General features: G+C 38.2%; 6 protein-coding genes across 9 annotated transcripts; 5 read left to right on the top strand and 1 right to left on the bottom strand.

Annotated features, from left to right (window-relative positions):
- Window positions 1-12,791: 12,791 nt before the first annotated feature.
- LOC130710760 (uncharacterized) lies at window positions 12,792-79,249 on the top strand. Of its 2 annotated transcripts, XM_057560110.1 has the most exons (63): window positions 12,792-13,027; window positions 13,286-13,367; window positions 14,154-14,257; window positions 16,261-16,356; window positions 16,718-16,765; window positions 17,322-17,372; window positions 18,282-18,385; window positions 18,555-18,672; window positions 19,444-19,545; window positions 19,684-19,884; window positions 21,643-21,800; window positions 22,460-22,618; window positions 23,262-23,354; window positions 23,518-23,869; window positions 24,237-24,350; window positions 24,468-24,563; window positions 25,664-25,731; window positions 26,143-26,263; window positions 26,341-26,562; window positions 26,668-26,895; window positions 26,992-27,101; window positions 28,544-28,640; window positions 35,942-36,040; window positions 36,151-36,291; window positions 36,820-36,888; window positions 38,183-38,659; window positions 38,761-39,072; window positions 39,256-39,387; window positions 48,665-48,778; window positions 48,993-49,177; window positions 50,059-50,167; window positions 50,241-50,384; window positions 51,593-51,868; window positions 51,968-52,639; window positions 61,379-61,585; window positions 62,327-62,430; window positions 62,790-63,085; window positions 63,232-63,316; window positions 63,949-64,647; window positions 64,739-65,057; window positions 65,291-65,449; window positions 65,577-65,740; window positions 65,888-66,068; window positions 66,152-66,421; window positions 66,508-66,714; window positions 68,069-68,123; window positions 68,388-68,518; window positions 68,629-69,135; window positions 69,233-70,036; window positions 70,161-70,237; window positions 70,776-71,229; window positions 71,338-71,424; window positions 71,588-71,743; window positions 71,825-72,009; window positions 72,495-73,019; window positions 73,272-73,446; window positions 73,562-73,707; window positions 73,788-73,914; window positions 74,903-75,124; window positions 76,466-76,822; window positions 77,647-77,805; window positions 77,892-78,179; window positions 78,458-79,249. In XM_057560110.1, the coding sequence occupies exons 1-63, from the start codon at window positions 13,013-13,015 to the stop codon at window positions 78,614-78,616; spliced, it is 12,774 nt and encodes a 4,257-aa protein (XP_057416093.1). In that variant the 5' UTR covers window positions 12,792-13,012; the 3' UTR covers window positions 78,617-79,249. The 2 variants fall into 2 exon arrangements, with proteins under 2 accessions (XP_057416093.1, XP_057416094.1); XM_057560111.1 differs by lacking the exons at window positions 12,792-13,027; window positions 13,286-13,367; window positions 14,154-14,257; window positions 16,261-16,356; window positions 16,718-16,765 and having other exon boundaries at window positions 18,581-18,672.
- LOC130710761 (uncharacterized) lies at window positions 45,351-47,150 on the top strand. The gene is made up of 2 exons (XM_057560113.1): window positions 45,351-46,719; window positions 47,046-47,150. Exons 1-2 carry the CDS (start codon window positions 45,624-45,626, stop codon window positions 47,078-47,080), a joined length of 1,131 nt encoding a protein of 376 aa, XP_057416096.1. The 5' UTR covers window positions 45,351-45,623; the 3' UTR covers window positions 47,081-47,150.
- A 1,777-nt stretch (window positions 79,250-81,026) lies between the features above and the next one.
- Window positions 81,027-95,295, top strand: LOC130715220 (hydroxyproline O-galactosyltransferase GALT3). Of its 2 annotated transcripts, XM_057565295.1 has the most exons (8): window positions 81,027-81,123; window positions 82,245-83,064; window positions 83,649-83,875; window positions 83,956-84,234; window positions 84,912-85,040; window positions 85,570-85,746; window positions 85,834-85,941; window positions 94,907-95,290. In XM_057565295.1, exons 1-8 carry the CDS (start codon window positions 81,121-81,123, stop codon window positions 95,111-95,113), a joined length of 1,950 nt encoding a protein of 649 aa, XP_057421278.1. In that variant the 5' UTR covers window positions 81,027-81,120; the 3' UTR covers window positions 95,114-95,290. The 2 variants fall into 2 exon arrangements, with proteins under 2 accessions (XP_057421278.1, XP_057421279.1); XM_057565296.1 differs by lacking the exon at window positions 85,834-85,941 and having other exon boundaries at window positions 94,907-95,295.
- A 1,502-nt stretch (window positions 95,296-96,797) lies between these two features.
- LOC130714886 (probable protein phosphatase 2C 2) lies at window positions 96,798-98,885 on the top strand. Its single transcript, XM_057564860.1, has 2 exons — window positions 96,798-97,135; window positions 97,634-98,885. The coding sequence occupies exons 1-2, from the start codon at window positions 96,992-96,994 to the stop codon at window positions 98,630-98,632; spliced, it is 1,143 nt and encodes a 380-aa protein (XP_057420843.1). The 5' UTR covers window positions 96,798-96,991; the 3' UTR covers window positions 98,633-98,885.
- A 2,531-nt stretch (window positions 98,886-101,416) lies between these two features.
- Window positions 101,417-104,109, top strand: LOC130714885 (dihydrolipoyl dehydrogenase, mitochondrial). The gene is made up of 2 exons (XM_057564859.1): window positions 101,417-101,738; window positions 102,589-104,109. The coding sequence occupies exons 1-2, from the start codon at window positions 101,481-101,483 to the stop codon at window positions 103,837-103,839; spliced, it is 1,509 nt and encodes a 502-aa protein (XP_057420842.1). The 5' UTR covers window positions 101,417-101,480; the 3' UTR covers window positions 103,840-104,109.
- A 754-nt stretch (window positions 104,110-104,863) lies between these two features.
- On the bottom strand, window positions 104,864-107,098 carry LOC130715681 (uncharacterized). Of its 2 annotated transcripts, none has more exons than XM_057565796.1 (5): window positions 106,978-107,098; window positions 106,305-106,391; window positions 106,098-106,222; window positions 105,796-106,008; window positions 104,864-105,608 (listed from the first exon to the last, which is right to left on the bottom strand). In XM_057565796.1, the coding sequence occupies exons 1-5, from the start codon at window positions 106,988-106,990 to the stop codon at window positions 105,243-105,245; spliced, it is 804 nt and encodes a 267-aa protein (XP_057421779.1). In that variant the 5' UTR covers window positions 106,991-107,098; the 3' UTR covers window positions 104,864-105,242. The 2 variants fall into 2 exon arrangements, with proteins under 2 accessions (XP_057421779.1, XP_057421780.1); XM_057565797.1 differs by lacking the exon at window positions 106,978-107,098 and adding an exon at window positions 106,845-106,867.
- Between the last annotated feature and the right edge of the window lie 22,398 nt (window positions 107,099-129,496).

The following is a 129,496-nucleotide window of genomic DNA, read 5'->3' as shown; positions in this document are numbered from 1 at the left end:
GAAGAACGGGTGTAAGACCTGGATTTTCAGAACAAGCTAATTTCCGACTCACGCGTAGAATCAGTGTAAGCGTGACAGGAGTTTGATATTTGAGAAAGATTAATGAAGAAGAAAGTTCAGGAATTGCTTGAGGAATGTTGCGTAGTCATTTTAGGAATTAGAGCGAGTCGTCTGCACACCCGCCTTATGGCAAGCGTGTCCAGAATAGGCTAATTTCGCTTTAGAGCAACGTTTTAAGTGAGATTTCGAATCCTGGAAAATTTAAAGATTTTCTTTATTTTTCCTTCGACCAGCGTTTCATTTCGGAACTCTGGACTGTACGCACGATAGGTTTCACTTTTCGGATGTCCGCCGACGCTAATTTCTTTGCTTCGAAACCCCTATTTTCGAGCAATGGATGAAGACTTTTTCTATTCGGGACTTCTAACGAAGATTCCGTCCATGTTGCCAGACTTGTTTCGACGTTTCCAATCTTTCTTCAGTTGGAAGTTTTGTCGTTTGAGCATCACAGCAAAAAGTAGTTTTTCGGGGCAGATTAACCGACACCGCTTTTGAGTTTTTCGATATCGTTTTTTCCCAAATCCTAGATATTTGTTTTGAGTTCTGGAATTCTGACGCCAGAATCTCTCTTAGAATTTCTCGGTGATCGTGCTGCAAAAATCGGAATCGCGAAATTTTCATTTTCCCGCGATTTCACCCGCCTATAAATAGCGCGAAAAAGCAAAATCCTCTCATTTTCTTTCCATTTGTGGCTGATTTCGTGGGGAGCAAGGGGGGAGGAGATTTCCGCGAAAACTTGACCAATCTTCGTGCAGTTCGTCCCTACTTCTAGGTATCGAGGTAACTATCATGAATCCTGCCTCTGATTTCTGTTTCTGCTGAGTTTCTGAAGTCGTTTCTGTGCTCTAAGTTTGAGCTTTTTCTAAATTGTCCGATTTCTCTGATTTCTCGCTTGGGTTATGTTCCTTATGTTCCATGAGTCTAAAACCTCTGTCAGTAATCGCCGATTGCGATTCAGTTGTCCAGGATCTGAAAATTGACTCAAAACTCTTTTTGTCTCACATTTCGAAACTTTATTGTCGAAAAGACTTAATCTGACTTCGTGCCTTTAGGATTTGTTGTCACGGATATCATGAGGATCGTTGCTGTCAAATTTGTTTTCCGAACTGATAACTTTGAAGTTTTGAGCCTTTATTTTGGACCAAAATGCCCCTGGATAGTCGTATTTCGACCCGATTGTCCGAAAATTGTTCCGACAATTTCTTTGCCTTAGTTTTACCCTAAAACTACCTTGTGAATTGATTTAGATCGAAGAAAAAGTTCGAAAACCCTATTTTCCATAGTGGCCGAAACCTTATTGCTTGGGTACCGTGTCCAAAAATAATTTTTGGGTCTCTATGACCTGAGCCATTGCGTAGCTCTTTCAATTGTCGAAATTTTGGCGCCGGTTTCGTGTCATTCTGAGTTCTGTAGCTCGAGTTATGCTCGTTTTAGCGAACGAAGTCTCCGTTGTCAATTTGTGCCTAAGTAGGAACTCTGAAGCTTTAGAGGCTTTCTTTACGATTTCGATTAGTATTAGTAGATCGTGTTGCTCCTAGTGAAGCTTGTGTTGATGATTGTGTTTTCTTTGTTCTAGGTTCGCAATTTCCATGCCCAACTTCTACTCACGAAGGTAAGGGTAACTCGGTTTTAGAGCGTCTTTGAGTCTTGCATGCTTTTATCGCACTGCCTGTGTTTGAGATGAAGATGTTTATATTGATTGGCAGATGATTATGATTATTATGCTGAATTTGGAAAATGTTTTCTGAGAGGCTTCGGCCGTTTACTGGTTTCTGTCGTTACTGCTTCCTAGTGGATGGAACATGTGGTTACTTTGGATTGGTCCTTGGGTGAGCTTTGTTATTGTCTGACTTGGCATATAGGGCTTGAGTCAAGTGGCGATGAGGAGGTGTGTCCTATCATTGTCCCATCTTGCGAGATGCTAAGTGGCGATCAGGAGGTGTGTCCTATGATTGTCCCGTCTTGTGTGACGTTAAGTGGCGATTAGGAGGTGTGTCCTATGATTGTCCCGTCATGTATGACGTTATAAGTGGCGATGAGGAGGTGTGTCCTATCATTGTCCCGTCTTGAGAGACGATATTGATCGATCCATTTTGTTAGCAGCATATAGTTGCATTATAGGGAACTAACACCTGACCCTATGTTGTTGGATTTTCGTATTGGTTTATTGATATCTGATTTGATGTTACATTGTTGAGGTTATTATTATCTGAGTCCGATTTATGTTTAAGTTGTTGATATATGAGTTGAGTTATGTTGCTAGTTATTTACCATGCCAGGTAATTAAATTCGAACAGCATGATTTTTCTCTTTTATACATGGTAATTGCATGGAGTTAACCCTTTCTATTTGCTACTTGTTGTTTGGGCGCTTAACGCTATTAGGCGATGGAGATCCTTCCGCCGAGGCATAGCTACTCGAGTTGGAGATCGAGTTGTAAGCGGTGGAGTAGAGGTATGAGAAGCAGCTTTGCTTCTCTTCTTGTGGATTATGTTGGAGTCTCTTTTACTTTATGAGAACTCTGTTATTAAAGTCTTGCTTCCGCCACTGTTAAAGTGCGCATGTTTATTCTGAACCTTACTTATGGTATTGTAAACTATTATTACTGTATATCGGGAAACAAGTTATCTAAATAAAGTTATGGTATGTTTCCAACCTTTTAGCCGAAGTGTTTAGTTGTTTTACAGAAAAAAAATTCCCTTGGTTTTTAGGGATTGCAGATTGGTCCTTAGACTTTGTTAGGTTACTAATGTGACTCCTCAGTTGAGAAATTGGGGTGTTACAATTGTGGTATCAGAGCTTTGGTCTAGAAAACCAGAGCTTTTGGGTAGAGTGCCTGCTTAAGATGTTTGAACTCTGAGACCGATTGATGGGGTGTCAATCGGAGGAAGAGTGTGCTTGATTACTGTTTATATAGATTATTTTTGAAGGTTATTCGTAAGTGAATAACCTTATGCTAGTTATTGTTAATTATACATTTGATATAAGTATATACATAGTTAGTTATTATAGAACTTTGTGTTGTTCTGGCCTGAGTATCTGTTGTGGTCTTTGACTGTTCATGAAAACAGGAACAGGAGGTTTCCACAACCGATCGAGACTCAAGGTTCAGACAGCATGAATCCGATGGAGCAAGCTATTGCTAATCTGACTGCCCTTATGGCACAACAAGTTACTAACACTGCTGCAAGGGAGGAAGCTGAAGCTCAACGTGCTGCTACTGCTGCTTTGGTGGCTGCACAAAACCAAGCTGAAGAGAATGCTCGCCGTGTTCAGCGGGAGGAACGTGAATTAGCTGCTGCTCAGACCAGGGGTCTGAATGATTTCAAGCGTCAGGATCCGCCGAAGTTCTCTGGGGGCTTCGATCCGGAAGAAGCTGACTTATGGCTCCAAGAGTTGGAGAAGATCTTTACCTTCTTGCGTACAACTGCAGAGATGAAAGTTGATTATGCAACCTACCTGCTAACGGGTGAAGCTGAGTATTGGTGGCGTGGGGCTAGGGCTATGATGGAGGCTGACCATCAAGCCATCACTTGGGAGTGTTTCCGTGGAGCTTTCTTGGACAAGTACTTTCCTAGAAGTGCTAGAGCCGCTAAGGAAGCACAATTTCTGAGACTCCGTCAAGGAGGCATGACCGTTGCTGAGTATGCTGCAAAGTTGGAGTCGTTGGCTAAACACTTCCGTTACTTTAGAGGACAGATTGATGAAGGCTACATGTGTGAGCGATTCATTGAGGGGCTGTGTTATGAGCTGCAGAGGGCGGTGCAACCGCTAGGACTGAATCGCTACCAAGTGCTGGTGGAGAAGACCAAGGGGATTGAGGCCATTGATAATGCAAGGGGCAAATTCCAAGGTCTGAACAAGCCTTACCAAGGAAGTGGAGGTCCGGCTAGGACTAACCAAGGAAGAAGTGACAAGGGTAGGCATTTCCAGAAGAAGCCGTATGTTCGTCCTCAGGGTAGGGGGACAACTTCTGGGTCCTTTTATCCTACTGGTGGAAATGCAATTGCACTAAGAACCCCATCTGGGAATCGGGAGGATGTGACTTGCTTCAGGTGCAACAAAAAGGGGCACTATGCCAACCACTGTTCTGAGAGTCTTGCGGCGTGTTGGAACTGCAACAAGCCAGGCCACACTGCTGCAGAGTGCAGGATTCCTAAAGTTGAGGCTGCTGCAAATGTTGCTGGGGCTAGGAGGCCTACTGCTGGTGGAAGGGTCTACTCGATCAGTGGAACTGAAGCTGAGGAAGACGATGGTCTGATCCGCAGTACCTGCGAGATTGCGGGTAATTCCCTTATCGCGCTATTTGATTCTGGTGCTACGCATTCATTTATAGATATAGCTTGTGCGGCAAGGTTAAAGCTAGAAGTGTCAAAGCTACCGTTTGACTTGACAGTGTCTATCCCTGCATCTAAGAGTCTAGTAACTAACACTGCATGTCTGGAATGTCCTTGGATGTACCTAGATAAGAAGTTTGTAGCAAACTTAATCTGTTTACCTCTCAAGGGATTGGATGTGATCATAGGCATGGATTGGTTGTCCCATCATCATGTTCTTCTTGATTGCGCCAATAAGGTAGTTATCTTTCCCGATGCTGGACTCGCTGAGTTCCTGAACTCGTACTTTTCAAAGCTTTCTTTGAGGAAAGGAGCTTTGAGTTCTCTCATGTCTACAACCGTGGTGGAAGCTAAGGAGAATGGAGTACACGGAATTGCTGTTGTGCAAGATTTCGAGGATGTGTTCCCCGAAGACGTACCTGGAATACCTCCGGTCAGAGATATGGAGTTCACAATTGATATAGTCCCAGGCACTGGACCTATATCAATCGCACCGTATCGTATGGCACCGGCAGAACTGACTGAGCTGAAGAGTCAACTCGAAGATTTAACCAAGAAGGGGTTTATCCGACCTAGCGTTTCTCCGTGGGGAGCGCCAGTGCTGCTTGTGAAGAAGAAAGACGGAAGATCGCGACTTTGTGTGGATTATCGACAGTTGAACAAAGTCACGATAAAGAACCGTTATCCGTTGCCAAGGATTGACGATTTGATGGATCAGTTGAAGGGTGCTGCTATTTTCTCGAAGATTGACCTGAGATCGGGATATCACCAGATTAGAGTCAAGGATGAGGATATTCAAAAGACGGCGTTTAGGACACGCTATGGGCACTATGAGTACTTGGTGATGCCGTTTGGAGTTACGAATGCACCAGCTGTATTCATGGACTACATGAATAGGATCTTTCATCCATTCTTGGATCGCTTCGTTGTGGTGTTCATCGACGACATCTTGATCTACTCGAGGAATCGTGAAGAACACGAGGAACATCTACGTCAAGTATTACAAGTTCTTCGGGATAAGGTACTGTATGCTAACGCGACAAAGTGTGAATTTTGGCTCGAAGAAGTAAAGTTTTTAGGACATGTCATCTCAAAGGAGGGCATTGCTGTGGATCCCAGTAAAGTGGAAGCGGTACTTGCATGGGAGCGTCCTAAGACTGTGACAGATATAAGGAGTTTCATCGGTTTAGCTGGATATTACCGACGATTCATCGAAGGTTTTGCTAAGATTGCAGGACCATTGACGAAACTCACCCGGAAGAACCAACCTTTTGCTTGGACAGAGGATTGTGAACAGAGTTTCCAAGATATGAAGAAGCGTTTGACGACCGCGCCAGTTCTGACATTACCACAAGAGAAGGAACCCTACGAGGTTTACTGCGATGCTTCGTACCAAGGTTTGGGTTGTGTGTTGATGCAACACCGAAAGGCTGTGGCTTATTCTTCAAGGCAATTGAAGATACATGAACGGAACTATCCTACGCACGATTTGGAGTTAGCGGCTGTGGTATTTGCGCTCAAGATTTGGAGGCACTATCTTTATGGGAGCACTTTCACTGTTTTTAGTGATCATAAGAGCTTGAAGTACCTGTTCGATCAGAAGGATCTGAATATGAGACAAAGGCGTTGGGTGGAATTCATCAAGGACTATGATTTCACTTTGTTGTACCACCCAGGAAAAGAAAATGTTGTAGCAGACGCACTGAGTCGCCAGACAATTCATGTTTCATCGTTGATGATTAAGGAATTGGAACTTATCGAGACTTTTCGCGACCTCAGTTTGGGTATGCAAGTGACACCTGGAAAATTGAGCTTTGGGATGGTGACGATCACTAGTGATTTTCTGAACGAGATCAAGGTGAAACAACTGTTAGATGAGGAGCTGATCGAGAAACGGAACTTGATCATTTTGGGAAAAGCGCCGGATTTTGAGGTAGGAACCGACAACATTCTGCGTTGCAAAGGACGTGTCTGCGTACCATTGGACATGGAGTTGAGAAGGATGATTCTTGACGAAGGTCACAAGAGCAGATTGAGTATTCATCCGGGATCGACAAAGATGTATCAAGATCTAAAGTTGAATTTTTGGTGGCCAGGAATGAAGAAGAATGTAGCAGAGTTTGTGGCGGCATGTCTGATATGTCAGAAGGCGAAGATAGAACATCAAAAGCCTGCGGGTATGTTACAGTCACTTGATGTGCCGGAGTGGAAGTGGGACAGTATCTCTATGGATTTCGTGGTAGCTTTGCCAGCTACGAGGAAGAGATTTGATTCCATTTGGGTCATTGTGGACCGTCTGACGAAGTCAGCACATTTCATACCGGTGAAGACCACGTTCAATGTGGAGGCACTTGCAAAAGTGTATGTCGCTGAGATTGTACGACTTCATGGAGTACCATCGAGTATTGTTTCTGACAGAGATCCGAAGTTTACTTCGCATTTCTGGAAGGCGTTGCACGAGGCGCTTGGGACGAAGTTGAGGTTGAGCTCTGCCTATCACCCTCAGACGGATGGACAGACAGAGAGGACAATACAGTCATTGGAAGACTTGCTGCGAGCCTGTGTTCTGGATAGTCAAGAAAGCTGGGATGAGCTGTTGCCGTTGATCGAGTTTACTTATAACAACAGTTTTCATGCTAGTATTGGAATGGCACCTTATGAGGCTTTGTATGGGAGGAGATGTAGAACTCCTTTATGTTGGTTTCAAGATGGCGAACATCTTCTCGTTGGACCTGAATTAGTACAACAAACTACTGAGAAAGTGAAGCAAATACAAGAGAAGATGAGGACGTCACAGAGTCGACAGAAGAGTTATGCTGACACACGACGGAGAGAGTTAGAGTTTGAGGCGGGAGACCATGTGTTTCTTCGCGTGACACCAACTACCGGAGTGGGAAGAGCGATAAAGTCGAGGAAGCTGACACCGAAGTTCATTGGACCGTATCAGATTATCGAGCGAGTCGGTAAAGTAGCTTATCGGATTGCGTTGCCACCTTTTCTTTCCAAGATTCATGATGTGCTACACGTATCACAATTGAGGAAGTATATTCCTGATCCCTCTCACATCATCAAGGAAGATGATATTCAGCTTAGAGACAACTTGTCTTTTGAAGTGGCACCAATGAGGATTGAGGAACGTAGGATCAAGCAGTTGAGGAACAAGCAGGTTCCTCTGGTAAAAGTGATTTGGAACCAAGTCACGGGCGATGCTACTTGGGAACTAGAAGAGAGGATGAAGGAACAGTATCCGGAACTCTTCACTGAGCCTTAAGTTTCGAGGACGAAACTTTCTTTTTGGGGGGTAGTATTGTAAGACCTGGATTTTCAGAACAAGCTAATTTCTGACTCACGCGTAGAATCAGTGTAAGCGTGACAGGAGTTTGATATTTGAGAAAGATTAATGAAGAAGAAAGTTCAGGAATTGCTTGAGGAATGTTGCGTAGTCATTTTAGGAATTAGAGCGAGTCGTCTGCACACCCGCCTTATGGCAAGCGTGTCCAGAATAGGCTAATTTCGCTTTAGAGCAACGTTTTAAGTGAGATTTCGAATCCTTGGAAAATTTAAAGATTTTCTTTATTTTTCCTTCGACCAGCGTTTCATTTCGGAACTCTGGACTGTACGCACGATAGGTTTCACTTTTCGGATGTCCGCCGACGCTAATTTCTTTGCTTCGAAACCCTATTTTCGAGCAATGGATGAAGACTTTTTCTATTCGGGACTTCTAACGAAGATTCCGTCCATGTTGCCAGACTTGTTTCGACGTTTCCAATCTTTCTTCAGTTGGAAGTTTTGTCGTTTGAGCATCACAGCAAAAAGTAGTTTTTCGGGGCAGATTAACCGACACCGCTTTTGAGTTTTTCGATATCGTTTTTCCCAAATCCTAGATATTTGTTTTGAGTTCTGGAATTCTGACGCCAGAATCTCTCTTAGAATTTCTCGGTGATCGTGCTGCAAAAATCGGAATCGCGAAATTTTCATTTTCCCGCGATTTCACCCGCCTATAAATAGCGCGAAAAAGCAAAATCCTCTCATTTTCTTTCCATTTGTGGCTGATTTCGTGGGGAGCAAGGGGGGAGGAGATTTCCGCGAAAACTTGACCAATCTTCGTGCAGTTCGTCCCTACTTCTAGGTATCGAGGTAACTATCATGAATCCTGCCTCTGATTTCTGTTTCTGCTGAGTTTCTGAAGTCGTTTCTGTGCTCTAAGTTTTGAGCTTTTTCTAAAATTGTCCGATTTCTCTGATTTCTCGCTTGGGTTATGTTCCTTATGTTCCCATGAGTCTAAAACCTCTGTCAGTAATCGCCGATTGCGATTCAGTTGTCCAGGATCTGAAAAATTGACTCAAAACTCTTTTTGTCTCACATTTCGAAACTTTATTGTCGAAAAGACTTAATCTGACTTCGTGCCTTTAGGATTTGTTGTCACGGATATCATGAGGATCGTTGCTGTCAAATTTGTTTTCCGAACTGATAACTTTGAAGTTTTGAGCCTTTATTTTGGACCAAAATGCCCCTGGATAGTCGTATTTCGACCCGATTGTCCGAAAATTGTTCCGACAATTTCTTTGCCTTAGTTTTACCCTAAAACTACCTTGTGAATTGATTTAGATCGAAGAAAAAGTTCGAAAACCCTATTTTCCATAGTGGCCGAAACCTTATTGCTTGGGTACCGTGTCCAAAAATAATTTTTGGGTCTCTATGACCTGAGCCATTGCGTAGCTCTTTCAATTGTCGAAATTTTGGCGCCGGTTTCGTGTCATTCTGAGTTCTGTAGCTCGAGTTATGCTCGTTTTAGCGAACGAAGTCTCCGTTGTCAATTTGTGCCTAAGTAGGAACTCTGAAGCTTTAGAGGCTTTCTTTACGATTTCGATTAGTATTAGTAGATCGTGTTGCTCCTAGTGAAGCTTGTGTTGATGATTGTGTTTTCTTTGTTCTAGGTTCGCAATTTCCATGCCCAACTTCTACTCACGAAGGTAAGGGTAACTCGGTTTTAGAGCGTCTTTGAGTCTTGCATGCTTTTATCGCACTGCCTGTGTTTGAGATGAAGATGTTTATATTGATTGGCAGATGATTATGATTATTATGCTGAATTTGGAAAATGTTTTCTGAGAGGCTTCGGCCGTTTACTGGTTTCTGTCGTTACTGCTTCCTAGTGGATGGAACATGTGGTTACTTTGGATTGGTCCTTGGGTGAGCTTTGTTATTGTCTGACTTGGCATATAGGGCTTGAGTCAAGTGGCGATGAGGAGGTGTGTCCTATCATTGTCCCATCTTGCGAGATGCTAAGTGGCGATCAGGAGGTGTGTCCTATGATTGTCCCGTCTTGTGTGACGTTAAGTGGCGATTAGGAGGTGTGTCCTATGATTGTCCCGTCATGTATGACGTTATAAGTGGCGATGAGGAGGTGTGTCCTATCATTGTCCCGTCTTGAGAGACGATATTGATCGATCCATTTTGTTAGCAGCATATAGTTGCATTATAGGGAACTAACACCTGACCCTATGTTGTTGGATTTTCGTATTGGTTTATTGATATCTGATTTGATGTTACATTGTTGAGGTTATTATTATCTGAGTCCGATTTATGTTTAAGTTGTTGATATATGAGTTGAGTTATGTTGCTAGTTATTTACCATGCCAGGTAATTAAATTCGAACAGCATGATTTTTCTCTTTTATACATGGTAATTGCATGGAGTTAACCCTTTCTATTTGCTACTTGTTGTTTGGGCGCTTAACGCTATTAGGCGATGGAGATCCTTCCGCCGAGGCATAGCTACTCGAGTTGGAGATCGAGTTGTAAGCGGTGGAGTAGAGGTATGAGAAGCAGCTTTGCTTCTCTTCTTGTGGATTATGTTGGAGTCTCTTTTACTTTATGAGAACTCTGTTATTAAAGTCTTGCTTCCGCCACTGTTAAAGTGCGCATGTTTATTCTGAACCTTACTTATGGTATTGTAAACTATTATTACTGTATATCGGGAAACAAGTTATCTAAATAAAGTTATGGTATGTTTCCAACCTTTTAGCCGAAGTGTTTAGTTGTTTTACAGAAAAAAAATTCCCTTGGTTTTTAGGGATTGCAGATTGGTCCTTAGACTTTGTTAGGTTACTAATGTGACTCCTCAGTTGAGAAATTGGGGTGTTACAACGGGCACAGAAAGACGATATGTGAATCTGATTGCCTCAATGTAGTTGAGAGTTTGGTGGGAAAGGAAACTGGAAACCTACACTCTTGTCTAGATATTCTTACTAAAATTCGCTGCTTGCTGTTACTTGACTGGGAAGTTCAATTTCAACATGTGGCCAGAGAATTCAATAGCACTGCAGACCTGCTTGCGAATAGTGCACTGAAGGAAAAATGGTGTTTAACCACTTGGAAGGCTCCCCCGGCTGATATTCTTCAGCTGAAGGAGTTTGGCGAGTTTCTTAGTTTTGTTTTTGCTTTCTTTTGTATTTCCGTATTACTAAAAAAAAAAGTTATATGTTACTGCTTTCTTACCTTTTTTAAACAAGAACATGACAAGCTCTCGTGAAGTTTTTGGTGATGGCAAAAAAACATCTATTAGTCACCTCGTTACTGAGATTCCTATTGCAGTAGTAGTATCTTTAGTGATATGCATTAACTGTATAATAAAAAGAAAAGTATGTGCACCTGCTTCACCTTCTTCAACACATGTTGAAATAAGTTATGCTGAAGCAAGTGCACCTACTTCACCTGAATTAAAAGTTGGTGTTTCATCATCTCATGGGATTGAGTTTCCTGAGTTGTCTTACAACTCAAATAACTCGCTCTATTTGATCCGACACGTTCCCCGATATGTTTGGACAATTTTGAATATGATCAAGAACTTTCTAGTTTTTCTTGTAGACATGCATATAAAAAAAGGTGTATGATTAGAGCCATTTTATGTGGTCATTTAGTATGTAAATATTGTAGAATAACCTAAATTTTTATTTTTCATAGCTTTGTATTTAACTATGATATCAACCCGGGCGATGCTTAACCGCTTTTATGATTTAAAAAAAAATGGATTACTTTTAATAAACCACATGTAGGTATAAATATAAATATTTATATATTAATTTATTGTACAATTTTTTTATTGATTTAATTTATATAAATAAAAAAGTTACGTGCATAGCTAGTCAGTTCATGCTTCAAGTCATTGAAGCAAATTATTAATTAATGTCAGTATCTCATGCGATGCACATGACTTGCACGAGTAAATTTATATTATGTGTTTTGATAAAAAAAAATTATATGCTTACAATTCTGCCTCCACAACGTATAATTTTTGAATCCGTTAGTGCTTATGACTGATATACACTGAAATTGAGTAATCTGACAAATTGTTAATCCAATTTTATGTAATTATCATAATTCTTGTGTGTGAAATTATATGTTACTACTTTCTGACTTTTTAAACAGGAACATGATAAGCTCTTATAAAGTTTTTGGTGATGACAAAAAAACACCTATTAGTTACCTCGACCCTAGTTAATGTGATTCCTATTGTAGTAGTAGCATCACTTGTGATATGCATTAGTATTAGTATGTGTATTTACTGTATCATAAAAAGAATAAGAATGAACACACATTCTTCTTCTGCAACAAATACTTCAGCAGATTCAGGTCCATCTGCTGATACTTCAGTAGATTCAGATCCATTTGTTGGAGTAAGTGTACCTGCTTCACCTTCTTCAACACATGTTGAAGTAGGTTCTGCTGAAGCACGTGCACCTGCTTCACCTGCATCAAAAGCGGGTGTTTCATCATTTCATGAGTTGGTATGAGTATGTACAAATGAGTTTTGACTGTTTTAAAACAAGAAAATCATTTTTAAGTATAAAGCAAGTCTCCATAATCATTAATACTGATTAACAACTTTGATAAATTAATAAAATAACTTATTTAATATGTGATGACTTATATTAATTTTACACACTACCTCACTTCATTTTAAAGGATTCACCCTATGAAAATTGATGCATCAAAAAGTGTATGTACACAAATATTTTCATTTTCATTACATATTTATTATGAACAACAAAGAGTGTGTAAGAAGAGAAAATAAAAATAAAAATAAAATGACATAGTGATTTGTTCACTTCGTCCCTTAACTGTGATGTTGGAGCTTCGATCCCCACTCATGGGAATGAAGTATATTATGGCAAACCGTTTACGATTTAATGCAAGCACCCGCAGCGAGATAATTAGTAGACCATACGCAGTGAATACCCTTAATGCTAAAGAAAAAAGAAATTTTTTGAGTGAAACTTAAAGGGGTCCACAAAGGCTGGGTGTCCGTACCAGGTTCTAACAGCACGTCCCCACTAATAAACTTGCAAGATACCGGGACCTATATAAATATCTCTCAAGCAACCATTCACATCAATTTCTCGTTTCTTCATTTCCATTTCATCTCCCTCTCTCTTTCATTCTCTTCTTCACGCAATTTCATTTCTTCATCCCAAACACTCCGCATCTCAGACTCACCGTTTTCCAGAACCAAACCCTAACTCCATTTCTTCATCGCACTCTTCCAATCGCTGATTTCGCCATGGATCTTCTCCGATTCGCGCCTTGATCGCACCGTGTTTCCTCCGATTCTTCACCATGTTCGAAGCTCACGTAAGATTCCTCTCTTCTTCTTTCATGCAAACTTCAATTTCGATTTCTTCTGTCAATTTGCGTTTGCAATTTTCCTTTGTTTCTCGATCGGACTGCATTCGCTAGTGGATGGTGGTGGCAGTTACTAAGTAGTGAATACTATGCTTCTCTGTGTCATGAATAGTTGTTGCATTTCTAAGTCTTGCTGTATTTGATTGATGCATGTAAACTGTGATTCTCAGTGGACAAAGGAGATAGTAATGTTGCTTTTGTTGACAGGTTTTGCATTTGCTTCGGAAATATTTGGGTGAATATGTACATGGACTCTCTACGGAGGCGTTGAGAATCAGTGTCTGGAAAGGTTTGTATTCTACTATTTTCTTTCTTTGGAGTGCCGGTGCTGAATTTGGTATTGTTCCATTACCTTTTTCCTTTGGTTGTATACAATCTACAATCTGAATGCATGTTAGGTAAAATCAAAATGGAACCTACTTACCAATTCCGTCAAATGTTACTAGTTCTCAAGTTGACCGATATAGAATTTTTCTTTATGCTTCTCTCGAAGTCATTAAACGGAGCAAACTTCTTGCATTGATTGTCCTAGTTCGGCTTCAGCGCTCTTTTTCTTTTCCTCTTAGTTTTATGATATGCTTTAGAGATTTTGTAAGTAGAAGGGAGAGTAAGCTAGGCTAGAATCCTGCTCTTTTAGCTGGACTGCTTACGGTCCAATTGGCTGGAACGCAACTCTAGAGGCTTTAGATAGATGTTTTGGGTGTCTCAATTTTTTTGGGATTGGCTTGTTTTTCTATACGTTTCTGTAGCTTTGATGTCATCATTTTCCTTAAGGTTTCTCATTTGTTATGCAAAGGGGTTGTCTTGCTACTTGAAGTGATTTATTTACTATGGTGATTAAGCATGTGCCCTCTATATTATAGTTGTAGTTTCATATACATGTTTATATTTACATGCCTTTTCCGTTTACATTTTAATATTTGTGTGCTGTTATATGAAACCAATTTGACCTTTCATGAGTGAATATTTTTTATTCAATGAATTGCTCACAAGATAAATTTCTGGTTGTAAAATTTCACAAAATAATGGTTTTGTACTCTCATTGTTATTACAACCAAAGACTTGATCTCTGCAGGTGATGTTGTCCTTAAAGATTTGAAGCTGAAAGCAGAGGCACTAAATGCACTGAAGCTCCCTGTTACTGTCAAAGCTGGCTTTGTTGGTACCATTACATTAAAGGTAGCAATAGCATTTACCATTGGTGGTTGTCCACTTCCAACTTTTGAGTCATTACCTTTGGTTTGTCAGTCAAAAATATGGATTCATGCATCTTTGTGTGTTTTATTACACATCTAAATCTATATGAATAGATGCCTGTCTTAGAATTTGAGTATGTGTCTAACTCTACCTCTAAAGGTAGCACATCCGGAGCGTGAAGTTTGTAGAACTAGACATATGCTGGTGGACCTTTATTGGCAGCTCAGTAAACATATCTAATAGGCTTTGATACCATCTTAGAATTCTAGTCTTAGTCTAACTCTATCCCAAAAGCTAGCTTAGTTGTGATAGTCACTCTACCCTTTATAAGGACTATTTTGGCTATTTCTCTAGTCAATGTGAGACCTTAAAAACATGGGTACATACATGCACATGTTTAGGTGTGTATTAAACAACGTATGGCATGCAGGCATGTGTGTTATTGAGAATAAACTGATGGGAATTGAGAAAATTAGAGAAATTGAGGATTGAGAGAATGACAACCAGAGAGAATTTTCTGATGGAATGGTTCTGTATTCACTACTACAAAAACTGTACAAGTATCATCTTTTTACTGTGTAATACAATGAGCTATCAATAACTTCTCTAATAGTTATATCTGTACTGCTGTCATTAACAGATTAACTACATCTTAACTCTGAGTGCGCATAACAGATACAGCAGTAAACAACTGAACTAGCTGATACAACAGTAAGTAAGGCACTACTCTAACATCCCCCCTGCAAGCTTGAGATGGTTGAATGAGTGAGAACTTGTCAACCACCTTGAGTTTGTCTCTAAGTGTTGTAAACTGTAGTGGAGATCGGGACTTTGTAAAAATGTTTGCACATTGATTCAATGAGAGAATATGAGTCACAACCAGGCTTTTGTTAAAACACCTCTTGTACAAAGGAAATGCCAAGCTCCATGTGTTGACATGAAGCGCTAGATTATGGGATAGAGAAACTGTTTCAGACTGCCACAAAATATTTAAGGTGTAGTGAAGAGTCTTTAACTCAGCTAGTAAGATAAAGAAACTCTTCCGTTGTATTGTGCAATTCGGTGCACAATTGGCGATATTTTGTGTGTCTGAGTGAAAATGAGCATGGAACTTATCCCAAAGTTGATACGCATGCCTGCAACCTATCATCTTGATGAGAATTGAGCTTTACACTGATAACTGCAGCTATGATAGGAGGCATGCATCCTGCTGCTCGCAAGACAAGTATGTATAGATGATTATGCTGAAATCCTATCAGATATTGATCGGAACTTAGCTATAATCTTTTCGATTCACCAGAGAGGCGTGAAGATGTGACCATTAATGGCCGGCGTAATCTTCTGTTTTAAAAGGAGGAAATTGTTTTCATCTAGCTTCTTGAAAATGGAATAAGAAAATGAAACTTGAGCATTCGCCGGGACTGAAATTGGCAAGGGTGTAATGGAGATTGGAGTCGCTTTCATCAGTGATTGTGGTGACTAGTAAGATGATATCCAGCAACCGATGTCAACCATGAACTCCTGTGAGGCTAGGCTCTAAATACCATAATGAAGGGTTAGGAGGAGACAATTTTGAGAAGCTGAAAATTTATTTTATTGATTGTTAGAAAAACAGGGACAAATAAATAGAGAGCTTCAATCTTCTGTTGAGCTATAACTGTCTAGAACTAATTAGTAACAAACTTCATAGTTGGCACTAATCGACTACGACTCTCCTATAGTTAATATCCTATACATTGAGTATAGCTTAGCTATCATACATCCATAACATAACAGATACAACAGGAAGTACAACACTACTGTAACACATGTAAGGTTTTGTGTCATGCAGTTTTATGGTTTACCATGTTCATTTGTTGTTGGTTTTCTTTTACTCTTGCTTTTGTCCCCCCCCCCCCCTTTAAACCTTTTCCTCTCCTCTCGAATTCTTAAATGTGCTTTCAAATGAGGTGATTATTATATCTTTCCTCTCTAATCTAATATAGGTTCCTTGGAAAAGTTTGGGTAAAGAACCTGTGATTGTTCTAATCGATCGTGTGTTTGTTCTTGCTCATCCTGCTCCAGATAGTCGGACAATGAAGGTACTCAAGTATTATGTATTTTCCTTAAGTAATTTATTCTATCTTTTGCTAAAGTGAGCTTTGTCATAAACCAACTATTCGAAGAATCTTATGTTGTTGTGTGGGTGAAGACGCATGAATGATTTTATATTATATTTTTAACATGCCATTTGATTCAAGAGCCCGTTGGGCTTAAATCCTGGAAAATTTTATAAGCTCACCTACCTGGTGTTGAAATTCAACTTCAAACCACTTGGTCATTGAGACTCTAATACCATGTCATGAACCAACTATTCTAAAAGCTTAGTAGTTTTATATTGGGTGAAGACACATTAGTGGTTTTATATTATTTCTAATTTCTAACTAGCATGTTTTTTTACAGGATGAGGATAGGGAAAAACTTTTTCAAGACAAGCTCCAACATATTGAGGTTAGATTTTATGCAATTTTTGTAAAAGTATCTTATTTATTTTGAGGAAGGTGTAGGTACTAGGGAAAAACTTTTCCAAGACAAGCTCCAACAGATTGATGTTTGTTACTGTTGAGTTGCTTGTGTTATTTATATTTATTTCCCCCCAGTATAAGTGTGTAAGATTATCATTGCATATGTCCTTGACCAATTTTTCTAGGAGTTGTTGTGGAATGTTCTTGTCAGTAAACAATTTGTTCCTTCAATTATACATATTTGAGTAAATTATATTGACCTCTATAGGGATTTTGAAACCTCTGGAAACAGGCTCCCTTTCAATTTATGAAATTACAATGTTCGATAGGTTGGATTTTTCTTTCTATTTTTTTATAATATTGGGATATAAGTTGGATTTAGCTTTTGATATCTTAGTTGAACAAAACCATTAGGTTTATTTATAGCAGAAATTATTTTAAAGCTCAGGTTTCGGTTGAACTTCATTTACTTTTAGTTATTAAATTATCTTTTTGTGATACTCTTTCTTACGTGTAGTTCTTTTTTTCCCTCCTTCATGCAGGAAGCGGAGTCAGCAACACTTGATGCAATATCTAAGTCTAAGTTGGGAAGTGTATGACTTTGATATCATCTAGCTCTTGGTCTTAATTTATTTGGTTCTTTTTTAAATTGGCCATTTTGTTTTCAAGTCATTTATGAATGCGTTAGTTCATATCTGTTCAGAATATCTAAGCATTGGGGCACTGTCCATTTTATTAAAATAAACCTGGATGAATGTGTTTTGATTAACAGTAGTTTTCTTTGAGATTGATTATGTTTTCATGCCTTGCTTTCATGTATAGTTATAACTTATAATTGGAATCTGATTTTCAATCAAGTAATAGATAAAAGACTATTGGTTCAGTCATGTGATGTTGGAGGATATGGAAGAGTATGCTGTCATTTGATAAAAGGCCATTGATTTTCTGACACCCCTTACTCTCACATCACTTTTTCATCTCCTCTCCCCCCCCTCTCTCTTCCCTATACCATTCTTGGACTCCATGGGAGTGGGTGTGGTGACAATAATTTTCTGTAATTAAAATGGGAAGGATCAGAAGGAGATGCATTACTGAAATTTGATTATTTTTTGGTATCTCAAACATAATTAATTATTCAACCTTGAGGGTTTTCAATGTAACTCTCTTTGCACTTCTAGATGCAATTGTGTCAACAGGCAAGATTTGTTTAGAAGTGAGTTGTGAGAAAAAATAGAGAGCTTGTTGGAATTAGCTAATGATAGCAGAATTAAATGATGAAAAGGTTGAGTCATCTTGTCTGATGTTTGGATGGTAAGATGGGACAAAGGCATTTGATGTATTATTAGGTTTCCTTGGATTGAGAAATACTAGAGAAGAGGTATCATTTTGGATGGTGTTTTATCTGAGAATTTAATTAGTATTCATATTGAGAATATCTCTCTCTGTCTCTCTCTTTTTATGTATGTATAAGATAAGATGTCTGACAGCTTATTATCTTACAGTCATCTTCTGGAAATTCGTGGCTGAGTTCTCTAATATCTACAATTATTGGAAATCTAAAGATATCGATCAGCAACGTGCATATCAGATATGAAGATTCAGTCAGGTTGGTTAACGAGTACCATTTTAATCCCTTTGCAGGTGCAAGTATGCATGCACATTGACTTCGAATTTAATTTCTGTTTTTAGATTATTGAGATTATGCTTAAGCTTTATTTCTACTTGCTTGTACTTTATCCGTATTTCCACTTGCTTATGCTAAGTGTTGTTTGCAGTAATCCAGGCCATCCATTTTCTTCAGGTTTGACTTTGGCCAAGCTTGCTGCTGTTACAATGGATGAACAGGGGAATGAAACTTTTGATACCAGTGGGGCGTTGGATAGATTGAGGAAGGTGAGCAGTTCCTTGATCTGCTAATTTTATGAACAATCTATTGGCGGTTAACTCTGACTTGGCAACCCTAATAGAGAGACATGCCAAGATTGTTTTTCACTTTTTCTATTCAGTAAAGCTTCTTGTCTTAGTGTGTTATATTATATGTTTTAGTTTGTTGACTTGTATTTCTTTCTTTTGTGTTGGTTGGTTGTATATAATTGTTTTTGCAATATTTCAGAATTTAGTGGCCCACCTATACATTGTAATGGTACCATGCTAGATTTTTTTTGTTTAGGCAAATGTTAGTTGTTAGTAATGTTAGTAAATTAGTCCTCCTCAGGGTTCGAACCCTGAACCCTTCACCCTTCATCCCACCCAACCCTTATGTCCCTAGCTCTTACCACTTGAGCTATCCTTCGGGACTGGTACCATGCTAGATGATAATCATAATTCTAGAAAAATATACATGTTTTGCTTTGTTGTCCAATATCTTGATGGCTTGAGTTGGAGTTTAGTAGGTCCATGGGAAATTTCTGCCCGGGCGGCCTATGCATTTCGCACGGTTGGTTGTAGAGATATTAATAAGGCCATTGCTTGGCAGCTTAAGCATTTGGGATGACTTGGTTCCAAAAATGTTAATAGAACTTTCTGATATATAGTGATGAGTGATCCTGGTTTCTTCCACTTCTAATTTATTCAAATGTTTAGCTAACAGTTCAAGTGAGCTTGTGTATTGTTCGCAGCAGTGCAACTGATTTTGGTTTGAAATTTATTTTGTTCTCATGACAGTCAGTTCACCTTGAGAGGCTAGCTTTTTATCACGATTCTAATCGGCTTCCTTGGGAGATTGATAAAAGATGGGAGGATATCAGTCCACATGAATGGATTGAGGTTTATTCTGATTTGATAAATTCCATCTTCTATTATGTGTTACACATATGTAATGTCAACTTTATTTTTATTTACCAGTATTTTGTTCTTTTGCTCCTCATTTCATTTCTTGTGTTTTTCATTTTTGCTCTGTACTAGATATTTGAAGATGGCATAAACGAGCCTACTGGTGATCATAAGTTGGTGTCTAAGTGGGCTATGAACCGCACATACTTGGTTTATCCTATCAATGCAGTACTACAGTATCATCGTCTTGGAAACCAAGAAAGAACTGATCCAGAAATTCCATTTGAGAAAGCTTCACTTGTCCTGACAGATGTCTCTCTTACTCTTACTGAGGTATTTTATATTTAATTATTTGATATATTTCTAGAACCACTTCTGATTTTTGCTTCAAAAGGAATGTTGTTAAGAGAAAAGCTTAGAAGCCTGGACGCTTCAACGGGTCTACCTTGCTTGTATTAGATACTTAGTATATAGGATTTCATACTGGATATGTATAATTTTTATTCATAATTTTATTTTGAATATTTGTGTCAATACAGTGGTATATCATTAGAATAACTAAAGCTGAAAAATATTGTTATTTTCTAATTTTTCCTTCTTTCTCACTTTTTTCAACTATCATTTTAATTTATAAAGTTTTATGATCGTTTCATGCATTTTTTTTATATTTTGAAAATGATATTTGTTAATATGGTTTATCTAATATTTTCCCATGAAAGTAGGAACAGTATTTTAATTCTATTTTATTTAAGAGGTATATCAATGCCTAAATTATAAGGACTTAGGCAGTTGATTTGTATTCAAATTTTGACTTGCTTATCGAGTTATCGTTATAAAATTTAGCGCTGGGAGGGTTTCTGTGAATCAATCTTAAACCATTCAAGTGATATACATGGTTTTTGATATATATGTTATGTTGTATCCTACTGTAGTTGTATCTTGTTTTTGTAAAAATGCTGTATCCCCACATTGTACTGGTGTCCTATCCATCACTATCTAATATCTATGCATCCTAAAAGGACGAGTAATAATGTTATCTTGTTATTGTGGTTTTGATTTGATATTTGAAAAACATGTGGTGTATTAATGATCTGCTGATATTTCCTAAAAAGTGTTGCTGCTTTTGATATGGCATCTGTAAAAAAGAGGTCTGTGTAACACAACGTCCTCACGAACTCCACTCTGGTTCAGTAGCTGGTGCCATAACTAAGGAAGAAAACAGAGAGAAAAGAAAAAGAAAAAAAAGATAGTAGGGACTCTGCTGCCTCCTTCTTAACCTTTCCTCGAAATTCTCACTTGTCTGTTCCAATCCCCCCCCCCCCCCAACACACACACACCTTTATCTCAACCATCCTTGACAAATTCAGTGTTGAGTGTCTCCTTTTCCGTGCCGTGTATGCATCTTGTTATTAGGAAGATTTTAGTTTTTGCGAACTCTATTCCTCTGGTACTGCTATTATTCCCACTATTTCCATGAATATACACGTATGTCTTCACTCTCTGAGTTTTCCTCTCTCTTCCTAGTATACACTAGGGTAATGGGAGGTCTAAACATTTTATTTCCAATCTTGTGTTACTGGGTAGTGAAGTCTAGTATGCATTATGCAACTTTTTTTGGAACAGCATATTCTTAACTTGTGTTTTTGGCTAGCGATAAAAGTCAATTTTTAAAGGGATTCCTTGTTGAGTGGGCAGAGGAATTAGAGAACAAATTTGTGTGAATGCTTTTCTTTATTCTTCCCCTGGTTCTGGTCATCATAGTTTTTAAATTATGTTTCATTACTTTGTTCTTTTATTATTATCATTATTTATTTTCTTGCTTTCTTCCTTTTAAATTTTTCGTTTTGATAAAAGAAGAAAACTTCATTAGTGTGTTAAACATTTGAACAGGTTTAAAAGATGAATGAGATCTCTGATTAGATTTCCTGCATATATTTGTACCAATGAATTAGATCAAGTGTAGTATGATAAGCCCAGACCAATAATGCTTCATGTAATAACAAATATTAATTTCTAACTTTGTATCGCTCACCCTTTATTTGCTTCTCCTTGAAAATACTTTTTTTTTTACTGTTCCTCCCTGAACTATAGGCTCAGTATTATGATTGGATTAAACTTTTGGAAGCTGTTTCAAGATACAAGACATATATGGAGGTTTCTCATTTACGTCCTACAGTTCCCATCTCAAAGGCTCCTTATTTGTGGTGGCAATATGCTGCTCAGGCTTCTCTCCAGCAGCAGAAGATGTGGTAATTATATTGTTGTTTTTCTGAAATAAGTCAACTAGCTTATTATGTTGTACTGAGTGCTAAAGTTTCTCTGTAATGTGGATTCTGTGCTATTCTTAGTTTTTCCCTGACTAGTTAGTAGCTCATACTATACACGGTTTTTTTAATTAACTTGTAGTATATTTAAATTATTATTTAGATAATAAGTGATAAATGTGTGTATAGATTAGATTTAAGTAATATACATTTATAAATTGCAATTTTGAATTTGTTGACTTTTTTAAAATTATGGCAAGAAATTAACATTTAAGGATTTAATTTATATCAATGTATTGATAGAGACGATAAAAAATGATTCAGAGATAATATATATTCATTGGGGATAAGTACATTGAATTTGACTCAATACATTGATATTATTGGATAATTTGTTTGAATTTGAATTCAGGATGCTAACATTTGAAAATAGTCATTATTAAAAGGCAACTGGGATATACACTCATCTGAGTTTGAATTAAAAATAGAATAAAAATGAAGAGAGGTCATATGGAGTTCTTTGTTAAAATACTACTCGGTAGCTTGTGGGGGATTTATGTGAGTTCTTCACGTTTTAGAGTGAGGTCTCATTTAATACATAGGCATAGATTTGAGGCTGACTTTATGCTTTCTTATTAAATCAGCTACCGTTTATCATGGGACCAAATTCGGAATCTATGTCAGCTTCGGCGGCGATACATTCAGTTGTATGTGGCATCTCTTCAGCATTCATCAGACAATAACCACACGGAATTGAGAGAAATAGAGAAGGATCTTGATTCGAAAGTGATTCTTCTATGGAGGTCTGTATACCTTTTTTTATTAACATTGTGCTAATGATTTTCGAAGGTGGAAGTTTTTGTTTTTAAGAATACCATGTTTTATACTATATCTTGTGACCATTGCTTTTACATTTTGAGAAGATTCTGATTTGGATTCTTTTTGCTTCTTGTAAGCCGATCCTATTTGCCTTCTAATCTAAAATTGAGGACTTGATCCCTCCCCTTGGTTCTTCTTTAGTTTTTTGGGTTGCAAGTCGTTCCATTTCCACACTTATTGCCCTAAAAGACAGATTTATGTGGAAAATGATGTATGTTTATATGTGTGAAAGTTCGCAATAGCATTAACACCAGTGAATAGTCATTCTCTATGTGTGTCATGCGTGGCTCTACCTTGGAAACTGCTGCACCTTTATTGCAACACTTCCACTATGTTTGATTTTCTCAGTTTCAGTGTAGATGGGTATGAGAATGTAAAAGGAATTAAAGAAAGGGAGAGAGTTAAGAAAGAAAGATTAGGGTAAACTATAATGGGACGATCTGCTAGGTGTAGTATATACCACTAGGTCACTCTCAATAATCTACTTGTAACTCATAACTCTAACTCTTAAGACTCCACCTCAAGGCAATCTGTATCTACATACCAAATTTTCCTTGGTTTCTTTAGGCTCTTAGCTCATGCCAAGGTTGAATCTGTGAAATCAAAGGTAGCTGCTGAAGAAAGGAAGATCAAGAAAAAGAGCTGGTTTTCATTTAGATGGTATGCATCATTACCTCGACACATCTTATTGCTTTTGGATTGGTTTACATATGTTCTTGTGGTTTATTAAAGTTTAGTAGCAATTGCTAATGTTGCTGAATTCTGTTTTCTGTAGTATTTGTCTATATGCATGGAAATTTATCCTAGTACCATTTTTATGTAGGCATGCTGACACAGAAGAAACCTCTTTGGATGATGTTTCTGAGGAGCAACAGGTTACAGAAGAACGGTTGACTAAAGAGGAATGGCATGCAATCAATAAGCTACTAAGTTACCAACCTGCGGAGGAGTTGATGCTACGATCTGCAAAGGATATGCAGAATATGTTCCAGTTTCTGGTAACTGTATCTATTGGTCAGGCTGCTCTCAGGATTATCAGTGTGAATCAGGTGGAAATCGTCTGTGGTCGATTTGAGCAGCTTCATGTGTCTACCAAGTTCAAGCATCGTAGTGTTTACTGTGATGTGTTACTAAAATTTTATGGTCTATCTGCTCCTGAAGGTTCACTTACACAGGTTTGCTCCTCTGAAATGTATACTGCATAAAAGTGTTTATTGCGTAGTTTTCAATTTTTTGAAATAACCATATTTTATTATGCGAACTTTACTCTCACACGTGTGTGTGTGTGTGGGGTGTGTGTGTGTGTGTGTGTGTGTGCATCAATGCAATGCAATTCAATGTGATGTTTTGTGAAGTATTTTTTCTTTCTGGTTTAACTAGCATTTTGGTTCCTTTTTTCCAGCTCTACTATTTTTCCTGTACATATTTCATAGGTTCTTTAATATCCTATATTGTCTGTCATTTGATAATTGAATTCCAACAATAGTTCTTCTTAGATTTCTTTGGTTGCTAGTTCATACTTCTTGGGAACTTGATATGCAGAGTGTCTATAGTGAGCAAAAGGTAAATGCATTAGTGGCTAGTTTTGTCCACTTGCCGATCGGAGAGAATATTGACTGGAGATTGTCAGCTACAATTGCTCCCTGCCATGTGACGGTAAACAATCAGAAAAAAACTTGTCCTGCATAGAGGCGTGAAATTGAACTTTTCAATTAAGAAGGTTCTTGTTTTTCATTGTTTTTATATTCTGAATTTGTGTACTTTTTGCTCCAGGTTTTGATGGAAAGTATTAATCGTGTCTTAGAGTTTTTGAAGCGAAGTAAGGCAGTTAGTCCTACTGTTGCATTGGAAACAGCTACTGCCTTGCAGGTGATTATATCCTTGTATTTGAATCTTTGGTGAAAAAAAATTGAATTGAAAAATAAATACGATAAAGAAGCCATCGTTTTCATTCCTGAATTTTCTTTCTCGTGTTTGTTTTTATTTGTTTTGTTTGAGCTTTCATTACACTCGATATGAATGAATGAACTTCCAAACTTAATTTTTTTACTCTTGCAACATAGTGAGTTGGTGAAATGCTACTAATTTTAGCCTTAGATATTATGCATTTATACAGTTTAAAAAATGCTACCATAGTCATTAAGAGAGCAGGAGTTGGTGTTTTATTGACAGAAATATTACTTGTATATGGCCTTCAAACTGATGTGAAATTTTCAGCATGTGGGAAAATGGAAAACAACTAGTTTTTTTAAAAGAAAATTGGGCTGACCTGATTTGCTTTGTTGAAAATATAGAAGGAGCGGAATTTCATATATTATTTAACGTAAGAAAATACAATAGGGAGGCTCTCTATATATAGAGACCTAAGACAGCAAAGTGCTTGCACAGCAAGCAAATAAACCCTAGATTGTGACTTAAGTGTTGCGCAGCAACACAACCCTAGCTGCCACATAGGGAAGGCTAGATAAGCAAAATATAAAATATTAAATTAGAATATTACAAAAATAACCCTGAACTAATTATCTCTAATATGCTTCTTACACCACACCTCTGAGTATAAAAATAATAATATTTTGGGATTTTCTTGATATATATGCAGATGGATCAGCGAGCCTGAGCTGATGAGTTTATTTTCTTTTATCTATTTCTATTTTTGATTTCTAGCACAGTAGGATGTGTTATCCTTCTTCCTGATATTTTCTCTTCCCTTGTTTTGAAATAAACTTAGTAAAAGAAAAACAGTCCATTGGTAATTGAACTAAATGCCCTTGAGATTTTGAATTTGGATCTATCAAAATTGGTAAATAAACTGGAATAAATAGGATATATGTTATAAATGAAACAAATGTTTAGGGCTTCAATTTGCTGAAGTCATCATAATGCAATATTTCCCCTTTGCATTTATTTAGTGGGAACCTGTTTTAGCTTTATATCCTTTCTGGGCTAACTTCTTTTATTTGCAAGGGCAGTTGAAGTTTGAGGAAGTGACTCGAAGAGCACAGGAGCAATTTCAAATGGTTTTGGAGGAACAAAGCAGGTATCCATTGTTATTCTCTTTTTTCCTTTCCTTGCAGGGGTTTGACTTCTCTGTTCTCTATGTCCATACCTATGAAAACTTTTTGTATTTATCAAGCCAGTCATATGCTTAAAATACTGGGTATTTAAGTGAGATGTGACCCCATAAGATTTTTCAAAGGATTATGTAAGGATTAAGTAAATTGCCAGTAGTAGTTATCCATCTTTTTGTTGTGTGTAACTGGGGAAATTTATTTCTTCGCTTTTCATTTTCATTTTTTTGAATTTCATTTTGTGGCAGTATTGGCATATGCCTAGTTGAAATATTTGGTACTTCAGTACAATATTTTGTTTCATTTTATTATTTTTTAATATTAAATTGAAAAGCATACGGTGTTTGATTTCAGATTCTTGTTTCTCCCTGATTTTTCAGATTTGCATTTGATATTGATCTTGATGCTCCAAAAGTTAGAGTTCCTCTCAGAACTAGTGGTTCAGAAAGATGTGACAGTCATTTTCTTTTGGATTTTGGTCACTTTACACTACACACTGCGGTATGCTTCTTGGTATACTAGATTGAGTGTTGCTTTTGTGACTTGGAAATTTCTTAAACGATTCAGTATTTTCACAGGAAAGCCAGTCTGATGATCAGAGGCAGAATCTTTATTCTCGGTTTTACATATCTGGACGAGATATTGCTGCTTTTTTTACAGACTGTGGCTCTGATTCCGGTAGTTGCAGTTTGGTTGAGCCTAATTATGATGGTCAAATAATGAACTCACCCATTACCAAAGAAGATGAAAATGTCTATTCTCTCATTGATAGGTGTGGAATGGCAGTACTTGTTAATCAGGTTTGTTTGTTATACTTGTCCTAACTATTCGAAATTAAATTTTCTGGATGACATTTTAGTAAGCATATTATGTCATTGTCATGTTTCTGTCTCTGGTTACTCAAGATTAAGGTGCCGCATCCAAATTATCCATCCACTCTTATTTCTATTCAAGTGCCAAACCTCTGGATCCACTTTTCCCCGGAGAGATATTTTAGAATCATGGAACTGCTGAACATATTGTACGAGACAATGGAAACTTGTAGTCAGCCGACAGCTGATAGTTGCCAATCTAAACTTGCTCCTTGGAGTCCTGCTGATCTTGCCACTGATGGTAGAATCCTAGTTTGGAAGGTATTTCCAAAGTTCTTTCTAAATTTACTCATTAGTCATTTACTTCTAAGGTATTGATATTTTTTACTCAATGAATTTGAAATGATCATTTCACAGGGAATTGGCAATTCGGTTGCTACATGGCATCCTTGTTTCCTGGTGCTTTCAGGATCGTATCTTTATATGTTTGAGTCAGCGAAGTCTCAGAGTTACCAGCGATATCTAAGGTTTTATACATTTTTTTATATTGTTTCTTGCACATTAATTTTGGTGTCTTTTTCTACTAAAAAAGTATTTTTTGAAAAGAAGAAGAAAAGAACATTTGTATGTGCTCATGAGTCTCAAATTGATTAGAGATATGGCCAAATAAGTTTTTGTAAAGGGCAGAGCAACCCTCAGCCCTAAGCTAGCTTTTGGGGTAGAGTTAGGCCTAACTCTAATTCTAACATGGTATCCGATACTATCCTATATCCGTTTATTGGAGACCACTGATACATGAGCCTCTGCAGTTGATCATTTCTGCAAATTCCACGATCTTGATGTCCAACCTTACGCGTGAGGGGGTGTGTTGCGAAGTCCCACTTGACTATAGATATGGCAAAATAAGTGTTTATAAAGGGTAGAGCAACCCTCACTCCTAAGCTAGCTTTTGGCGTAGATTAGGCCTAACCCAAATTCTAAGAATATGGATGGTATGCTATTCTCTGCAATAGAAAATGATTCAAGAAATATGAAAAATTGAAATGAATTAGTAAGGCTGCCAAGTTAGTTTGCATGTCAGAAATAGGAAATTCTGTGCACTTTGCGGTACTATGCTGTGGGCATTCTTCTCCTCTTCAATGCTCTGATAAACTGCATAATAAGGTTCAATTGGCAAATGTCTTTACTACGGGTTTGAGTGGGTCTCTGTTAGAAATCCTGAGTTAGAACCACACACCACAAAACCTTAGGCTTAAGGCAATGGGTGTGTATGTTCTTTAATATATATACACTTGTACACTAGCTAATCTAGGCAATGTAGGACTTCTTTGAGTCACCACTTGTTATCTCTATTATCTCGAATCAATTATATTTGCAACAAGCCAGCTTAAGGAAATGTTAGAAATATTGTAAATAGGGACATTATGAGTTATTGGAATGTAGTTGTTGTAAATTATTTTGTAATATTAGACTATAGTGTTAACTAGTTTGTTAGACTAGTTAGTTAGTGATGATGTCAGCATGATACCTGACTTCATCTTAGCTGGTCTATATATAGGACCTTACTGACTGGTTCAATATAACTTTCTGTTAGATTCAGTTACATTCAGTTTTTCTCAACTTAACATATAATTTAGACACACAATTCATTCTATTTCTCATTTTTACCTCTTTCTCTCTCTCTCTCTCTCTCTCTCTCTGTAGTGTGTTGTTACTTGTAAGTTTTGACATAGAGTACTCTCTTTAGGTGTCATACGACTCTGGGACAGCAAGAGATTGCAGTATTTTCTGTATTATTGTTAGTGTAACATTATCTGTTAGGATATAGTTTGCTGAGACCGGAGTGCAGCAAATCTTCCAACTTTATTTTCCTTCAAATTTTACATGATTTTGCCGTGATTATAGCTTTTGGACATAATTTTTTATTTGAAAACATATATTTATGCAATTTACTCGTTGGACTCTGCAGCATGGCTGGTAGGCAAATACTTGATGTTCCCCCAACAAATATTGGTGGTTCCCCATTTTGTATTGCTGTTAGCACCAGGGGAATGGACATTCAGAAGGTAAGCTAAACAAGTTCTGCTAGTCTTAAACGAAGTATGATATTGTATGTCTGAAACGGTCCATTTTTTCTGCTACTGTTAATTATTTTTAGAATTCTAAGTAAGAGAGAACTTGCTAAAGCGAGAGTATGTGGTTAGCTATAACCACATAGGAAGCATTTTTAGAAGCATGTTGTATTTCATCTTAACAGATTTACGAGAGATGGATTGCATTTCATAGTTAGAGAATTCTAACTGAAGCTTTTAACAGAAGCATGTGGTTAGGCATAACTAAGTCAACAGACACTAAACAGAATGCCTAACTATAGTTGGGTTGGGCCTAACTCACAACAGATTTAAGAGACACATTTCTATCCATTATGGAGTGCTGTTTTCAATTGTTTGCATGTTTTTGTCAAGACATGGCGTGTTCTGTCCCAGTTAACATGTAACACTCCAAATATATTACTCCACATAGCATGGTAGCCGGCTTATGATGAAGAACATTTGTCCAGTTAGTTTTAAATCTGAGTAGGAGATTACACAAAAATACTAGAGACTGACCTGTGTGGGGCCTCCGTACTTGCAAAAATTTGTGTGTTAAGTGCTACCATGAAGCACAAACACTTCTTCTTGAGGTGGCCGTGTGTTAAAACTTAAAACACTTTTTCTGACACTGACACGTGTACGACACTTCTAAGGCACATGTAGGAAACTCCTCATCAGGTGTCCATTACTTTTTTTTTTATCAGCTTGAACAATTAGCCAACATCCCAAGGACACTTTTTGCAAATAGAAATTTAAAACTTCACTCAAATAAGACATGTCACTTGAATGACACAACTCTTATTCCAAAGTTTCATTTTGTTTATCAATAACAGATGTCAACTTAAATTATTAAAAAAGGTTAAAACCTAAAAATGCTACAATAGGCCACCATCACACTTCATTTGGAGATGTCACTTCTTTCTATGTCCACCCTTCTACCCCACATAATGTTTGTGTGTCTACATGGGGGGCGTATCAGGTAAGTTAATCTTGACCATATAAATGTTTCATGTGTTGAAATTCTAACTGAATTGTATTTCTGAAAAGTTGAGTTACAATGAATAGCATTTAGCAATTTATAGAATCAGAGAAGCTTGCGTAGCAAGCTGTTACTAAGAGAGAGAGAGAGAGAGAATCAGTTACACAGTAACTGATTCTGTTACACCTAATAACTAATTCTGTTACAGATTGACATGTCAGCAATGCCATGTCAGCATGTGACTACATATATCCTAATACACCCCCTCAAACTGAAGGTGGGTGAGAAACTAGTTTCTCAGTCACATTAAGTTTGCTTCAAAGGTCTTCAAAACGAGTAGGAGAAAGTGCTTTGGTGAAGAGGTCAGCAAGCTGATCAATGGAAGGAACATGATGAACAAACAAAGACTTATTCAGCACCTTCTCTCTAACAAAGAAAATGTCAAGTTCCATATGTTTGGTGCGGGTATGCAATACTGGATTATGAGTTAATGCAACAGCTCCCATATTATCACAGAAAATTCTGGGAACTGTGAAGGGAACATGCAGCTCTTGTAACAATGATTGAATCCATAGCAACTCAGCTGAGGTATTAGCAAGACTCCTATATTCTGCTTCAGTACTAGACCTGGCTACCAAAGTTTGCTTCTTAGAGGTCCAAGAGACAAGATTAGGACCAAAGAAAACACATGACCCTGAGGTGGATCTCCTGTCATCAGGATCAGATCCCCAATCAGCATCACAGTATGCCACTAGAGCTTCTGGAGAATGCAGAGAACAAGGCTTGATATGCAAGCCATGATGAATTGTACCCTTTAGATACCTCAATATCCTCTTAACTGCCTTCCAATGTTCCTCCAAGGGCTGACTGAGAAATTGACACACTTTGTTGACTGAAAAGCTTATTTCAGGTCTGGTAAGAGTGGCATATTGCAAGGCCCCAACTATGGACCTATAGAGTGTAGGATCTGCAAAATAATCGGCTCCATGCTTGCTTAGTTTGGCACCACTGACCATAGGTGTAGAGATGCCTTTAGCTTCAGCCATGTCTGCTCTTTCAAGAAGATCACCAATGTATTTGGTCTGAGTAAGTAGGAGAGACCTATCTTGCAAGTGATGGACTTGAACACCAAGAAAATAGTCTAACTGACCCAATTGTTTTACAGCAAATTCAGAATTAAGCTTTTGAACAATCTCTTGAATAAAGGGCAGAAAATTCCCTGTGATAATGATGTCATCTACATAGACCAAAATATAGATGATACTTGACTTATGATGGAAAGTAAAGAGGGAAGGATCACAACAGCTTGCCCTGAACCCAAATTTGATTAGAGCTGTCTTCAACCTATCAAACCAAGCTCTTGGAGCCTGTTTGAGCCCATATAAAGCTTTGTTCAGCTTGCAAACTAGGGTCTTGTCTGAACTTTGAAAACCAGCAGGCTGCTGCATATATACTTCTTCTTGGAGGGCACCATGAAGAAAGGCATTATTCACATCAAGCTGGTGAATATGCCACTGTTTAGACACAGCCAAGGTAAGAATCAAACGAATTGTAATAGGTTTAACTACAGGAGAAAAAGTTTCTGCATAGTCAAAACCTTTCACTTGATGGTATCCCTTATTAGAGTATATAGGTGATATGAAAATATTGGTTATGCTTAGTGTGTGTGTGCCAGCTGGAATGCCAGCTGGACACAGTTGTTAATTCTGTTTTGAACAGCTGTCAATTCTGTTAGAGGAACAGCTGTCAATTCTGTTAGAGGTTGTTACCATTCAGTTAGAGTTAGCTTAGCTGTTAGTTTAGCTTGTAGAGCAAGCTTCTTCAATCCTATATAAGGATTCAATCCTCATTGTATCGGTTAACAATTCATAGTGAATATTTCATATGCAAATCTTTTTCTCTTTCTCTGGTTTTCCTATTATCCCTTAGCCACAAGTCTGGCTTTATACCTATTAACTGAGCCATCAGCATTTTCCTTTATTCTAAACACCCACTTGCACCCTATAGGATGTCTTCCCTTGGGAAGAGGCACCAAAGTCCAAGTATTGTTGGTCATGAGAGCTTCATATTCAGACTTCATAGCTGCCAACCACTTAGGGTCTTTAAGAGCATGCTTAGTGGTTGTAGGTTCTGCCTGTGCTAGAAGCAAAGTGGGAAAAAGCCTTGGCATAACAATGCCAGACTTTGCCCTGGTTTGCATGGGATGCACATTAACCACTGGTGGAGGCTGAGAAGACTCAGTGGCAGGGACTGAATTGGAAGGTGCAGATGCACTGGTTGCTGAACCAGAACCAGGAACTGGAGCTGCTGGAGTGGCAGAACTGTTGACTGCAGAAGCTGGACTCTGCTGTGGAGACTGAAGTGGTGCAGGAGATACTTGAGATGTGCTGCCAGTAGACTGGGAAGATTGGTGACTAAGAACTGGTTGCTGCACATGAGGCACAGAAGTAACAACAGGAATAATAGAGGAAATATGTGCATTATTGGAATCAGGACAAGGAGGAGAAAATAAAGTGGTGTATGGAAACTTGAACTCATTAAATTTAACATCTTTAGAGATGTAAATTCTACCATCAGCTGCTAGGCACTTATAACCTTGATGAGAGGAGGAATAGCCAAGAAACACACACTCCTTAGACCTAAAGGACAATTTAGAGGAATTGTAAGGCCTAAGATGAGGATAGCATGCACTTCCAAACACTCTAAGGATAGAATAATCAGCAGGAGTGTTGAAAAGCTTATGGTAAGGACTGATGTTATCCAAAACAGGAGTAGGTAGTCTATTGATTAAGAAGGTAGCAGTAAGAAAAGCATGGTCCCAGTAGGAAGTAGGCATGTGAGCACAAGCTAGAAGAGACAATCCAGTTTCTACAATATGGCGATGCTTCCTCTCAACACTACCATTTTGATGGTGTGTATGAGGACAAGTAAGCCTATGATTAATGCCTAGTTTCTGAAAATATGGGACTAAGGGTTTGAATTCAGTGCCACCATCTGTTTGAACAGATTTGATTTTTAAACTAAACTTCAATTCAACCATAGCTTGAAATTGAAGAAAAACAGAACTGGTATCAGACTTCCTCTTAATTGGATAAATCCATGTAAACCTTGAATAAGCATCAACACAAGTGAGAAAGTAAAGATAGCCAGCAGAAGACTCAATGGAGGCAGGACCCCATAAATCAGCAAAAATTAATTCTAAAGGTGCAGTATATATAGTAGTAGAGGAAGATGAAGGCAATCTATGAGACTTTGCAACACAACAAGATTGACAAATGTTATATTTTGATTTATGAGGAACTGGTATCTTACAAGTGGATAGTGCTAATTGCAGAGCCTCATGATGAGGATGCCCTAATCTAGAATGCCACAAGTCATAAGCTGTGGGACTAGGTACATTATTTGAAACTGAAACAGAAGAAGTAACTGCAGAAGATGCAGGCTTGGACACTGAGAAGGCAGATGGGGCAGAAACTGGAGGAGAACCCTTGTTGAATGTTGAAGAGTGCATGCCATCAAAGGAATATAAGCCATCTGGACCAAGAGAGCCTCGGAGAAGAGTCCTAAAAGTATCCTGAGATTTAACAGTGCAATGAAAAGGGTGAAACTCAAAGAAAACACCATTATCCTTTGCAAATTTGCTAACACTAACCAGGTTTTTAGTAATATTAGGAACTAACAATAGGTTTTTAAGTTGAAGAGTAGTGTGTGTGTGAAAGGGAGAAGAAAAGGAAGCTGAACCAATGGATGTGATAGGCAAACCTTGACCATTTCCCATGTACACTTGATCGTTCCCAGTCACTGACACACAATCGGAAACTGCAGAAGCATCATGAGTAACATGATGAGTTGCACCTGAATCTGGAAACCAATTTCCTAGAGTGGAAGGTGCAGAAGTTAGCATAGCTTGTGGTGCACGAGGCTGTGGTGGTGGAGCTCGAGGATGGAAGCCAAAACCAAAGGTGGATGATGCTGGAGAAGCATATCCATAGCCAGGGGCAAACATTGCACCAGATGCAAGGGGAAAACCAGATCCACCAGCAAAAGGCATGCCAAACTGTGCAGGTGCACCAAAAGATTGAAATCCACGAAAAGGTGAGTATCCAAACTGAGGCATCATGCCATAAGATGAGCCAAAACCATAAGGAGAAGGCATAGGTGTGTTGGAAGACACGTTTGGCTGAGCATTCTGTGCAGGGGAAGCAGAGTTGCCTCGATGATAGCAGATGCTAGCATCATGACCATACTTATGGCAGATCTGACACTGAACTGAAGATCGATCACCACCGCGTCCACGGTTGTTGTAACCACCACGTCCACCGCGTCCACGGTTGTTGTAGCCTCCGCGATCGCGATTGTCACCGGAGCGAGAACGATCATCATCGCGATCTTCATATGCACGATCCTCTGAATCAGTGCGAGAGGCGTAATGAACCTCAGATGCGACTGATGAAGGCGGAGGAGGCGGCGCTGGCGATGGCGCAGGAAGTGGCGCAGACGGTGGCGCTTGCGGTGGCGCTGACGGAGGCGCAACTGCCTGAGCAAGGAAAGCAGACGGAGAAGTCGCAGGAGTCTGACGCGAACGCATACGCTCCAAACGTGCTTCGTGTGCGATGACCATAGCTTCAGCTTGCGAGATCGAGCACGGAAACTCGCGACTACTCACAATAGTCATGAGATGACTATACTCCTCAGGAAGGCCATCGAAAATCGCTTCAAGATGCTCACGATACGTAACCGGATCTCCAATCGAGATCAAAGCGTTCACAATGGATTTGATACGCTTCAGATAATCGGAAGAACTCTTCGATCCTTTGGTGATGGATCGCAACTCAGATCTGAGTTGTGTGGACTGAGCAAGCGAGTGTGCGTGGAAGAAATCAAGCACTGCTTCCCAAACCTGCCATGACTGAGTACAATTCACAACAGTAGGAAGAACAGTAGGTGAAAGAGACGATAGAAGCCAAGTGAACAACGCTGAATCCTGTTGTTCCCAGGCTTGATACGCAGGATTTTCAACCACATTCTCACGATCCTCATCAGTGAGAAAACGAAGAGGAATCTGCGGTGCTGTGAGAAAACTCTGCAAGCGATGAGTTCTCACAATTCCTTCTACGTGTTGCTTCCATGAGAGGAAGTTCGTATCATCAAGCTTCAAGGTGAGCTTGTGAACCAGAGAAGAAGCACTCAACGATGGTTGAGCCACTGGCACAGGAGCTTCTGGAGCTTCACCAGCCATGGTGAAGAAGAAGAGAAACCAGAGAAAAAAGATCAAGGATCGTTCCCTGCTCTTGATACCATGTTGAAATTCTAACTGAATTGTAAACTGAATTGTATTTCTGAAAAGTTGAGTTACAATGAATAGCATTTAGCTATTTATAGAATCAGAGAAGCTTGCGTAGCAAGCTGTTACTAAGAGAGAGAGAAAGAGAGAATCAGTTACACAGTAACTGATTCTGTTACACCTAATAACTAATTCTGTTACAGATTGACATGTCAGCAATGCCATGTCAGCATGTGACTACATATATCCTAATATCATGGATAGTTTAACTCTTCACACACACATGCAGTATCTTGGTGTACTATATTTTAGAATTACATGTGTCGGTGTGTCACTGTCTGTGTCATGCCCGGTGTCCGTGTTTGTGTTCTCGCTTCGTTGAGTGCTACTATCTAGACAACAGGATCTAAGTGAACATAATTGAATGCAGCTTAAGTTCTAACACAGAACTTATGCACTACTCTGATCAGAAGAAAGATTTACTGGAAAACATTTCATTTGGGTTTATAGTCACCAACCTGCTGTCCGACTTGGCAGAAAGCTAAATGTGATCAAATAAAACTAGGAGGGACTCTGGCTAGATAGCTTTCGTATCGTTCAGCTTGGTAAAACTGTGAAGCCCATGAGAGGGGAAGTGAAGGAAAACCTGCCTCTGTCATCTCTCTATTTTAAACAAGCCGACTCACCCAGATTCATTTTTACACTTGCTTCCCAGGATTTGAAAAGTGCAACTTTGTCCTATAGGATTTTTCTTTCCTTCTCTTCCTTTTTCTTTATATAAAACACTGCTCACTTAGAGATAAGATGGCCCAAGAATAGGTGACTTTTATTATTTTTTTTGCTTTCATTTTTTCTTCAGTTTTTGAATGCCAAACTATAAGTAGCGACACAGAACATAGAATTCTCTTATGCTACAAGAAATTTTCATCTGTAATATATTAGGAATTAATATTTGTTTTCTTGTTAACTTGCTTAAATTTTCTCTTGAAAATATGAAAATTTACCTTGCAGGCTCTGGAATCTTCTACCACCTGGATCTTAGATTTTCGAGATGATGAGGAGAAGTGTAGCTGGTTTAAAGGACTTATACAAGCCACCTATCAAGCTTCTGTATGGCACCCTTAGTCTGCATTTTTTATTTCTTTCTCTTCTGGTAAATTATTCTTTGTTTTCTTGTTCTTTATTGTTAATTTCATAGTAAGTATACATGGTGCATGTAGACTCTCCTATCAGTTGATGTTCTTGGTAACTCAGAGGGTGATGCTGCTCCCTTCAATGTTCTCAATACCACAACTTCAAAACCAGCTGACATTGTTATAAATGGCGCATTGGTGGAATTCAAGCTGTTTATATATGGAAAGGTTAGATGCATTCCTTTTAAGGATTTGTCTGGTACAAGCATAAGGAATAAGCAGTGTGTAATGCATAGAGAGAGATATATAGTCTTCATACATAATAGAGTATAGGTAGCTAGTTAGTAATATAGTAGTATATCTTCATGTATATTTGCCTGTATATATAACAGTGCACTCTCATCAGTCGTAACCAACCTAACAATGAATAACAGATTCAGTTACACACACACACTCTCTCTCTCTCTCTCAGTTACAATGAAACCTAAAACTATATTTTAAAAGTACGGGCAACTAAAGTAAATTTGTTTTAAAATCCCCCTTCATGAACCAAACACGATAGGAATTAAAATTCCTCCCCTCCTCTCCGTTGAATCAAACATACCTTTGAAGTCTCTTGTTGAAGTCATTTGTTTTATTGTACTTATAGATGTTTTCACCTATTATTCATCACATTTATTTGCTTAGGGTCCAGTTGTTAAGTGTTTGTGACTTTGTGCAAAATAGAGACATATGTTTGACTGTATATTTGTGCAGGCCGGAGACAGCATTGATGGAGAACTTGATGAGACTCTCCTTCTTGAAGTTGTTGCGGATGGGGGAAAGGTTTGTGTGTATAAGTTTTTACACTTTGTATTTAGATAGATGTAATCTCGAATTCGAATGACCCTAGATTCGATTCAATTTAAGATATGTTTTGTTATGATAAGATTAGATATGGTAGGTATTATCATGATATTATGTACTAGATAGGATTAATTCTGCAGATAATGTTTGAGAGACTAGGAAACCTCTTATTGAGATTGACTCGGACACTCATCTAAATTATCTTCCCCTAAAACACCATATTGCATTACTCTTGCTATTGGTTCTAAGGCAGAAAATGATATTAGTTAGGCATCTTTTTTTCTATCTTTTCCCATGGCTGAGGACTGGTATGAAGCTTTATTACAGAATACACACACACACACACACACACACACACACACACTCACTCATATATATGAAAATTTGGGTTAGGCCTATATGTACCCCAAAAGCTTGCTCAGCAGTGAGGCTTGCCCTCCCATTTATAACTACTTCGTTTGCCATATCATGCGGGACCTTAACACACCCCCTTACGCTCAGAGCTGGACATCTGGAGTGTGGAACTTTTCAGGACTGAAAATCTGTGGGTGACCTAATAAACAAATATATGATAGGCTCTGATAGTAATGCCATATTAAAATTTTGGTTATGCCTAACTCAACCTTGAAAGCTACGTCAGAGATGAGGATTGCCCTCCCATTTATAAGTACTTCATTAGCCATATCTCTAGTTAATGTGGGACCTTAACAATATACATTAGGGTTGATAGTGAGGCTCTTGAGATAACTCAGCCCGAGGTTGGTTACAATTACTCAATCTAATTATAACTAACCCTAACTGAAGCCGCAGACGGAAACAGCTTTTCCTGCAACTACACGTACACTGCTTGATTCATTGCATGTATGCATTAGTATTGCGTTTATAGTTTTTGTGTTTGATGAGTATTGAGCATGTGAATTTGGATTTGAACTTTTTATGGCAATATGATATTTATGCTGTACTACAGTGACATTGTGAGTGTAAAATGCAATTTATGTTATGAGTTTTCGTTGTATAATATTCTATGAGCATAAGCAAGGAGAGGGTGAAACTCATAATGTGCTTTGTTCAAGATTTGTAACAAAATTACTAATCTGAGATGCATGAATCCTGTAAAGCTATATGGTGTTAAATAAATTTACAATTCATTGAGTTATTTAGCTAATTGTTCTATGCCAACAAAATTATTCTAAATTTGTAGTAAAATTGGTATTTAACTTATTTTTTTCACAAAGTTACCGATGCAACTGTTTTTTTTTGTTTTGTTTTCCAGGTGCATGTAATTCTTGCAGGTGGTGATCTAACAGTGAAGATGAAGTTGCATTCTTTAAAAATTAAGGATGAACTTCAGGGGCGACTATCTGTAGCTCCAAGTTATCTTGCAGTTTCAGTCTTGAAGAATGAAACTTTATCTTCTTCCTCTGGCTCATTTGATTCCCATGGGAAAGACATGTCTCTTGGACTTCCTGATGATGATGATAGCTTTATGGATGCATTATCTGAGTTCATGTCTCAAACAGATGTAGGATATTTACATAATATGGATTTAGATCAGCAAGGACTGATGGGGATTGCTTCTGATTTTGAGTCTTTAGAAAACTTAATTCATGAAAAGGAAATTGAAAAGGGAAAGGGTACACCTCGTGAGGTATATTATGAGGCAGAGGGAAGTGATACTTCAAATTTTGTATCCCTCTCCTTTTCAACAAGGAGTTCTGGCTCACCTGATTACAATGGTATAGACACCCAGGTACTTTCATGAGGACTGTTAACTATAAATTGGAGTTTCTGGTCTACTCTTAAATGTCACGATACACTGCTAAATTTACATTTCTGATCGTTAATCTTCAGATGTGTGTTCGGATGTCCAAGCTAGAATTTTTCTGCAACCGGCCCACTATTGTTGCTTTGATAAGCTTTGGCCTGGATATAAGCTCTGGAAATAAGATGACAAGTCATACTTCGGAAACTTCTCCTGAGAGACCATCGGTGAAGGAGAGGACTGATGAAAAGGGCCGCGTTAAAGGATTATTAGGATTTGGTAAAGAACGTGTAGTATTTTATTTAAACATGAATGTGGACAGTGTAACAATTTTTCTTAACAAGGAGGATGATTCTCAACTTGCCAAGTTAGTGCAAGAAAGTTTCTTAATGGATCTTAAGGTAATGACATACTTTTTATTAGCTGATGTACAGCTTTCTTTTCTCCTTTCTTTGTGCTAGTTGGTTCCTATCTACTTCTAAATTGTTCCTTTCCATTACCATTAGTTGTAAAATCATAGATGATTTTATTATTTTTCTGTCACGTGTGTATCAACTCTGAAATTAATTATTTTTCTTATCAAGGTTCACCCAAGTTCTCTCTCCATTGATGGGACATTAGGCAATTTTAGGCTCTGTGATACATCCCTTGGAACCGATCAATGTTGGGATTGGCTTTGTGACATACGCAATCCTGGTGTTGACTCCCTTATTAAGGTGGGTTTTCTTTTTCTATGAACTAACTAACTTTTTTGATACTGATTGTATGTAAAATGTTAATGTCAGCAATTTACAAAGCCTTTACCATTATGACATTATTTTAGCTGGTACCTTGTTCAAACTATTTCAAGTTTCACATATCAGTTTTCCATTTTAAATTTGATTGACAAATATATAGTACTTTACAATATTGATTCTAGAAATGTTTATGGTTAATATACTATTTAAAATCTTTAAACAGAAAAGTTGTTAACTAAAATATGAAGAGTAATAACAAGACTTGTTCAAAATTTAATCATGAAGCGATAGTGTTGTTCACGACATGAAAACCTATATAGTTTTTACTATTGTTTTTCATTATTATTTTTAGCTCATCAAATATGTCATTTGTGTGTCTCTGCATTTGTGTTGTTAATTGCGGGTTGCGGGTCATGGCGGAAAGCCTTAATTCCGCCATACATAACTTATAATGGCAGAAACGGCGGCCATATGGCAGGATATTGGCCATGGCGGAAAGCCAAAAAACCGCCATGGTAGATATTTGATAACACTGGGCTGCATGTATGTATGTACATGTGTTTTTACCCAATTGGTTGGTGACTATCAGATTTTGTGAGGCCTAACTGTCAACAGACTGTATTAGAGTAATATAGTTACTGCTATGTTAGTGTTACTGTTTAGTGTTATTAGGTAAATGCTGACTGTGTTCTGTTCAGTTAGTTATGCCTAGCTGGCAGGTTTGTTAGAGAGTTAGTTACATGCTTAGCTGTCAAAGCTTAGCTGTCAAGGTTAGTTAGAGTTAGCTTCTTCTGCAAGCTAACAAATCTCATAGTATAGATACTGTAATCTCTCTTGTATTCATAATCTTTTCAATCAATGAAATTCAGTTGAAGATTTTCAACATGGTATCAAGAGCTGAGTACGATCCTTGAAGATCTCTCTCTCTAGATTTTCGTTTTTCTTCTTTCTTCTTCAATCACCATGGCTGATGAAGGTCATGCACAAGAAACTGCAGTTCCTGTTCCAGTTGCGGTTCTTCAACCACAATTGGCCTCTTCTTCTCTGGTTCACAAGCTTGTTCTGAAGCTTGATGATTCCAATTTTCTCTCATGGAAGCAGCACGTTGAAGGCATCGTTAGAACTCATCGATTGCAGAATTTTCTTGTTCATCCTGATATTCCTCCTCGATTTCTCAGTGAGGAGGATCGCGTGAATGCAGTAGAGAATCCTGCATATCAGGTATGGGATCAACAGGATTCTGCTTTGTTCACCTGGCTTCTCTCGTCTCTGTCTTCATCAGTGCTTCCAACTGTTGTCAACTGCACTCAGTCCTGGCAGATCTGGGAAGCTGTGCTTGATTTCTTTCAAGCACAATCGCTTGCACAATCGACGCAGTTGCGATCGGAATTGAGATCCATAACCAAGGGATCAAAGACTGCGTCTGAGTTCCTCAAGCGAATCAAGGCCATCGTCAATGCTCTGATCTCGATCGGAGATCCTGTATCGTTTCGCGAGCACCTTGAAGCGATTTTTGATGGTCTTCCCGATGAATATAGTCATCTCATGACTATCATCTACAGTCGCGAGTTCCCTTGCACGATCTCGCATGCTGAAGCTATGGTTATCGCGCATGAAGCGCGTCTTGAGCGTTCTCGCACGCGTCAGTTGAGTGCGAATCCTCCGTCAGCGCTCCTTTCTCAAGCTGCGCCACCGGCGACGCAACCTGCACCGGCGTCGTCGTCTTCTTCATCAACGTCGTCGCCGGCGACCTCTGAGGCTAACTATGCTTCAGGTTCCTCTGAAAACACCTACGATGATCGTTCCTATGATAATCGCGGCAGTTATGGTGGTTCTCGTGGTGGTTATGGTGGTCGCAATGGCAGTAACAACTCTCGCGGTGGAAGAGGAGGAAATCGAAGTGTTCAATGCCAGATTTGCAAGAAGTATGGGCATGATGCTAGTGTTTGCTATCATCGCGGTTCATCATCTGGTTCTACTGGTTCTACTGGCATGTTTGGCATGCAGCCAACTGGTTTTGGTATGCCACTACCTATGCATTCTCAGATGATGCCTCAGTTTGGATTCTCTCCCTTTTGTGGTGTTCCACAGTTTGGTGTACCTTCTCAGTTTGGTACATCACAGTATGGAGGCTTTCCAAACATGTTTGGTCAATTTCCTCAAGGTTTAGGCATGGGAAATTTTGCTCAGCAGTTTGGTTTCCAACCATCTGGAGGTTCACAGTGGAACTCTTCTCAGTTTTCTGGTGGATCAAGACCTGGAAATCCTCCAGTTAGAGCTCCACAGGCTATGCTTACTGGACCTACTTCATCTACTACTGGTTCTCACACTCCTGCTGCAGCGAATCTTAGCTCATGGTTTCCAGATTCTGGAGCTACACATCATGTTACCAATGATGCCTCAGTTGTTTCTGACAGTGTTTCCCTAAATGGTAATGATCATATCTACATGGGAAATGGACAAGGTTTGCCTATTATTTCTGTTGGACATGCCTCTTTTCCATCTCCTTATCATAAACACACCACACTCACTATGAATAATTTGCTTCTAGTTCCTAACATCACAAAGAACTTAGTTAGTGTAAGCAAGTTTGCTCGAGATAATCATGTCTTTTTTTGAGTTTCACTCATCCTATTGTGTTGTCAAATGTCAGGAAACTTCTAGGGTTTTGCTCAAAGGAACTGTTGGTCCTGATGGTTTATACAATTTTGAAGGGATGCATGTTCCAACCCTTCCTCCAGCTTCATCTGTTTCATCTACATCTGTTTCACCAGTAGCTGCTCCATCTGTCTTCTCTGTTTCAGTTCCTTTGTCAAATGTATCTAGTGCTAGTTCATCTTCAAGTGTACCTAGTGCTAGTTCATTTTCTCTTGTGTCTTCTGTTAATAATGTAGATCCTACTGCCTATGATTTGTGGCATTGTAGGCTAGGTCATCCTCATCATGAGGCTTTACATTCTGCTTTGTCCAAATGTAATATATCCTTGTCTAATAAAGCAAAATTTTCTAAATGTTCAGCTTGTTGTGTAGCAAAGTCTCACAAGTTACCCTCTTCCTCTTCTACTACTGTTTATGCTACACCTTTAGAGCTTGTTTTTGCTGACTTATGGGGCCCTTCCTCCATTGAGTCTTCTTGTGGTTACTCTTACTTTTTAACTTGTGTTGATGCTTACTCTCGTTTCACATGGATTTATCCACTTAGGCACAAATCTGAAACTTCCTCTGTTTTTCTTCAGTTCCAAGCTATGGTAGAGTTAAGATTTAATCTGAAAATTAAGGCTGTCCAAACAGATAATGGCACTGAATTTAAACCTTTACAATCTCATTTTGCTAAGCTTGGCATAGTGCATAGATTGACTTGCCCCTACACACACCATCAAAATGGTAGTGTTGAAAGGAAGCATCGCCATATCATAGAAATTGGCCTTTCATTACTTGCCTTTGCTAAAATGCCTTCTCAATATTGGGATCATGCATTCCTGGCTGCAGTTTTTCTTATTAATCGTCTTCCTACTACTGTTTTGGCCAATGAGAGTCCTTATTTCAAGTTGTTCAAGACTCTTCCTGATTACAAGATACTTAGGGTGTTTGGTTGTGCTTGTTACCCTCACTTAAGGCCTTATACACACTCTAAGCTGTCACTCAGGTCCAAGGAATGTGTGTTTGTTGGTTACTCATCATCTCATCAAGGGTACAAATGCATGGATGGTGATGGTAGGATTTTTGTGTCAAGGGATGTTATTTTTGATGAAGTTAAATTCCCCTATCCTACCCTGTTTTCCTCTGCTGGGTCTGATTCATCTGCACATGGAATCACTTCAGAAATTCCTGTTTTAGCTTCTCAAGTTCCTGTTCAGCACCAGCAGCCCTTTCAAGGTCAAGACTCGGTTGCAGCCTCTTCTTCTGGGAATTCTTCTCAGGCTGAAGCTTCTGTTCAGCAACAATCTCCACCTACACCAGCAGCTACTGCCACTGAAGTAGCTTCAACTGGTTCTTCCTCTTCTGCTCCTCTTCCTCAGCCAGTGGGAAATACTCACCCTATGCAGACAAGAGCAAAATCTGGCATAGTCATGCCCAGATTATTTCCAACTTTACTGCTTACTCAAGCTGAACCAGCTACCACCAAGCAAGCACTCAAAGATCCTAAGTGGTTAGCTGCAATGAAGGCTGAATATGATGCATTGCTTGCTAACAATACATGGACATTGGTTCCACTTCCCAGGGATAGGAAGCCAATTGGTTGTAAATGGGTTTTTAGGGTGAAGGAAAATGCAGATGGCACCATCAATAGGTATAAGGCCAGACTTGTGGCCAAAGGTTACCATCAAGTCAAGGGGTTTGATTATTCAGAAACCTTTTCCCCTGTGGTGAAGCCTATAACTATTAGGCTCATTCTTTCCCTGGCCATTACTAAGAGGTGGCGTATTCATCAACTTGATGTGAATAATGCCTTTTTAAATGGAGCTCTTCAAGAGGAGGTATACATGCAGCATCCAAGTGGATTTCAGCATGAAGACAAATCTCTTGTTTGCAGACTTAACAAAGCTCTTTATGGCCTTAAACAGGCCCCAAGAGCTTGGTTTGACAGATTGAAGTCAGCCCTTGTGAAGTATGGTTTTAAACCAAGTAGATGTGATCCATCTCTCTTCACTTTCTACACTCCAACTTGCTGCATCTACATACTAGTCTATGTAGATGATATTATCATTACAGGCAATTCCTTGTCTCTGGTTCAGAAAGTAGTGCAGAACCTCAACTCTGAATTTTCCTTGAAGCAATTAGGCCAACTTGACTACTTTCTTGGTGTTCAGGTGCATCATCTTCAGGACAGGTCCTTGCTTTTGACACAAACTAAATATATAACTGACCTTCTTGAAAGGGCAGAAATGGGAGAGGCCAAGGGGATCTCTACTCCCATGGTTAGTGGAGCAAAACTCAGCAAATATGGAGCAGATTACTTTGCTGACCCAACTCTCTATAGATCAATAGTTGGTGCTCTCCAATATGCAACTTTAACAAGACCTGAGATCAGCTTTGCAGTTAACAAGGTCTGTCAGTTTCTAAGTCAGCCTCTAGAAGAGCATTGGAAGGCTGTTAAAAGAATCCTAAGATACCTTAAGGGTACTCTCTTTCATGGCCTGCACCTCACGCCTTGTAGTTTGCACACTCCAGTCCCTCTTGTGGCCTTTTGTGATGCAGATTGGGGATCAGATCCTGATGACAGGAGATCCACCTCAGGCTCTTGTGTCTTTTTTGGTCCAAACCTTGTCTCTTGGAGCTCCAAGAAGCAAACCCTGGTGGCTAGATCGAGTACTGAAGCCGAATACAGGAGCCTAGCTAATACCTCTGCTGAACTGTTGTGGGTTCAGTCTCTTTTGCAGGAGTTGCAGATTCCTTTTTCCCCTCCTAGGGTGTTTTGTGATAACATGGGTGCAGTGGCTTTGACTCATAACCCAGTTCTTCACACTCGCACTAAACATATGGAGCTTGACATCTTCTTTGTGAGGGAAAAAGTTCTCAACAAGTCTCTTTTTGTGCATCACATTCCTTCTGTTGATCAGCTGGCAGATTTGTTTACCAAGGCTCTATCACCACTTCGTTTTGAAACTCTTCGTGACAAACTCAATGTGATTGAGAAATCACTTTCTCCCCCACCTTGAGTTTGAGGGGGCCTATTAGAGTAATATAGTTACTGCTATGTTAGTGTTACTGTTTAGTGTTATTAGGTAAATGCTGACTGTGTTCTGTTCAGTTAGTTATGCCTAGCTGGCAGGTTTGTTAGAGAGTTAGTTACATGCTTAGCTGTCAAGGTTAGTTAGAGTTAGCTTCTTCTGCAAGCTAACAAATCTCATAGTATAAATACTGTAATCTCTCTTGTATTCATAATCTTTTCAATCAATGAAATTCAGTTGAAGATTTTCAACAGACTGTGAAATAGAGCATTTAATGCTCTTAATTAGCAGTTATATTTTTGTTTGTATATAATTATGTTGTTTCCTGTTTGTACTTAGTTTATTTTAGGTAGTTTCTTATTTTCATTCATTCTCCCTAATTCTCTCTTTAGTCAAGGATTTCCTTCTTTGACTTTGATCAATCACATTATGTAATTCCCTCTATAAGAAGAGGAATCCCTGTACAGTTTTTCATATCAATATTATTACCAAATATTTCAACTTGGTATCAGAGCAAAGATCTCTGCGCATCTGATTTGCATCCATGGCTGACAGTTCCTCAGCCAGCGATGATCAGAATACGGAGGAGATTGTGGTTCCCAAAGTCTCGCAGCCTCCAAGGCAGGAGCAGCGAGTCCTGTTCGGCGAATCTCATTCTGTGCCTCCAAGGCAGGAGCAGCGAGTCCTGTTCGGTGAATCTCATTCTGTCCAAATCACCACTTTTCGACTCAATGGGTCGAACTATTTCCGGTGGTCCCAATCTGTCCAGTTGTATATTCGTGGCAGAGGAAAACTTGGGTATCTCACTGGTGAGAAACCCATGCCAGATATTGCTGATCCACAATATGCTGTTTGGGACGCTGAAAACTCCATGGTGATGACATGGCTGGTAAACTCCATAAAGGACATTAGCAGCAATTACATGTGTTATTCCACAGCCAAAGAGCTATGGGATAGTGTCACGGAAATGTATTCAGATCTTGAGAACAAATCTCAGATCTATGAACTCACCTTGAAAGTCAGAGAAATTCGGCAGGGAGGTAATAACGTGACAAAATACTTCCACTCTTTGAAGCGAGTTTGGCAGGATCTAGATCTCTTCAACACTTACAAGTGGAACTCTGCAGAGGATGCCAAACACCATCGACAAACCGTGGAAGAAGGTAGAATATTTCAGTTTCTTGCTGGTCTGAATGAAGAGCTAGATGAAGTTCGTGGCAGAATCATTGGGAGAGCAACCTTACCTTCATTGGGTGAGGTCTTTGCTGAAGTTAGAAGAGAGGAAACTCGCAGAAGTGTGATGATGGGAAAGACCAAAACGGATGCACCTCCTTCTGAGACCAATGCTCTTGCTGTAGAAACTGCTGCCCTTAAGACTTCTACTAACCAGAAGAACTTCTCAAACCGCTGGTGTGATCACTGCAACAGACCCGGTCATACTCGGGAAAGTTGCTGGAAAATTATTGGGAGGCCAGCACATCTAAAGGGTGGCAAGTCAGGTCCTAAAAATCAAAAATCTTTCCCTACAGCTCATGAGGCAGAAAAGACTTCCTTGAAAAAGGAACAAGTTGAGGAACTCATAAGGTTGTTAAATTCTAATTTTTTATCTGGTACTCCTAGTGGTTCTGTGGCACAAACAGGTAATTTTTCTACCCCTAGCTCCCTTAATTGCACCTCAAATATTCATGCACCATGGATCATTGATTCAGGTGCTTCAGATCATATGACTAGCCTTTCTCCTTTATTTAAAACCTATTCTCCTTGTTCTGGAAATGGAAAAATTAGAATTGCAGATGGTTCTTTTTCCGCAATTGCAGGGAAGAGGAAGATTACCTTATCCAATAACATTGACTTAGGAAAAGTTTTACATGTGCCCAAACTATCTTGCAACCTTCTTTCTATTAGCAAAATCTGCAAAGATTCCAATTGCAGTGTGACATTCTTTGACACTCATTGTGTTTTTCAGGACCGGATTTCGGGGAAGATGATTGGCAGTGCTAAGATGAAGGATGGACTTTACTACTTTGAGGATACTTTCAGAAATAAAGCAGCTCAGGGTCTTTGTGGTTTGAGTTGCACCTCTGTTAGGGACCAAATAATGCTCTGGCATAACAGACTAGGGCACCCGAATTTTCAATATCTTAGGCATTTGTTTCCAGATTTATTCAAAAATGTTAATTGTTCTTCTCTTGAATGTGAAAGTTGTGTTCTTGCAAAAAATCAAAGAGCTCCTTATTAGAGGCAGTTTTTAGAATCTTAAGATACTTGAAGGGATCACCTGGGAAGGGGCTTCTTTATAAAAACCGTGGGCACCTTCAGGTAGAAGCCTACACTGATGCAGACTGGGCAGGGAGTGTGACAGACCGAAGATCAACATCAGGCTATTGCACCTTTGTTGGAGGAAACTTGGTTAGTTGGAGAAGTAAAAAACGAACCGTTGTAGCAAGGAGTAGTGCAGAAGCTGAATTTAGAGCAGTTGCTCATGGAATTTGTGAGGCATTATGGGTGGAAAAGCTTCTACAGGAATTAAAGGTTTTCAATTCTCCTCCAATAAAGCTTTATTGTGACAACAAGTCTGCAATATCTATTGCACACAACCCGGTCCTACATGATAGGACCAAGCATGTCGAAGTTGATAAACACTTCATCAGAGAGAAGATAGAAAGTGGGCAGATTTGTATTACATATGTTCCCACTGCAGAGCAATCGGCAGACATCCTAACCAAAGGATTACCCAAGAAATCCTTTGACAACATAACTAGCAAGCTGTCTATGGAGGATATCTTTAGGCCAGCTTGAGGGGGAGTGTCAACAGACTGTGAAATAGAGCATTTAATGCTCTTAATTAGCAGTTATATTTTTGTTTGTATATAATTATGTTGTTTCCTGTTTGTACTTAGTTTATTTTAGGTAGTTTCTTATTTTCATTCATTCTCCCTAATTCTCTCTTTAGTCAAGGATTTCCTTCTTTGACTTTGATCAATCACATTATGTAATTCCCTCTATAAGAAGAGGAATCCCTGTACAGTTTTTCATATCAATAATATTACCAAATATTTCAACTCTAACTCAACCAAAAGCTAGCTCAAGAGTTGAGGGTTGCTCTACCCTTTATAAATGCTATCTATGTCATATGCTAGTCAATGTGAGACTACTAACACACCCCCTCACGCCCAGGGTTGGAAATCTGGAGCGTGAAATTGCAGGACTGGACATCTGCGGGGTGACCTAAATATGGGAGGTCTCCACCAACAAACAGATCTAGTATAGACTCTGATACCATATTATAATTTGGGAGGCCTAAATCAACCCAAAAGCTAGCTCAAGAGTTTAGCTCAAGAGTTGAGGGTTGCTCTACCCTTTATACAGGCTCTCTATGCCATATCTCTAGTCAACGTGAGACTACTGACAATGACTTCAACAGATCTCTTCTAAAATTTTAAATAAACTCAGGCATGTGTGAATCATCTAAGATTAATATCTTAAAATTTGATGATCTACTAAAATTTATGTGTTCTCATTTTATCATATCTCATTTATGCTTCAAATGCTAATTTTACTAATATATATTGTTTTTTCTTTCAGTTCAAATTTAATTCTTATAGTGCTGAAGATGATGACTATGAAGGGTACGACTATAGCTTGCAAGGTCAACTTTCAGCTGTTCGCATTGTTTTCCTCTATAGATTTGTGCAAGAGGTATGTTTAACAACTCGGTGAATTTGAGCTTTGAAATTAAAGAAGATGCCTTTTTGTTTCTCACGTTCAAGTAGTTTAGCTTTTTAGAAGCAGTTTCTTGCACTTTTTGGATAGAATTTTAAATTCACATGATCTCTAGGCTCATATAGCATTTGGCATATTTCTTTCTCTATTAAAAAATGATGCTAAAATGATTATTGGTTTACTTCTGCAGATAATGGTGTACTTTATGGAATTGGCCTCCCCTCATACTGAAGAAGCAATCAAACTTGTTGATAAGGTTGGAGGATTTGAATGGTTGATTCAAAAATATGAAATAGATGGAGCTACATCACTCAAGCTTGATCTTGCTCTAGAAACTCCAATTATCGTAGTTCCAAGGAATTCGATGAGCAAAGAGTAAGTGAATCTTTTAATCTGTTTCTGGAATGCAGTATCAAACTTTTTTCTTTCTTCTTTCATAATATGCTTGGAGATATTTTATGATGATGGGTCGGTGTGAAATTCCAAACATACTAGGTTAACAACTGCATTGTATCAATATAGGACAATTGATTTTCACCTTGAATTACAATGAGTGCTATATTGTGCTTGCATTCGCATGGTGTATGCTTCAGTATTGGTGATGGGCTACGAATGAAATTTTGGGAGGATTTGTTGGTAGGTGCTGTTTCTTTAATCCAGGATAGAGAAAGGCATAAAGACTTAACTGATCAATATTAGGGTTTAGTTGGCAGAATTAGGTCTAGTTATTAGAGGAACTGGACATCCATATCAATTGGTGGCGGTGTTACTTTTTTTATTGTTAATAATAGACAGGTTTACTTCAACAACAATTTCTTCCTGTAATTACATGTTTTAAAGGGAAAAGTATTACTAATGCATATAGAGGCGGACAGAATTGGACTCATGACCTGTTATATTCCTTTAGGCCCAGCGTCTATTGTTAAGTTTGCACTCCCCCCCCCCCCCTCCTCCACCTGAAGGACCAACTCAATTAAGCTTACGCTCCCAGGGACGGAGATTCATGCATGTATTTATGTATGTTTGTGAGTGTGCGCGCTCTCACTCACAGATGAAGGTTCTGTATTTTGTTTGTTTGTATGTATCTATGCCGCCTCACACAAGTCATGAACGTGATTACTTGGTCATAAAGACATTAACACCATGTATTGGATGCAACTCTTCTGAAAGCTTAAGCTATTTGGCAAAATATCATGAATGGTTTTTATATCCTACAGTCTTAAATGTCTTGAACTTATTTCTTTATTGTCTTCCAGTTTTATACAACTTGATCTGGGAAAGCTACAGATTAAAAATGAATTCAGTTGGTATGGATCCCGGGAAGAAGATCCGTCAGCTGTGCATATTGATCTTCTTCATGCTCAGGTACACGTTTCTTGCCATATGGACTGTCGCAATTAAAATCCTTGACATCTTCCTGACTCCAAATAAATTACAGATTTTGGGTATTAACATGTCTGTCGGCATTGATGGTTTTCTTGGAAAACCGATGATACGGGAAGGTCAAGGTCTTGATATTTTTGTTCGTCGAAGCTTGAGGGATGTTTTCCGGAAAGTCCCAACTTTTTCACTTGAAGTGAAGGTAACTCCAAACCTAGGTATCTTATAGTTCTTTTATTTCCCAGAAAATGTGTAAAACTACGAGTGATACTATGATACTACAGTGCACCAATTATAGATCTAATTAATATGATGGATCTGAAGAAGGAACTCCACTGTTTTTAGAAAGCCTATAACTGCTTAAAATAGGAGAAGATATAGGGCGGCAGTCAAGCATATTTTCTTTGCTAAAAAGATCACGAATGTACTTTTGCTGAGTGAGAATAAGGCTGCCATAATGTAAATGCTTTACTTCAATTCCCAGAAAATAGTCTAATTGACCCAATTGCTTAAGAGCAAAGATAAAATTGAGTTGAAAAATAAACTGTTGAACCAGAACATTCGTGATCTTTTAAGAATAAGATACTGAGTAGACATCAAAACATAAAGGCTGTTAGTAGATAGTGCACATGTGTGCTTAGTTGGTAAGGTTTCTGGTCAGGTGATTCTGTTACAACTAACAACTGAATCTGTTGGCTGGTACCACTAAACTCACTATAAATGCAACTATTCCAACCGTAACTAATTAAAATGAAATATTCAGATTCAGAAGAACAAGCAAGTTTCTTTTATCCTCTCTTTTTATTTCACATTCTCACGGTTTTTGCATTCCGCATAGAATATTCAGATTCAGAAGCTCATTGTCTAGACCAAGACTAATGTTTCTCATTCTCCCCTTTTCAGTTTTTTCAGGACCTTTAAAAACTCACCAGCCCCTCTCGACTTTTGCAAATTGAATTCCCTTGAAGTAGCCATATGCTGAACTCCATTAGGATGCCTCTGTTCCCTTTATGATCAAACAATCTATTGAATTGAGTATGATTGAATGTTTTATAGGTTGATAACATCCACTAGACCAGGAGTTGAAATGGGGATTGTTATTGAAATTGCCCCAAATACTCTTTTTCCAGATTTTTTTAATCTATGGACAGAGATTTTACCTCAATGATTTGTGAGACTTTCACCGACTTTTGTCTGCCCCAGGGCCCCTGATCTATATTAAAGAAAGAGGTTTCAAGTTGAGGGCATACCCAAAGTTTGCCTGTTTCAATAAAATATTGTGCAAATATAAGTCTTGTTCTCGGAACTTCCAAAATGGTTTCATATCTTGAGAAGTTGTTGTAGCATGTGCTTAAATTCTTGAATTCACTCCACAAAATTCTTCAGTTAATTTTGTGATCTCTTGAGCAGGTGGATCTATTGCATGGTATAATCTCTGATAAAGAATATAAGGTGATTTTGGACTGCACATACATGAATTTATCAGAAGAACCAAGGCTTCCTGCAAGTTTTCGTGGCGGAAAATCTGGTTCAAGAGATACTATTAGGCTTCTGGTTGATAAGGTTAACTTAAACAGTCAAAATCTGTTGTCACAAACAGTTACAATTGTAACTGTTGTGGTGAACCATGCCTTGCTGGAGCTTTGTAATGGCACTGACGGGGAGTCTCCATTGGCTCATATTGCCGTGAGTGTTCATATTATACACTTTGCTTTCATGCATTTCCTCAGGTTTTTTTAACTAAATCTTTCATTTCCCGTTTATTTTGTTGCATTATTTTTGCAGCTGGAAGGTCTTTGGGTTTCATATCGTATGACTTCTTTATCAGAGACAGACCTCTTTGTGACAATACCCAAATTTTCTATACTTGATGTTCGCCCTGATACAAAACCTGAAATGCGTCTGATGCTTGGATCATCTACTGATGCTTCAAAACAAGCAGTTACTGGAAAAGTTCCCTTTTCATTTAACCCGGGTAGCTTTAGAAGGACAACTAGTGAAGCTGGAATTGATGATATGCCCATTTCAACTATGTTCTTGATGGACTACAGGTGGAGGATGTCATCCCAATCATTTGTGATTCGTTTGCAGCAACCTCGAGTTCTTGTGGTACCAGATTTTCTTCTTGCAGTAACTGAGTTTTTTGTCCCTGCTCTGGGAGCACTAACTGGAAGAGAGGAAACAATGGATCCAAAGAATGATCCTATTAACAGAAACGTTAGCATAGTGCTGATGGAATCAGTTTACAAGCAGAAAGATGATGTGATGCACCTTTCCCCATCTAGGCAGCTAGTTGCAGATTGTGTAGGCATTGACGAATATACATATGACGGTTGTGGAAAGGTTATTTGTTTATCTGTTGAAACAGATGCAAAAGAAGTCCGCGGCACAAGGTTTAGACCAATAATAGTCATTGGACGTGGCAAAAGATTGCGATTTGTTAATGTTAAAATTGAGGTAATATGCTTCCTATCAATCAAGAAGTTATTTCTCCTATTTGTATTTCTACTGTACTTGTAGTGTTGTTTCTGTTATTATAATCAGTTTTGCTTAGCTGTAATTAGTTGTTAGAATTAGTTACAGTCGTAACTAATCAGTTACAAAGGATTCTGTTATTGTGACAGGCGACAGCTGTATGCTGCTGTATAAATACATGTAACTATACTCTGGATATTCATTGAATCATAAAGAGATCATTTTCAGATTCATTGATCTCTTTGACTCTTTCGCTTTCTCTTCTCGAGAGAGATTAATTTTTTTACTGATGTATTATTGATACTCTGAATGTGAATGCGATACAAGAGGTTTAAATATAACCTGAAAAGCTTGCAGCAAAAGCTGCTGACTCATCTAACTGAATGCTAACTGACTGAGTTAATGCTAACAGAAAATGTAACAGACTGTGACTTAAAATTAACAACTCCAACTGCTAAAGCAGTTTGCAACGAAAAGTATACAATCACTACTGTTACTATACTTTAACATCCCCCTATAAACTCACGGTGTCAAAGGAAAACACCCTGAGTCTATCTCTTAATTCATGAGAAAGAGTCTTGGTGAACATGAGTGGTATCCAGTGATTATTCAGGACCTTTTCCTGCACAGATAAAGCATGAAGCCTCATATGTTTGGTGGGGGAGTGAAGGATTGGGTTATGGCTAAGCCTTCAATTGTATTAGGATATATGTAGTCACATGCTGACATGGCATTGCTGACATGTCAATCTGTAACAGAATTAGTTATTAGGTGTAACAGAATCAGTTACTGTGTAACTGATTCTCTCTCTCTCTCTCTCTTAGTAACAGCTTGCTACGCAAGCTTCTCTGATTCTATAAATAGCTAAATGCTATTCATTGTAACTCAACTTTTCAGAAATACAATTCAGTTTACAATTCAGTTAGAATTTCAACATGGTATCAAGAGCAGGGAACGATCCTTGATCTTTTTTCTCTGGTTTCTCTTCTTCTTCACCATGGCTGGTGAAGCTCCAGAAGCTCCTGTGCCAGTGGCTCAACCATCGTTGAGTGCTTCTTCTCTGGTTCACAAGCTCACCTTGAAGCTTGATGATACGAACTTCCTCTCATGGAAGCAACACGTAGAAGGAATTGTGAGAACTCATCGCTTGCAGAGTTTTCTCACAGCACCGCAGATTCCTCTTCGTTTTCTCACTGATGAGGATCGTGAGAATGTGGTTGAAAATCCTGCGTATCAAGCCTGGGAACAACAGGATTCAGCGTTGTTCACTTGGCTTCTATCGTCTCTTTCACCTACTGTTCTTCCTACTGTTGTGAATTGTACTCAGTCATGGCAGGTTTGGGAAGCAGTGCTTGATTTCTTCCACGCACACTCGCTTGCTCAGTCCACACAACTCAGATCTGAGTTGCGATCCATCACCAAAGGATCGAAGAGTTCTTCCGATTATCTGAAGCGTATCAAATCCATTGTGAACGCTTTGATCTCGATTGGAGATCCGGTTACGTATCGTGAGCATCTTGAAGCGATTTTCGATGGCCTTCCTGAGGAGTATAGTCATCTCATGACTATTGTGAGTAGTCGCGAGTTTCCGTGCTCGATCTCGCAAGCTGAAGCTATGGTCATCGCACACGAAGCACGTTTGGAGCGTATGCGTTCGCGTCAGACTCCTGCGACTTCTCCGTCTGCTTTCCTTGCTCAGGCAGTTGCGCCTCCGTCAGCGCCACCGCAAGCGCCACCGTCTGCGCCACTTCCTGCGCCATCGCCAGCGCCGCCTCCTCCGCCTTCATCAGTCGCATCTGAGGTTCATTACGCCTCTCGCACTGATTCAGAGGATCGTGCATATGAAGATCGCGATGATGATCGTTCTCGCTCCGGTGACAATCGCGATCGCGGAGGCTACAACAACCGTGGACGCGGTGGACGTGGTGGTTACAACAACCGTGGACGCGGTGGTGATCGATCTTCAGTTCAGTGTCAGATCTGCCATAAGTATGGTCATGATGCTAGCATCTGCTATCATCGAGGCAACTCTGCTTCCCCTGCACAGAATGCTCAGCCAAACGTGTCTTCCAACACACCTATGCCTTCTCCTTATGGTTTTGGCTCATCTTATGGCATGATGCCTCAGTTTGGATACTCACCTTTTCGTGGATTTCAATCTTTTGGTGCACCTGCACAGTTTGGCATGCCTTTTGCTGGTGGATCTGGTTTTCCCCTTGCATCTGGTGCAATGTTTGCCCCTGGCTATGGATATGCTTCTCCAGCATCATCCACCTTTGGTTTTGGCTTCCATCCTCGAGCTCCACCACCACAGCCTCGTGCACCACAAGCTATGCTAACTTCTGCACCTTCCACTCTAGGAAATTGGTTTCCAGATTCAGGTGCAACTCATCATGTTACTCATGATGCTTCTGCAGTTTCCGATTGTGTGTCAGTGACTGGGAATGATCAAGTGTACATGGGAAATGGTCAAGGTTTGCCTATCACATCCATTGGTTCAGCTTCCTTTTCTTCTCCCTTTCACACACACACTACTCTTCAACTTAAAAACCTATTGTTAGTTCCTAATATTACTAAAAACCTGGTTAGTGTTAGCAAATTTGCAAAGGATAATGGTGTTTTCTTTGAGTTTCACCCTTTTCATTGCACTGTTAAATCTCAGGATACTTTTAGGACTCTTCTCCGAGGCTCTCTTGGTCCAGATGGCTTATATTCCTTTGATGGCATGCACTCTTCAACATTCAACAAGGGTTCTCCTCCAGTTTCTGCCCCATCTGCCTTCTCAGTGTCCAAGCCTGCATCTTCTGCAGTTACTTCTTCTGTTTCAGTTTCAAATAATGTACCTAGTCCCACAGCTTATGACTTGTGGCATTCTAGATTAGGCAAAGTCTGGCATTGTTATGCCAAGGCTTTTTCCCACTTTGCTTCTAGCACAGGCAGAACCTACAACCACTAAGCATGCTCTTAAAGACCCTAAGTGGTTGGCAGCTATGAAGTCTGAATATGAAGCTCTCATGACCAACAATACTTGGACTTTGGTGCCTCTTCCCAAGGGAAGACATCCTATAGGGTGCAAGTGGGTGTTTAGAATAAAGGAAAATGCTGATGGCTCAGTTAATAGGTATAAAGCCAGACTTGTGGCTAAGGGATACCATCAAGTGAAAGGTTTTGACTATGCAGAAACTTTTTCTCCTGTAGTTAAACCTATTACAATTCGTTTGATTCTTACCTTGGCTGTGTCTAAACAGTGGCATATTCACCAGCTTGATGTGAATAATGCCTTTCTTCATGGTGCCCTCCAAGAAGAAGTATATATGCAGCAGCCTGCTGGTTTTCAAAGTTCAGACAAGACCCTAGTTTGCAAGCTGAACAAAGCTTTATATGGGCTCAAACAGGCTCCAAGAGCTTGGTTTGATAGGTTGAAGACAGCTCTAATCAAATTTGGGTTCAGGGCAAGCTGTTGTGATCCTTCCCTCTTTACTTTCCATCATAAGTCAAGTATCATCTATATTTTGGTCTATGTAGATGACATCATTATCACAGGGAATTTTCTGCCCTTTATTCAAGAGATTGTTCAAAAGCTTAATTCTGAATTTGCTTTAAAACAATTGGGTCAGTTAGACTATTTTCTTGGTGTTCAAGTCCATCACTTGCAAGATAGGTCTCTCCTACTTACTCAGACCAAATACATTGGTGATCTTCTTGAAAGAGCAGACATGGCTGAAGCTAAAGGCATCTCTACACCTATGGTCAGTGGTGCCAAACTAAGCAAGCATGGAGCCGATTATTTTGCAGATCCTACACTCTATAGGTCCATAGTTGGGGCCTTGCAATATGCCACTCTTACCAGACCTGAAATAAGCTTTTCAGTCAACAAAGTGTGTCAATTTCTCAGTCAGCCCTTGGAGGAACATTGGAAGGCAGTTAAGAGGATATTGAGGTATCTAAAGGGTACAATTCATCATGGCTTGCATATCAAGCCTTGTTCTCTGCATTCTCCAGAAGCTCTAGTGGCATACTGTGATGCTGATTGGGGATCTGATCCTGATGACAGGAGATCCACCTCAGGGTCATGTGTTTTCTTTGGTCCTAATCTTGTCTCTTGGACCTCTAAGAAGCAAACTTTGGTAGCCAGGTCTAGTACTGAAGCAGAATATAGGAGTCTTGCTAATACCTCCGCTGAGTTGCTATGGATTCAATCATTGTTACAAGAGCTGCATGTTCCCTTCACAGTTCCCAGAATTTTCTGTGATAATATGGGAGCTGTTGCATTAACTCATAATCCAGTATTGCATACCCGCACCAAACATATGGAACTTGACATTTTCTTTGTTAGAGAGAAGGTGCTGAATAAGTCTTTGTTTGTTCATCATGTTCCTTCCATTGATCAGCTTGCTGACCTCTTCACCAAAGCACTTTCTCCTACTCGTTTTGAAGACCTTAGAAGCAAACTTAATGTGACTGAGAAACTAGTTTCTCACCCACCTTCAGTTTGAGGGGGTGTATTAGGATATATGTAGTCACATGCTGACATGGCATTGCTGACATGTCAATCTGTAACAGAATATTAGAGTAATATAGTTACTGCTATGTTAGTGTTACTGTTTAGTGTTATTAGGTAAATGCTGACTGTGTTTATGCTACACCTTTAGAGCTTGTTTTTGCTGACTTATGGGGCCCTTCCTCCATTGAGTCTTCTTGTGGTTACTCTTACTTTTTAACTTGTGTTGATGCTTACTCTCGTTTCACATGGATTTATCCACTTAGGCACAAATCTGAAACTTCCTCTGTTTTTCTTCAGTTCCTAGCTATGGTAGAGTTAAGATTTAATCTGAAAATTAAGGCTGTCCAAACAGATAATGGCACTGAATTTAAACCTTTACAATCTCATTTTGCTAAGCTTGGCATAGTACATAGATTGACTTGCCCCTACACACACCATCAAAATGGTAGTGTTGAAAGGAAGCATCGCCATATCATAGAAACTGGCCTTTCATTACTTGCCTTTGCTAAAATGCCTTCTCAATATTGGGATCATGCATTCCTGGCTGCAGTTTTTCTTATTAATCGTCTTCCTACTACTGTTTTGGCCAATGAGAGTCCTTATTTCAAGTTGTTCAAGACTCTTCCTGATTACAAGATACTTAGGGTGTTTGGTTGTGCTTGTTACCCTCACTTAAGGCCTTATACACACTCTAAGCTGTCACTCAGGTCCAAGGAATGTGTGTTTGTTGGTTACTCATCATCTCATCAAGGGTACAAATGCATGGATGGTGATGGTAGGATTTTTGTGTCAAGGGATGTTATTTTTGATGAAGTTAAATTCCCCTATCCTACCCTGTTTTCCTCTGCTGGGTCTGATTCATCTGCACATGGAATCACTTCAGAAATTCCTGTTTTAGCTTCTCAAGTTCCTGTTCAGCACCAGGAGCCCTTTCAAGGTCAAGACTCGGTTGCAGCCTCTTCTTCTGGGAATTCTTCTCAGGCTGAAGCTTCTGTTCAGCAACAATCTCCACCTACACCAGCAGCTACTGCCACTGAAGTAGCTTCAACTGGTTCTTCCTCTTCTGCTCCTCTTCCTCAGCCAGTGGGAAATACTCACCCTATGCAGACAAGAGCAAAATCTGGCATAGTCATGCCCAGATTATTTCCAACTTTACTGCTTACTCAAGCTGAACCAGCTACCACCAAGCAAGCACTCAAAGATCCTAAGTGGTTAGCTGCAATGAAGGCTGAATATGATGCATTGCTTGCTAACAATACATGGACATTGGTTCCACTTCCCAGGGATAGGAAGCCAATTGGTTGTAAATGGGTTTTTAGGGTGAAGGAAAATGCAGATGGCACCATCAATAGGTATAAGGCCAGACTTGTGGCCAAAGGTTACCATCAAGTCAAGGGGTTTGATTATTCAGAAACCTTTTCCCCTGTGGTGAAGCCTATAACTATTAGGCTCATTCTTTCCCTGGCCATTACTAAGAGGTGGCATATTCATCAACTTGATGTGAATAATGCCTTTTTAAATGGAGCTCTTCAAGAGGAGGTATACATGCAGCAACCAAGTGGATTTCAGCATGAAGACAAATCTCTTGTTTGCAGACTTAACAAAGCTCTTTATGGCCTTAAACAGGCCCCAAGAGCTTGGTTTGACAGATTGAAGTCAGCCCTTGTGAAGTATGGTTTTAAACCAAGTAGATGTGATCCATCTCTCTTCACTTTCTACACTCCAACTTGCTGCATCTACATACTAGTCTATGTAGATGATATTATCATTACAGGCAATTCCTTGCCTCTGGTTCAGAAAGTAGTGCAGAACCTCAACTCTGAATTTTCCTTGAAGCAATTAGGCCAACTTGACTACTTTCTTGGTGTTCAGGTGCATCATCTTCAGGACAGGTCCTTGCTTTTGACACAAACTAAATATATAACTGACCTTCTTGAAAGGGCAGAAATGGGAGAGGCCAAGGGGATCTCTACTCCCATGGTTAGTGGAGCAAAACTCAGCAAATATGGAGCAGATTACTTTGCTGACCCAACTCTCTATAGATCAATAGTTGGTGCTCTCCAATATGCAACTTTAACAAGACCTGAGATCAGCTTTGCAGTTAACAAGGTCTGTCAGTTTCTAAGTCAGCCTCTAGAAGAGCATTGGAAGGCTGTTAAAAGAATCCTAAGATACCTTAAGGGTACTCTCTTTCATGGCCTGCACCTCAAGCCTTGTAGTTTGCACACTCCAGTCCCTCTTGTGGCCTTTTGTGATGCAGATTGGGGATCAGATCCTGATGACAGGAGATCCACCTCAGGCTCTTGTGTCTTTTTTGGTCCAAACCTTGTCTCTTGGAGCTCCAAGAAGCAAACCCTGGTGGCTAGATCGAGTACTGAAGCCGAATACAGGAGCCTAGCTAATACCTCTGCTGAACTGTTGTGGGTTCAGTCTCTTTTGCAGGAGTTGCAGATTCCTTTTTCTCCTCCTAGGGTGTTTTGTGATAACATGGGTGCAGTGGCTTTGACTCATAACCCAGTTCTTCACACTCGCACTAAACATATGGAGCTTGACATCTTCTTTGTGAGGGAAAAAGTTCTCAACAAGTCTCTTTTTGTGCATCACATTCCTTCTGTTGATCAGCTGGCAGATTTGTTTACCAAGGCTCTATCACCACTTCGTTTTGAAACTCTTCGTGACAAACTCAATGTGATTGAGAAATCACTTTCTCCCCCACCTTGAGTTTGAGGGGGCCTATTAGAGTAATATAGTTACTGCTATGTTAGTGTTACTGTTTAGTGTTATTAGGTAAATGCTGACTGTGTTCTGTTCAGTTAGTTATGCCTAGCTGGCAGGTTTGTTAGAGAGTTAGTTACATGCTTAGCTGTCAAAGCTTAGCTGTCAAGGTTAGTTAGAGTTAGCTTCTTCTGCAAGCTAACAAATCTCATAGTATAAATACTGTAATCTCTCTTGTATTCATTATCTTTTCAATCAATGAAATTCAGTTGAAGATTTTCAACACAGAATTAGTTATTAGGTGTAACAGAATCAGTTACTGTGTAACTGATTCTCTCTCTCTCTCTCTCTCTTAGTAACAGCTTGCTAAGCAAGCTTCTCTGATTCTATAAATAGCTAAATGCTATTCATTGTAACTCAACTTTTCAGAAATACAATTCAGTTTACAATTCAGTTAGAATTTCAACAAATTGTCACAAAAAAAACAGGAGGGGATGAGCTACCTTCAATAGTTGGTTCATGACATGGTATCAGAGCCTCTATGACCAAGTGGTCTAGTGTTTTTGAAATCAACCTTCTAATACTTTAAGAGAGTTAAACCACCCTTTTGTGGGTGCATATTCTATGTAGTCTGAATAGGAGTCTGACCACTTAAGGTTGTACCTTTGAAGGTACTATTCTTTTAAACAGGTGCTTTCAAAGAAGGCTCGTAACAGTTTTAGCAACCTTGGTTTTTAGAAGGATTAAAAATTAATTCACATCCCTTCAATTTGTTAGTCACGATATTAAAAAATGAGGGATAGGAAGATCGCATTTGATATTTATCCTGTTTCACCCAACCACTAAGGCTACATTCAGTCCCCAAAACACATTTAGGATTTTTCCACTATCTTATCTATTTACATTGCATAAATAGGTTGAATTGTTTCCCTATCTACAAGATATCCTATACATTTACATTACTTCTGACATGAATGCTAACCATTCTTTGGTAGTGATAGTAAGAGCACCGAAATGGAACAATACAGGATTCTGCATGTAATGAGAACCTGATGTGGTGAGTTTGCAGCTACCAGGAGTGGAGTGAAAATACACTTGGAATCATTTTCTTGGTGTAATTAGTCAGCAATAAAATTAGATTGATTAAGGTGTTATGAACCAGGAGGAAGGCATTTTGACCTGATTGCCTAAGAAATATCAGATAATTGTACACATATCTGACAAATATGCATATAAATGTAATTGCTTTATTATAATACTGAGTAATTTCATTTTTTTTCTTAACATTTTTTTTTGTCACCATGTTAAGTGAATTTTGTCTCTTTATTTTCACATGTATTTTTCTCCCTTTGATAATATTTCTTCTTGAACATAAGGGAAACAGACTAGGGCATAGAAGCATAATTTTTGGTGTATGAAAATTGCTAAAAAACATTTATTGCCCTATTTTACTCATATTTGCTACATATCAGAAGCTTACATTTTTAACATTTATATATCAGAATGGCTCTCTTCTAAGGAAGTATACGTACCTGAATAATGATAGCAGTTACTCAATCACTATTGAGGATGGTGTTGAAATTGTGGCTCCATGCAATCTGACATCTGGTGATGAAAAAAGCCTTGACAACTTGAATCAAACATCGGGAACTACTATATATTCTCAATATGAATCAAATGGAACTCAAAGTTTTACCCTTGAAACCCAGGTAAATTTTCCTTCATGTTTTCAGGAATATTATTCATAGAGCTTATCACATATGCTGAAGACATTACACGCCTTTCAAATTTTACGATTATCTTAATTGGATCTTGCTGTATTTTTTGGATCTTGCTGAAACTTTATGCGTCATTGATCAGAACTAGTGCATTGAATCTTAGCAGTATGCGTGCACGAAAACCATTTTCCACCAATGTCTGGTCATCAGTAGTATATTATCTGTGTCCATTTCCAAATTTCTGCAAATCGCATTTCACAGACTAAAGTGGATGTGCTTCCCTAGTATTTCTTTTCCAAATTGCGCAGTATCCTTTCTTCTATTTGGCTAAAATCAGTTTTAGAAGTAGCCAGAACAGAATTATCATGTCTATCTCATCAATATTAAATATGTGAAATTCCTTCAATATTCAAAATTAAGAGTTGCATGCTATGAGATGTTTGATTATCATGTCTAGCCCGTCAACCTGCATCAACCACCCAAGCCCACAGTAGAAACTCTAAAAATTGTTTATTGACTTAGTGTAGATATTATGCATTGTGCTATGCTTATTATTTTTCTCTGTTTCAATTAAAGATGATAGGAAAAAAAGTAAAAAAATTTAAGATACTTTCCTAGCTCTGGTTCATGGAAAAACTACCCATCCCTGAAGATTGACATCTTTCATTGTCGTTTTGTTATTCCTTATTTTTGTTGCTCTTCTGTCTAAAGGCTATTGTACTTTGGTGTTAGGTTGTTTCTTCTGAATTCACCTTCTATGATGGTTCTAAGTCATTTCTCGACGATTCATCTTATGGCGAGAAGCTTGTTCGTGCGAAGTTGGACATGAGCTTCATGTGAGATATCTTGGGAAACAGCATAAACTTTCTTTGGAGAATTATGGTTTTAGGCTTCTTGGTAAAAATACATTTCGTGTAGGAACAATTAATCAAAGAGGAACACTTTTTAGACATCGTGAACCACTCTTTTAAATTAATTGTTCCTCAATTGGATTTATTTTTGCCAAGAATTCCAAAATTGTAATTCTCCTAATTTTCTTTCTTTCAAAACCCTCAATGTCATCTCAATACTCAACAATTACAGCTAAACCGTGTTTAATTTCTCCTACTGTTGTCAATACATTCTTGGATAAGAATAGAAGTTGTTACTCAGACACGAATTTGACCTATTACTTTTTTTCTGACTATTTGAGCAGGTATGCCTCCAAGGAGAAGGACACTTGGATTAGAGCCCTGTTGAAGGATTTTACAGTTGAGGCTGGTTCTGGTCTTGTCATTCTTGATCCTGTGGATATATCAGGGGGATATACTTCTGTGAAAGACAAAACAAGTATATCTTTGATATCAACGGATATCTGTATTCATCTCTCACTTAGTGCTGCTTCTCTCATTCTAAATCTGCAAAGCCAAGCATCTGCTGCCTTAAATTTTGGAAATGCAAATCCACTTGTTCAGTGTACCAACTTCGACCGAATTTGGGTATCTGAAAAAGGTCTCTTCCTAATTAAGTGAATAACCTAATCACAATTTTTCTCATTTACTTTTCTGTATTCAGTTTATCAACTTGACTTTTAAATGCTCTGTACTAGAGAGCTAAGTGCATAAATATTGAGCTATTTGATCTCCTCTTCTTCACAGAGTCTGGTTCCAATAACAATATTACCTTTTGGAGGCCTCAAGCTCCTGCAAATTATGTCATATTAGGAGATTGTGTGACATCAAGGTACATTTTCACTTGAATATGAATATTTTACATGTATTTTCAGGGTAATTTGTACACTATATTTATACAAAACTGAGAGAATCAATCCCTTAAATTTAGGGATTACCGGTCTGCTAACTAAGAAAACTAGGATAAAATCAAATTGTAATCATATCTCAACACTCTATGCATCCAGCTTGTTGCAAATTAATGCTATCCTTAGACCCTGTAAATGTTATTGAAGAATATAGGCAAGCTGATCCCTGGAGAAAACATAGGGGATCTTTTCTATGAGGAAATGACTGTTGGCTTCAATTTGCTTTTTCCTCATGATAAATGGATTAAAGGAGCAGTATTGTACTAAGAAACTTTGAATTTTGAAACTTGAATATTATTCTGAAATTGTTTGTCACACATGAGTACTTTGATTACTTATTTATAGACTGCACTAGCTTCATAACAGAAGCTAACAGACTAAGTAAATCCTAGTCAGCATAACTTAGTCTAACAGACTCTCAGACATTATAGCTGGACTCTAACTAGCATTTAGTTAATATGACAAACTACAACAAACTCCTTCTAAAAAATTCTGACTTTAGCTTAACTATTTAGATTCCTTTCTATGCTAATTTTATATTTTATTGTCTTTTCAGGCCAATTCCTCCTTCACAGGCAGTAATGGCTGTAAGCAATACATACGGCCGTGTAAGGAAGCCAGTTGATTTCCATCTTATTGGATCATTCCTGAATATCCAAGGGCATGGCGGAAATGAAGGTCAATCTATTACTGACAATGATTGTTCTCTTTGGATGCCCATTGCGCCCCCAGGGTACACAGCTCTAGGCTGTGTAGCCCATGTTGGGAGCCAACCGCCCCCAAATCATGTTGTTCATTGCTTACGTTCTGATCTTGTAACATCAGCAAAATATTCAGACTGCTTATTTAATATCACATCAAATAATCAATTTACTTCTGGATTTAGCATATGGCGCCTTGACAATGCTGTTGGCTCTTTTTTTGCACATTCTTCAATCGGTTTCCCTCTCAAAAACAAATGCTATGACTTGAATCATCTGCTTGTCTGGAGTTCAAATCGCGGTCCTCTGATAAGTCCAATATCAGATTTTAATTCCGATCGTGAAAATAATAATCAGCAGACAAGCGCAAATGTAAATACATCTGGATGGGAGATTCTCAAGTCCATTTCGAAAGCAACTAACTTCTACATGTCTACACCAAACTTTGAAAGGATTTGGTGGGACAAAGGCAGCGACCTCCGGCGTCCAGTCTCCATTTGGCGACCCATTGCGCGTCGTGGTTATGCTGTCTTGGGTGATTGCATTACTGAAGGGTTAGACCTTGTATCTTCTATGCCTTTTAGCTTAATTCAGTTAGCTGGCTTCATGTTTTGGGTGGATTAATTGTCTTTCCCTTCCTTTCAGCCTTGAACCACCTGCACTGGGAATAATCTTCAAGAATGACAATCCTGATATCTCTTCAAAACCTGTTCAGTTTACCAAAGTTTCCCATATTGTGGGGAAAGGAGTTGAAGAAGTTTTCTTCTGGTTTCCTATAGCTCCTCCTGGTTATGTTTCTCTAGGATGTGTTGTCTCCAGAACAGATGAAGCACCACATGCAGATTTGTTTTGCTGCCCAAGGATGGATCTTGTTAGCCAAGGTAACATTCATGAGGTGCCTCTTTCAAGATCTTCAAGCTCAAGGGCTCCTCAATCCTGGAGTATATGGAAAGTAGAAAATCAGGTTAATCATTAATTCCACTTCGCTTAACTCACTCAAAAACTTTGTATAATGGCATCTCAAAATGTAACGAATGTTTTGTATGTTGAACAACAGAAGTTTCTAATGCTTATAGCTGGGTCAGTCAATATGATCTGCATATTATGGAAAAGTTTATAGTCATTGAGCTGTTCTTGCTTATTTTAAAATCCTAAAAAAATGTAGTTTGGTTTTCATCCTATCATTTATATGTACAGGCATGCACCTTTCTGGCTCGTTCTGACCTTAAAAAGCCATCTAGTCGGTTGGCTTACATAATTGGTGATTCAGTGAAGCCCAAGACTCGGGAAAACATAAATGCTGAGCTGAAGCTGCGATATTTTTCCCTAACTATGTTGGACAGCTTATGTGGAATGGTATGCTTTCTATGTCTATTATGAAAACAAAAGCCATTATTCTCTGAATCATTTACCAATGTATATATTTTTTTTTAAAATGGACTACTCATTTTATAATTAAACGTTAAGTGTACAACCTTTTCAGATGAGACCCTTGTTTGACACTACAATTACCAATATTAAGCTTGCAACTCATGGTGGACTAGATGGGATGAATGCTGTACTTATTTCCTCAATTGTTGCATCAACCTTCAATGCACAATTAGAGGCATGGGAGCCCCTTGTGGAGCCATTTGATGGAATATTTAAGTAATTGATTGGTTATTTACTTTTTCAGTTCAATATTTTTATTAAAATATATACTATTGGTTGAGGATCTCCTTCTGATTTCAATCATGATCCAGTCCAGTTTGAGTGTATGCCATTAATTAGATATTCCCTTTCTTACTTGTTTAGGTTTGAAACTTTTGATACCAATGAACAATCGCCATTAGGACTTGGGAAGAGAATTCGAATTTCAGCAACTAGCATCTTGAATGTCAATATCAGCGCAGCAAATCTTGAATCCTCTGTGGGAAGCATCCTTTCGTGGAGAAGACAGTTGGAGCTTGAACAGAAAGCATCCAAGCTAAATGCGGTCAAATTTTGAATCTGTTATCCTTTTTCCTTTAAATTTAAAGCTTGTAATTTTAATAGCTTTACTAACTGTTTGGTTTGCAGGAGGGTTGTGGTCAACAAATCACAGGAGAAAATACAACTTTTTCTGCACTAGATGAGGATGACTTGCAGACTGTTATAGTAGAAAATAGACTTGGATGCGATGTTTTTGTTAAAAAAGTTGAGCATGATATAGATACTGTTGACAAGCTACACCATGGTGATTGTGCTTCTGTGTGGATTCCACCTCCAAGATTTTCAAATAGGTTAAATGTTGCTCATGAATCTAGGGAAGCTCGTTATTATGTGGCTGTACAGATACTTGAAGCCAAGGTCAAAATGTGTTCCAATGGTCATACAGAGTATCAATTTCCTTCCTACCCGGAATATTGAAATCAATTTATTTTCAATTTTTGTAGGGTCTTCCCATCATTGATGATGGTAACAGCCATAACTTCTTCTGTGCTTTGCGCCTTGTTGTTGACAGTCAGGCATCAGAGCAGCAAAAACTTTTTCCCCAGAGTGCAAGAACAAAGTGTGTGAAACCTGTAATATCAAGAATTAATAGTTTGGATGAAGGCAGAGTAAAGTGGAATGAACTTTTCATATTTGAAGTTCCCAGAAAGGTATTGCATCATCAATTGATTGGTTTAGACTTTCGCTTCATTTTTTATTCTAATATGTTCATGAACTGAAAAGTTCAAGATTGAGCAGTGTTGAGAAGTCCCACATTGACTAGAGATGTGGCCAAGCCTGCCCTTATATATGGGAAGACAATCCTCACCTCTAAGCTAGCTTTTGGGGTAGAGTTAGGCCTCCCAAATTATAATATGGTATCCAAGCCCATCCTAGATCGTTTATTGGAGACGACCCGACCCATATATGAGCCACCCGCAGATGTTCATTCCTGCAAATCTCATGCTCCAAATGTCCAGCCTTGGGCATGAGGTGTGTTGAGAAGTCTCACATTGACTAGAGATATGACCAAGATATCCATTATATATGGGAATGCAACTCTCACTCTTAAGCTAGCTTGTGGGGTAGAGTTAGGCCTCCCAAATTTTATTAAGCAGAAACTGTGCTGTCATAATATGATCTGCCAGAAGATAAATGACAATTAATCTAGAAAATGTTGCTTTACTAAGACAAAACGTTGCCCTCTATATACATAAGTTTTTTGTTAAAATGACCAAGAGAGAAAAATGAGAAATTCTAACTGGTTGTGGATCTTTCGTTCATTATTGACCTGATGATTACAATATGTATTTAAATATGCCTCAAGCTATGCTTGCTTCGAATGCTATACTGAGAACCACTACAGCCATATAATAACAGAAAGCTAACAGATGTAACACCTATAACTAAACTCAGAATATTCACACTTTCGATACTCTCTGTTTTACATTCAGCTTGGATTTCTCTTCATTTTTGTTTGGAAGATTTTATATGTACATCATACATAGTTATATCCCGTATAGCAGAGATAGGAATATTAAGTTGAATTAGCCGTTACACAAGATATGATATGGCAAGTGTTGGTGTGCGGGCATCCTGTTCCCGGGTGCATTGGATCCTGCCCTTAAAGGCAGTTAGATGTTGTTAGCTTAAACAGGTTGGAGTTCTAAGGTTCCTATATATATGAAGTAATAGCTGAATCACAATCAATACACTCATTCATTCATTCATTTCTTAGTTTCTCTCTGTCTATCTCTACTCCTTTAACTTGTTATCAAGAGCTTCAATCACCGGAAAGTATGGCTTTCGGTAATCAAGCTAGTGAACCTCCGGTAACATTCCTTTTTAAGTCTTATATGAGCTCTTATGTAACATACCTTTTATTTGCTCTTTCTGAATTTTTTGTCTAATCAGCAGTATCCCCCCACAGACCACACAGACACAAATATTATCAATTTAAATTTTTTTATAACTTCGGAGTTTGCTGCATTTACTGTTTCATTGAAGATTTATGATTTGTTACAGGCCCCTTCTAAATTGGAAATAGAGGTTACAAATCTTGCTGCAAAAGCTGGAAAAGGTATTTCTTGGATGTCTTATTCAGTGACACATTGTTTATGCTTTGGATGCCCTGTTTGATGAGACTTTGTTTATACAAAGTCAAACACTATCAGTTCAACACTTCAGTTTATCTGATCAATTTCATCACTTAAATTAAACTTCCTGTATGTTATATGTTTCCTTCCAACTATTAGTTGTCATGTATAATTTCCATATTAGAGTTTTTCTGCTAACTCAGCTTGGTTTTGCTTTTTTGCTAAGAACTTATGTATTCACTATGCAGGGGATGTTGTGGGTGCACTTTCATTTTCTGTTGGACATGGTGCAAATATTCTTAAGAAGGTTGCTTCAGTGAGAATGTTTCATCAACCTTATGATAATCAGAGTATTAGATCGTATCCACTAAGTAGAATGGTCAGTTACTATATTTTACGTCATTTCAGAAGGATTTATCTATTGGATAAATTGTTTAAGTTTCTTGATTATTTTTCTTATTGTTGCATCTTTCTCATTAACTTTTGCAGACTCAACAAAGCAATGTTGAAGCCATGCATGATGGATGCCTCATTATTTCAACTTCTTATTTTGAAAGAAACACAATTGCTAACCTTCAAAAAGATATGGAAAGTGATAATGTTGGTGATCGAGATATAGGTTTGTGGGTGGGGCTTGGTCCAGAGTGTGAATGGGAGAGTATTCGATCTTTGCTCCCACTTTCTGTTGTTCCAATATCATTACAGAATGAATATATTGGTATGGAAGTTGTGATGAAAAATGGAAAGAAGCATGTAATTTTCAGGGGTCTTGTTACAGTTGTGAACGACTCAGATGTTATGTTGAATATTTTGACATGTCACACATCTCATGGCCATGATCCCTCACTTGGAGCAAATGGTTCTAATACTGCAGTTGAAGAAGTCTTTCAAAATCAGTATTATCATCCGTCATCTGGTTGGGGTAGCAATGGGTCAGCTATGCACCATGATAATCCTGGACACTGGAGCACAAGGGACTTTTCACATTCATCTAAGGTTGGTATATTCATAAACATTTTATTATTGCTTGTTAACTTCCTTACTGAAGATACATCATTGTGATTTTTTTCACTCACTTGTATAATTTTTGAAGGACTTCTTTGAACCTCCACTTCCTCCTGGGTGGAAATGGGCTTCAGGTTGGTCCATAGATAAGTTTCAGTATGTTGACAAGGAAGGCTGGGCATATGGGCCTGACATTAAAAATTTTAGATGGCCTCCTACTTCATCAAAGTTTTCAACAAAATCAGCCTCTGATGTTGTGCGTCGACGGCGTTGGATTCGTACTAGACAAACCGTTTCTGAGCAAGGTATGGAATGCTTGCATAGTGGAGCAAGTACTGTGCAGCCTGGAGCTTCTGCTGTTTTATCTTGGAGAAGTACATTCAAGGGCTCTGACCAATGTTTGCAAGTTCAACCTAATTTTCATAATTCTCAGCTCAAATACTCATGGGGTCAGGTGGTTGCTGTTGGTTCAAGTTATATATATAGCAAAGATCAGTTATTAGATCAAAGTTCTAGACAAACTTCTGTGACACCCAATCGTTTTTTGAAGCTAAATGAACTTGAGAAAAAGGATATACTTCTACGCTGCAATCCTAGTAGTGGAAGTAAACAGTTTTGGTTTAGTGTGGGTACAGATGCTGCAGTTCTTAATACTGAACTAAATATACCTGTATATGATTGGAGAATATCAATTAATTCTCCTATGAAATTGGAGAACCGGCTTCCTTGTCCTGCTGAATTTTCAATATCGGAGAAAACAAAGGGAGGAAATTGTGTTGAGCGGCATCATGGCGTCATGTCTTCTCGTCAGAGTGTGCATATCTATTCAGCTGATATTCAAAAACCTTTGTATCTTACTTTATTTGTGCAGGGTGGCTGGATTATGGAAAAGGTGATAACTAATCTAAGTCTGCATATGTATTTTTATTTTATGGTTAAGAACCTTTTTCATTTGAAATCGTTATGTTTGCATTCTAGTTGGTTCACCTTCTTCTTTCCTTGATTTCTTGGTTCAGGACCCAATTCTTATACTGGATCCTTCTTTCTCAAATCACGTCTCATCCTTCTGGATGGTTCACCGGCAAAGTAAAAGGTTCGTAATCTGTTTTTATACATAACTTTTCTTTTAAGTGACATGTTGCATCTTTGTTATATCCTAGTATTGGATATTTCTTTCTCAATATTGTCAAAAAGTGGTATTTTTTGCTCTGTTTGGGGAGTTTTTTTTAATGCATTGCCATTTAATATATTATTATTCATATCCTCGATATAATATCACTATAACTTTTCAATCTCTTCATTGTTTTGTTATTAAAACACAAACATGATTTTTTGTTTGTCCTCTTGTTATGTCGTCGTATTCTTTTATCATTTTTTCTTTAGCACAGTTTAGAAGATTTCAAATGTAATATGACCTTGAAATGGTGGGAGGAGAGAGAGCAGGAGGATTTTTACTTGTGCTAATTTCTACACTTATTATCCGTAGTGGTTTTCATGCAATTTCATTCCCATTGGGTTCTAAAATAGTGCAAAATCATACTTATTTTAACATAAATTGTTTTTGGCATGCAATTGTCATTTCTTACTATTTTATAAGAACAATCTTTACTTTAGCATCATAAGTTTTGCAGGAAACTGCGTGTGAGCATTGAACATGATGTGGGCGGGACAAGTGCTGCACCAAAAACCTGTAGACTCTTTGTCCCTTATTGGATTGTCAATGATTCTTCTCTAGCATTGGCATATCGTTTAGTGGAAGTGGAACCTTCGGAAAATGCAGAGGTGGATTCTGTCCCTCTCTCTAGGGCAGTGAAGTCTGCCAAGACAGCTTTGAAAAGTCCCATTAGCTCAATGGATAGAAGGCGTTCTAGTTCAAGGAAAAACCTACAAGTGCTTGAAGTTATTGAAGATAACAGCCCTTTTCCTAGCATGCTTTCTCCACAAGATTATGCCGGTCGTAGTGGAGTTACAATGTTCCAATCTCAGAAAGATACATTCTTCTCTCCTAGGCTTGGCATTTCTGTTTCTATGCGCCAATCTGAAGTTTATAGCTCTGGAATTTCTCTGCATGAACTGGAAAACAAGGTAGTCTTGAAAAATGGACGATATAACTACTTCATCTTTTTTCCGCAATGCATTAGTATTTCGTTAAGTTTGTACGATAGTGTTTAATGTTCAATGAAACTCTTGTAGGAACGTATTGATGTCAAGGCTTTCAATTCTGATGGATCTTATTACAAGCTTTCAGCAGTGTTGAACATGACTTCAGACAGAACAAAGGTTGGAATATCCATTGTTCTTCAGTAAATTATTATTCGGTCATCTTATATTCCTGGCAATGTCTATTACTTTATTAATGGCTATTGCATGTAATGTAGTTCAAGACCAGCCCCGTACATACCCTTGATATCAGTAACTAACTTCCAAGCTCTTTGATTTCCAGGTGGTCCATTTCCAGCCACACACAATGTTCGTCAATAGGGTTGGATGTAGTCTCTGCCTACAGCAATGTGATACTCAGTCTTCTGTGTGGATCCAACCCACTGATCCTCCAAAACCCTTTGGGTGGCAGTCATCAGCTAAAGTTGAACTTTTGAAGGTGTGTGTTACTAATTTTCATATTTGTCCAACTTACATGTTTGTCTTGTTTTCTATACCTTATAAACAATCTTATGTTCAGTTGCGTATTGATGGATACAAATGGAGTACACCATTTAGCGTAAGCTATGAAGGTGTAATGCGCCTTATGCTGAAAAAAGATAGTGGAGATGAACCAATGCTATTAAGGGTAGCAGTAAGAAGTGGTGCCAAGAGATCACGCTTTGAAGTTATTTTTCGTCCAGATTCATTGTCAAGTCCTTACAGGTTTTTTTATCTCTCACTATCTCCCGTTTGAACCCCTGAAATATACATTTTTTTTCTTTTTTTTGACATTGAGGAAGGGGAAAATAGGAATTCACTTATATATCTGTATGTTTTGTAAAACGTATGAAACAATTATTTTCCTTGGTGCTTGAGTCAACTTGTATTAGATAAGATGTGTAATGTATTCCTTGATAAGTATTACTACTTCCATTTCTTATTAACTGTCCGGAAAGAGAAGAAACGCATTAAGAAATGTAATTAATTTTGTTAACTTTCAAAAAAGTATTATTTATTTTCCTATTTTACCCTTCAAAATGTATTTTATCTTTTCTCATTTATTCCTCTCACAAGGGCATTATTTGGAAAAACATCAATTAATGCTCTCGAAGTGGACAGTTAAAATGGAACGGAGGCAGTACTATTTTAAGTAATTTTGTTAATTATTGAACTTTTATCCCATTTTGTAAATACTTTCCTGCCAACAGGATTGAAAATCGCTCCATGTTCTTGCCCGTTCGCTTTCGTCAAGTTGATGGTATCGGTGATTCTTGGCAGCTGCTTCTTCCGAATTCTGCTGCTTCATTTCTATGGGAAGATCTTGGTAGAAGACGTATATTGGAACTCTTTGTAGATGGAACTGACCCGGTGAAATCACTCAAGTATGATATTGATGAAATTTCTGATCACCAGCCCATTCATGTAGCAGATGGGCCAACCAGAGCCTTGCGTGTTACTATTGTAAAGGAAGAGAGAGCCAATGTTGTGAAGATCAGTGATTGGATGCCTGAAACTGAACCTACCGGTGTTCTGAGCCGAAGACAATCATCACCAATTGTTCACTCTCAAAAGCAACAATTGATGTCAATTACAGATTGTGAATTCCACATCAATTTTGATCTTGCTGAGCTTGGGATATCTATTACTGATCATACACCTGAGGAAATTTTGTACCTGTCTGTTCAGAATCTTGTTCTGGCGTATTCAACTGGTTTGGGCTCCGGAATCAGTAGGTAAGATTTGCATTTATTTAACAGACGTATCTGTCAGTTTGGTTAGAATTTAGAAGTTGGTTATTTATCTTTATGAGTTTTTTTTTCTGATTTCCTTTGAAAATTCTGCTTAAACCTGCTATCTAGTTGACCAATACAACTTGGCCATGTTGCTAGGAGAATTAAACTAACTCTTACGCTTTTTTTTTGTCTGGTTAGCCCGTTTATCTTCAGTCTATTAATTTTGGAAATACAATTTTTACTGTGTTCCAGATTTAAACTTAGAATGTCTGGGCTACAAGTGGACAATCAACTGCCATTAACTCCTATGCCAGTTCTCTTCAGGCCTCAGAGAGTGTCAGAAACTGATTATATCCTGAAATGTTCTGTTACAATGCAGTCAAATGGATCACTGGATCTTTGTGTCTATCCATATATTGGTCTTCATGTGAGCTTTACTATATTATAATTACTAATGAGCAAGTTATTATGTCAATGTTTTACTTATTTATGAACTATGAGTCTTTGGTTTGGTTTGTTTTGTGACTGGTTCTTGTCAGCAGGGGCCAGAAAATTCCACTGCCTTTTTGATAAACATTCATGAACCTATTATTTGGCACCTTCATGAAATGATCCAGAAGGTGAAGCTCAGTAGGCTGTATGATTCTCAAACAACTGCTGCATCAGTTGATCCAATCATTCAAATTGGGTATGCAAGACTCTTTGGAAATGCATGATTATCTATGTTGGTTTCCTTGACATTGTATATGACATTACCTTGAATTACAGTGTCCTTAATATTTCGGAAGTTCGATTCAAAGTGTCAATGGCGATGTCACCAAGTCAAAGACCAAGGGGTGTGCTTGGGTTCTGGGCATCCTTAATGACTGCATTGGGTAACACAGAAAATATGCCAGTAAGTATTTTAATTTCTTTCTGGGGTTACTGTTGAGGTTCCACATTGACTACAGTTATGGGCAAAGTAGTCCTTACGAAGGGTGGGATATTCCTCGCCTTTAACCTATATTTTGGGGTAAAGTTAAGCTCAATCCCAAGTTATAAGATACTCGTACCCTACCCTAGATGCCTTATTGAGCCCCTTGCAGATGTCCACTCTTGCAAACTTCACTCTCTAAATGTCCAGTTCTAGGCTTGAGGGGGGTGCTGAGCTCCTACATTGACTAGAGTTATGGGGAAAGCAGTCTTTATAAAGGGTAGGGAAATTCTCACCTTGGGGTAGAGTTAGATCTAAAGCTCAACTTCTAAGAGTTACTCATCTTAAGAACAGCTTAATATCCTGTAGCTTCTTAATAAGTTAAGCAGTCAGCCACAGATCTCATTTGTTTTTGAACTAGGATCACATCATGTACAAAAGTGATTAAATTTTTCCAAGAGCATAACAACCAAATACTAGGCTTATAAAATGTTAATTTACTTATACATGTTAATAGGAGTTGAGATAGAGAAAGAGATGAAGCATATTATTCATGCAATAATCTCAATTTGCTACACCTGATGGTTGTCTGAAAATCACACGCATTATATCAAAATGATTAGAAAATTGCTTTTGGGGAAAACTAATCTGCCCTCGTGGAGTCATCCTCATTAAATAGTCATTCAGTATCTTTAAAAGATACAAATTTCTGGAGATCTTAAATATTTGTGTATCAGATTTACAGGAAAGGAAATAAACTCTTTAAGATTAAGTCTATACAGAATAGTACAGTTGTAATGTATTATAAATAATAATTTTGACAGCCTAAAGACATGTGATAAATATGACAGACTGAATTATTGCATTAACAATGGTATCTTCTCTGCAATTTAGCATCATAGATATATCTAGAAATGCTGAGGATTTTTGTCATAACAAATTTTGAGATGCTATACTTTTTATGAACCAGGTTAGGATAAACCAGAGGTTTAATGAGAACATATGCATGAGGCAGAGTTCTATGATTAGCATGGCTATCTCAAATATCCGAAGGGATCTTCTAGGCCAACCACTTCAGCTGCTCTCAGGTGTTGATATATTGGGTAATGCAAGTAGTGCACTTGGACATATGAGTAAAGGTGTAGCTGCATTGTCTATGGATAAGAAGTTCATTCAAAGTCGGCAAAGACAGGTTTTGTATAGACAGTTATTCTGTACATTTTTCACCTGATTCTCAAGCTTTAAATCTGATAGAAATATTGTCCGTGGAATATTAATATTTAAACCAAAACATATTTACCGGGTTACTATTCTTTTAACATGCATTTTACCTGGATGGGGCTACTACATGGTTGTTTACCTGATGTTTAAATTAACTCATTTGTTCACACACGACCATTATGTTTCTGATTATTGTGATCCAGCAAGAAACCCCTTGAAAAACAAAGAACCGCAGGACATTTTATGTAGGTTTGGATATATGAATGTAGCATGTGAATCACTACCAACATCTAATTGCTTAATATAGAAAATAGCAGTTACAGTAATGGGTGTTCATGGATCTGCCCAAACTAAATCTGGAATTTTAGGTTTGAAGGAATTGGTTTTATTACTTAATCTGAATAATCACACAGAATATACATTAGTGCTAAACTATTTCAGGAAACAAGGAAAATCAAAGATCCCTTGATTTAGGGATTAATCACACAAATCTACGTGAAATAAATTATATACAACTCTCCTAAAAATCACAGTTTCCCACATTCCTCCTCAAGCTAGTGAGTAGGTGTTTTCCATTCCCAACTTGGATACTCTTGAAATTGGAAGTATTTTGAATGCTTGATTGATTATTGACTGATATTAACATGATATATAGCAGAATATTATATCTTATCCTAACAATATATCAGAACAATATAAAATATAATCCTAGCAAACTATATTCTAACAGATATCCCAACACCCCCCCCCCCCCCCCCTCAAGCTAGAGGGTATAGATCATATGCATCCTGCTTGGAACATTTGAATGCTATCCTTTGACCCCTCAAGTAGTTAGTGAAAAGAGTGAAGACATCAGCAAATTGATCCTTGGCACCATCTGAAGAAGTTTTGATGATGCTCGAAAGAAAATGTCTTGTAATACACCATGCTATTTGAATAAGAGTGTTAAAAGAACTAATTTTCCCAAAAGCTTAATTTGTTAAGCAATTGTACAGTTTAGTTTTTTTTTAATCAGTGCACCATATTAAAGGGCGCTGTGATGCTTGATCATGTTCAAAACAAAAAATTGTCAGATGATTATATTGAATTTAATAATGGCTAATAAAATAAAAGTTTGCAAGGATGAACTTCAACCACTAAACCTGAAAGCTGAAGCTTTAAAGAAACAGCCCAACTCTTAAGCTTCTATTAGCTAGTGTGTTCCCCCCACTTTGTTTTTGTTATTCCTATTTTTGCAGTTTTAAAAATCTCAGATCACACGTAGTTGTTTAATAGGATGCTGATACCTATGTTTGATATAAATGTGTGACAGGAAAGCAAAGGTGTGGAGGATTTTGGTGATGTTATAAGAGAGGGAGGGGGAGCATTTGCTAAAGGTTTATTCAGAGGGGTAACTGGCATTTTGACAAAGCCTCTTGAAGGAGCTAAAACGTCTGGTGTTGAGGGTTTTGTTCAGGGTGTTGGGAAGGGTATTATTGGTGCAGCTGCACAACCAGTGAGTGGAGTTCTAGATCTTCTGTCAAAAACGACTGAAGGCGCTAATGCTATGAGAATGAAAATAGCATCTGCTATAACATCTGAAGAACAACTTCTCCGGAGGAGGCTACCTCGTGTTATAAGTGGTGACAATTTGCTTCAACTATATGATGAGTACAAAGCCCAAGGACAGGTACCATGGGTTCAACTTGCTATAGATCATACAGACCTGATGTTCATTGTGTTATTTAACAAATTAGCTTTTATATTATCATAAATGACATATTGAAACAAAAAATCTAATTCTCATTGAAGTCCTATCCTAGGAAGGGTTATTTAGATCCATGTTTGGGAAGATTAGAGAAGAGATATTACCTTCTTTTCCCTTTGAAGAAGCAAATGTTTCAGTGGTACACTACAGTTCCAAAATATATAACTTTTGACAAATGTTATCTTTATAGACTAAAAGGTGAAAGCAAGGGTTGTATGAGGTAATGTGATTGAGGATCCTGCTTCAGACTAGTGCTTTTTTAACAGAGTTTATAGGGTTCAATACATCTTCTGTATTTTGCTGACCATTCTGAGTTTCTGACATTGCCTGTGACCCTAAAACAGAGAATAACTGTATTATCATGTGTTCGTGGTCTATATCCATGCCTTTCTTTATGAACATAGTATCCACAGCTAGTTCAAGTAAACTAATTTCATTAATTTACCATAACCTTTAGTGAAGACACCTGAAAAAAGTTATACCTATTTTGACCTTTGACAGCTGTTATCCTTGAATTCTTATTGCCATATTTCCAGCAGATGTTGAGAAGCTAATAAGAGTGAATTTCAATTATGTGAATGGCCATTGTTATAAAAAAATTGTGCTGTCTAATTTATTGGTTATATTTTATGGTCAAATTGTCCAATCAATGAAATTTGCTTATTTCCTTCTTTTGCTTGGTTCTTCTATTTATTGACTTTTTATGGGTACTCAATCTTAACAATTGTGACGCTTCTGTCATGTAGGTCATACTACAGTTGGCAGAATCAGGTTCATTTTTTGGCCAGGTTGATCTATTCAAAGTTCGTGGAAAGTTTGCCTTATCAGATGCTTATGAAGATCACTTCATGCTTCCAAAGGGGAAAATCCTCATGGTCACGCATAGAAGAGTCATTCTATTGCAAGTATGTATTCATGTTTGAGAACAATTGATAAAAACTCATTTTCTTCTATCCACTGTTACTTATCCATTTTCTGATATCATTGTCAGCAACCATCCAATATTATTGCTCAAAGGAAGTTCAGCCCTGCAAGAGATCCATGTTCAATACTGTGGGATATACTGTGGGATGACTTTGGTACAATGGAACTGACACATGGAAAAAAAGAGAACCCAAAAGCTCCCCCTTCGCGGCTCATTTTATATTCGCAGTCTAGATCATTGGATGTGAAAGAAAACACTCGCATCATAAAATGTAGCCCTGAAACACATCAAGCTCTTAAAGTTTACTCTGCAATTGACCACGCAGTGAACACTTATGGCCCTGGCGCATCAAAGGTATGTTTCTATTTCTTTCATGTGTTTCATTAGGTGCCCAAATGTACTCTCTTTGTTTCTATCTATAGTCACTTTTAACCAATTCACATAGATTTAAAAAGTATAAGATTAGTTATTAGTCTCTAATTTATTAAAAATGTTAGTTTTCCTAAATTACCTCTACTAGAAAACTAAAATAATTTATTGGTAAGTGTTAGATAATTGAATATTATTTGTTCCCGTTGTTTATACACCATACTATTCAGTTGAATGAAATTTTCTATTCCATTGATATTCAGGGAATACTAAAAAATAAAGTGACAAAGCCATATTCACCACTTGTTGATGGCCGTAATGATGATTTAACACTGAACGAAGATGTTTGCTCCTGGTCCTCCCAACTTATGCCTGGATCAGCTCCTCTCCCTTCAAGTTTTGGAAGCAGTGCTGACCATTAGGTTTTACTATACATTGTTCATCACATATTGCATTACTCAGTCTGTCCGATCTCATTCACACCGACATCGGCATTCAAAGCCTTATCCCACCAGGTGAAGTCGGCTATATAGATCAATGATCCATGTTAAAGATATCGGGCAGTTACACTACAGTTTGGAAGTATCCCGTTTGGATTTTCCTCACTGCCATATCAGGAGGATTGAGGTGGTAGGCTTGGTTTCTAAAACCATATACCTGTCATCCAATGAATGTTAGCCTGAGGGAACTGGTGCAAACCCTATGAATTGCTATGAGGCACTGGGGAGGAGGCAATACGGTTTTTCTTAGAGCATCATGTCCAATAGTGCTTGTACAAAATTGAAGGAAATTGTTTTCGATGTACATATACAAAACCACACAGCTCAGATAGGACCATACTTGTCCTCGTTACACCCTGTATGGGATTACGATCTGAATTGTTTTCCTCCATTTGAGGAAGCATTTTTGTAATTCTGCCTATGCTCCGTTGTTAATAAATGTAATAAGAAATTCTAGCTTGAGAAACAGAGTATATATGCAATGCACATGAGAGTGCGTTAGCAAGCGTTACACATTAATATTTGTAATAAATTCATTTCTTTTTTCACGATAAATTCAAGAGACGAAAAAACAGTAGTAGAACGCAACCTAAGAGATCAAGACCCTAAACTTGTGTTTAAGATTAATTTATAACCAAATTGGAGGTACATCTTGAACTCGAAGTTTAAGGTGCAATATTTTTTCATAAGAATACCCTTATTTGATTGAAAATTTTCTTAATTTTGAAAAGTTGTTATAAATTGTGAACAATTATAATGTATTAACTGAATTAATTAAATTTTTTAAGAGTTGTGAAGTAGATTAAGGAAGGGAGAATTTTATTGTACCCTCTATGGCTCTATCACTCTATGTACATGCAATACATGCATGTACCCTGACCTGCGTGATATCATGTTTTTGCTAAAAAAACTAGAAAAGCAATAGTGTTATAAAAATTCAAATTAATATGAAAAATAAAAAAAAAACTTAGGTATTGAATAAAAATATAACATATAACTTAACCGAAAAAATATATACAAATATTATTAACACAGCCATTTATGATAGCTCAAGTAGTGAGAGTTAGGGGATAGGAGTCGGGTGGGGAAGGTCCAGGAATCAATCTTTGGAGGGTGTAATTTATTTTTCTAATGTAAGAAAATATATAGTCCTAATAAATTCTTCAAAGATCTTTTAAATCCTAACTTTATAATAAAGAAATACAATGTGTGTGTAGAGAGAGGTCTAGGCAATATAGTAATTGGCTCACTTAAAGTGAAAGAGTTCTTTAGACAGTAAAGTTAGCCATGAATTCATAACAAGTTTTGATTGAGAAATCAACAATTGTGATTGTGATCATATACTTGCATATGGATTAATATTAGGGTGACAAAACATGTTTGACTCATCGGGTCAACTCGCCAACTCCCCTAAACGGGTGACAGGGTCAGATGTCTGACCCTTCAACCCATTTTAACCCACTCCGCTTAACCCACTTTTAAAATGGATTGAAAGTTATAGGGTTTAGTTTGCCTTATTATGTCAGTAATTTTTAAAAAAGAAAATTTATTTTAAGCTCAATTATTTTATTTTTTTAATGCTTTTCTAACATTACTCACATTGAGGCATCATCTTTTCTTATGTTTCAATATTTCAATCACATTGTTTATGATTGTAAAAGCATAAGTTGTAACCTAGGATAATAATGACATCCGACATTTTCAAGACTCAAGAGAAACAGATATAAATAAAGTCAACTTACCAAACCAATTGTTTATGATTGTAAAAGCATAAGTTGTAACCTAGGATAATAATGACATCCGACATTTTCAAGACTCAAGAGAAACAGATATAAATAAAGTCAACTTACCAAACCAACTTAATGCCGAATGAGGCCGGCTTCTAACCCATATTTTAAAACGGGTCAAACCCCACCCCACCCAATTTTCTGCGGGTTGAAGGCTAGATCGGACATATTGGTTCACATTGTCACCTTTATACATCAAACATTATTGCGTTTTTAAAATTTCAATAATTAATTTCTTAAACAATAGGTATGTTGATTTATTTTACCCTCTAATACTTAGATTCAAATATCCGCAAAAAGTTTTATGAGTGATAAGTTACCTACCAACTAAAATCTATTTAATAGATAAATATCCAGAAAAAGATTTTTATATTACTATTATTACATCCTGGTCTAATTTCCACTCCTGTTCTCTGTTGTTCTAAAACAACACGACGTCGTCAAGTTACAAGAATGAACAGTAAACACTGCTTTCATTTCTGAAGTTAACAGTAAGTATAATAATAGTATTATTATAGTGACAGTACTGGAACTGAGATATATATATTTATAGGAAGAAGAAAATGGAAGTGTTATTCATGATTATGGTCTGTACCATTTTACATCTCAGAGCTCTGCATCATTTCTTCGAAGCCTTCAATGGTGAGTGTCTCTTAACGGTCTTCAAATTTTGTTTCATTTCTATTTCTCTCTGATTTTCTGCTTTTAGCTATGTCTCTTCCATTTTGTGAGCTCCTTTTTGAAAAATGCGTGGATTAATAGTTTACACAATACTATATATGCGGATCTTGTGCTTTTTTTGACTTGTATGGAAGACACTAGGATCAAAATGGGGTCTTTACTACAAAATTACTCGTTCCCAGAATATTTGAGTTAGCTCCACTCTATAAGAAAGCACTGAGTAGGAAATTAAGTTATGCTGGAGTGTTGTTTGATTTTTACAATTCAGAACTTAGAAAGTTGAAATGAAAGGGTAATGATTTATCCTCCAATAAATCCTCCTACTAGTAAATAAAAATACTATAAGTGAAAAATTAAGTGCATTTGGGAAGAACATTTAATACCCTCTTCGTTTAGTATGTAGGACGGGATGAAATAGGATGATATAACATTACTCACGAATTAATATACTCGTAGCTAGCATTTAACTTTTTGCAACATAATTTTAACATCTTGACTAATAGCATGTTGGGATCAGCTTCTCTTTCCTTATAAACAGTTACGACACTCTGAAGCTAGTCACAAGAGTTTCTCCCTAGAACTGTTTTGACTTTTGAATCAGTTGTTGAAGAATTTCTTAATATGCAACGTTAGCTTAGCCCAACGGTTAAACTTTTTTTTCTTATAAAAATGAAACTTTGGTGTCAAAGCATGACAATTAAGATTCAATAATCACACTCTATTCAGTTCTTGCATTTTCTCTCTATTCTCTTAGGTAACAATACCTTGTAAATCATCTACTCATGGTCATACTACATTTTTAGTATTTCAATAGGTTTCTCCCGTGTTCATCAGCTTATGTACCATGGCTTACTATGAGTCCAAAATTTGAGGTGTGATAATAGAAGACATGGCCCCTCATCCCATTATCTGATGAGGAAAGGCATAAATTGAGTGCTAATGTTAGTTCTGAGTTCTCTCGTTAGAAAACGTTAGTTTAACCCCGACGAGTGAGACTAGTTTTTTTTTTCCTCTCTTTACCCAATAGGTGGTGTGATTTTTATTCATCTTATATGAAAGTTATTCAATTTCTATGTGTGCAGAAACGGCTATCATTAGTTCAAGGTTTACTGAGAATGAAGAAGTGGTATGGAGGCTTGTTGATCACGGTTTTGGGTATGTCGTTGCTTCTATTCTACAGCCTTAAAGGAATTCAGCCACAGAAGCAGCCAGCAAAACAGTCAGCATACGGTTTTTTCAATAACCATCCACAAAATGGTTCTGTTAAAGAAAGCATCAGTCTTCCAGTAAACTCTTCTGATGTGGAACCAAATCAGGTACCAGAGCCAAGAAAAAAACCACACTTGATACATGTTGCAGGGCTTGATGACTTGTATGACATGAAAACAATTTCTGAAGGAGAGATGAATGTTTTGCTTGTTTGGACATACTTGCGTTCCTTGTTGTCACGGTCAGATTCCTTGCCTGAAACAGCTCAAGGAGTTAAAGAGGCTTCTGTAGCATGGAAAGAGTTGATTTCCACTATTGAAAAGGACAAGGCCTCTAAGATTAGTAAGATAGACAGTCCAGCATATAAAAAGTGCCCGTTCTCCGTGAGCACACTTGGCAAGACAATAGATGATAGTGGAATCACTCTGGATTTCCCCTGTGGTCTAGTTGTAGATTCTTCTATTACACTGATTGGCATCCCTAATGGACTGAACAGAAGTTTTCAGATTGACCTTGTCGGGCATGAGTTAGAAGAGGAGCCAAATCCTCCGATTATCTTACATTACAATGTCAGTGTTCCTGGAGAAAACATGACAGAGCAACCATACATTGTTCAAAATACTTGGACTAGTGATTTTGGGTGGGGAAAAGAGGAAAGGTGCCCAGCTCGAGGTTCTGCTAACATCCAAAAAGGTATATTTAGTAATGTCTTAACATGTAATGAGGTCCAGAGCTCGGAATTCTACCTCTAGTCCTCTACACTCGATTTGGCATCAACGTTATGCTTGTTGCTCTTCTTGAAAAACAGAGAAATTTTGCTGATTCGCTTGAGAGATTAACTCTGGGCATTTTGAATTTATATTTACAATGATACAAAACTGAATACCTTAATTTAGGGAAATACAACAATTAAAGTAGCTTCATAATCTATATTGCCAGCGAATGAAATCAATATATATAATGAAAGAACAATATCTTCAACAGCAGAAAATATAGTGGACAAAAACTCTTTTAAAAGTGGAATGTCTTCTTTGTTTTGAAGAGGATATATAATTATAGAATTTTATAATTCAACTCAGATAATGTCTTGCTTAAACACTATTTTCCCTAATAGGCTTTAGTGACAATGCCTCACCTTATTCTTTCGCAGAAAATGTTGTAAGACTCCAATCATACAATAGTCAATAATCTCTTTCATTTTGTGTTATTATGTTTCTTTATTCTTAAGTGCAGGGAAGTTTGCAGTAAATTCTAAGTTGTCTGACTGTATGTTGTAGTTGATGGACTTGTTCTCTGCAACGTACAAGTTGTCGGGAGTAACAACGAAAATGTGGGTCAACCTACTAGTGATATACCTTCTAATAACTCCTCAGAAAGTGCACACAGAACTGCTAATTTCCCCTTTGCTGAGGGTAATCCTTTCACTGCCACATTATGGGTTGGTTCAGAGGGATTTCACATGACTGTGAATGGAAGGCATGAAACATCTTTTGCTTATAGGGAGGTAAGGTATGGGAAGACAAATACTGCTTTTTTTTAACTGGAAATGGTCATTCCAACCTTGTATGGTCTTTGTGGATGCAGAAGTTTGACCCATGGTTAGTCAGCACCGCTAAAGTAGCAGGCAGTTTAAGTCTCTTATCAGTCCTGGCTAAAGATTTACCTGTTACTGAAGATAATGATTTAGTTGTTGATGTTGAGAAACTGAAGGCTCCTTCTATTCCCAGAAAAAAACTTGTTTTGCTGATAGGAGTATTCTCTACTGGAAATAACTTTGAGCGTCGAATGGCCCTGAGGAGGTCTTGGATGCAATATGAGGCTGTACGTTCTGGGGAAGTTGCTGTCCGATTTTTCATTGGACTTGTAAGTGATGGATTTCAGACTTTCTAATTTGAATCTATACAGCAATAGCCAAGCCTTTTATTACATGGATTATATGATGTTATAATGCTTTGTCATGTGTATCTATACATTAGAATAATTTATTCAAGTTTATACACAATTTTTTCCAAGAAGAATAATATTGTTTTAGATCTTGACCTACTTTCTAGTTATCTTTGCTTACCTCTTTTGTTAAAAGAAATATATATGAAGTTGGCTGGTTTATAAATGAAATTGGTGAGGCGTAATTTTTTAGTCTCTTATAACTTTGGGATCCTTTTTCTTTAATTGTTCTTCTACCTCTAAGGTAGTTAGCTTAAAGAGGAGTGCTAGTGGCATCTCAATATTAAGAAATATACTCATGAATTTACATTATGGAGACTGACTATATGAAGGGTTGTGACTTGTGATGTTCACTGTAATATTTGAAAGCTGAAGTTAGATTCATTATTAAAATGAATCATATAACTATTTTAGCACAAGAAAATGGTGACCAATGAATACTGAAATCAAAGCTTTCATAGACTAATGGTCTAACCCACACCCGCCATATGCTGCAGTGTGGACTCAACCAAGCATTCTGCATTGTAGCATAATTTTTTTTTCCTCTGTTGTTAAAAAAAAACTGTTGAGTGACATTTAATATCATCTGATTGCAGCACAAGAAAGATATAGTTAACTTTGAGTTATGGAGTGAAGCTCAAGCATACGGGGATATTCAGTTAATGCCTTTTGTGGATTATTATAGTTTGATTTCTTTGAAGACAATTGCAATTTGCATTATGGGGGTAAGTTGATTTAGACGCTTAGCAAAGAACATACTGGAATTACTGTTGTTTATTGGCTAGTCAAATTATTCTGAGTCAACTGCTTACAGCCTAAGAAGGAATGGTACTCTATTAGTCTTTTACAGTAACCAATAATTGTATACAATACACCATTTTTAAGAAAGAAAAAACTGTACCAAAAGATGAAATTAATTTTAAAATCTTGATCTGTATGCATTGTGGTTCTATATTGGTATTGTTGTGTATTCCTTATTATGATTCGATACTTGTAAAATGCCAGTTCACTTTTAGTTCCAGATAATTTTAATTAAGAGAAAGGGAAAATGTTGGCACTTTTATGGTTTTTGTTACAAAATATCTTAAATATATTTATCCATAAACTGTCAATTAAAGCTCTAATTTGGGAGCTATTTCAGAGTTAGTTATTCCTCTAATCATTATCTTAATTAACATTACATGGAAAGTTTGTAGTAGTGCTTTGGCCTTTACCTTTTAAGAGCTATAAATTTTTTATTATTTAAAATTGCAGACAAAAATCATCCCTTCTAAATACATCATGAAAACAGATGATGATGCTTTTGTAAGGGTTGATGAAGTTCTTTCCAGCCTCAAAGGTAAGCCATCCGAAGGCCTCTTGTACGGTCTCATATCTTCTAAGTCATCTCCTCAGAGGGATAAAGACAGCAAGTGGTACATCAGTGAGAAGGTATTCATCTCTCTATAATGTTATTAATAAATTACATGAGCAATTTTCCTCCTCAATTTTATTTTGTTACTAATATTATTATTTTAGGAATGGCCACATGATATGTACCCACCATGGGCACATGGTCCTGGCTATGTCATCTCTCGGGACATAGCAAAGTTCATTGTCCGTGGCCACCACGAAAGAAAACTCAAGGTAAGAATTTCTTCTTTACCATAATGGGATGTGATAGGCCCCTAAATAGAGAATGGGCTGAGACAATTAATCCTGAGACAATTAATCCAAGACCCAAGGTATGGCACGTGTATGTGAGGAGGGGGAAGGAAGGAAGCATCCAGAAGAAGAGTGAGCTGGCAGTGTGAGAAAGGGTGCTAGGAAGAGTTAGTTACGGGAATTAGGGGAATTGGTGTATAAAGGGGATTCTGTTAGTAGGGGAGAGGTATCTAAGAATATTGTGATTGTAAGAGTGAATAGAGAAATGCCTTCTCTATAGGAGCTTAGCTCTGGAGTAGTAGTGATACTACTGTAATTGTCCTTTTCCATTAATTCAATCAAACGATTCCCAGTTTTCTTTTCATTTCCTCTTTACTGTTTCTTTGGTTCCCATCAAATTGGTCCGACCTACCGGATACTCACGAGACAGAAACCAGTGTTATTCATCGTTGTGCCTGACCTCGAATGCCACCGGCGAAGAAGATGGAAGCGAAAGTAACAGCTCTGGAAAACGAAGTTGCCAGCCTTCGAACCACCCTGATCACGATGAAGGAGCAAGCAGAGAACAATCAAGCACAATTGCTTGCGCTCTTCACCCAGAACCTGTCCAAGCAAACTCCTGAGAAGGAGGACTCAGGGAGCATTCGTAACAACGACACCCCAATCAGATCTGGGAAAGACGTCGGCGGATCATCTGGTGTGTCTGGATGGACCAAGCTCGATGGAGGTCTTCTGGACGAATTCCGGAAATCTGCAAAGAAGGTGGAGCTACCATTGTTCAACGGCGACGACCCCGCTGGGTGGATTGCGCGCGCAGAGGTGTATTTCCACATCATGGGTACAAGCCCAGAAGTCAAGGTGAATTTGGCGCATTTGTGCATGGAGGGATCGACGATCCATTATTTCAACTCTCTGTTGCATTTGGACCCTGGTTTAACCTGGGAAAAGCTCACCAATGAGCTGCTGAAGCGCTATGGCTCTGCAAGCAAAGGGGATGTGTTTGAGCAACTCTCAGATCTCCAACAGAAGGGAACAATCGATGAATACGTTCTGGAATTTGAGCGTTTGTTGTCTCAAACTCCAAATCTACCTGATGAGCAATTCTTCGGATACTTCATTCATGGTCTCCGAGAGGATATTCGAGCACGCGTCCGGAGTATGCGTACGTTGGTGCCTCTGCCACGTTCTCGATTGATACCTTTGGCAAGAGCAGTAGAGACGGAGCTCCACGACCCAGGTCACTCGCGCACCGGGTCGAAGGAAGGAGCCTCACTTTCTGGATTCGGATCGGGTTCTTTTACCAGAGCGGCCCAACATGCGTCACTTGGGTCTGGCCCACCGGGTCAGAAACCCAATCAGGGATGGGTAATGGTCAAGAGCAAAGACGATAAGGTCGATCGACGTGAGGACAACATCAACCCTCGCACACCTCCGCGCGATCGAGGGATACGTCACCTGCCTTACCAAGAGCTTCTGGATCGAAGGCAGAAGGGGTTGTGTTTCAAATGCGGAGGAAAGTATCATCCTCTTCATCAGTGCCCTGATAAGCAACTTCGTATAATGTTAGTCGATGAATCGGAAGAGGTGAACGACAAGCCTGAGCAAGAAGCAGACACGACGGGAGCGGTGGTGGATGGTGAGTGCAGCATCATGAGCCTGGAAGCGGAGCCAACCCAGACTCGAACCATGAAGCTACAGGGGGCAATCGGTGGTGTACAAATGCTCATTTTGGTGGACAGTGGCGCGACGCATAACTTCATATCCCGCCGCGTGGTGGAAGCCATGGGATGGGTTGTTCAGACAACACCGATGATGCGAATCCGATTGGGAGATGGGTATAAAGCCATTGCTCGAGGAAAGTGTGAACAAATGGAGGTAGGAATCAGAGATTACAAGACAACAGTGGATGCCCTGCTGTTAGACTTAGATGACACCGACTTGGTCTTGGGAGTGGCATGGCTCGCTACGCTTGGGGAAATGAAGGTTCATTGGGGGAAAAGGACTATGAAATTCCAACACGAGGGAAAGTGGGTCTATCTACAAGGTCAGGACTATGCTCGGGAAGAAGGAAAGGCTCTACAGAGTTTCTTTGGCAGTAACAAGTGGGAATTTGGGGGGTGTTACCAGGCTTCTTCTTTGCTTACCCTGGAGCCTGCAGATGACAAGCAGGGAGAATCTCACCTAACCAAAGTCCAGGCACAACAATTAGCCACCTTACTGTCAAGTTTTGATTATATCTTTGCCACAGTATATGGACGTGACCCTCCTATTATCCTTCGATTCACATCTGGTGAAACAAACGTAAAAGCAGTGGCACTAGAACTGGTAACTCACGGTGAAGCTCTACGCCAACTCAAGCACCACTTAGCCCGCGCCCAAGGGAGAATGAAATCCCAAGCTGACAAGAAGAGGGGGGACAAGCAAATTGCGATTGGGGAATGGGTTTATCCCACTTTTCACGTTTCACTACTCAAAAAAGCGGTTGGGGACTATTCTATGGAGCAAGGATTACCACAGGGAATGAATGGCAAGTTCGTGGAGTCAGTGGAACCTGCATTGGTACTAGCCACCCAAGATATATTGCAACTCGACGAAACAGTGAAGCAATTTCTGATCCAGTGGCCGGGGAAACCTGCGGACGAAGCAACTAGGGAAGATGAGCAAACATTTTTGAACCAATTTCCCGCTTTCAACCTTGAGGACAAGGTTGTGTTTCAAGGGGGTGGTATTTATTAGAGTATATAGGTGATATGAAAATATTGGTTATGCTTAGTGTGTGTGTGCCAGCTGGAATGCCAGCTGGACACAGTTGTTAATTCTGTTTTGAACAGCTGTCAATTCTGTTAGAGGAACAGCTGTCAATTCTGTTAGAGGTTGTTACCATTCAGTTAGAGTTAGCTTAGCTGTTAGTTTAGCTTGTAGAGCAAGCTTCTTCAATCCTATATAAGGATTCAATCCTCATTGTATCGGTTAACAATTCATAGTGAATATTTCATATGCAAATCTTTTTCTCTTTCTCTGGTTTTCCTATTATGGTATCAAGAGCCTAAGATCCATGGCTATGGATGCTTCATCTCCTTCCTTACCTTCTTCTTCTTCTTCTACAAACACTCTCTCTCAAGCGTTTTCTCACAAATTGAGCATCAAGCTCGATGACTCCAATTTCTATTCATGGAAACAACAAGTGGAAGGGGTCATCAGATCACACAAGCTTCAGAAATTTGTGCAAGATCCACCTCTGATTCCTGAGAAGTTCTTGACTGATGCAGATAGGATCACAGAGAATGTGAATCCTGCATTCTCAGATTGGGAGCAACAAGATTCACTCCTCTTCACATGGCTTCTCTTTACTCTTTCACCTTCAATTCTTCCAAATGTGATTCAGTGTGTGCACTCCTGGCAGATTTGGGAAGAAATTCACTCATTCTTCAATGCAAAATCACGTGCTCAGTCAACACAGTTGAGGAATGAACTGAAGAACATCACAAAAGGTACAAAAACTGCTTCTGAGTTTCTGCAAAGAATCAAGACAATTGTGAATACTCTTGCTTCAATTGGAGAACCTGTCACCTTTCGTGATCATCTAGAAGCGATTTTCGATGGTCTCTCAGAAGAATACAGTGCTTTGATGACTGTTATCTACAATCAAACCACCTATTACACAATCTCTGAAGTGGAAGCCATGGTGATCTCTCATGAAGCGCGGTTTGACAGGATGCGGAAGAAGCAACTCGCAGAAACCACTCCTTCGGTGTTTCTGACGCAAGCGACAGCGCCGTCTGCGTCTTCTACAACACCGGCGCCGCCGCCACAAGCTTTGTGGACTCAGCCTGCTCCGGCGCCGCCGCCACCAGCGACGCAACCTCCAGCGACAGCTGTCGCTCCTTTCCAGCCAGTCGATGCTGCTGTTGACTCTGGTTATGGGAATCGCGATGATCAAAATCGCAATTCTGGAAACTATGGCAGAGGACGCGGGCGCGGAAGAGGACGCAATGTCCAGTGCACTTACTGCAACAAATGGGGCCATGATGCAGCTTCTTGTTGGTCGCGTCCCTCAGGAGTTAGTCCTCATGCTAATTCCAGTACCAATTCTGGTCAATCTGGAAATTTTGGTCAGAATTACCCTGCTCCTGGTGTCAATTTAGGGTTTCCTTCAATGCAATTTGGGGGTTTTCCCTCTATGGCCAATTTTGGGTTTTCTCCTTATGCTTCGTGTAATTCAGTGTTTCCTCAGTATGGTTCAGGTGCTATTCAACCTTCTGGCATGCCTCAATGGCCTCCTTGGTGTATTCCACAAATGCCTTATCCACAAGCTGCTGGAATGCAATTTGCTCGTCCTTGGACTCCTCAGGGTCAGTTCTCAGCACCTTCTGCTCCATCACCTCAATTTCCTAGGCCACCACAGCAACAAGTCTCTACTGGAATGCTTCCTCAGGCCATGTTAGCTACTGTTCCTACACAGAATTCATCACAGATAGCTTGGTGCCCTGACTCTGGAGCCACTCACCATGTGACTAACAATCCAGGCATTTTTGTGGATCATATTCCATCACCAACACAGGATCAGCTTCTGGTGGGAAATGGTCAAGGACTGTCAATCCAGTCTATAGGTTCAGCCACTCTTCCTTCTTCTTTTAATCCTACAGCTAGTTTAATTCTTAAAAAGCTTCTTCTTGTGCCTTCTATAACTAAAAATCTTGTTAGTGTTAGTCGTTTTGCTCGTGATAATAATGTTTTCTTCACTTTTCATGCCAATCATTGTTGTGTTCGTCATCAGGACACTTATGAGCTTCTTCTCACTGGTGCTGTTGGAGATGATGGTCTATACTACTTTGATGGACCACTCACCAAAGCTAGCTCACAACCTGCTGTCAATGTTTCTTCTCTGTCCTCTTTACATTCTCAGTCTTTGTCAAGGTCTTCACAGGCTTGCTTAGCTTCCAAGTCTGCAGCAAATAAAGCAACTTCTGCTATTAGTTTGCATTCTGCTTCTGTTTCTCCTGTTGTTTCTAGTATAACTCAGTGCAATAACTCAGTGCATTCTGTTCCTGTTTCATCTACTGTTTCTGGTTCAGCACATTGTAATAGTGGTAGTAGCATTTCTCTTTATGATTTGTGGCATTCAAGATTAGGTCATCCTCATCATGATGTACTTAAACATACTCTTTCTTTGTGTAATGTTTCTGTTCCAAATAATAAAAGTGTGTTTTCCTTTTGCAAGGCTTGTTGTCTGAGTAAACTTCATAGACTACCTTCTTCTCCTTCTACTGCAGTTTACAATACTCCTTTTGAACTTGTCTTTGCTGATTTGTGGGGACCAGCCTCTCTGGAATCCTCTTGTGGGTTTTTATATTTTCTAACATGTGTTGATGCATGTACTAGATATACTTGGATATTTCCCTTGAAGAGAAAATCAGACACTTGTGCTACTTTTATCAATTTTCAAGCTATGGTTGAGTTGCAGTTTGGTCACAAACTTAAGAGTGTCCAAACTGATGGGGGAGGGGAATTTAAACCCTTATCCTCTCATTTTCAGAAGTTGGGAATTATTCATAGACTTACCTGCCCACATACTCACCATCAAAATGGGAGTGTAGAGAGAAAACATAGGCATATAGTTGAAACTGGTTTAGCTTTGTTGTCTCATGCCTCAATGCCTTTGCATTTCTGGGATCATGCTTTTCTTGCTGCCACTTATCTCATAAATAGAATGTCTACAACAACTTTACAAGGTGCAAGTCCTTACTTCAAATTGTATGGTCAACATCCTGATTTTAAGAGTCTAAAGGTCTTTGGGTCAGCTTGCTTTCCTTTTCTTAGACCTTATAATTCTACTAAATTGTCTTTGCATTCCAAAGAGTGTGTGTTTATAGGGTACTCAATTAATCACAAAGGATACAAGTGTTTGGATCAATCTGGTAGAATTTATATCTCTAAAGATGTTCTTTTTCATGAACATCGCTTTCCCTATCCTAGTCTTTTTCCTGATGAGACTACTTCTTCTACCTCAGCTGAGTTTTTCCCTTTATCTACTATCCCTATAGTTTCACACACTACACCACCTGCATTGGCTAGTTCTGGCTTTTCCTCACCAGGTTCAGCTGATTCACCACAACTGCAGCAGCCTCCAAGTGTTACTGTTTCAGCAGATGTTCCTTCTTCATTAGTTTCTGCAGATACTTCCCCAGCATTATCTTCTGCTCATGATCAGCCAGCTGATACTCCTGTTTCAGTGGCTGTTGCAGCTCCTCCAGTGGCTGTTAACAGTCATCCTATGCAAACTAGAGCCAAATCAGGAATTGTCAAGCCAAGGTTACAACCCACTCTGTTACTTACTCACATGGAACCAACTTCTGTCAAGCAAGCTATGAAGGATGCTAAGTGGTATAAGGCAATGCAAGAAGAGTACACAGCTCTTATGAACAATGGTACATGGACTCTTGTTCCTCTACCAACTAACAGAACAGCGGTGGGGTGTAAGTGGATTTTCAGAATCAAAGAGAATCCTGATGGCTCTATCAACAAGTACAAAGCACGGCTGGTGGCTAAAGGCTATAGTCAAGTTCAAGGGTTTGATTATTCTGAGACCTTTTCCCCAGTAGTGAAGCCTATTACAGTGAGACTTATCCTTTCACTTGCTATTTCAAGAGGCTGGCCACTACAACAGCTGGATGTCAACAATGCTTTTCTTAATGGTGTGTTGGAAGAAGAGGTGTACATGGTACAACCTCCTGGTTTTGAGCACAAGGACAAGAATCTGGTCTGCAAGTTGCAAAAGGCCCTTTATGGCCTCAAACAAGCTCCAAGAGCTTGGTTTCATAGGCTGAAAGAGGTTCTCATCAAGTTTGGTTTCCAAGCCAGCAAGTGTGATCCCTCCTTATTCACCTACTATTCCTCACAAGGCTGCATTTACATGCTTGTTTATGTGGATGATATCATCATCACTGGGGCTTCTATGACTCTCATTCAACAACTTACAACTCAACTTCATTCTATTTTTGCTCTAAAACAGCTTGGTCAACTTGACTATTTTTTGGGTGTTCAAGTCACTCATTTGACTAGTGGAAGCTTGCTGCTGAATCAAACTAAGTATATTTCAGACCTTCTCACCAAAGTCAACATGCTTGATGCTGCAGCTATTTCCACTCCTATGCAATGTGGCGTCAAACTCTCCAAACATGAAGGTTCTGTTCTAAAGGATCCTACTGAGTATAGAAGTGTAGTTGGTGCACTTCAATATGCAACCATTACTCGCCCAGAAATCTCATTTGCAGTCAACAAGGTGTGCCAATTTCTGGCACAACCTCATGAGGAGCATTGGAAAGCTGTCAAAAGGATTCTAAGATACCTAAAGGGCACTCTTACTCATGGTGTACTTCTTCAACCATGTTCCATGACCAGGCCTCTCCCTTTGATTGCCTACTGTGATGCTGATTGGGGATCTGACCCTGATGATCGCAGGTCCACATCAGGCTCATGTGTTTTTCTTGGTTCCAATCTTATTTCTTGGACAGCTAAGAAGCAGACTCTGGTTGCAAGGTCAAGCACTGAGGCAGAGTATAGGAGTCTAGCAAATACTACTGCAGAACTGTTATGGGTGCAATCTTTACTCACAGAACTGAAAATTCCCTTTACTACTCCTACAGTTTATTGTGACAACATGAGCACAGTGTTGCTGACTCACAATCCTATTTTGCACACCAGAACTAAGCATATGGAAATGGATATATTTTTTGTAAGAGAGAAGGTTCAGGACAAGAGTCTCCTTGTTCAGCATGTGCCCTCTGAACATCAAAAAGCTGACATCTTCACCAAAGCTCTCTCCCCATCAAGGTTTCTACAGCTCAAGGACAAACTGAATGTAGTTGACAAGCTTCAGCTTTTGTCACCTCCTTCAGTTTGAGGGGGTGTATTAGAGTATATAGGTGATATGAAAATATTGGTTATGCTTAGTGTGTGTGTGCCAGCTGGAATGCCAGCTGGACACAGTTGTTAATTCTGTTTTGAACAGCTGTCAATTCTGTTAGAGGAACAGCTGTCAATTCTGTTAGAGGTTGTTACCATTCAGTTAGAGTTAGCTTAGCTGTTAGTTTAGCTTGTAGAGCAAGCTTCTTCAATCCTATATAAGGATTCAATCCTCATTGTATCGGTTAACAATTCATAGTGAATATTTCATATGCAAATCTTTTTCTCTTTCTCTGGTTTTCCTATTAGTATTGATAGGCCCCTAAATAGAGAATGGGCTGAGACAATTAATCCTGAGACAATTAATCCAAGGCCCAAGGTATGGCACGTGTATGTGAGGAGGGGGAAGGAAGGAAGCATCCAGAAGAAGAGTGAGCTGGCAGTGTGAGAAAGGGTGCTAGGAAGAGTTAGTTACGGGAATTAGGGGAATTGGTGTATAAAGGGGATTCTGTTAGTAGGGGATGGTTCCCATCAGGATGTGAGTTATATGCTTATTGAAGTATCTTTTGCATAATTCAAGGATATGCTTCTTAGCATTTTTTTCTTTGTATTAAAAGTGTTAAATGGTTTCCACATCTGTTTCTTGCTTAATTATTGGGATTGAGAATATAATCTCACTCCTGTATAAACAATTTCCTAGGACTCACTCCTATAAAATAAAATGGAACTTAGTGCATGTCTGGAAATTCACCCAGAAACCAGTTGAAGCCAAAATGACACTCTTAGTGCTTTTTTGTAACTCCGAATCAATTCTGACTCATGTCAATGCGAAACCAAACATGGAATTAAGTTGACATAGAAAAGTTTATCTTAACCTAGTTACAGGTGCACTTGTAGAAAGCTAAGTTGCCACACTGCACTATTCTTCTGCTCACCCCACTATATATGTATATTGAATACAAAATAAAACTGTATTATTTGTTTTTTGTAAACCTCATCTTATGTGAAATCACCTTGTTTAACCACTCCCTTTTATTCTTAGCTCTTTAAACTAGAAGACGTTGCCATGGGCATATGGATTGAACAGTTCAAGAATGGTGGTAAAGAAGTGCATTATGAGAATGATGAGAAGTTTTACAATGCTGGTTGTGAATCAAATTATATACTTGCCCATTATCAGAATCCAAGAATGGTTCTATGCCTTTGGGAGAAACTGCAGAAAGAACACCAACCAGCATGCTGTGAGTAGATGTCAGTGTTTTTGAGTTGTAAATCTGTTGATTCTGAGGTTTGAACCAGCTTTCCTTGTATTTTGTATCCTATTGTCCATTGATTTATTCATTCATTATAACAATTTTAGTAGAAAAAATCGGTTTAAAACATCCTTTTTTTTCTCGAAAATACAGTATATTTTCTGTTAATTTGTTGTGGCATTCTTTTTTGGTTTCCCAAAGTATCCCACAGCCGACAGCCATGAGACTAATCATTCGAGGCTCTGAGATCACGTTAAGTGGGTAGGTCTCTCCCAACAAATGCTTTTCCATATGCACCGTCCAGGAATCGAACCCTGGACTAGATGGTTAAGGAGTCCAACTATCTACCAGTTGTGCTACACCTTGTTCTGGTAGTGAATGTTGAAGTTCTTAACTCAGAAATATAAGATTAAAACATAGCATTGTACTAACTTTAAATAATAGCCAATGCTAAACTGGACTAGCCCTCCCAGCCCTCCCATGAGAATTGATGTTTCAGAAGTTGTTTGCACATATTAATGAGGTTTTGTTCAGTTAGTTGATATACATAATTGTATTAATAGTAATACTTTATTAATCTCAAATCTTTTAAAAATATCTTTTAAAATCTCACAAACTGGAAAGTGAGAAACAAAAAGAACGTTGAATAATGAAAGATCATCAAATTTTATTGTTAATGTATTACTTATCTTCTACACCTAATATTTCACATTCCATTTATTACATTTTTTATCCGTGCTAAATATTATTACTTAAATTTAGTCAATTTCAAAATTTTAATAATTACAAATATAAAATTTGCTACACCAAGTGAATTTAACAAGCAAAAATTATAGTCTTTGTCATAATTTAAATATTTATTTCTAATATATTATTCCTCAAATTTTTAATAAAAATAACGAAAATTCTTAATTGGTCATAGTAAAAGTTAAGAAAGGAAAACAACATGAATAAGCATACACATATTTTAAGTTCAATCATGGTCATTATTTATTTTCAAAGTTTCTCTTAGGAGACCATCCTAATCCTTTTTTTTTTTTTTTTTTTGAGTAAGACCACCCTAATCCTTAGCCCATTAGGATTCACTCAATTGTAAATTCTCTCAATTTAAAATTATGTGTTTATCCCTTTTTTCATATGTAAATAAATTATTTTTTGGTACATTAAATAGATAAATAACACAAACCAGAGATTAATATCTAAATCCCTCCCTCTCCAACCATAACCATATGTAACTAAATTCCTACCATTTGAACTATTTTTCTAGAACATATGTAAATAAATAATTTATGTGAGTGATTGAGAAGATCTCATAAATAATTACTTACTTGTACGCAACCGGTGCCACGAGCTTAGCCGCAAAGTTATATTAATTAAAGTGATTAATTTAGAAACTAGAAAGGTTTTTTTTTTTTGATAAGCAATAGAAACTAGAAAGGTAAATTGCATTATCATCAATCAATTCAAAATACCAACAAAACGCAGGGACACTTGTGTCGTTTCCGAATATACATGGCCCATGTGAATAATCGTGGCGATTCCACGTTTTTCTCCTCGTCTCACATATTTACCCTTCCACTCAACAACATTTGTAGAACAACACGAGGGTACTATCGGGTTTTCATTCACCAGCGCGTCGAAGTCAAGCACCCTTTAAGTACGTACGCATCAATATTCAGTAGTATTATTATTCATAGCAGGTAACGGAGACAGAGAGTTAGAGAGAGAAAGTCAGAGCTAGAGAGAGAAAGCGAAACCCTAATTTTGTCACTACTTCAATTCAATTCAACACCAATTTCAATTTCTCCCCAAATTCGAACTGTTTCAATTTCTTCAATACTGGAATTCGAAACCCTTTTGTTCTCGTTTTGAAGATGATGGCGGAAGCGGAAATTATCTGTCAACAGAGCATTCCCATGTTGGAGGTCAAGTATCACCTCTGCGTCGCACAAGAACACAACGTCAAGGTCGAGGTTTCACCCACCTCACCCCCTCAATCTGTTCAGATCTTCAGCCAAGTATGGGTTTTCTCTGAATCCCTAAATTACTGAAATTTCCCTTTTCAATTCCTATTTCCCCCTTTTCCCTATTGGGGTTGTGTTTCATTTGAGAATTTCGTACTCCCAATTGTTTGATTTGTTTAAATCAATTGGCTTTTCCATTTGGGTATCTGTTAGGGCTTAATCTTCAATCGGTGGGCTTTTTGGGTGAATTGGGTTTAGTTTATTTTCAAATCTGAATTATGTCTTATATGTATGTTTGTTGCTTGATAATTGCTACTGGGATCTGATACTGAATTTTGGAACTAGAATTTGGAATTGGGTGTTTATTTGGTTTTTGGATTTAACCTATGTTTAACCTAAGATGAAATAGCTTGCTATAACGTTAGGAAGTTCCTTCCTCTATGGGCTTAGTTAGTGATCAGCCTTATGTTTTGTCTGTTTTTATTATAGCAAAACAAAAGTGGATTACTATGGTGTTGATGTGCTGACTGGTGTTTTATATGTATGTGTTAGGCTGTGAGTTGCTCTGAGATCATTAAAGAATCAATTTTGGAGATCCCTAAAGCTAAGTTTATCCCGAATGTGCGATCTGGTAGCTATGCTGAAATTGGGCCGCGGGGATCTATGGATGATGAACACATTCAGATAGATGATCTAGCTGGGCACCTTGGATTTGTGTTCAAGTGCCCAATGCCGAGTGCGTTTTATGGAGTTTTTGATGGGCATGGAGGGCCTGAGGCAGCTGCTTTTGTTAAGAGGAATGCTATGAGATTGTTTTTTGAAGATGTTGATATGCTGCAATCATACGATACTGATGCACTTTTCCTGAAGGAGTTGGAGGATTCTCATCGGAGAGCTTTTTTACGGGCTGATCTTGCCTTGGCTAATGAAGAAAGTGTTAATAGCTCATGTGGGACTACAGCATTGACTGCCCTTGTACTTGGAAGGCATTTGCTCGTTGCTAATGCTGGTGACTGTCGAGCAGTTCTTTGTAGGAGAGGCAAAGCTGTTGACATGTCCCATGATCACAGGCCGAGCTATTTACCTGAGCGTAGGAGAGTGGAGGAGTTGGGTGGCTTTATTGATGATGGATATCTCAATGGTTATCTTTCTGTAACTCGTGCCTTGGGGGATTGGGACTTTAAATTGCCAATTGGCGCTGCATCCCCTCTTATTGCCGAGCCTGATGTTCAACTGATTACTTTGACAGAAGATGATGAGTTCTTGATCATTGGTTGTGATGGGATTTGGGATGTAATGTCTAGCCAAGTTGCAGTTAGTCTTGTTCGACGCGGATTAAGAAGGCATGATGATCCCCAGCAATGTGCCAGAGAACTAGTCAAGGAAGCATTGCGCCTAAACACATCGGATAATCTCACTGTGATTGTTATATGTTTGTCCTCCATTGAAAGCACTGTTGAATCATGTCCACCCCAAAGGCGAAGATTCAAAGCTTGCAGTCTGTCTGAAGAGGCCCGCAATAGATTAAAGAGCTTGATGGAGGGAAATTAACCGTTAATGTAATTGTTGTGATTCACAAATGTTCCTTTCATTAGAATATTGATCTGATTTTTTGGCTGTTTCAGAGAGTTAGAACAAACAGCCCACAGTTTTGTAGGGATATATATTTGGTGAGGGGAAGAGAGGTTTTAGACCCTATCTAATTGTGAGATGTCTTTTTTATACTTATGATTTGAGATGTAGAAACCATTGCGGCTAATTTTGGCTGAGTACATCTTGCCACCATCAGGGTGGTTTTGATTTCTGTTTATTGTTGCTTCTGTAAATAGATATGATTTAGACTCCTCAGCAATTCTGTTGGGGTGCATTCGACCAGGGTAGAAGAGTGTATTTCAAATTAATAAATGAGTGTCTGAAAGAATGTGCTTCTCTTCAATTAGAAAATAGAACAGAGCTAGTTTAGGAAGAGGTAAATTATGAAAAACTAAATGAACTAATTTGGTCTATAAATATACAGTATCCCTACAGAGGATCTTTTTTCATTATTTTTATTTTTTTATTAAGGGGGACCAGAACTTAATAAACAAAGTTTAATTTGTATGTATTGATCGTGGAAAGAAGTTTTACACTATATATTAACGAGTGGCTGGATGGAGGGGGGACCTACTATAGCCATGACCCTCAAGCTTTTCAATTCAGTTTTGTTTTACATATGATACATTACATATATCAGTGAGCCATATAAATTATTGTATACATGCATTCTTTGACATTATTGTATCCATGTATTCTTTGATATTTGCCCCTCTTTGATCTTAGCATCCTGGTCTCAAATTCATGCATCCGCTAGTACTCTTTAATCGATCATATTTCAACCCGTGTAAGTGGATCAACCTTATAAAATAAACATTTTAATGTATCACATTCACAGATGACAGAACCATTTGTACACCTTCGTTGATAGGTAGTGACACTTTAAAACTACGTTTTTTTCTAAAAGATACATGTGATGAATTTTTCTCCGATATCTATATATATAATGTTCGGCTAATGACAACTATTTTTTTCTTTATCTATTTATTTCTGTCACATTACATAATATATCACATCTATCATTTATTTTTCTTTTCTCACTTTATCACTTTAAGCGTTCTACAACATTTTCCATCATGTTTTTATATGAATAAGTTGAAGAGAAAGACTATATTCAATTGAAGATTTTCAGTTATTTTGTCTTTTAGAATGGAGCCTGCCTTGTCCAACCAAACATTCAGGTAAGGTGTGTAAGGCCGTTATTTCGTTATCTTAAAAGTTGTGAACGTATGACTCGGAAAATTTTGCTGCAATTGCATGGATCATGCTCAAACAATTCCAATCTACAACTCCGAATATCAAATGCCATGTGACTGTGAGGCCCTCTTCTCTCCACTTTCATATCCTAAATAAATTACATGCTTCTGCCCATACTGTGAGGCCATCACAACCGTTGTCCAAAGTCCAAACTATTTAGTATATTTTGAGTTTGCCAAATGGAAATTTTATTTTATTTAATAATGAATGACATGTTAGAAAAAAAGTGTATAACGGTTTTGAACTAAGAATTTATGTTGTTCTTCCAAAAAAAATAGTAGGCAATTTTCAAGTTAAAGTCCGGTGATGTCGGACTAAGAACACAGTGACACGATGAACGTTCACAATGGAGCACGATGCGGGAGCTCTGATGATCAAATCTGCTTAAGCTTAGAGACAGAAACTCAGTTTTAGAAGAGCAAATGAGTTATGATTATGGTACAAAGTGATCAAAATGTATGCACAATTGCACAGTAGTGGAGCAGTGCTCAATGTTTGAGTCATATTATCATTTAAGCGAATCATTTTGACTTTACCAAAATATGTCTGAAATGTTGTGGTCGAGATAAAGTTGTTGACCACTTGTGGTTGAGATGGCTAGATGACCATCTGTGGCCGAGATGACCATATGTGGTCGATGATCATCCATGATCGAGAAAATGTGGTTGAGATGTTGATGAGAACGTGTATTTTACCCTGATGTTTGATTAGTCTAAACCTAAGCATTGTTTTGCAAATAATGCTACTTTTCTTGCAACTTTTTTTATTTGAGTAATTAATCATATGGTCCAGCAATGAACTCCTCATTAAAACCTAAAAAATTCCTTAACATGCTTTTAGAATACAACATCACACCTACATGTAACACCTTGACTTGCCTACCTTGTTTAAAATAATCGAGATAGAGAGGCAGGGAGCATGACAGACTTATTTTCATGGATTCAATTAAGAAATGAATTTGGTGAAAGAGCTCTAATTTTTTCCCACAGCTAAGAGTGCTAGTTAAATGACACATAATACATTTTATTAAATATTTTTTTACATTGAAGTTATTGGTCCAAAAAGCACAGCCACAGCCACCAAGTAGAATAAATTAAAGCAAACATTATCACAAACATCATCAACGGTCTAAAGCAAAGATTGAATTTGCATCTGCATTTCAGAAACCTAAAACTAAAATGAATAATTTTGTGAGTTTCAGTCTCCTCTACCGCTTCGTGCGAACACTTTTAACAGATAGATTAGACATTTTTTGACAGTGGATACCTTAATCTCAACGCACACAATAAATAATTTAAAAATATAAGAAATCCTTAATAATGGAGGGCCACATGTGGATCATACATGGGCTGAGATTTGATGGAATCAAAATAAAAAGAGTAACTATTTATTTTTTACAAAATTATAAATTATTAGCATAGCATATTATAAAAAGAAAAAAAAAAAAAAAAAAAAAAGCATATATGGTCTTGATTTGGGTTGGGTAGTATAGTATTGTGTTAGGTCTGGTGTGTTGAGAAAGAAAACTCAGAATCAAAGGAAAAAAAAAATGGCTATGGCGAACTTGGCTCGTCGTAAGGGTTGCGCCGTCGTGTCATCGGAGAGGCTCAGGTACTCCTTCTTCTCCGTCGCTTCAAGGGGATTCGCCTCTGGATCTGATCAAAACGACGTCGTCGTCATCGGTGGTGGTCCCGGCGGCTACGTCGCCGCCATCAAAGCTGCGCAGCTAGGTCTCAAGACCACTTGCATCGAGAAGCGCGGTACCCTCGGTGGTACTTGCCTCAACGTTGGATGCATCCCTTCCAAGGTTTCTCTTACTGTTTCTTCAATCCCTATATTATTTTTCTGTGTTTGGAATTTGATATCGGTTTTCTTCTTCCTTTGAATTCTCTGTTGTTTCTGGTTATTGCATTTTTTTTTGTTTTCAGATGATTGGTATGATTGGTTTTTGGTTGTGAATTTTGTTAAATTTTTTGGAATCTGAAGTGAGGTTATTCTGATGAGGTGCTGTTAGAAGAGAGTGAATGAGATTGATAGAACTCAGAATAGAAGAGTTGGTGTTTGACATAGCAGTGATAGCACAATTCTGTTGTTGATTTGGATTCTGCATAGTTTTTTCTCCTTGTGTGGATGAGTTTATTTGATTTGCAATATCAAAATTAGGGTCTATATAATCTAAGTATTCAACTAAACTAGATTGTTAGCTGGATGAGAGATCTTACAATAAATAAGCCTGCTAATTTTATATACAGTTGCATTTTCTTCACTATAGATTATTTAATTTTCCATACAAAGTCACTTGATTTGCTGAATAAGTGAATATTATATACAACCTTTAGTCTGTTTTACACTAAATTTGGTGTATTAACCTCCATGATTTCCTCCGTTTCATGTATTTTAATATTAATATGCTCACATGTATAAACTTAGTGGTCTGCCTCTTCATAGAATTGGTATTTGACATAGCAGTGATAGCACAGTTTTGTTGTTTGATCCATATAGCTATGCCTACCCCTTCTAGTGTCAAAAGGCTTTGATTATTGCTGTTATTCTTCTACGCTCCCGTATATTATATCTAGTTTGCAATGACTTGTGGATGTCATATTATATTCTCTCTAGTCTGTACTCATTTATGTTGCCTAAATTTTTTGGTTCAGGCGCTTTTGCATTCTTCTCACATGTACCATGAGGCTAAACATTCATTTGCCCACCATGGGGTCAAGCTTTCAAATGTGGAGGTTGACTTGCCAGCCATGCTGGCGCAAAAAGATAAAGCTGTTTCTAATCTCACCAAGGGTATTGAAGGTCTATTCAAGAAAAACAAGGTAACCTATGTCAAAGGATACGGTAAATTTGTTTCACCATCTGAAGTCTCTGTGGACACCCCTGATGGTGGAAATACTGTTGTGACTGGCAAGCATATTATAGTTGCCACTGGTTCAGATGTAAAATCTCTACCTGGTGTCACTATTGATGAGAAGAAAATTGTATCATCGACAGGGGCTCTTGCTTTGTCTGAAATCCCTAAGAGATTTATAGTTATTGGGGCAGGCTACATTGGGCTAGAAATGGGGTCAGTGTGGGGTCGTCTAGGCTCTGAGGTAACAGTTGTTGAGTTTGCACCAGATATTGTTCCTACCATGGATGCGGAAATCCGGAAGCAGTTTCAACGTTCTCTTGAGAAGCAAGGCATGAAATTCAAGCTAAAGACTAAGGTGGTTGGAGTCGATACTTCTGGAGATGGTGTGAAGCTAACCATTGAACCAGCAGCTGGTGGTGATCAGACTACACTTGAAGCAGATGTTGTCCTTGTATCTGCTGGTAGGACTCCTTACACCGCTGGACTTGGATTGGAGAAGATAGGAGTTGAAACTGACAAGGGAGGGCGAATTTTGGTGAATGAAAGATTTGCCACAAATGTCTCTGGGGTTTATGCAATTGGAGATGTAATTCCAGGCCCTATGTTGGCACACAAGGCAGAAGAAGATGGTGTTGCTTGTGTTGAGTACATAGCTGGTAAGGTTGGTCATGTGGACTATGACAAAGTACCAGGTGTTGTCTACACAAACCCTGAGGTTGCATATGTTGGAAAGACAGAGGAGCAAGTGAAGGCAAGCGGAGTCGAATACCGTGTTGGGAAGTTCCCTTTCATGGCTAACAGCAGGGCCAAGGCAATCGATAACGCTGAAGGACTGGTCAAGATATTGGCTGAAAAGGAGACAGACAAAATATTGGGAGTGCATATAATGGCGTCAAATGCAGGAGAGCTCATTCATGAAGCAGCCATTGCATTGCAGTATGATGCATCAAGTGAAGACATAGCACGTGTGTGTCATGCACATCCAACAATGAGTGAGGCTTTGAAAGAAGCTGCCATGGCCACTTATGACAAGCCTATTCACATTTGAAGAGCTTGGCTGGTTACTTCTATGTTCTCATTTTCATTTTTGTCCAACGATTTTACAATGACTTGAAGATGATACCACCTTTGTGTGTGAAGTTTAGATTCAGGTTTTTAAATACAAATTAGCCTTCTGATTACTTCTTGGCTTAATAAGAGGAATGATTGTGTTTTTAATCCTCGCTGAATTATATATTAATCTCTCCCCTTCTTTCTTTGTAATGCATCAATTGTTGGGTGAAAACAATTTAATCCCACGCTTCTGAGTCATGTAAAAGTTCTGACTAACAAAACACCTTTTGAGTACATGCAAATTATTTCTGTCTACCCATTTCTCATGTGAAACCCATACGGAACCCCGTAAGTGTCTAACTAGCATTTTTCTTTTTAAGTGTTTGAAATCTCCAATTATACACACTATCTTCTCCCAAAGGCATAGATAAAATCATTTAATTTCTCCAACTCTAGGATAAGTAAAAGACTCGGGGCCTATTTGGTTACCAGTTTCATTTTTTATTAAGTGTGTTTATATGATCTTTTGTGAACAGAAAGTGCCTTGGATGTGTTATTTTCTGTTTTCATATTTTTCAACACCGCAACCTCCATCAAGCCCCAACATAGAATGCTCCAACAAATTTATCTATGTTAAGAATCAATAGATATTATTACATTTATTTAAAATATATTCCGTGCATCATGACTTTAGTGGGACAAGATACAACTAGTGATATAATTTCTTTACTAATCTGCGATAGCAGTAGAGGATTTGTATATTCATACCATCTCTTCTGTCTTGAAACTGTGTTTATCTAAGGAAATACAGCATCAAACTTATAATAACGTATTTTCATACACTAATGTTCATACTTTCATACACTAATATGAGTAGCTTCTGAATTCCTTGTGATTCTAGGTTTCAGAAGTGAAAAGCCAAACATGCAGTAAGTAGATTTGTTTGAGTGTGTTTGAATAGAATCGAAAGTCCCTTTTTTCTCTACCATAAAGATAGTTCCATTTACTAATGCACTGGAAAGAGTAAAATGTGCTTTTTAAGTTCAACCTTTTGCCAAAGAATTGTGTCCAAGTATTACTTAAGCGGAATTGAAATAAGCAAATAAAGGACAACAAGGAATTAATGTACTAATCAGTCTAAAATTTACAGTTTTTCTTCTCTTTTTAGTCCTCCTGTTTTCTCCTTCCGCATCAAATACCGCGGCACTTAAAGCATTCCAAAGCTTAAACCTCATAAATGCATCATATCATATCCCAGTAACATGATCAAAGGCCCTTTTCCTCCGATGAGGCCACAACCTTCCCAGGAACTACAGAATCACCTGGACAATCAGCTCAAGACAAAACCATAAATAATATGCCAAAGGTAACAACTCCAGCCCTCTACATGCTTCAGTTCTATGGGTTCTCTTGCATATCCGGTCGTTTCCTGGCTTGCAAAGCCAGCCTTGCATCTCTCTCTCGCTCAAACTCGCGGTAATCTGTTCGCTGCAAGAAGTTAACCTTGTCCAAATACTGGTTTGAACTCTTCTTATAAGCATCAAGTTCATCTTCCAGCCCCTTATTTTCCTCCTTATATTCCCCCCAGTCCTTTTTGGTCTTATCAAGTACACTAAGCTTCTGTTTCTTCTTGATTTGTTCAAGGACAGCATCCACACGTGAAGGTGCAGGGGCTTTGGCTCTTTCCGACGCCTCCTTCGAGTCAGCATCCAAGAGCTTTTTAATTTCGATTTCTTGACCAGCAAAGTCCCGGACCTCAGTAATCTGATAAAGGAAACAAATGAATAAATATTGACACTCAAGTGCCTCATATGTGCTGAGAATGAAGGGCCAGACATCAACCAAGTCGAATCAAACTGCAATGCACTTATTCTTAACTCTATATGGTTCCTTTCCCGATTTTAGCTAATTGCGCAAACTATTTAACATGCTTAGATAGCAACATGCTTACCACTACTTTCCCCCTGCCTGCGGAAGAAGTGGCAGCATCTTCTTTCACTGCTGCAAGAGCAGCAGCAGCGACCTTCTTGGCTTCATCATTTGCACTGTTCTTCTTGGCTTCATCATTTTCGCTGTTCTGCAGCACACCAGGTCCAATCTGAGAAGCAGCACTCCCATGGGGTTCATTTCCTATTGGTGCCAACCCCAAATAAGACATCCAGTTCTATTTACAAAGTTGAAGGAAATTAAGCTCAAGCTAATAACTTTGAAGCGAACAACAGCTATAAAAAGAAAGCATCATGAAAGTCTTACAGAAGATGCCTTCTTTACAGTTTTTTTCGCACTAGACGTCGACTTGTTTGTAAAACTGTTGAGCGTTTTACTAGACACCCCTTTATTCATTTGTTCCCACATAGCATCAACTTGAGCTTTTACTTCTACCAAGACAAGGAGCAAGTCAGCAAGTTTATTCAAAACTATAACAATTAATCTCCATGATAAAAACCAAACGTCCCGTACCTCCACCAGTATCATCCTGTTTTGCTTCCACGCTCGGCCCCGGAACAGGTTCTTTGGCGGTCTCGGCAGAATTCACATTGACTGTATCTGAAATATGAAACATTGAAACCTAAATTGTCATCCAATCCAATGCAACTCCATCTTACACCCACAAATGAAACAATAGCATAAACTATATGATTAAACCATTAAAAATGTTTGCTGAACTACATTCACAGTCACACCATTCACATTTTCCATATCTAGGTAGCAGCATATTCCAATCATATAAGGAACTAATGAGGTATAATATAGCTTCAACTTTCACAATAGGGTAAGGTGCAAGCTGAATGAATTTCCAGTAAGAGGGGCAATGCTAAACATTATAATAAATTTTATAAAAAAAATGCATAGCATGTTGTAAATTATTAGGGTTTATCTTAAGAATCTACCCAGTTTCACAGCAACACTTACTGGAGAAACCTAAGGTAAAAATGACATCTTTTCATAAAAAAGAATCGATTTTTCAGTTTCAGTCCATTAGAAAAGTGGATTACAAACCCAATTATCATCTAACGAGAATGAAAAGCTTGAAAATATTGAGATTCAAAGTTGCAAACAGAGAATGGAACGGTGAAAAGAGAAATCGGAGAGCGAAGAAGAAAGAAAGTGAAGAATGGGAGCAATGGTTTACCAGCTGAACTCATCCCTCTCTCTGTCTCTGTGTGCGTCGACGATGGCGGCTGAAACCAGTGCCTCTGCCTTTCCTCTTCCCTTGTAATTTCTTTTTCCAAAATCACCCCTCTCAATTTTTGTTTTTATTTGGTTACTATTTTTTTTTCTTAGTAACAACTTTTTATTGGTTAATAAAAAAAACTTGGGTGAGTTCGGCTCTGAACGACACTATGGGGCATGACATGCCTCGGGACTATATGTGACTTACAGATGTACTTACATATCGTTCATTAACATGCAATTTTGACATCAGCAACGAGAATCGAACACACAATATAGTTTATCATCACTGACTAAGTTAAGATGTGTCGGTCTTAATTAACAATTTTATATACTTCACCTCACTCAAGGAAATTGATATTTGTTGTGAATATTTGGATGTTCATTGGAGTTGAGAGTTAGAGTCCATGACCAAACTCATATGTATACTTGTTTAACACTCCTGACAAAATATTATAAATACAAGGGAGATTGCACTCAGTAGAGCATCCTCATCGCACTAATTCTTTATCTCTTATTCCTATTTTCTCCTTTCTTGCTTACTCTTTATTCACAACACGTTATTAGCTTATCTTCAACACGTTATTGCTTACTATTTTTAGCTATGTTTTAACCCTATACTCAACATTAGTTTTCTTATCTTTTATTGAAGATCTAAATATTGATTAAAAATCACGAGAGAAGCAAGTGTTTCTCATATTGTCTTGAAAGTTAATTGAAAAATAAAATTACTTTTAGGATGTACAAAAGATTGTTATTATGAAAAATGAATATCGTCACATAAAAAAAAATACATATCATAATTCATAAACATTATGTTTTTTTCCCCTTCAATTCTGGTCATTCACATTACAGTCATTTTTCAAGTTATAAATAACAGTCATTTGCAATAAGTTAATGTAACTTCTGGAATAAATTTCAAAAAAATAAATGTAACTTCTGGAATTACAATCATACAACAATGTGTATAACGGAGAAGAAATTAAAATTGGAACTTAACTTTGAGTTGGTGCAAACGGTTTCACCAACAGATTATTAAACCTCTAAATTTACGTGTTCTTTGTACTTTGGTCTAAAAAATAAAGCCAAGCTTAGAATTCCTATTCATGGCAGCAATGGAAGAAAGATCAGCTGGCAAAGTGATTACTATCCAAATTATGTTAACATTAATACTATTTTCTCAGGTGACCAATTCAAATGGGCGTTGTTGGTGGTGGGGTTCACCAGAATATTTACTTTCCTTTGAAAATCGTTTGATTGATGATTATCCACAATATGATATGAACAAACACGAAGTGAAGATTCATTGCGATGTTTGGGATTATGGAACACCTGATAAAACTGCAATATTGAAACCCGAAACATCTTTCACATTTTGTGGCGGAGGGTATTTGTTTAGAGATCCAACATGTGTTTGTGACGTTTCCGTGAATATTTCTGATTGGAAGCGAGTGTTCATAGCCTTCAATGATATTGATGATGGCTTTGATTGTAAAAAAACAAAGCATTGTCATTGGCAAATACGTGCAGAATTTGGGCTTCTTTATTCTCCAACTCAAAACAAATACATACAATATGATTACAAAGAAAAATTAGACTAAAAATATTGAGGTGATGGCGATTAAATAATTAATTAGTCTTATATGTGCTAAATTTTGTCTTGGTTGTCTTTATTAGGCTTAAGTATTTCCAAGCTCCCATCCCTATATAATAGGGGTTCTTTGATTTTGGTTCCTACATTTTTAGTTATTTTGTTTTAGTCTTTAATTGCAAAGAAATAGAGTGATTTTCGTCTTTGCCGTTAACATCCATTACAAAAAACGTCAGTCAACTAACATAAGGCGATGTGGCCATTTGACACATCATCAGCCTTGCCACATCCTATATGGATATTGAGTCTATGTGGCTTGAATTACATTCATTAAAGGGACTAAACCCTACGAATTTTTCCGCACCCTAACTTTCATTGCACCTCACGGGTGAAGAACACAGTGAATCCAAATATACATCCTCATGCATGCTACTAAGCCATTCATCAATTTAAGCTTTCTCTACCACATCTTCATCATTCCACTGGAAGAAAAAGAACCAAAAACTTCCAAGTTTCTAAACGAACAACACACGATAAAGAAAATGGATGAGAAAAAAAGGCAAAAACAAGGATGGGTTAGGGAAAATTAAAGTCAGAAATATCAAAAACAACAAACAAACTCACATTCTAGTTAGGACGCCTCAAAAAAAGTCTACCTGAATTTTTGGAGGTTTTAAATGTCGACAATTTCAATTGCTCTCCATAACGACACACCCTGAACAATGGCGAGAACGATGAAGATGAACCGGTCACATTCATCACACGTCATGTACCATGTGCACAATGGATGAAATTGTTACTAAATACAATGTGGTGATGCATTTAAGTCATTTGGTTTTAAACCTGTTTTGAGTTCTAAAATTGCAAGATTAGAAACTGTTATGTGAATGAAAAATTGGTATTTTTTGGTTATTGGAAAATTGGCATTACTTGAACACAATTCAATTCAATAAAGCATATTTGCTTTTGATTCAAGCAAACTTGACATTAACATATCCATGTGCCTGTAAAGCATTATAATTTTCTCAAATATCCATAAAAAACATACCTATGTGCTTGACACAAATAACAAATACAATTCATAAACTTTGAGCATAAACACAATTCTTGAACCATGTCCAATTGAATTGAAAGGAAAAAGAAGGATTATGGATGGAAAAGTGTAGCCTGAATTATTTAGATTTCTACATCCATGCATCAAATATGAGTACTATTTTTTAGAAGTATCAAATCATATATTAATATATATATATATGTATATATAGACTACTTTATATCTATCTTAATGATGTTAATTATCTTATGATCTTAATCTTAATAATATTTACTGATAAAGAAGCTTCTATTTTCCAGCCTAAGAATGATACTTGCTTCTGTTTTTGTTATCTTATGAAACTTGCTTCTATTTAATGGGCTTCATATTAATTTTTTTGTTCAAGTAGGCATGGCATCGGGTAGGGTCGGGTGCGGGTTTCACCCTGCCCAAACCCGAACCCGAAATGACAAACCCGAACCCGAACCCGAACCCAAACAAGTTTCGGGTACACTCCCACACCCACACCCACACCCGATGGGTTTCGGGTTTCCACACCCGAACCCGAAACCCGTTGAGAACATGTACCATTTATTTTTGTAACCAACATGTACAGCTCAATAAACTACATTTTGGAAAAGAAAAAAAGCTAATAAGTAATTGTTCTCATTTCCCACCCTTGGTTCATAAATAGGCATGCAACAAAGTTAACAATGACTAATATAGGACCTGGATAATTGGATATGAGGCTATTTATGTAAATTGAGGCATATAATCGGGTTTCGGGTAGGGTTCGGGTGCGGGTTTAACCAAACCCGAACCCGAACCCGAACATAGGTTTTATAATCGGGTAAAACCCGAACCCGAACCCAAACCCAGTCAACTCGGGTTTCACCCGTCAAACCGGGTCGGGTCGGGTCGGGTACCCGCGGGTTCGGGCCCCACTGCCATGCCTATGTTCAAGGAATATATTCTGTTTTTTTTTGTCAATAAGGAATATATTCTGTTGAAACTTGGCAAAAGACACTGAGACAGAAAGAATTGGGCATTTAGGCTCTTACACATTAAGCCCAATTAACAAAAACCGGTGTGAAGCCCAGTCCTTTTGTCAACACGTGAAGCCCAACATGAAGACTCTGTCGTTGACTCAAAATAAAGGAATACACTATCATTTTTTTACTAAAAAGAAGTAAAAAACAATGATATGGGAAGAGAATTGGAAGAAAGAAAAATGGACTTTCTAATGGTTGCATTGACTTAACCACTAACAAGGGATATTTCCCATTCTACGACCAATAGAACTTTCCAATTTACTATGAAAATAGTTGTATGTTTTCCTTAAACATGTAATTTATAAATATAACAAGTGGATTAGTTGAGTCTGTAACTGATCAGACTCCCACCGTTTTTTTTTTTGACTAAATGCAACTGGATAAATTAGGTCAACTATTTCAATTTTATGTCAAAAGGGTATTAGGTATTGCTGCAATTAAACTATCACAAAGGCATATTTTTTTTGTTTGAGTGCTTTATTCTAATTCAAAGAGCTAGCAAGACAAATTAACTGAAAATTAATGTAGTTTATAGCTATGCAATGACCCAGTTGACTCTTTAAACAATATTGTAAGAATTTATTTTGTTAGTTGACCTTTTAGTTTTGACTTGGCCAACAAAATATATATACGTTCAAGAGTCTGGCCAACAAAATGAAACAATTGCATACATAACTTCCCCACAATGATCAAAATGAAAATTCCATCCATAAAAAGTATCTTGGTTTGTAATATTGTAATTTATAATATAAGCCCAATGGAAAATTTTTTTAAAGAGAAATATATTATATAGGTAAAAAAAGATAATATTGAGAAAAACTCCTCTCAACGAGTACAGTTACCAAGCCCAATGGAACATACATTCCAAAATTTGACTGGAATCATGGTTTAGGATAATATATCTTAAGAAGCTTCCATTGTTGACGCCAATCAAGCAAATTAAAGGGCACGAATGATGTGCTTTGGCTACTTGGACTTTGCTACATAGACATAGTTATATAGAAACTCCATTGTGGCTTCAAGACCAGTCTGCCTCTTGGTGTTAAAATAAACAATAAAGAGCGCGTAATAAGCACTACTTGCTAAAGTTTACTTAAAAAAGAGGTTATAGAGACTTTAAACTTAAGTTCAAAAAAAAGACTTTAAACTTCTTATAGCACTATAGACTGCACTATACCCAAAATTAAAAACAAATTGAATAAAAAACTTCGTGTAGCATAATAGTTATGCGATAGGCCTAGGTTTTCTTTAAGGCCATGGTTGTTTAGTTCAGGGGGTATACAATGCTACCAAAATAACTATAAATTAGCTGCAAGCGTAGCAAATTGATAGTTATTTAATAGCAAATTTACTTTCGTGTTTCCGCACACAAAATATTACTTCAATATGGAAAAAATTATGTTTTACTAAGAATCTACATGTTGCATGCTAGAATATAATATAAAACTATTCATAGCTAATAGTTTTTTTTTCTACTGTACATGGGTTGGGGCCCCTTGTGCACCCATTTCATTATTAATACATATATCAATTTGCTAATAAAAAAAACCTAGCTAATAGTTTAAGATTTTGAGATAATTTGTTGTTTGGCAGAGAGCCGGGCAATGAACATATTTAATATTCTTATAGATTATATATAGAAGCAGTGTGGACAAATAAAAGTTTGAATTGAAACCATGCACATGAGTTTTAGCCAAAGGTTTCTACAAATTTGATCATTGAGATGCCGATTGAGTTTGAACTCTAACGCTAGGTTCTCTGTTCCTAAAATGAGTACTACACTATATATCTAACAAGTGAACAATTGAAGTGCTTTTGGGCTTTGCCTTCGGATGAAATTTCCTAGCTAGCTAGCTAGGTTTAAGCATTTTTGGCAAATATGCATGGGAGCAAGGTTCAATGTTCCTAGTGTGCTTAATCATTTAATATTAGCACTAATGCATTTATATATGTTCCAAACACAGCTTGGCCTACTAGACGTAGGGACCAAACATGTCTATCCCAAGTTCCGCATTTTCGTGCGCTAGCTAGCTAGTTCTTTCAATTATCACCGTAGACATGTATGCAAGCAAAAAAAATGCCAAAATTAAATTCATCATGTGATAATTGTAAGAATAGCACGTGTGGTTTTTCTTTTATAGATAATCAAGTTTAGAAAGGCCAAAACTATAATTACACAATATAAATTTCTTAAACACTGATTGTATCGACTTAATTAGTGTCATATACGTAGTATATCCTTCTTAAAAAACGTCTCATGATATCCTTTGATCTAATACACATTATCATAGTGTTGGACGTGAGAAGAAGAATGGCATGTCATTGACTCCAAAGGCCATTATTTTGAGACTTCTAAACGCTAAAGCAAACATAGCATAAAGTTATCTACATATATCACTTTCAGATTTAACAAGCAGATCTTTGAGAATGCTTGTTACGATTTCTCATACGAAAATAATGAAAGGTGACATCAAGCAAGAGGACAAATAGTGTATACGCATGCAGCCAAAATAATTAATTTCAATGGGAGGAATATTTAAAACCAGACTACAAATTAAAGAAAAGTTTCAGCCAAGAGCCATGTAATTAAAAGAGAAAAACCAAAGTAGCAGGTGGCGAATTATCATGGCATGATGGGGAAATAGATTAGCATTACAAGAAAGAAAGTAAATCAGTGAATTGAATAAATCCAGAAGCAGAAAACTGGAAATTAAAAGTTCCTCAGACATGTCGTTTTTACAACGTGACTTAATTTATTTAATAAGTGCCATTAGTTGAATCTGGACGGGCTATATATCTTTCTTCAAATATCGATCTTAGTCATGTAAATTTTGATCGCTCCACAAATTTGAATTGATCTCATGATACATCACTTTCTTCACCTTTCTCTTATCACCACTTATCTTGTGTGTGTATATATAAATATAGTATATTGGAAAATAATGAAATAGGAAAATATCATTATTTTTTAGAGCTATATGTGTGAATAGTCTCCACTTTTAATTTTGTGGTGGTATTTGTGCTTCATTGACAGTTTATAATCGCCAAAAACACTACTACTAAGTTCGGGATTTAGCGGCAATTATTTTTTGAACTCTTCCACTAAATATGTGTTCCGGCGGTTAGTCGATTGTCAACCGTAGTAGAATTTAACGAAGGTATTGAGAATGGCGTCATTTTTTTATGAGCCTCCAAAGAAACCGCCACTAAAACCAATTTTCTGCTCGACGAATGAAGTTTTTGCAATATTCAATTTGAATGTTAGCGGCGGTTTGAACCGCCATTACACACATATTTTTTAGGCTAGGTTAACGCCATTTTAAACCGCCATAAAAGCTTAACCAAAAACTAGATTTGGCCACTTCTAAAATATTTCATAACTTTTAGGAGTGAATCACCATTTTGGTCCCTGAGATTGTAAGCGTCGGTCATAGTAGTCCCTGGGTTTCATTAATGGTGAAAAAAATCCCTGAGTTTGTCTCCGTCGGTCATAGTAGTCCCTAACCACGTTGGGCCGTTAGTCCCTGGGACGGAAAAGTGACATGTCACTTTAATTGACACCTTGGCTTGCCCCCGTGTCGTGCCACGTGTCATAAGTTACTTTCCCCCCAAAAATCTTTATTTCACAATGATCCCTGATGACGTGGCACCTCCCCATTGGACCAATATGTGGGCAAATTAGTCCCTGCCAACCTATGATCATAATACGTTGTAGAGTAGAGAGAGCGAGTGTCAGACCATCTTCTTCTTCCTTACCCATTGCAGAGAGAAAAGCTTCAACCTTTGAGAGGATTAGGTTGAAAAACACTGGTTCCCGAGCGGCGGTGAAGTTGGGTGTGTTCGTTGTTGTTGTCTGGTGAAGGACGACGACCGACGGTGACGAGTTCCACGGTGTGTCTTCATCGTTCTTCACGACGTAAAGGTATGTTTTTGCTTTAAGTTTCATCGTTATTTTCGTCTTCTATTTCATGGTTTTATTTGTGTTAGTGTTCGAATGGATGTTAGGTTGGTGTTTGTGTAGTGAGATTTTGGGTCTGGTTGTTGGATTTTATTTGGGGTTGGGGTTTATGATGATACATGCTATTATGGGAAAATGAAGAAAAGTTTTGTTTTTTCTATTTGTGTTCTAACCCGGCGTGCTTTGTTGAGTTGATTTGTGGTGGTTTTGAACGTTTTGATGTAATGTGAAAAACCCCAAATTTTGTACTGAGAAAACCAAAAAAAATTTCATGATATTATTTCTAATTTTGTGTGTCATGCAATACAGATGATTAATCGCAGGATGACTCTAATTTTGCACCATGGTGGAAATCTAGTGACAAATGCTGAGCCTGATGGTGTTGGTGTGTTGTATGATGGAGGTGAAATGTGTGTGTGGGAAGACATTGATGTGGATACATTCAATGTATTTACGCTGGAAGCATTAGCCAAAGAACACTACTACCACAGCTTTAGCAAAATATGGTTTCGGAATCATGGAGCTGAAGAAGGGATAATGGATCTCATTAAGGTTGAAGGGGATGATTCTATAAGAGACATGTTCATAGTTGCTAGGAAGAACAACTGGGAGATAGAAGTCTACTTTGAGCATATTATGAATCATGAGGAATTTATTGTGCATGGACCTCCTGATGCAGTGGTGCCTAGTGAAGATGATGATGATGTGGAGATCATACCAAATGCTGAAAATGTTGTAGAACCAGAGGGAAGCAAAGTAGCTGATATTGCAAGCAGAGTTCCTGATCCAGTGGTGGCTAGTGATGATGATGATGATGTGGAGATCATACCAAATGCTGAAAATGATCAAAGCATGCATGTGGACAGTAATGAAGACAATGAGGACAATGTTGAGCTGATGACGAGTGAACAAATGTTGGCTGATATAGATGCATGTGTTGACAGATTTATGGAAAGGGATGATACTGCTAATGGGAAGGGGAAGAAGGGAAGCACAAAGGAGAAAGGGAAGAAGGCAAGCAGAGATGAAAAGGGGAAGAAGCCAAGCAAGGGGAAGAAGCCAGTCACAAAGGAGAAAGACTTGAAGGGGAAGAAACCAATGGTGGGAAAGAAAAGGTGTAATTCAGAGACTGATACCAGTGAAACACAATCCTATTATGGAAGTGGTTCTGAGAGTTCTGATGATGAAGACAGTGCATATGAGCCAACACATGTGGAAGAGCAGGAGTGGTCATGTGAAGAACATAGTGAGAACTACCATAGTGAAGAGCTAAACAGCCCTGTAAGTACTGATGATGAAGGCAACTCAAGAAGAAAGGGAGTTTTCCCTCAATTCAAAGAAGGTTCAGGCTTTGGGCAAGTTCACTTGGAGCTTGGAATGGAATTTGCTGATCTGGGCACATTTAAACAAGCTGTGAGAGACTACACCATACAAGCAGGGAGACAAATGAGGTGGTTGAAAAATGATAGTGTGAGGTGCAGGGCTGGATGCAGGGTGGAAAAGTGTCCTTGGGTGATATTATGTGCATGGAGCAATGCAACAAAAAGCTTCCAAATTAAAACTTTTGATGACATACACACTTGCTGCAGAGGCTTCAAGAACAAGCAAGCAAATACAAAGTGGGTGGCTGGAAAGCTTGTGGACAGAATTAGAACACAACCAAACCTTACTCACTCTGAGGCATTTGATGTAATGAAGATTGAATATGGAGTTGTTTTGGATGACACCAAAATCTTCAGGGCAATGAAGCAGGCAAGGAAGGCTGTGGAAGGAAGTGAAGCAGAGCAGTATGGCAGGTTATGGGACTACTGCCATGAACTAATGAGGAGCAACCCCGGTTCCACAGTGAAGATGGATTGCATTCCAATCACTGATTCTCCACCCCAATTCCAAAGGATCTACATTTGCCTGGATGCATGTAAGAGGGGCTTCAGAGCAGGATGTAGACCTGTAATTGGGCTTGATGGATGCTTCTTGAAGGGATATTTTGGAGGCCAGCTCCTGTCAGCTGTTGCACAGGATGCAAACAACCAAATTTATGTGGTAGCTTATGCAGTGGTTGATGTTGAGAATAAAGACAACTGGAAGTGGTTCCTTGAGCTTTTGCATGGGGATTTGGGGGATTATAGGCAACATGGCTGGCATTTCATGTCTGATATGCAAAAGGTAAATTTAAGTCAATTATTTTTTCTATTTGCTCGAAAAGATGAGGGACTAATATGCCCTTTATATGACTAGTTTAGGGACTAACATTGAATCTTATATTATTGTTACAGGGCTTGATTCCAGCACTGCAAGAGGTCATGCCTGGTGCTCAACACAGGTACTGTGTAATGCATCTTTGGAGAAATTTTACCAAGCAATGGAAGGATAAGGAGTTAAAAAATGATGTGTGGGCGTGTTCAAGAGCTACCACTGTTGTGGAATTCAATAAGAAGATGGATAGGGTGAAGAGGAAGAACCTGGCTGCCTGGACTTATCTGAATAAGTGGCCAAAGAATTCATGGACCAAGGCTTATTTCACTGAGTTCACTAAATGTGACAACATCTGCAACAATGCATGTGAAGTGTTCAATGCCAAGATTTTGAGGTATAGAGGGAAGCCAATACTGACACTACTAGAGGAGGTGAGGTGCTATATTATGAGGACTATTGCAAACAACAAGATGAAGCTGAATGGACATTTGGGTACTCTACCACCAATGCAACAAAGGAGGCTTGACATTGAGAAAGAAGAGAGTAGGAAGTGGACTACAACATGGACAACTGATGGTGAAAAATATGAGGTAGCTATTTGGGATACTAGAGTTGGTGTGGATTTATTGGCCCAGACATGTACTTGTAGATTCTGGCAATTGAGTGGCATGCCATGTAAGCATGCATGTGCAGCTATTGGTTGGAAGAATATGAGGCCAGAGGACCATTGTCATGCTTGGTTGACAATGGGAGCTTACAGAAGCACCTATGAGTTTGCAATTCAGCCAACAAATGGTCCAAATTACTGGGAAGAAACTCCTTATTTGAGGCCAATCCCACCTAAGCTGAAGAGAAAAGCAGGGAGACCAAAGAAGAATAGGAGAAGAGATAGCACTGAGGCAGCTCCAAGTGGGACAGCACCTAGTGGGGCAACAAGATCTACTCAAGCTGGGAATGCTCAGGCAGGTGGGAGAAGGACTAGGATTAGGAGAGCTCTTGGTGAAACTAGATGTTCAAGGTGTGGGTTATATGGTCATAACACCAGAACTTGTCATCATCAGGGTGTTGCACTGATGCCTAGGAATTGGGTTCCACCACACCCTGAGGAAAATGAAGGCAATGATCAAGGTCACCAAACTGAGATTGACCTCTCACAAACTGCTCCAAATGAAGAACCATTGTCTCAGCCTATAGCACATGTATAATCATGCATATTATACTCTCACAAACTGCATATTATCATGCATATTATACTCATGCATATTATATCTTGTTTGTAGGCACCTAATTCCCAAGCCCAAGTTCCAAACAATCAAACTAGGCCACCAAGGAAGCCTAGGCAGCCTAGGGCTTCTGTGCATGTGGCTGGGCCTCCTGTGCATATGGCTGGGCCTTCTGTGCCTCAGCCTGGGCCTTCTATGCATGTGCCTGGGCCTTCTGTGCCTCAGCCTAGGCCTTCTATGCCTCAGCCTATGCCTCCTGTGCCTCAGCCTGGGCCTCTTGTTCAGATTGGTGGACCTTTTGTTCAGGCTGGGGTCAGGGCACCTCCAATTAGAGCCTCTGCATTCAGGGCCCCTCGTTTTGCAAACAGGCCATGGTCAGCCCCAGCTCCCCTTGCAGTCCAACCAGGTTTGCAGATCAGGAGTTCACCCACACCTGGACCAGTATCAAATGAGCCCCGTATGCCTACAATGACCTTCATACCAACTCCTATGACAAGGCCAATGCAAGGTGATCAGAACAAGTGAAGAATTGCAGCATGGAAAGATTTTTTTTGATATCCCTATCCATAGTATGATGGGACTGTAACTTTTCTGGAATAGTGGTGCTTTAAATTGTTGATGGGAACATAAATTATGTCCTTTTATTTATTTGCTATCCAGTAGGTAACTTAATTAGACATATGATGTATTTTGATGAGTATGATATCTTTGATGATCTCAGGGCATTACTTGATTCAGTTTGACATCTATTCATGGTTCCTTCATTGCATATTTTTTGATATCCCTATCCATAGTATGATGGGATTGTAATTTTGAACAGAATGGATGTGCAATCTACAATTTTATGATCATGTGATATCTTTATTATCAATGACAAAACTATGATAGTGCATTACTTAAATTGATTTCTTATTTAGTATTATCATTTGCTTGAATAGACCACAAAACTATGATAGTGCATTACTTAAATTTTCATGTCCATATATTGATTGATTGCATCAGGTCAGCTTACAAACATATTTCAACCAATACAAACATAACCATGTCCCTTATATCCCCCTTATAACAACAAAAGACATGCCAATCACCATAAACATAACCAATACACAAACAAGACCTCTAAGCATCCTAAGTTCTACATTCTTAAACTTGTTCTGCTCCTCAACCAAGGCAACATTCTTCTCCAGAACCCCCTTTATCGTTCTCAACTCCTCAATCAGACATTCATTTTTCAGCATAACTTCCTTCATCATTGAGAGTTCCTCAAGCATAGCATCATTCTTGACCACAAGCTCCTTCAATAGCATAGAGTCTTCAGCCTTCATACCCAGACCACTGGATTCATCTGTGTCCGCTACATCATCTACCCATCGAAAAAAATTGCAGTTTGACTCATGACCCTGTGACATGTGAACTTCAGAAAAAGAAGGATGAGAACAGAGGATGATGAAAATGAGGAAGAAGACCATACCTTGGGTAGATAGCAACAATAAAAAGCTTTCCCTGGGTTCGCGTCTGTCCTCGACACCCTCACCTTTGCCTCTTCACCGCATTTGCATCGAGGGTTTCCGCCGTTAACAGATGAGCTACCGCCACCATTTCCTTTCGTGCTTGACCTCTGTTGAACGCGGCCTTTGAAACCCTCACCCGTTGTCATGTTCGATTCAACAATAAAGAGCACAGGAATTGCAGTTTGGAGAGAAATCGAGAAGGAATTTTGGAGATTCAGAGGAATTGGGGATTTGGATATGGTTCTAGGGTTCACTGATTTGGGAATTTTAAACCCAATTCGAAGGGACTAAAATGATCGATTTAATCTCCTTATAACTTTGTCCTACGTGGCTGAGTCTATGTGTCACTTAACGTTGGTTCCATCCCAGGGACTAACGACCCAACGTGGTTAGGGACTACTATGACCGACGGAGACAAACTCAGGGATTTTTTTCACCATTAATGAAACCCAGGGACTACTATGACCGACGCTTACAATCTCAGGGACCAAAATGGTGATTCACTTTAATATGTCATTTTAATATTTTTGTTCCTTTTTATGTCCTTGAGCGAAGTTCTAGTTTTGGCTAACTCAAAAGGCTATTAGGCCAAACGTCGTTATGGGCGACTTGTGGTTCCACACCTAAGTGGATACCATGTTGGCCACAAGAGCAACCAATAGCGAGATTCATCTTGTCCAACAATCAGCTGAAGGGAACTAAATTGACACATTTATGAGATAATGTTTGCAAAGTTGATGGTAGCCCTCATCTTGAAAGTCATGCATAAAGACTCCGCCTCGAATGTGACTCTTACCATACCCATAAATATAGTGTTAGAAGTCTCACATTGGCTAGAGATGTGGCCAAACAAGTGCTTATAAAGGGTAGAGCAACTCTCATCTCTTAAGCTAGCTTTTGAGTTGAGTTAGGTCTCCCTAATTCTAATATGATATCAGAGCCTATCCTAGATCAATTTGTTGCGGAGACTCCTCATATTTGGACCACTCGTTGATGTTAATTCTACGCTCCAGATGTTCAGCCCCTAGGCGTGAGGGGTGTGTTAGAAGTCTCACATCATTAGCTATAGCCTATATGTGGCCAAACAAATGCTTATAAAGAGTAAAGCAACCCCTATCTCTTGAGCTAGCTTTTGGATTGAGTTAAGTCTCCCTAATTCTAATATATAGGTTTGATCGTCCATTTACGTATATAACACCACACGTATTACTCGTTATGCTAATCCTTCGTTTTTCAATGATTCTGAGCTTCTCTCCATTTTCTCTCCATATTGACTTGAGCGTTGATGTGTCTTTATAAGTGTCTACCCTCGTATCCGCATCACACTGTCATATCTAAAGATTTATTCATAATTGCGCACTACCAGTCTACTACCACTGAAGATCAAGAGGATCTCTTGTCAGATTTTGGAAGAATAGTTTCATGCATGTAATAATTTGCATACTCCATTTTTGTCTAATTCTTCTTATTTTCTTATCATATCACTCGTGAATATCTTTAAATAATGTTCATTTATCTTTATTATATCCAAATTTATTTCTCGAATTTTGTGTTTTCTTTCCTTTTTTATTTCTCTCCAACAAACCAAACAAAGCCTTATATATATATGCATTTGATGAGCATGATCGCTTTTGGAATGTAGGTTCTGATGACTTGGCCATGTATCGGATGGAAGTAAAATGACTATCAGTCATCTGATAATTGACCACAGTCTATTTTCAACCTGAGAACGTAACCATAGAAGGTTGTCTAAGTAATCTGTGTGATATTCCCTATCTTTGATCCTAGCAAATCTTTCCAAAACAACACACATGCATAATAATGAAAACGATTGATCGATCTCATCCCTTATGCCTGTGTGGCACCAATCACAACAAGACATCAACCATCAAGTGATACGAATATTTTCTAGAGTTTAAGCCAAAGATACTCTTACTTGCTTTATAAAACAATCAAGACTAACACCATATCCAATAATCACAGACATATGTGTTTTAAAGGTCACCAACCCTAAAGTGGGCTTGAATGTTCTAATGGTCCCCACATAGTTCCTAGATAAACAACAGACACGTGGCCTGGAGAGGCGGAGCCACCGGGCACGTGGCATGTTTGGTAGTGCCCCGAATCTCATATATCCTTCACGACCAGCACGGTGTGAACTATCACTTTGAAAAGGTAACTAGATAATGGCAACCACTCTAATTTTGAGGCATTTTAAGTTTGAACAAAATTCAAATTAAAAATCTCTTTAGGAGCGATGAAGAGGACGTGCAACTTCATCATTAAATTTAATGAACCAAGACAAAAATTATAAGTTATTATTGCTTATTAGAGAAACTATAGACGAACATCCATTTATACATTTTGTCAAACACGCTTCCGACATATGTAAATTTGAGAGATTTTAACCGCCGCAAATATCTATAGTACCTAAAAATTCTCATTAGTTTAAAGGATGTCCAAATAAATTAAAGTGTATGTATCTCCACATATCATTATCATTATTGTTCTTCCAAAAATTGAACCTAGTGCACTTCTGATCTTTGTGTGGTGGCTGTAAGTTGAATGCTCAATCTAGTAATAGTGGTAATGTCCAAGACGAAGCACAGCGAGGAACGGTGAGGGTGCAACTGCGTAAAAGATACTCCAATGTGCTAGTTAGCTTCTAGATCAGAGAGAATCTTAAAGTCTAAGAAGAATAAAGAGTTTAACAAAATGAGTAAATGAAAAATCAAACATCTTTATATATACGTGATAACTGTTATTTTCATGACTTGATATCTCCAAGGAGCCCTACTAAAGGATTTCCTAATTATCTTGAAATAATCTTGTGGTCGATGTGTCAGGATGAGATGTAGGGATGGCAATGGGTCCAAGACCCATTGGGTACCGACAAAAACTACCCACAATGGGTAGGGTAAAAACCCGCTAAATGGGTATGGGGTTGAGTATGGGTAAATACCCGCAAAAATTAATGGGTACGGGTGCGGGTATGAGTACTGTAACACCCCAATTTCTCAACTGAGGAGTCACATTAGTAACCTAACAAAGTCTAAGGACCAATCTGCAATCCCTAAAAACCAAGGGAATTTTTTTTCTGTAAAACAACTAAACACTTCGGCTAAAAGGTTGGAAACATACCATAACTTTATTTAGATAACTTGTTTCCCGATATACAGTAATAATAGTTTACAATACCATAAGTAAGGTTCAGAATAAACATGCGCACTTTAACAGTGGCGGAAGCAAGACTTTAATAACAGAGTTCTCATAAAGTAAAAGAGACTCCAACATAATCCACAAGAAGAGAAGCAAAACTGCTTCTCATACCTCTACTCCACCGCTTACAACTCGATCTCCAACTCGAGTAGCTATGCCTCGGCGGAAGGATCTCCATCGCCTAATAGCGTTAAGCGCCCAAACAACAAATAGCAAATGGAAAGGGTTAACTCCATGCAATTACCATGTATAAAAGAGAAAAATCATGCTGTTCGAATTTAATTACCTGGCATGGTAAATAACTAGCAACATAACTCAACTCATATATCAACAACTTAAACATAAATCGGACTCAGATAATAATAACCTCAACAATGTAACATCAAATCAGATATCAATAAACCAATACGAAAATCCAACAACATAGGGTCAGGTGTTAGTTCCCTATAATGCAACTATATGCTGCTAACAAAATGGATCGATCAATATCGTCTCTCAAGACGAGACAATGATAGGACACACCTCCTCATCGCCACTTATAACGTCATACATGACGGGACAATCATAGGACACACCTCCTAATCGCCACTTAACGTCACACAAGACGGGACAATCATAGGACACACCTCCTGATCGCCACTTAGCATCTCGCAAGATGGGACAATGATAGGACACACCTCCTCATCGCCACTTGACTCAAGCCCTATATGCCAAGTCAGACAACAACAAAGCCCAACCAAGGACCAATCCAAAGTAACCACATGTTCCATCCACTAGGAAGCAGTAACGACAGAAACCAGTAAACGGCCGAAGCCTCTCAGAAAACGTTTTCCAAATTCAGCATAATAATCATAATCATCTACCAATCAATATAAACATCTTCATCTCAAACACAGGCAGTGCGATAAAAGCATGCAAGACTCAAAGACGCTCTAAAACCGAGTTACCCTTACCTTCGTGAGTAGAAGTTGGGCATGGAAATTGCGAACCTAGAACAAAGAAAACACAATCATCAACACAAGCTTCACTAGGAGCAACACGATCTACTAATACTAATCGAAATCGTAAAGAAAGCCTCTAAAGCTTCAGAGTTCCTATTTAGGCACAAATTGACAACGGAGACTTCGTTCGCTAAAACGAGCATAACTCGAGCTACAGAACTCAGAATGACACGAAACCGGCGCCAAAATTTCGACAATTGAAAGAGCTACGCAATGGCTCAGGTCATAGAGACCCAAAAATTATTTTTGGACACGGTACCCAAGCAATTAGGTTTCGGCCACTATGGAAAATAGGGTTTTCGAACTTTTTCTTCGATCTAAATCAATTCACAAGGTAGTTTTAGGGTAAAACTAAGGCAAAGAAATTGTCGGAACAATTTTCGGACAATCGGGTCGAAATACGACTATCCAGGGGCATTTTGGTCCAAAATAAAGGCTCAAAACTTCAAAGTTATCAGTTCGGAAAACAAATTTGACAGCATTGATCCTCATGACATCCGTGACAACAAATCCTAAAGGCACGAAGTCAGATTACAGCTTTTCGACAATAAAGTTTCGAAATGTGCGACTAATGGGGTTTTGAATCAATTTTTCAGATCTTGGACAACTGAATCGCAATCGGCGATTACTGACAGAGGTTTTAGACTCATGGGAACATAAGGAACATAACCCAACCAAGAAATCAAGGAAATCGGACAATTTTAGAAAAAGCTCAAAACTGTGAGCACAGAAACGACTTCAGAAACGCAACAGAAACAGTAAACAGAGGTAGGATTCATGCTAGTTACCTCAATACCTAGAAGTAGGGACGAACTGCACGAAGATTGGTCAAGTTTTCGCGAAAATTTCTCCTCTCCTCCTCTCTCCTTGCTCGCGGCCTTGAATGGGTGAGAATGAAGAGATTTTGCTTTTTCGAGCTATTTATAGGCAGGTGAAATCGCGGGAAAATGAAAATTTCGCGATTCCGATTTTTGCAGCACGTCCACCGAGGAATTCTAAGAGCGATTCTGGCGTCAGAATTCCAGAACTCAAAACAATTATCTATGATTTGGGAAAAACGATATCTAAAATCCCAAAGGCGGTGTAAGTTAATCTGTCCCGTTAAACTACTTTTTGCTGTGATGCTGAGACGACAAAACTTCATTCTGAAGAAAGATTGGAAATGTCGAAACAAATCTGGCAACGCGGACGGAAACTTCGTTAGAAGTCCCGAATAGAAAAAAGTCTTCATCCATCGCTCGAATCTAGGGTTTCGAAGCAAGGAAATTAGCGTCGTCGGACTTCCGAAAAGTGAATACTATCGTGCGTACAGTCTAGAGTTCCGAAATGAAACGCTGGTCGAAGGAAAAATAAAGAAAATCTTTAAATTTTCCAAGGATTCGAAATCTCACTTAAAACGTTGCTCTAAAGCGAAATTAGCCTATTCTGGACACGCTTGCCATAAGGCGGGTGTGCAGACGACTCGCTCTAATTCCTAAAATGACTACGCAACATTCCTCAAGCAATTCCTGAACTTTCTTCTTCATTAATCTTTCTCAAATATCAAACTCCTGTCACGCTTACACTGATTCTACGCGTGAGTCGGAAATTAGCTTGTTCTGAAAATCCAGGTCTTACAAGTACTATAGTACCCAACCCGCCCCATACCCGCACACATATAATACATATACATACACATAATTGGTAGTATATTTTAATAAACTTAAAGTATAACTTCCTAACTTCTCTTAAAAAATACGTAAGTGAAGTCTTTATATTATATATATGGTTCATAATTATTCTCACTTATTTTTAAAATAAATTATTAACCGATAACTTTAGGAGTTTATTAATAATCTAAATTTATAAATTTAAAGCTTCAATTCTCACTTATTATTTTTTATAAAATTTATACTTATTCAAATGATTTTACTTCTTAATTACTCGGATGATCATTTTTATTTTAATTAATGATTTTTATTTTATAATAACAGTTATATTTTGATTTTCTATTGAAGAAAGTTAAATTTTTATGAACTAAATTGCGGGTAACAGGCACAGGTACGGGCATATAGGTACCCATAGGGTACGAGGACGGACATTCAAATTGCTACCCACGCGGGTATGAGGACGGATACGAGTACTTTTTGAAAACACGGGTATGGGAATATGTACTATAGTACCCTACCCAGACCCTACCCATTGCCATCCCTGATTGAGATGTTTCATAACTTAATCACATCAGCCAAACTACATGGTGCTTACTTGATTATAAAACTTTTGGGCACTGAATTGAGCCTCATGGTCATTTGGGCGGGCCAAAACAATTACTCTAATCATTTTTCTTGTTATATAATATGGTGGTAGAGCTTTTGAATTTCCATAGTTGAATTTGTAATGGAACATATTACAACACGTTCTGGCAGACAACACGAGGGGCTGCTTGGCTGTGAATCATGCAAATTTAGAGTTTGAAACCAACAAAGTTGCGTATGCTTTTATGAAAATGGCAAAGACTAGGGAACACAGATTCACGCTTAGGCATATAATAATGCTTTGTAACCTTAAATATTCAGTTCCAAAACCCAGGCGTGCGTCTAGATAGAGGACAAGACAAATAGACAATGGTGCTTACCTTTTCTTTTGTCTTTGCTTTGCTTTGGCGGCTTCTTCTTTTTCTGCATTTTATGAAAATAATCAATTTTTTATGAATTTGTATCCAAAGGCATGTTCGGATTTTCCATTTAATGATAAGGTACCACATAATACGACAACCTCTTCTAACGATGGTATTCATCAAGAAGTAAATGACGGTATGCCATATGATCTTATCTCTTTTGTAATTATGATTCTGTTTTGATACACTGCTTCTACTGTTCTAAACTTGTATACCTAACATTATGTATACTTCTTATGATGAGAGGAGAAAATACACGGTTTTGTCTCAATTCAAAGGGGTCAAATTAAATATTAGACGTAATGAAAAAGGGTACTCCCTCCGGTTCTATTTATAAGCAATAAAAAAAAAATTCACATAGTTTAAGAAATGTAGTTAAACTAGATAAAATGCATTAAATTTGTCTTAAATTAAAATGAACTTCCAAAATTACCCTTTGTTATTAGTGTTGGAAAGTGGAAAAGTGAGAGAATAATTAATGAGACACATTTTACAAGTTAGAATTAATAAGGGCATCATTGGAAAAAATTAATTAATATAACTCAAACTTTCATTTAGTTCTTATAAAAAGGACCAAGATTTTTCTTCTCTTTCATGCTTATAAATAGGACCGGAGGGAGTAACAAACAATAGACAAACACATGAAGGCAATTTGGGTCAAAGACGCTTTGGATAAAAATGCAGTGGCCAAATTAAGATAATAAATTCTACAACTCCTAATTCATTCCAAAATACATAGAAGGTAGTGTAATTGCAATTTGATGAACACCGTCCAAAACGGAATGTCAACTCCATAAATCCTTAAAACCCGGCAATCTTTTGACAAACTACACGAAACTACGAGTTATGTCAGTGTCACTCTCATTGAACATTTGAGCCAATGATATGTCTAGCCTTGTCTAGGGACATGATTCCCAACAAATTTAATTAATTAAGTGCCCCATTTGTGAAGTAGTAAATTTTTAGATTCTTACCATATGTGTTATGATTTATTCGTACTTTATTTTTCTTCCATCCAAGTTTCACATTAGTTTTCTTCTATATTTTTCATATCATATTATATAGTATTTCATCTTTTTCTATTCTATTTCTATATATTTCATTGAGATGTAGAAGCACGGGGTATGAATAAATTACTATAGATACTTCAAATTTAAAAGAGATGAAATGAATATGTGTCTTCTCGTTGAGAAAGAATCATAATTTTGTGTTAAAAATTAGCTCGGACCTCAATGCCAACACTAATTTTTGCACTTTAGTGTCGGCTAAATTGACAAAAAGCATATGAAAAGATGACACAATGCATCTCTTGAATCCAAAGTTTTTTTTTTGGAAGTATATCTATTGTTAAGATTTATGTACCCTCCAAATACTTTTGAGGCCATTTCAATGAGTTATTTTTTCTCTATCATCATACATCTAAACCATTTGTAAGGTTTTCAATTCATTATTTTCACACTTACGATTAATTGATTTTTTTTAAATGGATAGACTGAGTCTCATTTGAGAAGATTAGTTTCCACCACTTAAAATTAGTCCATAAGTTTCCTTAGTGCAAGAAGTATAATGATATGTTTTCAAAGTATGTCAATAGTTATAAAATTAACAAGGGAGCAAGCGCATAATTAACAGCTTCGACTTTGGGAAAGTATGAAGAAAATTGAGCAATAAAAAGTCTTGGCACGTTTCCAGTTCCAGCCAGTTCCAATGAGCGACTCCCTATGACCACATCTCTCTTTTATAGTAAAAAATGAAGAGATTCTTGAGAATAGGAAACGGTTGTTTCCTTTGTGCTTGTCATACTCTGTTCTCAAACTCTGTTTTTCTATGTTGCCTCTCATATCTTTACCAATCTTCTAACCAATGCTTAAATCCAAATCCAACTAAAAAACAATAAAAGATTATCTTAAGGAAAAACATAACACAATTAAACTTACTGCAACAATAGTCATAAACCTCCAAAGAGTAGCATATGATGAGGGGGCACGTGTCATAGATCGATGGGGTATCCATTATCAAACTCTGTTTGCCTTTTACCTCTTGACTCTAGCTAGTTTAGTTTCCTCGTGGGGGGTAGGCAATAGGAATTGATACTCCCAGAATATCTGTTTCCTCAGCAGAAACCCCTTTTCACACTGTACCCTGCCGCTGCAGAAGGCAAAACTATAGTGGACATTGAACAACAGTCACAAAGTTAAAGAAAATTGTTTCTATTGACAATAAATTTACAAAGAAGCATTTTAATTTGTGAACCAGATTTTAATCGAGTCATTTGAGTTCTTTTTTTATGCTGAAATTAAATTCGCGTGAAAGGTATTTCTTGGATCTGTGAGTAAGATTAATTGGATGACATGGATGATGGATATTGCAAATTGTTGAGTATGCTCATACGCAATATCAAGGGCGCAAGGAGTGGGGTCACAGTACCGTTTATGAGTATTATTGTAATCTGGATAATTAGTATCCCTATATATACATCATTCGGTAACAATTATAAGCAAAAATTAATTTTTTAGATTTATTGAATAAATAATGTACGTGGTCATTATTAATGGGGAATTGTTATTCAAATCTCTCCCACACCTATTCCAACCCCCCTTAAAGTGCAAAAATACTAAATGCCCTTAATGAAAAAATAATAAAAATTCATCACCCCCTCCACACATTCTCTCTCCTCTCACCTCTTTCCTCCACCACCACCACCATCACCAACACCGTCACCACCACTGTCACCATCACCACCACAACAACAACCTTCATCTTCTCCTCCTCCTCCTCCTCCTCTCTCTCGTCTTTTATGCTGTTACAGTTCGTTTTTAGAAAGAAAAAAAATCCTGTAACCTATCGCACTTTGAAAGTGCGACCCTACCACACTTTCAAAGTGAGACACTGAGACATGTTTCTCACTTTAAAAGTGAGACAACTGTCTCACTTTCAAAGCAAGACACCTGTCTCATTGTCTCACTTTCAAAGTGTGTGAGGTGTGATATGGGTCGCACTTTCAAAGTGCGTTCGACAGGGATATTTTTGAATTTCTG

This window comes from Lotus japonicus, chromosome 4 (assembly GCF_012489685.1).
Source record: "Lotus japonicus ecotype B-129 chromosome 4, LjGifu_v1.2".
NCBI lineage: Eukaryota > Viridiplantae > Streptophyta > Magnoliopsida > Fabales > Fabaceae > Lotus > Lotus japonicus.
The sequence above is the reverse complement of the archived record's forward strand: the minus strand, read 5'-3'. Positions and strand labels throughout refer to the sequence as shown.

What these genes read in the sequence shown, in the direction of transcription:
- LOC130710760 (XM_057560110.1), top strand. An exon ending in CCATTTGATGGAATATTTAA is followed by an intron (nt 65,741 to 65,887) that starts GTAATTGATTGG and finishes TTACTTGTTTAG; the next exon opens with GTTTGAAACTTTTGATACCA. An exon ending in ACTTTTCACATTCATCTAAG is followed by an intron (nt 69,136 to 69,232) that starts GTTGGTATATTC and finishes TAATTTTTGAAG; the next exon opens with GACTTCTTTGAACCTCCACT.
- LOC130710761 (XM_057560113.1), top strand. Translation starts at nt 45,624, where the DNA reads ATGGCTGACAGTTCCTCAGCCAGCGATGATCAGAATACGGAGGAGATT. An exon ending in TGGTTCTGTGGCACAAACAG is followed by an intron (nt 46,720 to 47,045) that starts GTAATTTTTCTA and finishes TGTGTTTTTCAG; the next exon opens with GACCGGATTTCGGGGAAGAT.
- LOC130715220 (XM_057565295.1), top strand. An exon ending in AGTGGTACATCAGTGAGAAG is followed by an intron (nt 85,747 to 85,833) that starts GTATTCATCTCT and finishes TTATTATTTTAG; the next exon opens with GAATGGCCACATGATATGTA. An exon ending in ACCACGAAAGAAAACTCAAG is followed by an intron (nt 85,942 to 94,906) that starts GTAAGAATTTCT and finishes TTTTATTCTTAG; the next exon opens with CTCTTTAAACTAGAAGACGT.
- LOC130714886 (XM_057564860.1), top strand. Translation starts at nt 96,992, where the DNA reads ATGATGGCGGAAGCGGAAATTATCTGTCAACAGAGCATTCCCATGTTG. An exon ending in CTGTTCAGATCTTCAGCCAA is followed by an intron (nt 97,136 to 97,633) that starts GTATGGGTTTTC and finishes TGTATGTGTTAG; the next exon opens with GCTGTGAGTTGCTCTGAGAT.
- LOC130714885 (XM_057564859.1), top strand. Translation starts at nt 101,481, where the DNA reads ATGGCTATGGCGAACTTGGCTCGTCGTAAGGGTTGCGCCGTCGTGTCA. An exon ending in TTGGATGCATCCCTTCCAAG is followed by an intron (nt 101,739 to 102,588) that starts GTTTCTCTTACT and finishes TTTTTGGTTCAG; the next exon opens with GCGCTTTTGCATTCTTCTCA.
- LOC130715681 (XM_057565796.1), bottom strand. An exon ending in CTGTAAAGAAGGCATCTTCT is followed by an intron (nt 106,009 to 106,097) that starts GTAAGACTTTCA and finishes CTTTGTAAATAG; the next exon opens with AACTGGATGTCTTATTTGGG. An exon ending in CAGGCAGGGGGAAAGTAGTG is followed by an intron (nt 105,609 to 105,795) that starts GTAAGCATGTTG and finishes TTCCTTTATCAG; the next exon opens with ATTACTGAGGTCCGGGACTT.